The following is a 121,896-nucleotide window of genomic DNA, read 5'->3' as shown; positions in this document are numbered from 1 at the left end:
TAAACAAGTGAGACAAAAATCTTACACTTGTTTATTTATTTATTGAGGAAAATGATCCAATGTTACATATTTGTGTGTGGCAAAAGTATGTGAACTCCTAGGATTATCAATTCATTTGAAGGGGAAATTTCAAGTGTTTCAATCAATGTGATGACAATCAAGTGTGAGTCTGGGAGGCCCTGCTTTATTTAAAGAAGAGAAATCTGGATCTTCACTGTCAAACTCTGAGCCTCACAACACAGGTTTGTGGAAGTGTGTCATGGCTCAAACAAAGGATATTTCTGAGGATCCTAGAAGAAGAGTTGTTGATACTCACCAAGCTGGAAAGGGTTACAAAACCATTTCTAAAGAGTTTGTACTCCACCAGTCAACTGTCAGGCAGATCATGTACAAATTGAAGACATCCAACACCATTATTACCCTCCCCAGGAGTGATCAAACAACAAAAATCACACCAAGAGCAAGCATGTAATAGTCCAGGAGGCCACAACGGACCTGGGGTCAATCAGTTTTTTCCAGTCTTTTCTCGTGGACTGCACTGGTCCATGCAGTCACAACTCTTTGTTCCTGTAGATGGCAATCTACTGTGCATGTGAGGAATGCGTCCTCCAAGCTGACCCCAGAAGGTAGTATAAACAGAACAACTTCCTGTCTGTGGTGTTTGCAGCTGTCCATGTACGCGTCCGCTCAGGAGTATAAATGAAGCTTAAGTGCACAAATGTCATTCAGGTAGTGGCCACCAGCAGTGCTGATGGTGCAGAGAGAGATGAAGAATTCACTGACATTTACATGTGTGGAATCATGGCTTTTTGAGAATGTTTAAGAAGTGTTTAAGAGGTGATTATTTACAGACTGATTATTTACAGTGTTTAAGAAGTGATTATTTACAGACCATGTAAGTGAGTTAAAGAGCTTGTCAGTAGTTAAATTGGAGTATAGCATGATCATTAATAGACACTTAAAGTCTTTTGTTGCATAGAAGACAAATCCAACAGAGGAGCTGATTGGTTGAACCACTCAACCAAGCCATTTCATCAAAAAAATTAAACAAAGAATGAAATGCCTAGTATAACTTTACTGATAACAACTTGTTCAGGATTTCATTAAACCTTCAGATTAGGAAAAGTATCCCCAGAGAAACACATTAACAGTCAGTAGTAGCAGAGCATTAACATTGCAGACTATTCCCCAAAGTGGCTCCTCCTGCAGGGAGTTCAGTTTGCTGTTTTCAGTCACTGGAGATGCAGGACCAGAGCTGGGACCAGTCAGACCACAGAGCCACAGAGCAGCTCTCCGCCACCAGGAATCTGGCAAGCGGTCGGAGTCACAGCTAGTGTCAAGGTTCACTGGGTCAGAGGTCATCCAGGGACTCGTGAGGTCGACCCGAGGCTCCTGGCTATATCTGGACCACCAGGTCAGCCTGTACAGCTGGACAGGAGAGGAGGAGAAAAACAAAATAAATATGTCAATCTTTACACTCTCCTAGCTTTAAAGTAGAAATTAAGCAATGTCTGCAAGCCAGTTCAGGCAGCAAAACACGACTTGCCCCTTAACTTGCATGGCATACACCTCTCTCTGCACCACATAGCCAACTTTTTAATCATGGCGGTCTACTTAAGCCGTCCGTAATCTGCTAGACCTTTTGCTGCATGCCTGCTGCCACACTGCTAACATACGTTATGCTGTCGCTTGCTGCTGTGGCTGCCGTTGCCACTGTTGATAGAGCATTTCAAAAGCCCTACCTCCACCACAGCATCCTAGAGCCTTGACGCCAAAAATTAATGCTGCACATATTCCTCATTTATTCCAAATAAGGTGGTTGACTGAAAAACTGTAAGTACTTACAATGGTCTACCCTCCACTTGAGGACCTCAAATGTGAACTGGCCCTTTTTCCACAGTAGGAATGTTGTGTAGCCAATGTCACAGGTTCTGCTTTTGTTTCCACTGCTCTCAACCTTCTAACGGCGAATAGAGTAGCGCTTTATCCGACGTTATCTCATCAGATGTGTAAAAGGGGTGTCGGTGCGTGTATGTGTGTGCGCGCGCATGTTAGTCACAAGAGAGGGAAAAAGGAGAGAAAGTGATCATGAGAGGGAGAGAAGCGGTTCCTTTGTCCACAGACAGCATGTGTACAGACGGCAGTCTGTAACGCACGTTGTCTGGTTTCTGATCAACAAAGCAACTTACTTTCTCACTCACGGTGGCACAAACACAGCAGTAGTCCTGAGCGGGACAAAGACAAAACAGTCTAGTGTGGTGAACACAACTAAACAGGCAGCAAGCATCACTGAACTGCTGCATCTTGCACGCTTGCAGTGTCCACACAGACAGCATTGTAGCAGCATGCGTGTCCCGCGTGTCTCATGCAAGGCTGCTGCGTTGCTTCATCTAGAGATTCGAGGTCTCGCCTATTTTCTCTGTGTGAGGCGCATGGTTCTCAGCAGAAATAGACAGGGAACACAATAAAAAAATAGGGCTGCCAGTGGCAGAAGCGCCGCAGCAGACACGCTTCCAGTGTGGACGCTGCAAGTGTGAGAGACACAGCAGTTCAGCGACGCATACACACTGCCTAGGTTCATGCATCTAGTCTGCTGCAGCACTTCTGCCACTGGCAGCCCTATCTTTCTATTGTGTTCCCTGTCTATTTCTGCTGAGAACCACGCGTCATGCGGAGAAAATAGACGAGACCTTGAATCTCTAGATGACGCGGCGCAGCAGCCTTGCGTGAGACGCGTGTCTCACGCGGGCTGTGTGGCTGCTCTAACCTGTTAACATGGGTGCTGAAATGAAAAGCAAGAGCTTTCGCGATGCACACGCACTGCTCACTCATGCAGTGTGTCTCAGGCGTTAGACATGCCACAAAGTTTGTGAGTCAGTGAGTGTGGACATTGGGATTGGGCCATAGTGTGCAAGAATGTGATCAGACAGAAAGCTCCTCTCCCCTTTTCCTTTGTGTTTGTGCCTTGGAGAGCATTTGCTTGTAAGTTTTGTTACATTTTCTGTGTTTTGTGCAAATGTCTATATAAATAATTTGAAATTACTATGTTTAGAGTAAAAATCAACTACTTTGTGATAATTTAATTTGCTAAGGTTAAAAATGCTAAGCTAAATGTAGCTTCTTGCTGTAGCATGTGCATGGAGGCTATTTGTAAGCAATGAAAATTCATTTGTGCTGTATTCTGAGAACAGTTCGCAACCAAAGCATTATAACTTTGTATTTATTTCAGTTTTACAAAGAAAGGAAGAGAAAAGAGGACTCAGTAAAACACCTTAACTTTACTCCTGTGTTCGACTGTCTCTGAATCCTGTTTGTTTGCTATCTATCAGTTTGTGCATAGATGGAACACATATCAGGGGCAGAATAGTCCTGCTGTTGTCTTTTTTAAGACATACATCGAAAACATCCCAGTTCGTAAAAAACAGTGAAAATGCAACCAACGCTTTATGTACAGTTCTTGAAGTTCAGATTACTGGGAAGCACCAGGTTAACTTTTTTGTCTCTGCTGTGGAAAAGGAATATACATCTAACTTTGTGATTGCTAGGTGTTAAAGGTGCTGTACACCAGTCACAAATTGAGGCATTTTCCTCTGCAGTGCTTTAACAAACATTGCAACAAACATGCCATTTTCTTTACTGCGTTTGTGGTACAGCTGAATGTTGGCAGTGAATTATCAAATATTAATGTTGTGCTTTGTCAGCTCTGAGAATTTACATATACTAATATAAAAGTAATAAAATTGTGGTATAGTAGCCATGATGTTCGAACCTTTCAGCCAACAGCAGGAATGAGATTTATAAAACAGAACCATGCATATGAACAGCTTTATAAATCTGATGAAAATAATTTCTGGCTTGGTGCATACACACAGTTTTAGTCATGAATCTACGCAGATATTTATGTAGCTGGCCCCACATGTTGTTATTTTTAATAAGATCAGCAGGCAGGTGTTTGTGTTGGAGTTGGGCTTTACTTTTAATTGTAGCTGGGAGGAGGCTTCCCTAACCAATGTTTCCTGTTTGCTGCTTCAGATCTACCAGCAAGTAGATCTGAAGGACCTTAAGAATAAAATCCACTGATTAGGGATGTCAGTGGTTAACTGTTAATCGGTTAACTGCTGAAAATATTTTTGACTGTTACACATATTGGTACTTTGCATACACACTCTGCTAAGCTAGACAATTACGTGTTCACAACATCAGATATTCTTTTTAAAAGTACTGGTGTAAAACCGACTAGAGTGTTGCATTATGAGGTGTTTGTGGCATTAATGTTGCTAGGCTAGCGAATGTCTTAAAGTCTGTTTACAGTGAGTGTGTTAGAGTCAGCCCTACAAGTGTTTCGTTAGTCCAGTTTAACCTGCAGGAGTTTCTGAAGGTTCATGTAACATGTTTTTCTGCCATGGAGGAAATAAATTCATGATGAGTGAAAACGAGTCCAAAGCATCTTCCGAAATCTCTAATGCAGAAATGGAATATGTCAAGCAGACAAATACCACTGTCACAGATTATAAGGAGCTCAAAAAGACAAAGAGGCGGTCTTATAAATGCTACCTGCTGGAGAAAATAATTTTTGCCCGCTTCCAAAAGCCTGGCAGGAGAGTGTGTGAATGTGTAACTATACTATGATGTAAGTTATATTAAAAAAGTATGTTATTTTTCCAAAAACCACTGTTGTAAAAGGGCGGTCATATTTGTACCACATTAAGAACAAGCGCCCATCTGCCATGTCCAAGGTTGGTTCACAGCCAAAGATCATGTTGCTGCCAGCCAGGTCGAGAAAGTGTGAGGTGTGCCGGTCCAAGGCCATCAACAAGTTGGGGTGCCAAATGATTGATATGCTGATATGCTGCCAGTCAGTGTGGTAGAGGGCAAGGTATTGAAAGAGCTTGTTTGGTACCTCAAGCCCATGTTATGCCATCAAGAGCTCCTGTGACTAAATGCATTGAAAAACACTTTGAGGAGAAGAAGGATGAGTTAAGATTCAAAGGCCACCGCAATCTTTTATATTTGAGAACCCTATATCCAAGAAAAAAGTGGGGATCATGATTGACAAATACGTAATGTCATTTCAAGAGACTGCAAATCGACAACCATGATATTGATTTTATCCCTCTCGTCCCCCTCCTCACTCTGGCTGGCTGGTTCCTCAAATGAGGATGGTTCTTTTAACTCCTTTGCAAAGGTAAACAGGACTGGAGTGGATGTGGAAAGTTGAAATTGTCAATTGAGTTAACTTAAGTTAACAGACCTTCTGACCTTGGGAAAATATTTCACGTTATTAACATTGGCCTAACATTACGTAATTTGGAAGCTAGCTTGCTTGTTCACCAGACATTTAAGTTGGCAAAGTAACGTTAAGTTATATTGTCCGTGCGTTCATAATTAGCTGTAAAAAATAAACTGTATTCATAATTATTATTGCAGCCAAACCCGTGACCATAATGTGGGCTGCTAGGTGTCTGTGTGTGTGTGTGTGTAAAAGGCAGAATGGGCCTGTGACCTGCAAAGTGTGTGTGTGTGTTGGCACTGTAGTTTATAACTTTGCTTACTCTAGGAAAATTTCAAGAAAAGGAAACACCCCCCATTGCAAATTAAGTCCAATATATATGCCTACCTATAATGATAACAGTTGTATTAACCAGCTCTAACATTTTTTTCACCATAACGACAAAATAGTCTGTTTCGGCTGGTTAGGGTTTTACAGCTACATTCTCATCACCTTTTCAAATGAGCTGAAAATCATATTTTCAAAAATCAAATTGGCTTAAAGTTTGATTATTGTGAAGGTGTAAACAATAGAAACTATATAAATGCAGCAGTAGTGGTAGGTTAGTGTGTAGCTTAAGTGAAATTGTGTTCCTTCTTAAGCTATGTTTAGGCAGGTGAAAGACAAATGGACAAACATAGGCATAAATGACCAAGTAACAGTATTGTCATCTGCAGATATTTTTGTAAACAGTCTGTTATTGGTATCAAGAATTTTCATATCAGTACATCCCTCACTTTTTTTGTCTGTTTGCTGCATGTATGCAAATGATGTACTGTTATGCGTATGTATGCAAATTATGTACAGTAATTCATTGTGTGAACAGCAGTGATTTGCATCCAATGCATCTAGTTCGCTGAAGTAGTACTCAAAAAATTCATCCAGGGTTGGCAGGTCTGCCCAAAGTTTTTTTTATTTTTTCAAAGAAAATATCCAGTGTAGTGTCATAGAATACAGTGGGATATGGATATCAGAAAATGTCACATTGTGACAGTCTAAAATGTTTGATATTGTGGTATTGTGGTGGGTATGTCTGTGATTATTTATGTTTATTTAAACTAAGAATAACTGTCTAATGGTCTTAGCACCCTGATCCAAAGGGCTATCAAGGAAAGACAACCTGGTGTGACTCAGATTGAGGCAAACTGATGGGTCACCTGGGCAAATATGGGTCATATGTCAAAATTAATGCCCCACTGTCCAAACAAACTGATTCATAGGTCAGTATTTATGACCTCCCTTCCGATCAAACCACTTCATGTGTCTGTATTTTTGCCTTTCTTCCAGACGAAACCACTTTTCAGGTTATTATTACTGACTTTCCTCCTGAAATTGACCCACGGGTCAGTACTGTTGACCTTCCCCGTGATCAAATCCACCCTTGGATTTTGGATTTTGGGATTATTGTTGACTTGTCCAATGGTTTTCAAAATATTCAGTTTTGGTTTTCTATTTCGACCCGCCCAGTTGGTTTCAGTGGGAGGAAGGTCAATATTACTGACCCATGGGTCAGTTTCAGCGGGAGGAAGGTCAGTAATACTGACCTGTGAGGCAATTTGATTGGGAGGAAGGTTGAAAATACTGACCTGCAAAGATGTTTGGCTGGAAGAAGGGCAAAAATACTGACCCGTGAGGCAGTTTTGTCTGGAAGAAGGGCGAAAATACTGACCTGCATGGCAGTTTTGTCTGAAAGATGGGTGAAAATATTGACCTGTGTCCCAGTTTGATTGGATAGTGGGGCCTGAATTTTGACATATGACCTATATTTGCCTAGGTGGCATGTCAGTTTGCCTCAAGCTGTGCAGTATTGCAGCTTTGAAGCAATACTGGTCAGAGTCACCACCAGGTGGTTAGTCTTTCCTTGATAGCTCTGTGGATCATGGTGCTATGACCATTAGACAGTTATTCTTAGTTTGAATAAACATAAATAATCACAGACATGCCCACTACTATGTGCCCATGACATATACGTTTAACAATGTGTTAGGAGTAAAGGGGGCGGGGTTTATAGTTCCTCTTTCTTCCTTTCCCTTTCCTAAACTGGACTGGTTTTCATTGAGAAGATAACAAGGGGGTGTGGTTAAGTTGCGGGTTGATAAAACGACGTCACGGTGAGGTGCGCGCGCAGCCACTGGAGTAACGTGTTGAGGCTCAGCTGGGAAAGCGCGAACATTGAAAGTGATACGAGTTGAGTTAAAGCCCAGAGAGACGTCCCTTTTAGAAGCGTTCGAGACATTACAGCTTCACACCTTTCCTGCACCCGGACCCTTGAGTAAAACCAGTTTTGTTCTTCGGGGACCCATCCCCCCAACCACCAAAAACTGAACTGAACCGCCAGAAGGAGCTCGCGGCTCACGAGAGCAACGCCAGCGCTGGCGAGGCCGAGTCGGAGGGACTTGAAATGCTAGTCGGCGTGGAAACCCGATAAGGTAACCCACCTCCAGGCTGTCTATCTCTAACCTTGGAAACCAGTCCGTCTTCCTCTATTCTCCCACGTTTTCTCCTTTCCTACACCCTCCAGGTTAGGACTAGTATTGGTGCTTAATACGGAATCCCCTAGACTTGACTAGTCTGTAACAATGTCCTACAACATTAAAATGAGACAAAACAGTTAAATAACACTCAGAAACACTGAATTGATTGTTCTGGCTGTTTCATGGTGGGGAATCTTGAAGAGGGTCAACCCAGTACTCTGTAGTATCATTTGTAATAAATGGCCTGGGTCATTATGTTTTGGACATACAATATTAATCTTTTAGACTATAGTATGTGGCTTTTTCTGATACCATATCCCACTGAGCCCTGTGACACTACACTGGATATTTTTTTGAAAAACTTTTTATGTCTAAATTATCAGATGCAGTAACCTTATCTTTTTTCCATGCTCATCTGCAACACAAAGTATAATCTTTTATTCATAACGTAGGCTATATATTTCATCCCCATTCTGTGTAGAGAAGCTTATGAGTTTGGGTACAGGCTTGTAGTAATTCATTTTAATTCTTGTTTTGCTGTATGCTGCCTTTTGGATTAAGTACTGTAGGTGTGAGTGATTTTTTTCTTCTCTTTCTCTCTGCATGCCAGATTCCCTACAGATCCCAAAACACAGTCAGTTTTTGTGATTTGTGAGTTAGGGAAGAAAACAGCGCCAAAAAATATTCCCAAGCCCTACTGTATATTTGGCAGTCTGGGTATCATTTATAGCTTGTTGATGGGTTTGTAAACAAAGGCTGAAGTACTTGCAGGGTCCCACTTCTGCTGCTCCTTTTTGGAGAGAGCGTAGCTTCCTGCAGCCTTCATTAAAGCTCATGTGTGGTACAGTGTTGGAAACATGACTGAACTGTGTGTTAAACACACATTTTTATTGCCCAGCACTCATGTCCTGTTACTCAATTTGAAAATGAGAACATAAATAAAAGTATGAAATGTTACTCACGTGTTGTTTAGGTATTGGGGCAGTGGCCAAACTGACAGCAACAATGGTCAGACATGTTAGTGCCAACAGGATGAGAGCAAAGTACAGGTAGTGGACGTCAGCCAGGATAGCAGGCCGATGATCAGGCTGACCACAGGAAGGAGTTGTATAGGAGAACTCCAGAACCATCCGGATTAGTCCCACCACTAGTCCAGTTGTCAGACCCCAGAATGCACCCTGACACACGCATGTACACATACACACACACACACGCACATTACATTGGCTTACATTACATTTCCTGGAGACTTATCTTAACCTTAACCATGACAACCACATGCCTAACCCTAACCTTTACCCTTTCCTTAACATAACCCTGAACTAACCTTAACTTTAAACCAAGTCTTTACCTTAAAATTTATTATTTACGTTAAGGGGACCTGCTTTTTGTCCCCTTAAGGGAGGCGAGTCCCCACAACATGACTGTGTAAAGAGATTTACGTCCCCACAACGAGAGGAATACCTGGACCACACACACACTTTTAAGTTGTGTGACCCTGCCTACTCCTCATGTGACTGACAAGCATGTACACACAAAAAAGCAGTGAGTGACAGTTCAGCTTTTGCTTTCATGATGTAGGATCCCCTAAATTGGATGCAAGGCACCTTACATCAATAGGGTGAGAATCAACTTGCTATGGAAAAAAACAGTAAGAAAGTAGTTGGTTGGAAATGTTTTAATGTCCATTAGGCCATTAGGCTGACAGCTGTCACTTCTGAAAAACTCTGAATGCAGCTCTGTGCATAGCCCACCATGACTATATCACAAAGTAAATTGAAAAAAGTTCATTTGGGGGAGTAAAAGCACAATACAGCCCGATAATAAAAAATACATTTAGTGTAGCAGGGGTGCTAAAAAAGGGGTGAAATCTAACACCAAGCTATATATCAGATCCTACACTGTAGGTTATCTACAGTGGGACTCCCATTAACTCCTTGTGTTAAGTATAAATTATTAACAGGATGCATCTTGTGTTCAGTTTGCTGGTGTTTTTCTGCAAGATATATTCTGCTTGGCAAGGGCATAGCATCATCATCATAATAATCCCTGACCATGATTCAACACTGCATTCGGGCTGTGTAAAACTATGAAAAAAGAGGTTTTCAGCCAATATCCAAGGTATAGCCATTATATGTAGAAATTTGTGATTATATATGATGAAAAATGTGATTAAAGTATCTCTCATATTATTTTGATGGTATAAGCTTTCGTTTGCGTGTGTGTGTGTGTGTGTGTGCCTACCTGCTCGTTGGCACGTGGCCAGAAGATAGCCATTAGGAATACAGCGGTAATGGGTGGAGCTAGAAAGCTGGTCACTGACTGGATATAATCAAACAGCTGTCCACTATTTGCTGTTTGAATGACTGGTATCCACAAGAGACTAACACACACCAAGACCAGAATGAACACCCTGAAAACACAGAAAATATTATTATTCTGTCAGCTGTGGAAGTGGACTAAAAGAGAGGAACGTTACAGAAAGCTGCATACAAATGGCAACTGACTACTAAAAGACAGAACAATCATTTTTATATTTGTTTTTTTGAAACCAAATCTTTGGATTTTAGGAACATCTCCAGTAGGATGCCTGGATCAGAAAGGAAAATTAATGAATATCACTCTGTTCTCCTCAATAACTCTTTAAAAAAAATTTTTTTTTTGAGTTTTCAGCACACAAAATAGTTCGATTAAAAAAAATAGAAGATACAAAGTGTCCGAGCTCCTTGTCATCCCAGCCAGTCCCTCTATACAACAGCAGATCAGTATCCAGCTTGAATCAATCCAACTCATACCCACAAAGTCTTCCCAAAACTTGAGTGTCATGATTGATGATCAACTAACCTTAAAGGTTCATGTGACCTCAGTTGCTTGGTTATGTCGATTTTGCCCATGGCACTGGATATGACATATAGGAAATATATATTGTGTATGCATTTGATGAACTATGTGTCTCTGTGACTGGTATGCCACGCCAAGGTCGTTCCATGAAAACTTAAAAGCTTCACAATTTAGCATTGCAAAGGCCTTTAGATATCACCGACCCAATTTGAAGTTGCCAAGTAAATTCAAAATGGCTGATTTCCTGTTGGACTTAGGGTATAGAGGGGTCCAAGAGGCTTTTTTTAAAGTCTGGGGATGGCACATCTGCCTACCAAATTTTGTACATATACGTCAAATTTTAAGGTGGGGGCTTTGAATTTGAAATTTTCTAGGGGGCACCTTTGAGCCATTTTGCCACATTTTGTTACAGATATCAAGTCACGCCACTTCTGATGCATGTGCAAAGTTTTGTGAGTTTTCAAGCACCCGTAGCACCTCAAAGATGCTAAAAGTAATTAGGTGGCGCTATAGAGCCGACGTACAATGCGCAAGCCCAATCAAATTGAAACTTACTAGTTTGAACATGGGCGCAAACTTTCATGAGTTTTAGTGCATCCTAAAGGCATCAAATGTGGGTTCATAAAATGAAAATTGATGCACGAAATTCAAAATGGCTGACTTCCTGTCTGGTGAAAAAAAAAAATTAAAAATATGTTTTATGACCAGAATGATGAGAGCAATGAACGCTTCAAATTTCATGAACCTCCAAGCAACTTTATCCCAACCTGGCCATGCATTTGGGGGCACTATGGAGCCTGCTGGTCACACCCGAGCCCAATCACTGCAGAACACTGCAATTTTCACCAGTTCTGATGTGTGTGTGTGCCAATTTTCATGAGTTTTCGAGTATCCCAAGCCCCTCAAAAATGCAATGGCATAGGGAAATAATAATAACAATAATAATTAAAGCTGCAAGCAACAATGCAAGCTTCTTTGCACACGTTGGGATGTTCTGCAGTCGAACTACACCGCATTTTAACTGCTGTTATTATAGAACAGAAGAATACATGGCAATACATACACCTGACATGGATATACATTTTCATGGATATTGGAAATTACATGTAGGAGACAACTATCACTTCCTGTGTCCACTATGTGGCGCTAGAGAACACCCACTAATTATACATCATGTTGCTGTATGTCATGTGTAGACCACACCATGTAATCGTCATGTAAACTGGATGACGTTCATCACGTAAGGCCGACTTTCTGTTGTCAGTAGGTGGTGCTATGACTATGACTCAATATTGACATGTAGATGTGTTCCGGCCAGGACTCTTTGACTACTTCGAACACGGTTCAAAGTTTTGCAAGCCCCAAACATGTTTGTAAACTGAAAATTGACCCACAAAATCCAAAATGCCTGACTTCCTGTCCAGCGAAAAATGACTAAAATAACCAGAATGATGAACCCAACAAATTTCATGAACATCTAAGCAAATTGATTCCAACATGGCCCTGTGTTTGGGGGAACTATCGAGTCTGCTGGCCATGCCCAAGCCCAATCACTACAGAACTTTGCAATTTTCGCCAGTTCTGACCTGTGTGCCAATTTTTGGGAGTTTTCAAGCATCCTAAGCTCCTCAAAAATGCAAAGGCTTGGGGTAATAATAATAATAATAATAATAATAATAATAGTAACTGAAGCTGCAAGCAGTGATGATTGGGCCCTCGCTCCTTCGCACACATTGGGGTGCACCGCAGTCAAACTACGCCGCAGTCAAACTGCTATTATTGCAGAGCAACACGATACAGGAATATATTTACCAGAGGGCACCTGACATGGATATACATTTTCATGGATATTGGACATTGCCTGTTGGCGATAACTATCACTTCCTGTGTCCAAAAAAAGCAAAGTGGATTCAAAATGGCTGACTTCCTGTTGGACTTAGGGTATGGTTCCGAGAGGGTTTTTTTTAAGTCTGGAGATGTTACATCTGCCTACCAAATTTTGTACATATACATCAAATTTAAAGGTGGGGGCTTTGACTTTGCAGTTTTTTTAGGGGGTGCCCCTGAGCCGTTTTGCCACACCCGAGCCCAAGACCCATATCAGATGTCAAGTTACACCACTTTTGATGCATGTGCAGAGTTTTATGAGTTTTTGAGCACCCCTAGCACATCAAAAATGCTAGAAGTAATTAGGGGGCGCTATAGAGCCAATGTACCACACCCAAGCCAAATTGTGATACAAATCACAATACTTACTAATTCGAACATAGGTACAAAATTCCATGAGTTTGTGCAAATCCTAAAGGCCTCAAACATGTTCGTAAAATGAAAACTGATGCACGAAATCCAAAATGGCTGACTTCCTGCCAAAAAATATGTATTATGTCGATTAATGATGAGAGCAATGAACACACCAAATTTCATGCACATGTGGGCACTATGGAGCCCACTGGCAACGCTCGAGCCCTGTCACTTCAGAACTTTGCAATTTTCACCAGTTCTGACGTGTGTGTCAATTTTCATAAGTTTTCGAGCATCCTAAGCCCCTCAAAAATGCAATGGCATGAGTGAATAATAATAATAATAATGATAATGATGATAATCTTTACAAAAACAATAGGTTCCTTGCACTTTCAGTGCCAGTGTAAATTTCATGTAAATTGGATGATTTTTGTCATATAAGGCTGACTTCCTGTTGTCAGTAGGTGATGCTATGACTATGACTGAATATTGACATGTAGAGGTGTTCAGGCCTAGACTCTTATCAAACATGAGAAATTTGGGGAAAATTGGACGATATAAAATAAAGTTACAACAACCTCCTGTTAAATGCCCCAGACATGTTTTGGGCAAAATTCACACCAAGGGCGTTCCATGAAATATAAAAAGCTTTAGCAAAAGCAATTTAGCATTGTGAAAGTCTTTAGATGTAACCCACAAAATTTGATGTCACTCAGGTTAAATCCCTAGGAGGAGTTTGTTAAAATACAATGCCTGTCAATGGCTTCACTTTGCAAAAAAAAGGAAAAATAGATTCAAAATGGCCGACTTCCTGTTGGACGTATGACTCTGAGAGGCTTTTTTAAAAGTCTGGACATGATATATCTGCCTACAAAATTTTGTAAATCTCCGTCAAAATTAAAGGTGGGGGCTTGGACTTTGAGATTTTCTAGGGGCCATTTCACCACACCCATGCCTAAGACCCATATGCAATATCAAGTTATGCCACCTCTGATGTATGTGCAAAGTTTCGTGAGTTTTAAACCACCCCTAGCACCTCATAAACACCAAAGGTAATTGGGGGCGCTATAGAGACGTCATCCTATGGCTAAGCCCAGTTGTGATATCAAATCGAAATAATTACCAGTTAGAACAATGGTGCCAAGTTTTGTGAGTTTTTGCACATCCTAAAAGCCGTAAACATGTTATCGTAAAATGAAAATTGACATACAAAATCCAAAATGGCTGACTTCCTGTCGGGCAAAAAACTTCAAAGGAAAAACTTTCAGAGTAGAATGATGAGAGCAATGATCCCACTGAATTTCGTGAATATCAAAGCAACCACTTGGTGCTCAGGCCCTTATAATTCCTTCAAATAAAATGGGGCCTTTGGTGCTTGGACCCTACCAATAACAATTCCTTCAGATACAATAGGCCTTCACACTGTTTGGTGCTCAGGCCTTAATAATAATAATTCCTTCACTTACAAGAGGGCCTTTGCACCGTTTGATGCTTGGGCCCTAATAATAATCTTCACAAAAACAATAGGTTTCTCATACTTTCAGTGCCAGGGACCATTAGGCCCTTTACACTTTCATGCTCGTGCCCTAATAAGTATATAAGTAATAAATTGACAATGAATGAACAAATAAATAAAAAAGTTAAGGATTTCTTTCTCTTTCCACCTGGCGCTACTCAAACAACACTGTCAGTCTCAGGAGTGATTGTAAGTGGATTGTTGAATGGCTGTTAATAAAGTCTATAAGGGGACTTCAAGTCTTATAAAAGGCTTTAAGGTATCCTTTGATTGAGAATCTTAATTTTGCTTGCCATGGAGCATGCTAATTTTCGTGTCTGGGTGCGTTTTGTGCAGGTAAAGAGACAAGACTTCACTGCTGAATTTGGGTCAGATCTGTGGTTGTGTGCTGATGCAGCCAAATCTCTCACTTTTGCATCAGTTTTCTGAAACATATTGTTATTCTTTACACCTCTACCTTCCAACAATCATGAGTTCCATCTCTGAAGCCTTAGGCCTGGCTCTATGGTAGAGGTCCAATGTAAACAGAGTGGAGCTGCTGTTAAAGATGGAGGTCAGAGATGACATCAGCGCAGCAAAAATCACTGCTAGCATCAGACCACGTAGACCTGCACAGAGAAAAGGATTTAAAAGATGGCCCATTCATGGTGAAATAGCAAGTGAATAATTTTGATGTTTGCATGCTACTATTCAAGATTCTAAATTTATTTCATCATTAAATAATCAATTAACACGCATTAAAAAAACAATGATGCAGAAGCAAATAATAGCACAGCAAACACAGGCTCATTCAATGTCTGAAAATGTTAAATACACATTAATTTAATAGTGGTTTGACTGATATATACAGAGTCTCAATCAAGGTTTGCTGTCCATGTGTGATGTTTGTAAAACACAGAATTTTAGGGACACCATGCAGAGGCCAAAATTTCACATTTTGTCATGTTGAAGGACATCAATAAAAAACAGTGCGAACAATGGTAACTGTGCACCCTCATTAATGTCTGGACAGTACATCACATTATTTGCACACTTACAAACTGACATTGATTCCTAACTGGACATGATGCAAATGAGCGAGCGAGCGAATACCAGATTATTTCAGTGTTTTCCAATGAAGATGTCTTAACCTGCTCCGGGTGTCAGTGAACAAGCTGAGCGATGTGTCACTTGTTTTAAAAACAACTTGCCCTGGCTCTATTTTTGCGAAATTTTGTGCACCTAACCCTATTTTCATCGGTCAAAATCAACACTGACGTCCTTGACAGTAGTCAACATGGACGAAGAGAAAGTAAGAGTAAAGATAAATCCACTTTTTAATCCCAAAAGTTTAAAAAACAAACTCCAAACTCTCCTCCTGCTGGTAAATGGCTCCAGATCAGAGCAGAATGCAGTGTGACCCTGGGTGTTATTCCTCCAGAGGCTCTGGCTCTGCCCCCGGCTCTCTCCTCCAGAACTCCCCAGTACTCTGTCGGCGAGCAGCGGAGACTGGACTGACATTTATGAAACTTTGACAGGTTTCAGACATCATGTACATAAGTACAATTGTTTACAGTCTTTCAATGTTATCCATCTATCTGTCACCATGCAGGGTGTGGGGGTGAGTATGTGGTCTAAAACAGGAGAGTAATCCTCATTACTAATGTAGTTAAACAAGAAATACACCAGAAATACAAGCCCAAATAGTATTAAGGAAATAAACATAAAAGATAAAGCAACTAACTCTCAGTAGTTAGCAGTGGGTGACATGTCACACAAACTGGATAAATCTCTCATCCATAATAATGGGTGTGCAATATTTCCATGAAACTTAATTAAACTTAAAAAGGCTCTGTAGCCTTAGCTGATATTAGCATAAGTAACCACCAAGAAACAAAACAGGCAATGAGGGACTAATTCAACTCAGCTATCTCTTAACATGCCAGATCCTTTTCTACAAATATTAAATGCAATACCCAGAAGCTATATCTATAAATGTTTGAATTTAAAGTACTGTATGTTTCTCCAAATTTTAACACTTGCATTGAACATAAGTAAGGCGCCTTCTTGTGGTTCAACTTTGACCTGGACTGAAAACAACGCTGTGCGTGTGTGTGTGTGAGAGACAGAGAGCAAGAGAGACTCACCCACAGGCATTAGCTCCATCACTAGTTTAGGGTAGGCGATGTTGGAGCAACCAACTGAAGCTCCACACACTCTCTGACACACTGCTGGATCCACACAACCAACCTCATCTACAAATACACATGCAGACAGACAGACACACACACATACACACACAGGGAGAGAATTGGAGATGTAAAACCTTAATTATTTAGTTTGTTAGACAAAAATACATATAAAAGGCTATTGCCAAGATTTTTCTCTACTAAAAATCACATTATCCTGAATATATGTTCATTTGCCAGTGTTTTCAGTTGTTCAATTACAGACAGACCGATAGACAGATACATAGGTGCTTTATTAATCCTGAATCCCAAGTAATCAGATGATAGGCCCTATTTTCCTGCAGGCCCAGCACTGGGCAAAACGTAGTGTTTATGCAGTTTACCTCCAGCACAAGTCTATATTTTTGAGTCTTTGCCTGGCATTGGAGTGCTAAGGAGATACATGTGTTTTATCTACAGTCGATTTTAGAGAGAGGCTGTGCATCATGTTACACACAGATGGCACAGCATAGGAAACTTCATTAATTTTTTTAATTTTCTGACACTGCGACAGGATCAAGAATCTATGGTAATTATTGTTCTGTTTTTTCTGAACATCAGGTTGGAAAGCTGTTTCTCAAAGATTCCAAATTTAACAGATAATAATTTGAAGACAAATAATTTGAAGTAAAGCAGTTGTCCTCAGGATGCTATGGAAGTGTATTGCTTTTACTTGAGAAAAAAAATTACCCTGTTTTTCTGAATTAATGAGATAATTACCTCAGAATTCTGAGAATATTTTTCATGAAAAAAAAAAAATTCTGCTCTGTTTTTCAGAATTAACAAGATAAATATCTCAGAATTCTGAGAAAAGTTTTCATGGAAAAAATAATTCTGCTCTGTTTTTCTGAATTCACAAGATACTTCAAAATCCTGATTGCGGTAACGCTGCTGTCTGAATTTTGTTGCACCTAATGTAGTGTAATTACTTCTTACTTACTTCTTTCTGTGTTCTATTATGAACATAATGCATTGTCCTTTTTTCTCATGTTTGACCTGTTGTAAGTTTTATTTTGCCAATACGTTATCAGATAGATCCTAAAGATTGCTGGTCCTCTCTAACAGTATTAACAACAAAGTTGACAAACTAATAACAATGCCGTCTATGTTACTTAAAGACACAAGTATCTCCCAATGTTTCAAAACAAAACCAAAATAAAACTGGATTAAACTAAACAGGTGGGACAAGTTTGCCTCCATGAAATCAAGTTCTCAAGTAGGAATGAAAGCCTCTCTTGGGATTTTGAGGTATGTCATTAATTCAGGAAAACAGAGCAGAATTTTTTTTTCATGAAAAGTTTTCTCAGAATTCTGAGATAATTATCTTGTTCATTCAGAAAGACAGGGTTTTGTTTTTGTTTTTTTTTACAAGTGAATGCATTATGCTTCCGTAAGATGTGGATCAAATCTATCATTTGACATTTTTATTAAATAAAATTTCAAACTGAGTTTAGAATCAAATTATTTTTTCTGTCATGTCAGCATATTTGGAGTGATGTATATGAATATTGGGGGTGTCCTGAATTTGTATTATGGAAATTTATTTGCTTCACAGAGGTGAACTCTTTTTTTCTCTCTCACTCAGCCTCACTTCCCTGTTTCACCTGTTGCTGCATTTAAAGGGAATAAGAGGAGCTCATGATTGGTCATTTGTGAAGCTTGGCCTGACTCAACCTGCTGATTCTATATTCCTCCCAATAATAATGTATGTTTAAGCTGCATTTTGCCACACAAAATGCAGCTTAAACCTACTGCATCTGTTTGATATATTCAGCACATGTTCAGGGAAGAATGAGTCAAATCTGAAAAACAGGCACAAAAGCCTGTCTTCCCCATAGGCTGATTAGTCATACATTCCACAACATGTAACAGGTATGTTTGCATGTGTTCATTACACAGGTACTTCACATTACACAAGTACCCTACATTATCAGTATCCATTTTTAAAAGCATGCTGGAGTGTTTTAGATTTTGTAAGTGTGGTCTTTCCACATTCCAAAGAGCCACTATGTTCTGTTAATTACGGTATGACAACCTCAAGAGATGTCATCTTGATGTCATTATGCCTGCTCTTTAATATAATACATTTGTCTGTCAATTGTGGTAATGGAGTGGATCAGTACTTTTAAAGAAAACCTCAATGTTTGGAGAATTTCATGCTCATTTCCATTAATAAATTTGAAAAAACCCATGGATGGACATATATTTGGGTACATTTAAGTCGTTTAGGTGATTTGATGAGGTAATAATTGAAGATTTAAAATTAATGTATTTTAACATTAATAAACATCTGACATGACAGTCCCACAGAGAGAGGTAAACAAACTGACCTGGGAACAGTGCTCTGCTGATCATGCCTGGCATGACGATGAAGAACATGGGCAGTAGTTTCAGGTAGCCTCCCAGCACACTGCCTGCTTTGGCATGAGACAAAGACTTGGCTGACAGAGACCTCTGGACTATAACCTGCACACACAGACGCAGACACACATTTAAGTCTATAATCCTATATTTTTATTTTTTATATTGTGCTTTTTTTGTTCAATTGTATGTATATACAGTAATAGTGGGACCAATGCTTCTCTTAGTGCTTGGGACTGCTCATCATTCTCCCTGAATTTTACCCTGTTTTGAATTTAAAGAATAAACTGTCAGGTCAAACTTTTAAGTGAACATTGATGAGCAGTCTAAGAGGTGCTCAGAGGAGTGGAAAGTTTGAACGTCTGCAGCTCCACAACTGTTTCGGCTGTACATGTTCCCTGTGTTATTTGTCCCTTTTCTACACCTGATCAGTCCTCAGTGAGGTGCCCCTGGCCCAGGAAAGAAAGGGGTTAAATGGTTCCTGTTGCAAAGAGAGGCTTCTGGTTCATGGACTGCTGGTCTTGCTGCCTCTCAGCCTTGGATTTTAATTTAGTGTTGCTGTTGTCTTTTGATTGTCATTTGCAGTCATTATTTAAAGTCTTTGTTGTTTTGTATGTCTTAATGTTAATAAATCCAATGGTTTGGGTATTTTAGAAGGTGTTCTTAGAGTTTTACTTTGGGTCAATGGTGGAGTGTTGTTCGCCTGATAGGGCCAACCAAGGGTGGGGCATAACAAATGGGGGCTTGTCCAGGATATGAACATCCATGAGGTGAAGTAAATGTGTTTGAGTGTAGTGATCATCTCTTTTGTTAGATAACTTGTGGTTGTTGCTGCTTGTTTAGTCATGCTTTTGACTAGGTAACTGCTTCAGTAGCTTGGAGTTTCAGTTTTGAGTACCCTGACTAGGTAGCCACCGGGCAGGTTTGATGAGCTTGCCACTTTGTTGTTTTGCCTTTCTTATTTTTGGCGGTAATCCTGAGTGGGGGCATGCTTCAGTGTATTACAGTTGGCTCCATCTCTGGTCTTCGGTGATGCACTTTTAGTGTTTAAAGTCACCTCAAGCTCAGCAAGCCGCAGAAGACTAGCTAGGTTAGTTAGTCATCTCGGTAGTCAGGTACAGTTTGGAGTGCCTTGTTCCCCTAGTTTTTGCACTTTGCACAGAAACTTGGTTGTGATCTTTCTGTGTGAGATAACTCTACTTTCTGTTTGATCACTTTGTCTTGTGGAGTTGTGATAAATACTTTTGTGTGCAGTAACTTGTGGTTTGGGTCCTTTGTGATGTGGTAACTAAACTCCACATTTGTTGGGTCACTTGTGGGTTGCTGCTTAGGGGTGAGTTGGTGACATTTGTGTGTAGTGGTTGCCTACGGCGTGACCACTTTGTGTTGTGGTTGTTGCAGTCCACTTTAGTTTGGTCAATTTGGGTGGTACTGCTTTTGTGTATTTAATTGTAGCTGCTAAGTAGCTGTGACCTTTTCGTTTGTTTGACATAGTCACTCTACAGATCGGTGGATCTTAGTGTAGTGGGTGTGGCCTCCCAGTTCGTCACGTCACTTTGTGTGTTGCTGGATCCCAACATACATTAGTAACTTGTGTATGTGGTTGAAGACCACATGGTGTACTTGTTGTTGTTTTGGTTTGTGGCTGTTGCATTCCATTTTTGTGTTAGTGACCTGTGTTGTTGTTTTTGTAGGTAAATGTAGTAACTTTGTTTGGTTTTGTGGTGTTGTTCACCTCATGGTGGTAGCCATGTTGTGTCTAATGGGAGTGACACCCACTTGTATGGCTATTTGTTTGAGTGCTTTATATTCATAATCTCAGTGGCAATAACTTTGTTGGCCCTTTCATGTGTTAACATCTTGTTGCTGCTGTCTCAACAGGTTTGTTTGATCCAGGTTGACACCTGGGTTAAAGGTGGATGATTATCTTGATTTAATAATTATTATCTTGTGACTTAATTGCACATCTTGTTTGCTCAATATTAAACCAATGTCTTGTCTTAGCTCTGAGTAATAAGTGGCAGAATTATTTGGCACAAGAGTTTAAGTACTATATGGATTGGTAAATGTTCACAGGTAGTGAGGTATGTAACAGGTGTGGACTAAATGCTTTTGGTCTGTGTATTTAGCTGTGTTTTACCTTTAACATGCAGCCTTGATAAGTAACTCATCTAATTTCAAGTGCTAAGTAAAATGTATTGCAATTAATAAATAGTATGGTGGTAATTTGTCACAGTGAACTCTGATGTGCTATATTAGTGTTGAAATTTAAATGTTTTTGTACTTGTGTGTGATTGTGTGACAAATTATTTATTCATTGTTTTAGGGTGGGGTTGTTATGGCTGTATGTGTTCAATCAATCAATCAATCAATCAATTTTTATTTATATAGCGCCAAATCACAACAAAAGTCATCTCAGGGCACTTTTTACATAGAGCAGGTCAAGACCGTACTCTTTAATTTACAGACACCCAACAATTCCCCCATGAGCAAGCACTTGGTGACAGCAGTAAGGAAAAACTCCCCTTTAACGGGTAGAAACCTCAAGCAGAACCCGGCTCTTGGTGGGCAGCCATCTGCCAGTTGGGTTGAGAGAGAGAAAGAAAGAGGGAAAGGGGGGGGGGCAGAATAACAACAATCATAACAACAACGACAACAGCGGCAGCAACAGCAACAGCCAGGGAAGGATGCCAACAGGACTGTGAAGGACCGCAAAGGCTCGGCCCGGGAACCCAGGGTTTCCTGCGAGATGAGAAGCACAAAAAAACTCCGGGGAAGAAGCAAAGTTAGTGACATGCATTGATGTTACATGAATGCATACAGATGGAGAGGAGGAGGAGGAGAGAGGAGCTCAGTGCATCATGGGAAGTCCCCCAGCAATCTAGGCATATAGCAGCATAACTAAGGGCTGATCCAAGGTGAGCCTGGTTGGCCCTAACTATAAGCTTTATCAAAAAGGAAAGTTTTAAGCCTACTCTTAAACATAGAGAGGGTGTCTGCACCCAGGACCGAATCTGGAAGATGGTTCCACAGGAGAGGAGCCTGATAGCTAAAGGCTCTGCCTCCCATTCTACTTCTAAAGACTGTAGGAACCACCAGTAAGCCTGCATTCTGGGAGCGCAGTGTTCTAGTGGGATAATACGGTACTATGAGCTCTTCTAGATATGATGGTGCCTGACCATTAAGGGCTTTGTAAGTTAGGAGAAGGTTTTTAAATTCTATTCTAGATTTTACAGGAAGCCAATGTAGCGAAACTAAAATGGGGGAAATGTGATCTCTTTTTCTAGTTTTAGTCAGTACACGTGCAGCTGCATTCTGGACCAGCTGGAGAGTCTTTAGAGACTTGTGTGAGCAGCCTGATTTGGGACAGGATGTGCCTGATTTTTGCGATATTACGTAAGTGAAAAAAGGCAGTCCTTGAGATTTGATTTATGTGGGAGTTAAAGGACATATCCTGATCAAAGATTCCTTACGGTGGTGCTGGAGGCCAGGTCCCTGTACTGTTTGTCCCTTTTCCTCTCCTGTCTCTTGTTCTCCCCAGGTCTTCTACCCTGATCAGTCCTCAATGAATTGCACCTGGCCCAGGATAGGAAGTGGTTAAATGCTCCAGGTTGCTGTTACAGGAAGAGGCTTCTGGTTCATGGACTGCTGGTCTTGCTTTACTTTGGGTCAATGGTGGAGTGTTGTTTGCCCCATAGGGCCGACCAAGGGTGGGATGTAACCACAACAACTGAGCAAACTTAATCTGCTGTGGCAAACTGTGTGGCCAAAGGTTTCAGAAAAAGTAAGTGGAACTTGAGATGAGATAATTTTGTCACCTGCTGTGTCTGAGGTCAAGAATGAACTATCAAACTCAGCCCTGGATATTGTTTCTCATAGAATACATATATAACTGTTTACTACCCACATTGTGATACATGATTTGATAGATTATTGTCTTTAGGTTTTGGAACAACCAGACTGATCACTAACTGCTTTTAGAAGTAAAGGGGAAACTAAGACTATATTTTTTGTTTCTACTGCACCTCTCTCTTTCTAGGTCAGTGATTCCAAAACTGTGGTATGGAGGTTCTACCTAGTTGTATGTTAAAGCCTTGGTGAAAGGCCTAGCAATTGCACTCAATCTGGCCCAAGTCCAAAAAATTGATATTTAATTTCATATTATTACAGATAGCAGTTATTACACATTACAATGATGTAAAAATTTGCTAATCATTTAAATATTTTAGAAATAAAATTTACCTTTGCTTAGCCACATAGTGTGACGTGACGTGACGTGATGTCAGACATAGCATGAACTAGTAACGTTAATATTAGCTTGACAGAATCAGATTTGGACTTGTCATTGTTGATTTTAGCAAGTGTAATGATTTAATTTCGAAATGGCTACAAGGTCCAAAAAACAGTCAAGAGGCAGGCCAGCCCTGAAAGGTCAGATGAAACTTTCAATGCTGAAGCTTAAAGTTGGCAGTTTAGAGAGAGAGAGAGCCACAAACAGATGTTCCTACGCACCTCCCCCTGCTGATTTTGAGTGATTTTTATGAGTGCGCTGATTAATAAATGTATTCTTTGATTTTGAAACAGTAGCCTTATGTTGTTATTTAGCCTTTCAGAGGCTAAATAGTGAATTTTATAGTACAAAAAAAATGGCCCCTCACAATTTTTAACAGCCCCCCTTCATCCTTGCGCTGGGTTTGAATAGTAGTAGTACCAGTAGTGGTCGAGATGGACTTACTTAGGGGAGGTGGCTCTTTCATTATTATATTGTTAGTATGCAGTAGGAAATGGTGCTTGGGAAATTTGGTTAGGTACATAGTGGTACATGGTCTGAAAAGTTTGGGAACCTCTGGTCTAGGTCATTGTCATTGTAGACTTTGGTTGTTTTTTGTCAATCACACAATATCATGTGTGTCTCATTTGTATTTTTGTTGTATTAATATAAAATTTTAAAAAGAGTGTTATTAACATATGAGTTATTTTAATGTTAGAAATCCTTGTTTGTAATTTATTTTGAAAATCTGTTGTTGCCTCACATGTCATTTTATTTGGGTAAATGGCGAAGGTGCAGAGCCAAAAAGACAAAAAAATGTGTCACTATCCAAAAATCTTGTGCACTACATGTATTAGTGTATTATAGTAGGTAAGTTACCTGATCAGTACACCAGACCCATGTAGCCAGTACAGTGAGCCCAAACACCAGACCTGGCCATGGTAAGTCCCCTGACACCGGGTCTCTGAACAAGTGGAAGGCATCACTACGAGGTAGGTGGCAGGTGCTGTTGGTGACCGTCACCGAGGGTACAGCTGACATGTAGCGGTCCACAAGGCCTTCATACCAGCCGACTTTAGAGAATGCTTGGAAATGTACAAAAAAAAAAATTTGGTTTAATCAGAGTCATTCCAAAACATGATTATTCAATCAGATTCATCATCAGGGCTGTTGTGGTATATAAAAGCTTGAGTAAACCCTACATTACCTCAGTCAGCTACACTACCACAAGGGTCTTAAAGATGGATAGATGAAACAATCAGGCGCTATCTTAAAAACACATCTCAATTCAAACACCATCTATATAGATAGATCAATGTTGGGAATATAGGCCTAACAGAATAATGACAAATCTAGTCAACAGTTTGACTTGTAGATGAAAAAACTGCATTTTGTGTCTCATAATACTGTAACTGAAACTGTTAATTTTATTGGTGTGTTACCAGTTTTTCTGCCTCCTGCTTTGAATTTGTTCATGTCTCTCCATCACCTGACTCCGAGGTGTGTTTTTCTTTCCTCTTTAAACTTTTCTTTAAATTTTTAATCAGTTGAACCTTCTTTAATTTCTTCTGGCTTTTCTTACAATATCATTTGTGCGGATGCTGGGCTTTTTTGGCACCTAACTAGTTCCAGTTTTTTTTAAAAAACTGTAACTATGATTGTCATGGTATTTACAGTTGACATGGCAACGAAGGTTGCCTAACTTTAAGGGTGTAGTAACTTTTATCCACACCATGTTTCCAGTGATCATTTTAACCCAAACCATGATCTTTCTTAAATCCTAACCAAGTAGTTTTTGTGCCTAAACCTAACCAAACCTTAACTACAGCGTTGTCACATCATAAAACATATTTATTTGTTAACAGTGATTTGTAACGGTTTTGGAAAGCACATACAAATTATGCTGATACCACTGATAGAGGCGCCATATTAAAAAACACTCCTAACATACACATGCGTACTTTTCACACCTAGGTGAAGCAAAATGTGACACTGACATGGTGGACTGGTGGGTGATACTGGGTTGCACAGACACAGTGAGGATGAGTTTTGAACTCTCCCATCCAACTGCCTCACCTGCGTTAATGTTGAATGAGAATGAAAATTTCAGGAGGAGAGCAGAAAACGGTATCACTCCCTCTCCCACATTTTTGACACTACTGACACCAAAGTGAGCAGCAGGGTCTCCTCTTGCTTGTGATGTCAACATTTTGGCTTTTAGGGTTTTTGAGTTATGAGCCAGAGTTTGAGAGGTGCATTGCTAGTAAATTTTCATGAAGTAAAGCTTCTGATGAAACTGGAATATCACAGCATTCTGGCTGCTGCTCCGCAGCTGGTCACTCGCCCTGTGATGCAGTTTCACGAGGCAACGACAACTAACAACTAAGCTGGCTGTATTTGTAAACGCATATCCTTCTCTCTGTTTTGCCCCTCTATCCAGACTAAAATGGTGTTCTATCTTACACAGGCTCCGTCCTCTACTGGATAACAGCTCTACTCCAATCATATGCATGCATTCACCCACTGAAATTAGCATTAGCATTATGAGCTTAGTGCTTGTATTGTTTTGTGTCTTTTAACGGACCGCCGAGTCCCGTTTGCTGCTGCACTCTGAGAAGTGTTTTAAGTTGCTGCCTGTTTAGTTTGTGTTCACCACGCTAAACTGTTTGTGTTATCCCATTCGGGATTTCTGTTTGTGCCACTGCAAGTGGAAAGTAAGTTGCTTTGTCAGTCTACAACCAGACAACGTGCGTACAGACTACCGTCCGTACTCCCGCTCTCTGTAGATAAAGCAACCGCTACTCTCCCCTCACGGTCGCGGAACTGAGAGTCGATCTCCCTTCCTCTCTTTTCCTTCTCTTACTAACACTCACACACACGCACATACACTTACACATCCACCTAACTACGCACGTTTTCCACATATCTGATAGTCAGATGACAAAGGGCCATAGCGCCGCCTTGCCTCTTTGTTATCCGCCATGAGACACATGAGTGCAGAAACGCCACCGACCACCGGTTGGCGCTATCTGTTATTGTTAACCGGAACTCTGCGGCGTCTTCCGCCTGTTGTTCTCACGTGACGCGACTTCCCCCGGAAGCCGCGCCATCTTGAGGCACGTGTATCGTGACGTGATCCACGTCGGCCATCTTGTGATACACACACACACACACACACACACACACACACACACGCTTACACACTTACACATACTCTTACATCCTCTCATACACCCACCCACACACGCTTCGGGTTACCTATTTACCTTTACACAGCTACTGTTTTATATGTGTTTTTGCTAGTATTAGTGGTAGCTTAGTATTTATTGATTGAAGCAATTGTTGACCTTGTTAATTCTTGTGGAAGTTAATAAATACTATTTGTAGTTTGCAAACTGTGGCGGGGAGTGACAACAATGACTGTCATGGAGGTGCTGGGGCTCATGGCAGCAGCCCACCCTATGGTTCCACTGGGGATACTGCACATGCGCTGCCTGCAAAGGTGGTTCACCAGTCTTCACTTGGATTCCAAGAGGCACAAGCACTGCCTGGTGATCATCCCCCCCATCAGTGAAGGATGACTTGTGATACTGGGGGTCCCCACAGCATCTATCGACAGGAACACCGCTGGGTCAAGTGACCTCTTATATCACGGTGTTCACAGATGCATTCCTGAGGGGCTGAGGGGGGACCTGCAGCCAACAGCAGGTGCGGCAGCAACTGGCAGCTTGCAGCTCTCACATGTGATTTCTTCAGAAATTGCAGAATTTTCTAGTTGTATGAGAGCTGTGAAGGCATTATCTTCGCTCTTTATTGTTATCTTTGTTATCTTTGCTCTTTAAGATAACTACGTTATCCTTGCTCTTTATTATTACGGCCTGAGCACTGGAGGTGCTCAAGACCCACAAATCATACACTGACACCCCTGACCTAAATCCAACAAGAAGTCCACAATTAGCCTTTCAAAATAAGACTCAATTTTGGCTGCTGAACAAACGCCTCTGAGGGCGTTAATGGTATCGGCTTCAAACTTTAATACATGACTTATGACACTGTGCTGGAAAAAAAGCTGTTAAAAACTTTGTAATAACTCGAACAGTTTGGATTTAATAAGCCCTGAAAGTTGCAGTGCCACATCACCCTTACAATGTAAAGCAATAGGGAGGCATGAACTTTGTGTCAAACAGAGGCTTCTGACGTCTAAACTATAAGTCTGACCACTTTCAAACCTGTATCAATGGATTCACCATGAAATTTCCTACTAAAATATGATTTTTAATGTAAGATTTGGCCAAAGTAATGGGATTTATGTGGAGATTTCACAAGACGTGTACTCAAAAATCCTCCTCTTCAACTGCTCCTGGTGATGTCACTCCCTCAGTGCTGTGAAACATTCTGCAATACATACCGATTATAAAATCACAGGAGGAGCAAGAAAAGACTTTAAAAGTCAAACTCTAATATCTCAAAAACAGTAAAAGACAGAAAACACATTTAAATTCAAGATTTGTGGGTCAAAGTCTTGTGACTCATTTAAAGTTCAAATGAAGTTTGTATTTAAAACTATGTGGAAGCAATAAATGTTCAAAAAGGTGTGGGTTTGCTCACACTCTCCATTCAAGTGTATGAGTATTTTTCTGTGTCCAGCTGCAGTTACTTATTGTCTCTACATACCTGACAGTACACATGTCAATCAAACTTTGACCAGCTCATGTGGGTTAAAAGTCTTTACTTTTGTAAAAATAGACTTGATGAAAATTAGGTAATTAATTTGTTTTACACACAAACTCATCAAGAGTTTTCAATTTACTAATTGAAATGCAAGTGAACGGGCCCAAAACTTGCATCATTTTTCACCCTTCAGAAAATTCTCATCCTCACACCATTGACATTTGATGTTTCACCATGACACAGGAAGTTGCTATAACTTTATTAGGGCCTGAGCCCCAAAGGAGCGAAGACCCTCTTGTATCTATTCTGTTTCTTTCTTTCTTCCTTCTTTATAAGGGCCTGAGCCCCAAAGGGACGAAGACCCTCTTGTATCTGTTCTGTTTGTTTCTTTCTTATTATTACGCCACTTAAACCCTACATTTGACCCCCTAAACATGCTCAAAAACTCACCAAATTTGGCACGAACATCAGGTCTGGCGAAAAATTTGTTAAATGTAAAAATTAACCCTCAAAGTGCCAATATGTGCTCTCTAGCACCACCTATGTAACTAATATGGCTGCCACGGCCTGTAGGAATGTCATAGAGAGATCGAACCAAAACTCAATTATTTGTCTCATCAAGACCTACAAATCATATGCTGACACCCCTGACCTAATTCCAACAGGAAGTCCGCAATCTCAATTTCAATTTTGCCCTGATTTTGGACCTTGAACAAACACTATCTCCTCCGAGGGCGTTAATGGTATCGACTTCAAACTTTGATACCTGGTTTATGACACTGTGCTGAAAAAAAGTTATTAAAAACTTTGTAATATCTCGAACGGTTTAGATTTTATAAGCCCCAAAAGTTGCAGTGCCACATCACACCTTACAATGTAAACCAATGGGGAGGCAATCTATGGGCATGGACTTTGTGTCAAACAAAGGCTTCTGACATCTAAACTATGAGTCTGAACACTTTCAAACCTGTATCAATGGATTCCCCACAAAATTTCCTACTGAAAAATGTGATTTTTTTAATGTAAGATTTTGGCCAAAGTCATGGGATTTATGAGGAGATTTCACAAGAAGAGTGACATTCTCCTCTAAAACTGAGAGAGAGAGAGGGAAAATAGGGGGGGGGGGTTGAACGGAGCTCATTGAGTGAAAGTGACAGTTGAATGATAAAGTGCTGCAGAAAAATAAAATCAAAACTAAAATTTGTAGCTCTGTACTGCAGTACTACTACAGCTCCTCAGCAGCGGGCAAAACAGTGGACAAAGGAAGTGATGTTTATCTCCTTCTTGCACTGTCTGAAAACAGACCGGGTCTGAAGACATCTACATGCCCGTGACAGAAGCCCTTCAATTGTGCCGCGGCCTGATGTGCGCGGAGGCGTGAGGGCCTGTTCATCGCTGCTTGCAGCGATAATTATTCCGCCACTTCAACCCTTAATTTGACCCCCTAAACATGCTCAAAAACTCCCCAAATTTGGCACACACATCAGGTCTCGTAAAAATTTTGATAAAATGTAAAAATTAAACCCCAGAGTGTCAAAATGTGCTAGATAGCGCCACCTATGTATCTAAAATGGCGACCACGGCCAGTAGGAATGTCGTAGAAAGATCGAACCAAAACTCAATTATTCGTCTCAACAAGACCTACGAATCATATGCAGACACCCCTGACCTAAATCCAACAGGAAATCCACAATACACCCATCAAAGTATGATTTTGTGCCACTTTTGGACCCCGAATAAACGCTATCTCCTCCTAGGGCGTTAATGGTATCGGTGTCAAACTTTAATACATGACTTATCACACTGTGCTGAAAAATGTTATCAAAAACTTTGTAATAACTCGAACGGCTTAGATTTTTAGCCCCGAAAGTTGGAGTGCTACATCGCACCTTACAATGTAAACCAATGGGGAGGCAATCTCTGGGCATGGACTTTGTGCCAAACTGAGGCATCTGACATCTAAACTATAAGTCAGACCACTTTCAAACCTGTATCAATGGATTCACGACAAAAAATCCTACTAAAATGTGGTTTTTGATGTAAGATTTGGCCAAAGTCATGGGATTTATGAAGATATTTCCACTAGAAGACTGCTCTGAAATCCTGCTCTCAATCTGACAAGGAGGGAAGAAAGGCGGGGGATGGGTGTGACGGTTGAATGTAGCTCAGTTTTATAGGATACGGCAGAAAGGTCTATATACATACAGTACATTTTATACAAACTCTGTATGAAGTTTGGGGTTATTATCATTTACTTTACAATAATTGTAGGTCTTATATGTATAATTAGTAATGGGGATGACCTATGAGGGGAAGAGGGTTGAATGGAGCTCATTGAGTAAGAGTGACAGTTTAGTGATAAAGTACTGCAGAAAAATAAAATCAAAACTAAATTTTGTAGCTCTGTACTGCAGTTTTTCCTTTATTAAGGCCCAAGCACCTAGCGGTTCGTTCACACTCTCCATTCAAATATATGAGTATTTTTCTTATATACAATACTTTCTGATGTGAACCTACACTTTTAGATCTGTGAATGTTTTTAGTGTTCAGTCTTTCTAGTATTCAGCACTGATCTGTTCCTGTATCACATTATAAGCTTTGTGGTACTTTATATATTTCTGTATACTAAGAAAATACATAGGAAACATGTGTAAATCATGTGATATCGTGTCTGTTTTTGATGAAAACATATATCTGTTGTCACAATAGAACAATACTATAAATTTGAAAATAATTATAATTATAATATTTTTGGCCTGGGAGGGGTTCTTGTTGTTATAATTATAGGATAAACACTGAGTCAGTAAACGTTCAGTACGTTCAGTAAACGTAGTGAGAAAGCTGGTGAATCAGATCAATAAAACATTATTTTCTGATTTTTTCACAGTGGTTATGTTTTAAAGCACAAAACACACCCATACCTCCGCTCAACCCTGTGGCTGTACGCTGCACCGCCTGATTTGTTCTGAATATGGCCTTAGACCCAGCAGTCTCCATTAGGTTGGGCGAGTTCAAAGTTGTGAAAACAGCGGGGGTGTTTTGAATACCCCGTTTTCACAGGTAATGTGTTTGTCTGTCCCTCCTGCTGCAGGAAATAATGGATTAATCCTGGAAAGCTACTGATGTAGCACTTCTCTCCTTATGAAAGTAACATGGCAATTATTCGACCAATGAGAATTTAGTCGGACGAGAGCATATCGACAAACTAATTGACCAGTTGACCAGGAGACTACAGCCCTAATGGGAACGAGAGATTGCAGGCTGCTACACACAGCTGATTGGCTGATCCAAGTGACTTAATTATATAAAAACCAAATGACTGACTCTAAACACTTAAGCTCATTTAACTTAATCTAACCTTCATAAAGAGTTAAGCCAGCAATGCATTTATGTTCAAGCTATTCACAATGCAACACAGCTTTGCAGTCAGCAATGCAATTTAGCTCAAGCTATTGAAAAAGCAATGCAGCTCAGCAGTCAGCAATCCCACCGCAATTTCCTCAGAAACTGCATTCTTTAGTTACATCCTTTATGTTCTATGAGAGAGAGTGGCTGCACCAGAGATGGGCTCCTGAATACATCTCAAACTTGGACCTAAAAAGTGAGACATTTTGCAAAATAACCTTCAAATAATCTTCAGAAAAGACTCTAAAGAAGAGGTAACAGCATTAATCAACAAAAACAGCTGTCAACTGCTAACTGCTACCTGCCACTGTTACCAACATTCCAAAGGCACTGCACTGAGCAAGCTAACAGAAGAGTTATTTTGTGAAGACAAGAAGAGAAATTAAGGGGTTCTTGTTGGTGGTATTCTCTTTATCTCTCCATGAACTGGTGTGATGGTGGTGCGACCAACGTTTCCGTTAGCCTCTCTTAGTTCCGACAATGCAGTGTCTTTGTCCATGTCTATGTTTACATGTGTGTCATCGTGTGGAGTGCAAGGGAAATAGGTCTATTATTGTCAGTTTCCTTTGGACATTTGTAACAAGGACTTTTGCTACGAGAAATACTGGCTGGGAGAGCTAAATCAGTTGAGTATACTTGGTCTGCTACGCCCAGTGGACCCAAAGGAGACCACGGCCTTGCCTGGAGCTGTGTCTGAGAGGAAACATCGAAAGCGGTGAGACAGGACATAGTAGTGCAAAGGAGTGCCAGCTAGGCTAATTGTTAACCAATACAAATTGGCAGTTCCAATCATGTTGCCCAGTGTTCTCTGGACAGCAAAATGGATTCTATAACTCCCCCATCAGTGCTGGTCACTCATTGACTTGCAAGAGCTGTCTACATTGAACTGAGACATGTACTTTTCTATCTCAATGCAATTTAATGCACTGTGCTGCTAACTGCTTGTTCTTTTTTTGTTTTTTTCTCTTGGGATTTATATGTTTTTATCATTTTTTAATTAGTCAAACTATTCTAATTGTCAACATTAATACTGTAATGTAAAGCAGCAACAAACTAGACAAACCAGTTAGTTAAAACACTAATGTCAATTTTTAAAAACCTTAGCTCCCCAGCAAACATTGGTCAGTCATTCATACAAAAACTTTCCACTTAGAATAAACATCATTGGGCATGGTATGTTTTCAACAATTTTACAATAATTGAACTATATCTGGATTGACAAAAGTTACAAAGGGTTTGTTATTGGGTCATATATCTTCATAATTTTGTCTCCTTCATGTTTGATATGAGCAGATCCTCATCCCACTCTGCGAGAATACGCCAAACTCGCCACGAAAGATGTGCAACACATGTGCGGAGTTGCACTTGCTGAGAGTTTGAAATGCAACAGGAACATGATGACAGAAACGATGCCGAAATAACGCTTTTAGAGTTTGTTTTTATCTTAGTGCGTATGTTCTACAATGCTTCAGATGATGGAAAGTTCAGTGATTTAGAGCCTCTGTTTCCTTTATAGATTTCTGATGAAGACTGTCAGTGACTGTTTGACATCCTGAAGTTAGCCGACTGCAGTACCTCAGTTGAAATTAGAGCAGCAGTGCATTAGATGGCAGATTATTTGATGAAGCACATTTCAGTTAATGTCATATATCATCCTCTGAACTTCATTTGTCTGTCCCATGAAAGTGGCTCCAGTCTGCCTGCTAGTTTCAGTGCATACAGAGTTTGTTTGTTTTAACACCCACGTAGCACCAGCGAATATTGGTTGGATGATCACTCCTCAGTGTATCATACAAGGATATAATGTTTACAGTAGAACAAAAGGAGTGTTCCTAGAATCTACAAGAGTAACTGCCATAGGGAAGTCAATTCAGGAGTACAGCGTAAACACCATTTCAGAATTTAAGAGGTGAGTAAATGCTGTTTACCCTCCACTACAGCCCTGGTCATCATCATTTTCAGTCCACACAGAGGACAGAAAATCAGTGGAATACTAGTACTTTCCACAAGGTCTGTCTCCAGCATATTGGAGCCTTTATTGACTTTGCGTGTGTGTGTTTGTGTGTTTGTGTGTGTACGGGAGAGGAGTCATCAAAATACCACATAAGTATTTGGACAGTTAGACATATTTTGTTCTTTAGGCTCTGTGCTTCAGCACATTAAATTTGAAATAATATAATAGATACTGCATCAAAGTACCAATTCTCAGCTTTAAGTAGGTTTACATCAATATAGAAAGACCTATATGTAGTTTGGGAGAAACAGCCCATTAATACACAGTGCTCAAAGTTTAGGGGTTCAACATACTTGGACAGATAATGATTTTATTTGACTTCAAACAACATCATATTCAACATTTTGTGGAAAATCCTTTGCAGTCTATGACAGACATAAGCAGACACTTTGTATCTTCCCTGATGATGGTCTCCCAGGCTTTCACTGCCACCACCTTTGACTCTTGCGTCTTCAGCAAGTGGAATGCAGCTCAATTGAATTGTGATCAGGTGACTGACTCAGCCAGGATATCCCACTACTTCACTCTGAGAAGCTCTTTGGTTGCTTAGCTGTATGTTGCTGAATGATAAAACGTCATCCAATGAGTTTTGAAGCATTTGGTTGGCATTTGCAAAATGTATAACTGTATAATGTCCAAATACTTCCTGTCTGGAACATACGTACATGATCTATCTTTTTAAGCCCTGTATAATATCATATCATATACACTTGGATCATACAGGGTTCAGTCAATTAACGCCAATATCATATTTATAAAATATTTCTAAAGTTATGATGATATTTTTATGTCACATTTTTTTGTAGCTACTCAACAGTGAGTTTATGATATTTTTCTCAGTATAATATTAGCCTACAGGCCTTTGTATCTGTTAGCATAAAGGATTCTCCTAAAATCTGACAAAATCTATAAGGACACCTTTCCTGCAGTAATTCCAGGGTATATTCTGCCCTTCAATCTATATTGTGTATTTCTATTAACTGATTGGCTGCTAAAAAAAAGAATCAAAAGTCTTGCTTTCCAAGGTGCTGATACTGGTCTAATTTAACAGCAGCCTGACTATTGTAGCTCCAAAACACTTTGCTATTTGACTAGTGCATCATTTAGGCTAATTGAATTATGTATTATTATCTACATATGATTCTCATACATATCATAATGTAATGATTCCCCAATAATTGGCCTATAGCAGCATAACTAAGGGCTGATCCAGGCTTGCCTTGCACCAGCCCTTAGTTATGCTACTATAGGCCTAAACCGCCGGGAGTGCTTCCTGTGATGCACTGAGCTCCTCTCTTCTCCTCCTCCTCTCCATCTGTATGCATTCATGTACCATTAATGTATGTTACAAACTTGGCTTCTTCCCTAGAGTTTTGTGCTTTCTCGTCTCACAGGAAAACTGGTCATCAAGGGATGATGGCATGGTCCTATGGGTATCCTGCCTTGACACCTTCTCCGGCTATTATTGCTATTGTTATTAGTAGTCGTATCTCTATTTTTATTATCATTTTTATAGTTATTATTGTTGTTATTATGCTTCTCTGTGTCTCTCTCCCCCCTCTCCCCCTCCCTCTCTCTTTCTCTGCTGGTTAAGGCAGATGGCCCCCCACCTAGAGCCCGGTTCTGCTTGAGGTTTCTTCCCATTAAAGGGGAGTTTTTCATTGTTGCTGTTGCCAAGTGCTTGCTCCTGGGGGAACTGTTGGGTCTCTCTGAATTAAAGAGTACGGTCTAGACCTGCCCTATGTGAAAAGTGCCCTGAGATAACTTTTGTTATGATTTGGTGCTATATAAATAAAATGGAATCGAATCAAATCGAATCAGGAACAGACCGGGACCTGGAAGCTCTTTTAAGCACACCTGAGGTAGCTTTTACACATGGTGACATGAACAGTTATAACCACTGTGAAAGACTGAAATATGCATAGGCACCAGCTCTGAGGCTGCTGATGGGCCTCAAGCCCAGAAGTTTTTGTTACCCCCACAGATTCTAAATAATAGGAGCAAAGATTAGCCTGATGGCCTCTTCATGAGATCAGTCTGACTGTCCCTCAGTCTGACCACTTACATGACACCTATGTCACATGGCCCAGCGTGTTGGGGATACAAAGAGGACTGTTTGTTTCAGGCAGATGTGCGAAACAGTGCACTGTTGAATAAGTTCATCATTGTCGGGTTAACTCTGCTCACCAATTCGCAGGAGAAAGGTTTGGTTTTGGTTTGGTTTCAGGTACAAGGTTAGCCCTATATTTGCAGTTCTAAAGTGACTTGTTAACAGTGTGGGAGAACAGATAATGAAGTGTGTGTGTTGAGATCACCTGTGGATTGAGGAAAACTTGCGTTCATTAAAGAACTCATCACAGTAATTACAGAAGTTGGCAACATTTGTGTTGATGAAAAGAGATAAAGAGGCAGACAAACATATATGCGTGTGCAAACATGGTATTTTGATGACTCTTCTCACACCCATTGTGTGTGTGTGTGTGTGTGTGTGTGTATGTGTGTGTGTGTGTGTGTGTGCGTGTGTGTTATACCTATGAACATTAGGGCAAAGGCTCCCCCAACCATGATCAAAGTCTGGAGTGCATCAGTGTAGATCACTGCTGCTAAACCACCTACATACAGAGACACAAAAACACACATTATACATTATATATTATTGTGCACGTTATGTCAATTATTTGATAACTAGGCTATATGAAGCAGCATTATACAAATAACTGACCATTGGGTATTTCGAGAGGACACAAACACTGACTTGAATTTGTTTTAAAACACTGACTTGGATTTGACAAAATAATCTTGACTCAAAATCTGCATACTACATTTTTCCAAAAACATCTTCCATCTCCCCAATATAGGACCATTTGTTCTACATCATCCTACTGATCCAACAGTAGGTCACATGATGACAACTGAACCATTACCATGATAACTGAGCAATCTCCCATTTGCTGATGAGGACAGTAACATGAGGTTGAAACGTTACCTTCCACTGGTAAATGGACATTTGAGATTAGATTATGTTGTCAAATCACCAATTCCAAGGTCAAGAATGAACTTTCAATGTGACAAGTGTGATTGATGTGGTGATGCTGTGACATTGACCAGTGCTACTACTGGCTTTGCATGACGGGCAAAATACCCTCTCATCCAATTTCTCAGAATGAGAAAAAAATTAAGACCCTCTCTTGCTCTCCAAAAAATTAACCCTGCCCTCCATTCAGCAAGAAGAAAAAAAAAGTATAACCCTCTCCTTTTCTGAACCTGCACGGTTCAGTCACTTAACGTCAATAACATTTTTAAAATATATCTAAAGTTACTTATGATATACAGTACGTTTATTGTAGCTACTCAACAGTGGGTTTATTGTATTTTTGTCATTATATTGTTACGTAATGACTGTCAGTCTCTGAGTCCTGAGTCTCACTCATCCATCTATTTATACACCCAGCCACGGTTGGCCAGAGCATCAAGGATTCCCCCCAATTTGGATGACCCCATCTAAGGATATCTTCCCTGCCAAGAAATGTTAGAAATATTATATGGTGATGTGTGTGTGTGTGTGTGTGTGTGTGTGTGTGCGCACCTGCCACAGTGTAAGCAGAAGTGACCAGCAGCAGTATGCCTGTGGACAGATAGAGATCCCAGCCTAACGACACCTGGATAAACAATGCTCCTGAAAAGATATCTGTCTGAGTAACACACACACGCATACACAAACACACACAAAAAGTGTTTTTACTTTGTCTTGGTTAATACCTCATTTGTATGTTGCTTTGGACCAAACAGTGTGCCAAATGAATATAGGTAGTGTGTGTGTTTGCGTGTGTGTCATACAGATATTTTGGTGAAGATGTAGAGGATGAGTGACAGAACAGACATGTATATGCGTATCCTCTGGCCACCAAAGCGTTTGGCCAGGTATTCAGGCATAGTCACCACACCAGCAGAGATGTAGACAGGGATAAAGATCCAGCCCAGAGCCACCAGCACCCAAGCTGCCTAGACAAACACACAAACACTCAAGTTACAACACATTTTCAGTATTGTCTGATATCACATTATAAGTTAAATGCAGATACCTGTGTGTAGCCAAGGTGTTTCAATTGATGGTACTGTACCGAAGATTTGAAAGTTCAACTTGAGTACGATAGATAAATAGACTGACTTTACTGTCCACCTCAGTGGAAAGTTTTCTTTGGCTTCTCCCAAATGGGCAGGTAGCAGCAGATAGGTACATATAATACCAGAGAGCAAATCTTATATAATAACAAGTGTTCCCTGATGCAGTCATTCTTTGTTGATAAAAGACTTCTTGTATATGTTCCAGCTGGCGCTTGGGGCCCTGCATCAACGGCCAGCTGACTGGAGCAGCTCAAACTCTGAGTGTATGGCACAACTGTACATCTGCCTAGAGCAGGCCATCCTTAAAAAACTGAGTGACTGTGCAAGGTGATTAGTGAGGGAGGTCACTAAGACACCTATGAAATCTCTGAAGGCAGCAGTGCCGAGATCAAAAGCGGTTTAGCTTGCTTTAAGCAGTGCAGGTGATGTCTGGCTGATATGTTTTCCCCTCTGGGCTTACTGTAGCTGTCGGTACTTGCTGTTTATTTACTTATTATTTATTGGGACCATGTACAGTGTTAAACATAAATGTTCCATTTCATGTATTGTACCAGAGTTAGCTTATAGCTAATTTTCATCTGCAGTCCCTTTGGTAGGTCACAATTAAAACATATAACAGCACCATAAACAGTACGAAGCAAAAAACACATAGGACACATAATACAAAATACAAAGCTACACACAATAGCACATCACATACACCCACAATGCCAAAAAGAAATGACTAATGTATGCTTGTCAAATTAAAAGCAAGATTATTTGCGTTCGTGAGAATGCAAATAATCTGTTGGTACTCAGATTGGACAATGAACATTCAAGTTACAACAACTTCCTGTTTCATGGCAAAACATCAAATGCACATCAAGGGCGTTCAATAAAAACTCAAGATTTTGATAACTTTTCATCGCAAAGGTCTTTAGATGACACAGACAAAATTTGAAGTTGCTTGGGCTAATTTTCGAAGAGGAGTATGTTGCGCTGGGATCCCACCGGGCACATGTGTGCCGTGTTCCGCTTCCGACACAGTTTTGCTCCGTCCTCTGCACGGCATCCTGTCCTACTGGGAGTGTTTCAGAAGCGGAGCATATTGACTGCGGGGAAGCCATTCGCCTTTTAAATTCAGTTGCACTCCTACTACAGCAACTACGGCAGCCTAGTCAAAGCTGGTAAAGCACCTTACTGCAGTAGCAGGGCAACTAAACTGACTGATTTTGTTAACTTTCTCAGCTTTCGTTGATTTTGTCATTGTCCTTGATGTTTGTGCTTCTACTATGGTTAAGTAGCCTACGTAGTTAAATGGTTTCTTTATTTGTCTGTTTTAATTGTGTTTATTGTTGACGGAGTCTGCACAGCGAGTTTTATTTTGAAAATTCTGTTTCTGTGTCTGACTTCATGCCCAGCTCTATCTGCTCTGTGCAGCTTGACGTGGCTTCCATCAAAAGTAGATGGGGTGCGTATCTTTAGTGCAGCGGAGTGGAGAGCCGCTTCTCTGTTGCTTCTGAAACACGCTGTGAAAACTGCACAAAAATTGCACAGTAAACTCAAAATCGCCGACTTCATGTGGCACTTAGGGTATGGCTCCAAGAGGCTTTTTTGTGTGTCTGGACATGGTATGTGTGCCTACCAAATTTTATTCATCTACATCAAATTTAAAGGTGGGGGTTTCAAATTTTAAATTTTCTAGGGGACCCCTCAAGTCATTTTGCCACACCCATGCCGAAGACCTATAAAATATTAAATTTTCCACCACTTCTGATGCATGTACAAAGATTTCAAGCACGTTTAGGCCCTCAAAAATGTAATTCTTTCTGACAAAAAATAATAATTCCTTCAAATACAATAGGGCCTTTGCACTGCTACGTGCTTGAGGCCCTAATAATCACTCCTTCAAATACAATAGGGCCTTCACATCATTCAGTGGGTGTTCTTGGGCCCTGAATACCAGCCTCTCTGTACATCCCTAGTGGAAACCAGAGGAGGGAGCTGTAGGTGGGTAAGAGCAGATGGTAAAGAAGGAGAAAGAGGAGGCTGCCCCTTTTCTCTCACATATAGCCCTTGACAGCATTTCTTACATTCCATTCAAATCCCCCAACAGCAAGGCCTCCTGCTGCTCCTGTTCCCGCTAGACCAATAAACAGACCACTGCCAACATTACTGGACATCAGAGAAGCTCCAATCTGTAAACACATACAGATGATACACAATAAGACAAAAAGGTTAAATTTACTAAAAATATTGAGTGCTTGCCTTTGTTTGAAAATTTCAGAAAGTTGAATTTATAGAATGTTAGAATGTTTGATGATGCTTTAGATTACAGCCTGCAAATTACAGTGTAAATATGTAGTATGTATGCGTATCAATAAAATACGTTTATGTACCTACACTGAGACAAATATGTAAGTACAGGGGATGAGGATGACAGGTTTAGGAACAAGGGGGTAACAACTTTGTCTTTACTGAAATTTTTTTTTTAATTACAGAAGAGCTATTTAATAATTACGAAGCACAGTTACATTATTGCTGGGTAGCAATGCAAGAAGATGGGAGATTGTGAGGGGGGTTAACAGGGTTAATATTGCAAGGAAATTAGTTATGACATTTTTTATTATGACATTCACAAAAAATAGAATACTGAAATGTATGATTTTTAAAAAAATCAATATAGCATACATTATTTTTATTGCTGGGGAACAAAACATGCTGGACCTTTATTGAATGTGGAAAGGACAATACCCTGTGTCAAAACAGTTTTTCAACCAAAATTTGATCAAATCTACTATTCATTAGAAGGAGAAACTGACACTTACACACACACACACACACACACACACACATATATATATATATATATATATATATATATGTACACACACACACATATATATATATATATGTACACACACACACACATATATATATATATATATATGTGTGTGTGTGTGTATATATATGTGTATATATATATATATATATATATAAATATATGCTCACATCTGCTAAAAAGCAATTTGACTTGATTTTCATTATTTCATTTTTTGTAAATGTTGCGGTTTTTGCCATCTGACCAGAGCCACTTTCGGCAACATCACTGGCTGACCAATGTTTGCTGGGTTAACTATACAGTATGTGCAACACAGGACAGGAATTCAGACAGCACAGTATGTTGACAAAGCAATACACATTAACATGGAACTGAGAACAAAATATTGTCATGTACACCAGTCAGAAGTTTGCTACTCACAGGCCACCATGTCATTGAGCGTCCAGCTAAGAAGTAACCTCCCACAGTGCTGCGATTGGTTTGCACAGATGACTGAAGAGACAGAGATTAAGATAAAAACAACAATATAGAAACAAAAAGAACAGATAAAATATCATTTGCAATATCACACATTTACAGTGAAAGTAAAGTTCACATTTCTACATTGGATCAACCAACTGCAGTGACTGTTTGTCAGGGCCCTTAGGCCCTCACATAGGGCCTAAGATAAATCAAAATCTAATTAAAAGAAACATTTTATATTTCTCAGTGTTTCTCCCATAATAGTATAGGCCTGGCGGGCTGCCAGGCAATGCCAAAAATAACGCCAAATATCCATTAATTGGATAATGCGAGTCAACCTCTGTGTTGTTTCCTGGGAAACTGCAAGTAGTGTAGCTCCTTTTAAGGAATAGGGCAGTACGTAAGCGAGCGAGTGGTTAAGTGAGAGAGTGAGTGTCAGAAAAATGACGGTGAATGTGAGCAGAACAGAGGAAAAGGTTAGCAATAAAAGGTCATATTCAGACCAATCAGGCGGTGTGGCGTTCAGCCACAGGGTTGAGTGGAGGTGTGTGGGGGTGTGGGCGTGTTTATTTGTCTGCTGAACGAAACAATAAGAAAAGAACGTGTTTTGATCTGATTTACCAGCATTCTCGCTACCAGCGCTCCCTCTCTTCATTCACTCTCTAGGTTGCTTGACCACTGCTGCTCTCTCTTTCTCTTGCTGGTACTCTCTCTCTCGTCTTTTTTACAGGACAGATTACAGTGTGTCAGTTAATAAATGCTGCAGCTTGGGGGTTAGCTCCGAAGTTAGCAACAATGGGTTAGCAACAATGGGTTAGCCTAACCTTGCGACGCTAAACAGAGAAATAGAGAACAAAGAAATGTGTGGCTGCTAATCACTTGCCAATACAACTAAATGAAGCTACAATCTGGAGTGACAGTAAAGCTAACCAATCAGATGGCGCCTCTAAGAAAAAGGGTTAATTTATGCATAAAATAGTGACAACTTCAGCAGCTGTTTCAACAGAGGAAGAGGGAGAGATTTAAAGATTCTTTCAGCCCACAGATCATGGCTGTGTTTTAATGGTAGTTTCTATAGTTATATAAAAATAAATTTAAAAAATGCTGATTAATTGTGTGGGTTTATTTTATCAGTGGGCAGAGGTTTGTCTGTGTGTGTGATGTTGATTGATTTGCACTAGCGGCTTCGCACTAAGAGAGAGATTGCAGAGAACCAGCACCTCAGTGGCGCCAGTAGAGGTGGACACGGTGCTGACTACCTATAAAGACTGAAGACTCTGTCTTCAGTTTGTGGAACTTTACTTGCATTTAAGTGGTACTTGACATGACAATGTGCTGGACATTACTGAGTAGCTTCTTGGTTGGTCTCCTTGTTTCCATTTTCCCTCTTCCATTATCTGACACTAGCATTTTTGGTAATCCAAAAACACTGAAACTTTGACATAGCTTCTCTGTAGTGACAGTAGCAGTCTTTGTAGGATAAATGACTAGCCATTTAAAGTGAGCATCTACAATAACTAAATACATCTAACCTAAGAAAGGACCTGCTTAGACATGGACCCTGGACCCAGGAGACTCAAGCCATTCCCAGGGGTGTAGTGGTGCAGTGGGTGGTTCAGTTCAGCATTAAAGGGTGTGTGAATCGTGCAGCTGTGGTCGGGAGTGTGCTTTTCATGTAGCCTGTAACCAAAATTTCATGGATTCATAGGCTGTGGAAAAAAACTGCTAGTTTGAAGACAGCTGCGCTTACTGGCGATTACCTTGACATTCACATAGAGGCATACATGCAGAGTCTGAATTTTAAGGAGAAAGGACACAATTACCAATTTTGTCTGTATAGCAACACACCAGGCTTTTAACTAAAATGTAGACCAATGTAGAGCCATCCGTGGCAAGATGCTCAGACAAACTGCTCTAGCCTTCCATTGATTCTGATGTTAACCCGGCCACGGTGCTATACAACGCTGTGAGCTTCAGAGCCATTGGAAAACCTAGGACCTGACGTCCGGAAGTGTTTTCCTGATCCTCATTTCCAATTTTAAGCTAGTCTGCTTTGCGTTACTCCACTGCTTCTCTCTCTCTCTTTCACACACACACACACTCACGCATAACGGAGTGCTTTAGTGGATGACGTGGCTTAGTATTAATTGGAGAAGACTCTATGTTTTAAGAATGATGATTTCATGTAGGCATATGGCAACTTCCCATTTTACAATCACAGTCACCTTTTGTTAACAGAGATAGTGGCGTTTGGATTGGTGATTGTGCCCGATCTGTGGCAATTTGAAATGGAATAAAGTCCAACTACGGAAGACAAACCAAAGCAGTAGTTGAATGCACAAAGTCCAACACAATGCCCTTCCCAAACCCTAACCTGTCTTTGAAATAAATTGCATCAAATCTTGTACCATGGTCTTGTAAACAGGATGAAGACAGTTATCAAACTGGACTTTACATTTCACATCTATCATTTAATCCCTGCACCTTCACATATTTCATCAAACTGGACTTCATATTGTACATTACAGTCAACCTCCACTGGTACATAATTAAATTATTTATGCAAATGTCACATTTAATTTTTGCTCTTGTCACCTTCATATATTTCACACACTTCATTTCTTTGTCCATAGCACAGTCCATATTTCCTTTGTACAGTCAGTATTTAATATAAAGTTTTATATTTCATTTCAAAACTATTGCTATTCCATTCTATAAATAGATTTCAAAATTTAAATTCAATTTTAATATTACTTTGTTTATTTCATTATTATTATTACCTTACTTTTGTCTATTTTTATTTTTCTGTGTTGCGTTTATGGGAGCAAACATCAAGACACAGACTTTGTATGCTTGCATTGGCTAATGAAATAGATTCTAAATCTGATTGAATGGGCTATGTCATGCTGACATAAATCTCAAAATCAAGAATCATAAAGATATAAAGAATCTCCAGGGTTGTATAGATAGTAGCCTATGCATCCCTGTCAGAAGCCTACTGGATATGCTTATGTGTCTGGGCATCTTTGCAGCCTGGTTTCTTTCCTTAACGATAATTAAAGTGATCATAACGCCTTATATGCTGATACTTATGTTTCTAATTTGGTAACATAGCCTATGGTATTTTGTTGACAACTAGCCATGATATAGGCAAAGTGGAATATTAAAGTTCATAGTAATAAATAATAAAAGTAAAGTCAAATGTACAAATCATTCAATCACACTGCTTGTTTTTGTTTATTTACACACAATTATCGGTTACACAAAGAGACAAATCATATAAGTATAATGACTGTGGATTCTCATGTTGCAGGTATACAGATAAATGTAGTATGTTGCTTATGAAACAAAATGTAAGAAGTAAAAGTGCAGCCCCACAACTGCCAGTAACGTGATGGCAGCCTGTTAAATTGTTTGTAATTTGTTGTTTATAGCCTGTGTGCTCTGTGAGGTCAACTGAGCCAGAGGGTCAAAAGGGCTTCCAAGCATGCAGTATCCTGACATAACCAGAAAAGGTTGGTTACTGTGTGCATATTGCATTCTAAACATTATTACTGTCGTTATTGTTGTTGTTATTTTAATTGGCTATTATTAGTTCCATGTGAAAGCAATTAATACACAATTATTTGACTAAGGATTTTGCTTAAGTCACGATTTAAAAAGAAATGTCATTGTATCACAAAAAAATGTCAAAATGAGGAACCCTAGATGTATTACAAACAGACATAGATAGTTTTTGGGTTGTCCTATGTTTTGGGTTATCCCTACTTTGGGTTGTTTGCCGTGGGTGGGCTTCATTCCATTTTAAATTGCTGCCGGTCAGCCAAAATCACAACTATCTGAATATAAACGCCACTATCTCTGTTTAACAAAAGGCATTTTATAGCCTGTGATAGTAAAATGGGAAGCTGCTCACTTAATCTCCCTCAATTAATATTGAGCCATGTCATCCACTAAAGCAAATAAATAAATAAATTTGAAATAAATTACGATTTTGTAACAGGTAACGCAAATATAAAAATATATATTAAATAATTTGTATTATGAATGTACGGGGGGCCCTTGGTCAAGATTTGTCACTGACCACCTGTGACACAAATATAAGTAATTTCCTGGTGACTTGGGATGAGCTCCCAGAATTGCTATGTTCTTAACAGGCTAAACTTAACCGCAGATAATGTTCTTCATACGTACTGTACTTGGACACCTTTCAGGTAAATGGAAAAAGACAATCATAATGGCTGTACCTAAAAACATACTGATTCATTAAAGAATAAGAGCCAAAAGCAAGCAAGTACCTATACTTAGCACCTAACAATGCAGAAATAATGGCAATCAACATGTTTAGCATGTAAAGAAATTTGCAATTACAAAGAGGACTTGAAACAATATCAGTATCACTTATTTTTCACATGAAATAAACTTTTTGAGCCCAAATTGGCTCTTTGTCAGATATTTTAGTATCCATGGTTTAGCATATTTCCTCTCAGCATGTTTTAGAATACTTTCATAGCATTTGGCCTGACTTAAATCAGGGAAAAATGTATGAGACCAACATAACACATACTTTTTATAAGAGGAAACCATATGTATTACCCATGTGCAATCCCATAATTTTTAGTAACTGTTTTCTTTTTAATTAACATTTGTGGAATCAAAAAACATTTATTGGTTAAATTTGAATTAAGTGTATGCTCACATGGGTATTTACACAATATCGCACACACCTGTTCACCTGAGATACTGACATAGGTCTTAAGATATTTTTAAGGTGTTCATGTAAAATGATTTGAGCCACTTTCAGTTCTTACCCAGATTCCAACCACCATCACAAAGATTAAGTAGACGACAACCACAGCAATGTCAGCAGCTTCCACACCAAGACCTGTGCTGGGAGGTGCTGCAGTGGTGAACCCAGAGGAGCTGCTGCCTGCATGCCAAGTACAGAATAGAATAATTTCACTGATTCATTTTTCTTCTCTTTAACAAACACACCATACCCAACTGTGTAAAAAAATCTAATCACACAGAAGAAATATAAGTACAATACATACAAAGTACAAGTACAGGCTATTACTAAACAAGACAGTAGAGGATGCCAGAATGTCAGCAGTGATGGCAGTAGGGCTGAATGTCCAATTAATGTGAGTGAAAAATCAGTTTTACAAAACATAAGGACCTGCCCTTGCCAGTGCAGCAGACAGGTCTGGCTGAACCCACTAACATTGTGAAAATCATGGTCTGAGTGGGAGTAATTGTTTAATCAGAATTGCCCATTGTGGATGAACTTTTTGCAGCCTGAATTAAGTCAGGCTGCAAAAAAAATTAATGTTCTTCTAAATCATAGTGGCATCAACCTACTGAACTCAGCCCACTGTCAGTCTCGATCTACTCAGATGAGTAGAGGGACAAATCTATTGGAATTTAGCCTCACTTTTCATTGGTGGAAAGTGCCTAAATGGTAAAAAGTTGAGCAATATCTTACAACCCATCCAAGACTAATTTTACCCACCCAATTTAATAAAAATTAAAGTAGCCCAAAAAAGTCCAAAGTAGCCCAAGTAGTGTTGCCCAACTGGGCCTTTTTTGTAAACCCCTCCTCTTAAGAGGCACTCTCTAACAGTTTTTGATTAGTTATATACTGGATTTGGGATGTTTGTTGACTTGTTGAAATACTGTTCAGTATTGGCTTAACATGGCTTGCCATCCTTTAACTATACAGTTACATTTCTGACATTTACTTCATCATGCCTCTAGCAAATGATGTCTTTTGAATATTGCGCCTCATGCAAGAACCACTCATATGAAAAAAAGTAGTTCTTAAGTTGCATGTACCAGTATTTTAAGAGAATTGATATCATTCACCAATTTTTTTGTACTTAGAATTTTCTCTTTGGTACGGACGAAATTCACAAGTTGTCCAGACCTCAAGATTCTCAAGATTCATTTATTATTATCATTTTACAACACAAATTTGTGTAATGAAATGTGGATTGTAGTCCCTTTATGCTACTCACAAAAACAAAAATTATATAAAGGGTTAATAAATAATAAGTCGTAAAAATAAAACTATTTTTGATATTGGAGTGCGGAGGAGGAATTGAGGAGTCTCACAGCCTGAGGAAAGACATATTTCACCACAGCAGTTTCTACATTTCAGTAGTTGTTGGAAACAGCTGCCTCAGGGTCTTACTGCATGACTGCTACATTTGTTTGCCGATTTGGACTGCAGGACTTACATATACATTTACATTTTGTCATCTCACTAAAGATCGAAAACTGGCCAATGGTATGCCAACCCATTCTCATTCCCAGGGTGTCAAATACCAACGCTTTTGTCACGGCCCTTGGCATCTGACACTGACGCACAAGACACCATTTAGCATCTGTATGAGACGCACCAGGCTTTCAACTAACTCCAATGTAAACCCACTCATGTTATTAGACACTCAGAGCAACTGCTCTGGCCGTCCATTCATTTCAATATTAACCCGACCCCCGGGCTATAAGACGCTGTGAGCATCAGTCAGTGGGCAGACCAAAGGACCTGCTGCCCAGAAGTATTTCCTCACTGCCAGGTTTTCTTTTTCTTTAACATTTCTCAACACAAAAACACGAAAGTGTCCTTGATAATTCAACAATAGAATATATTAATATTAAGGCCATCATTTTGATTGTCTTTGATTCTGAGAAATAAAGTTTTTTTTGTCAGTTTTGGATAGTGGAGGGCTAGGGACGCGCATTGTGTTATGGGTGGACTTGGCATGTTTGACTGCTGTTTTGGCTAAAATATCTGAAATCTTTACTTTACAACTAACATCTTTACTTTTTCTTAACATAGATCATCCAGTTGCAGTGTAAATACTAGTTCAACTGTACTAGATATTTGATATATTCAGTAGATATATTTTTTTGTGACCCTATTTATAACCACACCAGAAGAACTACAACTGTGGTGCTGATTTGCATCAAGCTGCATGGCGTGGCTCTAGGGAATTGTAGTAAAAATTTTTAGTATTTTTCCTAGAATTGGACGTTGTAATTACTGAATTGAGAGTACACTGAGGAGTTTAAGGGGGTGGTAACACAATCTAGGGCAATACTACGGGCTTGGAGGAAGGCATGAAGTGCTTGGGTTAACCCATTCCAACCCGTTCTCATTCATGCATAAGCTACTATTTACCCAGCCCTGGATATTTTTTGTATCTTTATGTTTCTTGGTTTTGGGATGTTATGTCAGCATGACATAGCCCATTAAATCAGAACCTTTTATTTGCCAATGCAAGCATACAAAGAATGTGTCTTGGTGTTTGCTCCAAAAAAACGCAACACAGAAGAATAAAAATTGACGAAAGTAAGGTAATAATAACAATAATGAAATAAACAAAGTAATATAAAAAATACATTGAAATTTTAAAATCTATTTACAGAAGGGAATAGTAACAATTTTGAAATGGGATATAAAACTTTAAATATTGACTGTACAAAGGAAATATGGACTGCACTATGGACAAAGAAATAGGGTGTATGAAATAAATGAAGGTGACAAGAGCAAAGATTAAAATGTGCATAAACAACTAAATTATGTAACAGTAGAGGTTGAATGCATGCACAATCTAAAGTCCAGATGAAATATATGAAAGTGACAAGTGCAAGGATTAAGGAATGTGAAATTCAAAGTCCAGTTTGATAACACCATCTTTATCCCGTTTATATGGCCATGGTACAAGATTCGATGCACACACACACACACACAAGCTTTATTGGATGACGTGGCTCAATATTAATTGAGGAAGACTCTATGTTTTAAGAAAGATGATTTCATATTAAATATCCTCAGCCACTTATTCTTGGAAATACAAATTAAATGATAAACTTCACATTTTACAGTCACAGAGTATAAATTGGCTTCTCTTAACAGAGATAGTGGTGTTTGGACTCGGGTTGCTGCAGAACAGTGGCAATTTGAAATGGAATGGAGCCCACTGATGGCAGACAACCCACAGTAACAGTAACCAAAAAAGTGCTAGGTTACCCACAACACGATGCTCTTCCATAGCCTTCTGCTATTCAAACTTGACAAAAAAAACCCCAACATTATTTATCAGAATTGAATGAGAAATAATTAAAACTGATGGCCTTAACATTACTCTATCGTACTGTTGATTTATCAAGGGCACTTTTGTTTTTTTGTGTGGAGAAATGTTAAAGATATCATTACAAGAAAACCTTAACCTTCCGGGCAGGTTCTCTGGTCAGCAAATCGCAAAGTTTCAAATTCTGGATTTCAATTTCAGGTGCATAGTAAATCGGGCGGAATAACAGTGCCTGCAGATGCGCTCCATTGAATGGCCTTGTTTTGCAACCTCTACAACCTGGGTTAGAGGATTGTACAACTCAATCCATAAGAATGTACAATTTTTATGCAATTTCTTTGCATTGAATGGAGGATTCATAGTAGATCGGATGGTCAGTATCAGACACTGAGGGGCATGATGCTCATAGTATCCAATATTGATGCGAGTGGGGCATGGATGTATTAATGTATTAATAATACATCCAGAAAAAACTAAGAAATCTGACAAAGCATTCAGTACTTTAAATCAGTTCACTTTCAGAAAGAACTGAGGTATTTTGGAATAGATGTGATATGTGATTACAGTGCAGGATTTTGTAACGCAAATTGCTCTAAGGTTCTCTGGATTTGCATCCCGGACCGTCTTCATCTCCATAGAAACCCCTCAACTTGCATGCTTCTCAGATAAGCGGGTCCTTGGTCTGAAACTTGTGGAAACAGATTATGATGAGCCTAGGCTTCACACTAGGTCTGGTGACGTTAGCAGCTGTTCACCGAAGACCTTAACCAACAGAGCAGAAAAGTGGGCCCTCAATCTGTTCAGGCATTCAGAAGATGCGGCCCTCTTTCCAGCTGTCAAGGTCATTTTTATGTCAGAACAAACGCTATTGAAATGCTTTCTATTTAAGAAATAAAAACAGATTTGCATGGAGGAAAAGACGAGGACAAGCGTAAAGTAGTGAGAGCATGGTACAGAGAGACATCTACTCCATTTGACTAATTGCAGATTTGTTTAGGAATATGCAACTCTAAAGTACATTATCAATTGATATGATAAAAACCTTCAGATAGTTCTTGTTCCAACGTTTGCATGAATATCCCTAAAAACATTTGTTTGTAACCACATTACCACAAACAGGTGGTATCCAACACAGCAATAACATCAACCCCCCGATGAGGACTGTAAGCTGATTGTAAACGTAGTGCTAGGGCTCGTAAGCAATTGGACCCTTGGCTACTAAATGTTTGTTGGGCAGCTGTGTCATTTCAACGTTAGTTCAGCACAAAAGACCTCACGCATGGTTCAGAGTTGGTTAAGAGTTAGGAGTTGCCATTTAGATTGAGGTGGAGCTGTCTGTCAATATGAAGAGTAAAGAGGTGATCATGCAAGTGAAGAAATGAATAATGAGGCTGGAAAAAAATATCTATCAGAGAGATCAAAGGTAGTCGGTTTGCCAAAATCAACATTTGGCTACACTCTTAAAAAGGTGTGCACTAGAAAACGGCAAACGAGCTGGTAGACCAAAGAGCACAAGTCTTGTAGATGAGCAGAAAATCATTTGCATGGTGAAGAAAAAGCCCTTGACGATGGCACAGCAGGTCACGAACGCTTTCCAGGATGTAGAGAACGATCAAGAGAAGACTAAATTTGAGGCTATTTTGATAGAGCACTGTGAATGACAGTTGTTCCCAAAAAAGATGAACTTCAGTAAAAATGGACGGATATGTTGATGTCAACTGTAGAAACTAGTTCAAGTTATCTATACATTAAGTGTTAAGATGTAAAATTTTTTTTGAGAGAGTAAAATTTTCTTTTTTGTATTGAGCAATGGAGAGTCAACCTGTTAACCTGAAAAAATTGAGCTATCTATTTAATGGGGGAAATAATGAATGCTGTAAAGACTATTGTGAAAACATTATCTGGTGTCTGTAGTGATTTGTATGTCAAATGATGCATTACAGGCAAGTTAACCGAAAACAAATGGAAAAGGAATAAAGCATAGTTTGTTAGGGAGTGTATCCATGGTAGTAGCCATGAAATGGAGGTGAATGCAGATATGTTTGTCATTCAGCAACAGGGCCTTGCATCAACAAATACCAAAGATACAATGCCCAACTGCTACTTCCTTATTATACCCCTTAGCCCATAGGCCTTTAAAGCAAAGACTTTTGTTAAACTTAGGCTGAAGGTAAAATAATACAAAGAGGTGTTGTAGTGAAAAGTCCAAGCAGACTGTAAAATGAGTTGCCCCTCTCTGTGAAGAGTTGCTGAATTATTTTTTTGTGTCATAACACAGATCTGTCTCATTTACCATTTGTCTCTCGGCTTTCCCCTGTTCCTGTCTTACATGCTCTGGAAAGCAATACATTCATACAATTTGCTTTTGATGAAAATAAAGCTAGTTGTTGTAAAGCAGTAGTACACAGAGCCTACAAGCATAAAACTGAGTGAAATAAAGTTCTGACCTGTAGTGAGACCGGCAGACATGTTGATTATTATTTTCCAGACTGGTTTGACGACTTATAGACACTGAGTCCAACAGTGCTTCTCCTCTGTATGAGCTCTCCTAACTCTGTGTAAAAGAGTTAGTTATTCCTGCTGGTAAGCCTGACAGAGGCATGTGAGTCTGTGGAGTCAACCTTTAGCTTAATTATTAATCAGTTTGTTGTCAAGACAGTCAATCTTCACTGGTTAGCTATAATCACTTGGCAAAGACTTACATGTACGAGGACAACACAGTAAAATCAGCCAAATGTTGGATGAGCCCAGCATTCATGTTAAATGATGTTTTGACCCATCAAGAGGCCCTGTACTGGTGGGTATCAGACTGTGCTGTCATTATCCCGGCCTTATATCTACATTCTTTCTCTCAGGTTAAACTAAAGGTGTTTGCTGACCACCCATAAAGGCCACACAAATTGTAAATCAAACACACCTCCCTGCCATCCAAGGAACAAAAAAGTCACAGTGTGCCTTGATGTGCTCACTGTGGCAGTAGAGTTGTGTCTGGCGGCTGTCTGATGATTTTGTGTGGAACACCAGTGTATAAAAAAACATTACAGCTGTGAGCTCCCGTCTCCATCTTTGGCCTTTTCTGTTTGGTTAGAAGGGCAAGGCTCACTTAAAAAACTGAATATTTCCGTGCTGCTGCCAGAGTGAGTCTGGAGTCACAGAATCCTTTGACAAAACCTCTCCACATTAAGATATGCTTTGGAGCATATTTCAACAAAAAATATTAGAAAAAATGTACATACTGTAGCTTTAAGAGCCAGTCTGTATGAATACGTTTGTTTGAAGGTCAATGTGTATATTTTTTGGAAAACATCCACTGCATGTGATAATCTAAAAGTTTTCATTAGCTGGCAAAACATAAGACTTAAGTTGTACGCACATCAATATAGGTGCAGTTAATATTTGGTTATGAGTATAAAATGCACATGAACTCACTGCACATGAACTCAAAACAACATTGTTTATACCTTTAAAATGTACTGGTTACCCCGGTTTAATGGCAGTGAAATACTTGACAGTTTGGCCAGTTTGAATTAAATGAAACCCACATTGCTTCTCACCTTGTAATTGCTGGTGATGAAACAAAAAGTGTAAAGCTTTTTCAAAGATTTAGACATAACTACAATTCAGTAGAACATAAGGTAAGCCAGGCTGAAAGATGAGACACAACACCCGTCTCATTCTAAAAGTTATTGTGAGCTTTCGAGGTTGGATCCTGTGGTGCTGACTGGCTATTCAGTGGTGTCTTCTTCGTTCCTTCAGCTCTTCTGAGGCTTGAAATTTCTAAAAAAAAAAAACAAACTCCCATCCAATTCCCCATTTTGCTTTGGAAGATCTGTCCAAGGCAAAACTGAATGTGTTAACAGGGCTCATTGGTCCTGTGATGTGTGCTGCCTGTGATTTCCTGTTTCCTGTAAATGCTGCAATACATTAATTTCTTGTATATCACCTGCAAAAACTGTGCACTCAGGTTTCTTCAGACTGTTAATGTATTGCATGGAATTGGTACACACTTCCAAAGAAGCTATTAGACAAATGTGATAGATGCATTCAGAGAGAGCTTGTGGGTCTAAGAGAATTTAATGGCTATGCGTTAACACAGGTTGTGTTGTCTGTTGCGTCACACAGCTATCTGTGGCTTCAACAAGACAGCAGCAGCAAAACAAAATAATAGTATAATTGTCTCCCTTTTTGCTGTTTTTTGTTGCAGATGGTGTTGATCCTTTGTGAAGTGAAAATGTATTATGTATAGATATCTATTATTTGGAATCAAGAACTGGCTGGAACTGGGTGGTAAACCTACAATTTACAATTTGTGCCACCTTATGGGTTGTCAGTAGACACCTTTAGTTTAGCCTGAGAGAAAGAATGTAGATATAAGGCCGGGTTTATGACAGCATAGTCTGATACCCACCAGTACAGTACCTCTTGATTGGTCAAAACATTATTTGATATGAATGCTGGGCTCATCCAACTTTTGGCAGATTTTACTGTGTTGACCTCATACATGTAAGCCTTTGCCAAGTTATTATAGCTAACCAGTGAAGTTTGACTGTCTTGATAACAAACTGATGAATAATTAAGCTAAAGGTTGACTCCACAGACTTACATGCCTCTGTCAGGTTTATCTTTTGCTGATACCTATGGTACATTTTTACAGCACAAAGTGTTTCGTGAGAATCTAAAGCACATACCAAATTTAATGACAAACAAAACAAAATGCTCCATCCAGTTTTAAACAAATATTCCAAATAGCCACTTTGTGTTTGAAATAAAGCTAATAAATGAACAGTTTTAGGCTGGTCTTCAACCTACAGAGTACCCACTAGCACAGCACCCACCTACCTGAACTCCCACATTCAGGTTTATGTACCTTCTTGTTCCCTACTATATGCAAACGACAAATAGTCCTGCCTCACTGGCTTATTTTGGAGAGATGACATGCAACAAGAGTCCCCCATCTGTGAATTGAACCGTTGATGTTGTGGTTCTGTGGTATGTGCCTTAACCACTAGGCCACTGGGGCGCCCCAGAGCAGGAAATCTTAATCTAAACACTGTCTCCCTTGGTGGTGGAACAAATTGCCAAACTCAATTCAGTAACCTAGGAAAATATTTTTTTGTGATTTTCAAGCATTTTCGTGTTTAAAAATATTTTCTTTATGTTCATGCTTGTTGAACAGGTGGTTTGATAAGTTGCTCTTACTCTTTTTACAAAGATTTTATTGCTTACAATAATGAGTGTTGTGTTGTTGTCAACTCAAGTCTTTTACTTCACCTGGTTCACTCCACCTCTCTGCTGTTCACTCTGTGTGTGTGTGTGTGTGTGTGTGTGTGTGTGGAGGAGCTGAGCCCCACTCTCGGTCAAACACTGACACAGAGAGTAGAGGAGAGGACAAAGAGGAGGGGTGCAGTGCGACCATAAGTTACACCAAAACGTATAAAAGATCCTTCCTTAAGAATACCCCAGGTTCTTAAAATTTTAAAACCGGTTCAATCTTGGGCAACACTCAAAGTGAGCAGGCCAAAGCAGTTCTTTTTGACCATGGGGTGCTCCACAATTGACATCCTCACTATCCTACCTCTGTGAGGGACAACAGATTTGGCAGCAAAACTTGAGCCTTAAGTAATGTGCAGCTTAAATCTCAATTGCCAAGTGGTTGATAGGGAGTGGATAATGTATTCCCCATCTACAAGAAATATATACTGCCCGAAATGAAGAGGAGAGGAGAGCATAAAGACTGTATCCTTGCACTGTGTTGCAGAGTGACAGCCGGGACTGTCGACTCCGGCCTAATGAAACAGAGTGAAGAAGAGAAGCAATCTTGGAGAGAGGCGTTCGAGGGAGTTAGAGCTTTTTGGCAGAGATGGGACTTGCTTTTAGGGGAGATGATGAATTGTTAGGTTCCCAACACAATGGAAACTACTTAAACATCTTGTCACAGTTTGATCCCTTTTTGGCAGGGCATATGAGAAAGTATGGACAAAAGGGGAGAGGTGGCATTTCTTATTTGTGTTCAACAAGTTGTCAACTCAAGGGGGAGAACAAAAAATCTATGGCTTTAATACAATGTTATCTACCCAGTTTGTTCATTGTCAGCTGATAATAAATACATTCACGTTTATTCATTTGGCAGATGCTTTTGTCCAAGTCAATGTACAAATGAGGTACGATCCAAGGTACAGTAGATCAAGGATTAGCCTTTGTGAATAAGTGCCTTGATATTCAGTTCCACATTCCACTGACACAATTGCCACAAGGCTTGCAGATCCTTGAGGTAAAATATACGCAAGCATCTAGCAGAAACCTTTCTTAGACAACCTGAGAAGGATGAAGACATGTAAAATGAGCGTATTAAGTGAGTGAGTACTCTCTGAACAGGTAGGTCTTCAAGTAATTTTTGAGGACAAAGAGAGATTCCGCTGACTAATTGAGTTTGGCAACTTGTTCCACCACCAAGGGAGAGGGGTTTGGATTAAGATTTCCTGCCCTGGTTCACTCCAGTGGCGTAATGGTTAAGACACATACCACATAACCACCACGTCCACAGTTCAATTCACAAGGAACTCTTGTTGCGTGTCATCTCTCTCTCCATATTTCCTATTTCTGCACTGACTGTCAAATAAAAATAAGCCCCCTCCAAAAAATCCAAAATCTAATTGGGTATGTTTTACACAACCACACCGCGCTGGTTAAGATAACAAATTGTTATGAAAAAGCTAAAATGAAAGCTATCTGTAAGTAGCCTAACTGTTTAGTATGGAGGCCAAGAACGTCCGTGCTTGCAATAATTTTTTTAATGCCATTATTTCGAGATCACGAGTTAATTATTTTGTTATCTTGAGATAACAAAGCTCGTTTTCTCATGATAATGGGTTAATTTATCTTGTCATCTCGAGAAAACAAAGTGCCATTTTCTCGATATTTTGCTGCCATTTTTTTTTATATGAAGTTAGGTCCAGCCACAGTAAACATAATGTTTAGCCTACATGTTTATCGTGCTTTCAATGCAGCACTGCACTATTTTCTTCCTTTTAAGCCTAACTAGTAACACTTTAAACAAGGTGTCTTGTCAGCCAATGGCAACCAAGAAAATAGACGTTGACATTGCGCTTTAGGTAACTATACATATTCATGACCAAATTGGCTTGGAGTCAGGGAAGCTGTAGCTACATTTGACTCCAAGCAGTCAATGTAGTTGGATGTGGAGGGAAAGGAAAACAAGCTGCTGCGTGTGAACAGTAGCCTAATCAGCACCACAAGGGACAGCTCTGTTTCAGGCTAACCAGGGTTAAATCATTTCTATGGGTTAAATACTATATATACAGTGTCAAACATGAAGAGATAACCCATGTATGTTAACCCAGAATAATGTTGGTGCTAGGTTAAATATTAAAAATAATAATAATAAATAAAAGTAAAAAGACAGGTACATTGATATTAATCATAATCAAAACATCATGTTTATGGGGTTGGATGGGTTATGCTGATCAAAAATAGCCCTATTCCACAAAAATAGAATCCATAATATTATATTGCACAGTGAGCTTTACACATCATCACGCCATCAAGGAACAACAACAACATAATCTATGCAGCCTACTGCTGGAGCTCTAGTTGACATGGTTGTTTGAAGTACTGTCTGATGCGTTGATCAATAATGGGTACTCCTGGATCTGACATTTTCAACTTAAATCAGTTGCTACAGTTGTCACGAAGCCATCTTTACATCCTGGCATTTCACTCTTGATCTCTGATAAATATTGTAAGTAGTAAGAGGGACAAAAACTTTTGTTTTCTCATGATAACGGGGTGATTATCTTGAGATAACAAAGCTTGTTTTCTTGAGATAATGAAATATTTAACTTGTGATCTTGAGATAACGACATTTCAAAAACTAATTGCAAACATGGCCGTTCTCGGCCTCTGTAGTTTAGCTTGGTTTGTAATGTACCGTACATTAATTTGTGGCAAACTCCTGTAAACTTACCTACTGGCGGAGGCGGCAGCCCGCCTTCCAAATCAGCCCCTCCTGGGGAGCAGAGGACAGGATGAATGACTGATAGTGACTGATGTAAATGGACTGCATTTCTATAGCACCTTTCTCAAAGCACTTTTACACTACATGCCACATTCACCCATCTGCAAACAGTCATATGTATAAGTATTAGTACTAGTACAAATGATCAATTACCTCATTATTGTGGGCATCACCTCCTAGAAGTAACCTTTAATGTTTGGAGGAAACATTAAAGTTTGAATTTAATTCTCCATTTGGTCAATTAATCAGCTGTAAGTTTTTGTCCCAAACAGTGACCTTGTTTATGGTTGCTCAATTAAAACAACCAATCACTTTTAAGATAAATGAAGACATTTATTAATAGCCAGACATCTTGACAATACATGACAAAGCATTCGAAAATAGATAAAGAATAATAAGGCCTATACATGATTATAAAAATAAAATAAAGAAATATTCAGCAAGAGTGGCTCGAGGTCTGTGACATATTGCAACAGGGAATGCTAAGGGAAGCTAACTGTACTTCTCTAAATAAATTATCTTTTTAATTTTAACGTTATTCAACATCAATCCTTGATCACAAAATCATGTTATGCCTTACTGTTAACGTGTTTTGTCGTGGTCGAAGCGTCATCTCGGAAGGTCCAGCGTTGCTTTGGTGTAGCGTCACCAGCGGTGTTTGGCAGTTGAAAAGGCCCAGGGATGGCAAAGGGATGTCTAGAGGTGCGTCTAGAGGGCCATGTCACAGCGTGCATAACTTTTTATCTGCATTAATATTCTAATATTAATATGCTACATGCATACACATAACTGTTGATGGTCAGTCTCCTATTTTGCAGAACCTTTATAGTCAAATAGTCTAACATTAACAATGACAAATAAATAGGACTTTTTTCTGAGCTCATGTACAAAAGTTAAGCATTATGCAAACCCTGGGTTCTGTCTTCCTCTAAATTGACTCAAAATGACTAATCTAAGTTATATAGTATACCATACATTATAGCATATACTAATGTCATAAAACAATAAGCCTGGATGTTTTTAGATAAAGAATGAAAAACAGGTTCTGGTCATATATAAGGCTGTTAAAGTCATGGACTTTGTTCTGCAGAACAAACTACAAGATGTTAGGCAATCCCTGCCATGGTACACCAAAATAATACCAGTTTACAGGCTTGTTTTAATCTGAGGAGACTAGCATGAAGTGACTGGATAAATAACATGCATCATTACAGAGTTAGTGTGAATGTGATTTTTGGACAAAGAAATTTAAGAAAAAAGACGAGAAAAAGACAGAGAGCAGCTGTGGTTGAGTTAGCTAGAGGGTGAATGAAGAGAGTGAGCGCTGGTAGTGAGGAAACCGGTGAATCAGATCAATAAAACGTTATTTAGGGCCCAAGCAACTGAAGGAATTATTGGTATTCTCTATTATTATTAGGGCCCGAGCACTGAACAGTGCAAAGGCCCTCTTGTAATTGACGGAATTATTATTATTCTGTATTCTTCTTCTTCTTCCGGAAGAAACTCACTTTTGAGGGGCTAAATGTGCTTGAAAACCTATGACTCTTTGCACTTATGTCAGAAGTCATGAAAAATATAATATTGTATGGGTCTTCGCCATAGGTGTGGCAAAATGGCTTGAGGGTGCCCTAGAAAATTTCTCCAAAATTGACGTACATGAACAAAATTTGGTAGGCACATGTATCATTGCCAGATGCACAAACATTCCTCTTGGAGCCATGCCCTAAATCCAACAGGAAGCTGGCCATTTTGAATTTAATTTGCAATTTTTGCACATCTTTTTGCCATTTCCAGGTGTTGTATTTTCACAAACTCCTCCTAGAGTAAGTCAACCAACTTCAAATTTGGTCAGTGTCATCTAAAGACTTTTGCAATGAAAAGTTATCAAAATCTTAAATTTTTTTTGAACGCCCTTGCCATGGTGACACAGGAAACTTTGATGTTTTGCCATGAAGCAGGAAGTTGTTGTAACTTGAATGTGCATTCTCCAACATCCACCAAATTTCTCATGCTTGATAAGAGTCCCAGCCTGAACACGTCTACATGTCAATATTAAGTCACTAGCGCCACATAGTGACAAGAGGAAGTCAGCCTTATATGACAAACATGATCTGATTCATATGAAATTTTCAAGGTGTGGTCAACAGTTGATGTGCAGCATCATGATATATAATCAGTGGGTGTTCTCTAGCACCACATAGTGGACACAGGACGTGATATTTAACTTCTTGTTGCAATGTTTGATAACAGTCCCGTCCTGAACATATCTGCATGACTGCAATAAAAGCCATTCAACTGCAACCTGCCCCGACGTGCGCGAATGTGCCAGGGCCCGATCATCGCTGCTTGCAGCTTTAATTTCTGATTGTTTCACAGCAGTTACGTTCTAAAGCACAGACACACTCACACACCATGGATGTATTATAAGAGCTGGATACTGGACTAAAAATGGCACCCATTCAGTACTATAGGAATTGCTCAATTGGCGCATATGCCAAAAAAGTTTCTAAATTCCAGGTTTGCTTTTGTGTTGTGCAGCCCACTGAATATGCACAGTAGTGTTTCCCCGGCTGGCCCTGCCTGTGAGTTCCCGCTCAGCCCATAGACTTTACATTGTAATGACGTGACAGATTTTTAAATCGCTTTTCTTTGCTCAAGGAAAGTTTTACAAATATAAAACCTCCATGGATCCAAAATTCATAATAGAAAGAGTCATAATTGACCTTGTTTGAAGTTCAAGGTGTCCTGTCAACAGTTGTCTCTTTTAGAATGTTGGTCTGTGGGCCGCAGGGGGATTTTTCGTTGCAATACCGCGAGTGGCCACTGGGAAAAATTGGCTGCAAGGTGAGTGGCAGAGCCCCATCTAGCTCTAACTATACGTCCATGGCTCACACACCTCCGCTCAATTCTGCAGCTGTACGCCATACTGCCTGATTTGGTCTGAATATGGGCTAACACAACAGCGTCAGCTCCATGTCTCGCCGTGCTGGCTGCCCGTTTCTAACCCCTACACATACAGTCGATCCAGCTCTGTGACTATCTCCGTAGCCAGCTTATCAGTATCACTATTCCCGCCTTGAACAAGCTGTGTAAAAGGGGCTTATGTGTAATTAGGGTAGTAGTTAGTTAGTTAGTTAGTTAGCCTTCAGCTTGAAAAGTGCCTCCCAGTGTTGATGCTACCATTTGCTAACAGAAAGCTACATTACTGTTGTTCTGGGTACATAAAGCAGCCTTCCCGAACTTGAAAATGTGCATTTGGACAATGGCGTTGCCTACAATAACAGAGAACTAACTATAAGCTAAATACACAACACATTAAATGTTTACCATTAATATCTACAGCATCCTCACGTACAATAAAACCCACATGGATTGCAGGAGAGCTCGTACCGTCGTCCATCTTTCAAGACCTGCAGGGGGATAAACGCAACGGAACCATCTGCCCTCTGATTGGACAGATTGACTCTGCGTTTGACCAATTGGATTCATACGTAAAAACAGGATCAAAATTCGCACTGGTAACTTGCAGTTTGTAGTTGTAACTTCAGAATCGCGCACACACAGGTAGGAAATTTGTGTGTCCGTCTCTCAGACTTTGAGAAACCTCACTATTGAAAAAAATTCTGCACAAATTTTAATTACACATACACAAAATATTTTTACAGCTACAAAACCTTTTTACACGTGCAAATTATATCTGTGTGCACAAAACGTTTTCACACATGCACAAAATAATTGTACAGCTTCAAAACTTTTTCACACATGCTCAAAATATTTCTACAACTGCAAAACTTTTCTACACAATCACAAACCATTTTACAAGCTGAAAATATTTCTGACCATTATTTGATTCCATATTTTTCCATAATCAAAAACATTTTGGCTTAACAAGTGAGGCCTTTAGCTACTAAGTGAAACATTGTGGCCTTAATTCAAGCTTTTTTTTTCAGCAGATTTACCCATTGTCAATCATTTTAATGATTACTGATCTAGTTTTATGCATTTTGTCCAGCATTACATGGATTACTAAACATCTTGCCTCCTCAGTCCAGATCTATTTATAAAGACCTTTGGAGATATTCCTAATGACCTGACAGTTTTCCATTTAAGCACTTTTGCACTCCACAGATTTCTTACAGGAAATATTTCAGATTTAGAAGATCATGAAAGCGCTGCTCCAGATTTGATAACCCCCAAAACTAACAAACCTAAAACTGACCTTTTTTTGATGTGTGTCTTCTATGTGGTAACTTGTGTTATGAAGCTTGATGACATCAATATTACCATGAATATTATTTTATGTGAATGAGAGACAAATATATCAACATGAACCATCTGGGAAAATGTATTAATTTCATGACCATAATTTAAATCTGAGCATTTCTACATAATAAAACAAATGCTTCAAACAGGAATAAACTCATTGTTAATAAAAATCCATAAAAGAGAAAAAAATCTGTTAGAAGATCTGTCAAAACCTTACTTCAGGAGTACTGTTCTCAACATTTAAGAAGAAATTAACTGAACTGACTCAGGGTGTATTATGTTATTTTCAGAAGAATTTTATTACATGAACTCTTAATTTACAACAGACTGTTCATCTTACAGCCATCTTCCTTCTCATAGTTTGGGGGGTCCAGCTAATTTCCATCCCTCCATCTTGCCGACTTTAGTGAAGAAGGCCAGTGTTCCCAGACCCAAACATGCTGATGTACCGGTCATAGCACTGTGGGCTGGACGGACACACACACACAGACACACACACAGAGACACACACACAGAGACACACACACACAAAATTATGGCTTCACTTAGGCAAGCTGTTAGCATAATTTTACACTTTTTCTGCCATAAAAATAGTACCTATAAAAAGAATTCAATTAGTCAATCAATCATTGTATTTGTCCCCATTGGGCAATTGGTTGCGCAGCAGTATTGGCACCCTGTTTTTCAAAGCTGGATCTGGAAGGCTTGTAAAGGTAGAGGGTAACAGGAAGGCAGAAAAAACACAGACATGTAGCCTAATACACAGTCATGGCCTTAACTGGCCTAGTCAATGTTTGGACTCGCAGTTAATTCACAGTCACCATGAAATGTACCAGAGTTAGAACAGCTTTATAAAGAAGAATGTGGTAAACTACAATTTCCACATATGGAAAGCTGACAGAGATAAATCAACATAAGAATCACAGCTGCCAGAAGTACCTCTACTAAATACTGACTGACCACAGGAAGTCAATACTACTATGCAATCAATTATTTGTTGTTTTATATTTGTGAATGATGTCTGTGTTCTTCATTCTTTGTAAACCTCACTTAGTATTTTGATGTCAGGATTATTATTTATTGATTATTGACATTTTAGATTTCTTTCAAATAGTAATTTTGTTGTAGTAAACACCTTGCTGCTCTAAAAACAATATTTAGTTTTATCAGGGTTCCCACACATTCCCCCCCCAGTAACTAACCAACCGCAAACACAGCACCTAAGCCCTCCAGAACCCTAGGGAAAACCTGCCTTCACCAAAATGGTGTTTGATGCTGTGTGTACCTTTATTTTATTTCAAGTACTTTGGGGCAATTAAGCCTTGTAGCCTTAATGCGATCAAAGCACCAGATCTGTGGCGACATGTTCAGAAATGTAACAATTCCTGTGCGGACACAGCTTCACAGCTATCTAGTGATGGTACAATGGGTGCTTTCCATTTGGCTAACATGGCTCCTTGCTTCCCTCATTCACAAGTCTTAGCAATGCAAGAAAGAGATGCAACAGGGAAATGTGCGGGGGGGGGGGGACTGTATTCATCGCTCACTCCAGGTTCATTTTGAGATTATTCATGACGCACTGCTACTCAGTTTAAGAGAAAAACATCTGAAGCCTGATATGGTGTAAAGTTGTCACAGATTGTGACTGATAGAGACAGTACCAACAGATAATTAAAATATGTCTATTAACAGAACGGACATGAGGGAGAAATGAAATCACCCATAAATAAAATCTATAGCCTAAAGTTTGTGAGAGGCTGCACGTACAGAAAGTCAGATATCAATTTCAGGCTCAGGCTGAAATTATGAGGCTAATAATAATAATAATAATAATAATAATAATAATAACTGACAGTGAAGCTGTATAGGACTGTGTGGCTGAATCTTTCTTTAGAAGATTGACTTGGAAGAGAAAATAAAATACAAAGAAAAGGCTAATGAAGTAAAAGTTGCAAAGAGTGAATAGACTCTATATGAATAAATATATTGCCATACAGTGTTTCTTATCTACAATATTACAATTATGCAATATTATAAATACTACAGAATAATAAAGCCATTCTTTTTACTGTACCATCAGATCAGCTGACCAGTCAATAAAACGATTGTGATTGAAGGGGTGTACAAGAGGTGAACAGTGCGTTCACCATTACAAATACAGGAGGCATCCTTAGCTGAATGGAAAGCACCCAGGGTCTCTCTCTGCCAGTATGGTTACTCACTTCTGGCTCCCAGGAAGATCCCAGAGGCACAGCCCCCAATGAAGTAGTTCAGTGGGTCATCTGGGGCTTCACGAGCCTGAGCACTGAGACACGTTGCCATGCCAAAGATGGCTCCCATGGTGGCTGGCACAATACACACAGATACACATATTAGCATTGCACAATTTGATGCCATCATCCAGAGCAGTTTGACTGAGATTTGGACAGCGATACATTCATCATTGTTGTGGATCTGTACTTCAGCACATTAGATTGAAATGAAACCATGATGTTGAAGTGCCTACTTTGATCTCAATTCTAGGATAATGCAGGTCAATAATGCTTAACATACAGCCAAATCAAACAAGAAGTATAAGGGCTTAAGTGGAAAGTTCTAAGTCACTCACCTCACCTCAATCCACTTCACCTCAATGTTTTGATCTTTAGTTGTCCAAGCACCGAAGGTGCAGGAACACTATTGTTTTTGCTAGGCTTGGGCTAACTTCAAGACATTTCTCTGGGCTAATGTGGACGACCCCCCACTTTTAAAAACACCTGTGTTTAGAAAAATACTGAATGTAACTTACATCATGGTAGGGCTGCTCTATTATGGCAAAAATCATAATCGTGATTATTTTGGTCAATACCGAGATCATCATTATTTAACACAATTACTCACTGAGTCATGGAACAGAAATGCTTCCATTTTATTAAATGTATCAATCCACACAAAATCCAAGACACATGCAAGACATCGGCATCTCACTGAGAATCCCCCCCCCCCCACCCCCCCCTGCTGTCAGATATTTACTGCTTTTCTGACAGCAGTAAATATCTGCTGTCAGTCAGCCTGGTGAAGGCAGTTTGGCTGGCTGCTGTCCTCTCAGCTCCCCAAGAGCTGCTGATCACAGACAGGGTTAGGGTTAACAGACAGGGTTAGGGTTAACCCTAACAGACAGGGTTAGGGTTAACCCTAACCCTGTCTGTGGAAAGAGACACTGAACACAGGTCGGAGTCAGTGTGGATTGAACGGACAGAGCATGCTTACACATGTCTCGCTTACTATGTCGATTCCCAGTGACAGTGAGTTTGGGCTTTTAAGGAGGGATGAAAGCGCACTGCTGTAATGGAATGGGTGTGCACTGAATTTCTTATAACACAAGACAAAACAAGACCATCACTGCGAAAGGAAAGCAGCACAATAATTGTTTTATCAAGATTATCTTATTTTCATAATCTTTGGAAGCCAAAATTGTAATTGAAAAAAAAATTTGATTAATCGCCCAGCCCTGCATCATAGTGTTACATCCCCACATGCTCTCCTTCCAGGCTCCTGGAGGTGGTCAAAAATTATTTTCTGCAGCAGTTAGCATTTATAAGACTGCCTGTTTGTCTTTTTGAGTTCCTTACTATCTGTGACAGTGGTATTTGGCAGCTTGACATGTTCCATTTCTGCAGTAGAGACATAGGAAAACGCTGTGGACTTGTCATGAATTTATGGGGCGGCTGTGAGGTAGAGCGGGTCGTCCACTAATTGGAAGATCGGTGGTTTGATTCCCGGGTCCTCCAGTCCGCATGTCCTTGGGCAAGATACTTAACCCCAAATTGCTGCTGATGGCTATGCCATCAGCATATGAATGTGTGTGAATGGGTGAATGTGATTTGTAGTGTAAAAAGCGCTTTGAGTGGTCGGAAGACTAGAAAGGTGCTATACAAGTACAGTCCATTAACCATTTTCTCCATGGCAGAAAAACACATTACACAAGCCTTCGGAAACTCCTGCTGGTTAAACTGGACTAACGAAACACTTTTACGGCTGACTGACTCAAACACACTCACATTACCAACAGATTTTTATTTTTATTGTAGAAAGTATTGTGAAAATCTATTACATGTCCATTTTAAATATCAATTTAAGTCTCAGAGTCAGGCTCTTCATGTACTGTATGTGTGCATATTTCATCCAACAAATGAATGTCCCTACAAAACCAAATCTGCACCTTTGCTCTATAGACCAGAGAACTGTGTACTTGTGGATTTGTGAATGATAATATGAATATTTACCCATGGTAACAGTGGTGTTGGTGGCCCTCTGTAGCGCTGCCACTGCAGAATCAGGCTGGAAAGCCACTATGTGATAGGCTGAACCAACCAGGCCTGAAAACACACACACACACACAAATTAACAAATTGGAAATCTACAAAAACAAACAAATGTAACTATGTCTGTAGCATTGAGTTTGAAAAGCTTTTAAGAGCTAAAAACTAGCTTTTGTCTTACAGAAACATTCTTAAATATGTTCATTTTCTAACATTAAAGACCAAACGACTAATCGATTAATCACGAAAATCAATGCCAAACAACTGGCAGTATATTTGGGCTCCTGTATTCTTACTGGTACATTTGTACTAATCTATGATAATGTATTCTTTCTGATCCGTCTCTATATCCAAGTGCGCCATAGGTGTGCCTTGCAGGCCTGGCCACAAAAATACAAAAAAGTACACTGGACATACCTCTGCACTGCTGGGTTCATGAAAATACACCCTATAGCATGTGTTATGACAAAGGGGAAAAAATCTAAACAATATTGCCTCTTAATATAACACCCTATTTAATTTCTCCAATTTTGTCTCCAACATGCCTGGTTATGAAATTCAGGCATCATGTAATTGGTTTAAGATATTCATATATTTCATGGAATTTATATTTATCTATCGTTTTGAATCCGGTGTGGGGAAACAAAAAAATTGTGAGGTGCCTGAGTCTATTCCGCTCATTCAGCAACTGTACAGTTGTACCTACTGTAAAAGCCAACTCTCTGTAAAAGCTGTGCGTAAAATTGCTTACAAAGTATTGCATTCCACCATTTTGTCAAACATATTTTTTGTAAGTGGCAACCTTCGAGGCTGAAAAATGAAGCCAACCTGGAAGTGCCAAAAACTGCAGTTCCCCGAATGGCCACTTGTGGCTGGCTCCAAAAGTCAATCCCCATAGATCCCCATGTTAAAATGCCCAACTTTACAGCAGAAATAAACATGTTTACAGCCTGGTACAAAGAATGGTTTTGGTCTCTATAGTCAATATCCCCATTCATGACAACTGTACAAGGAGTGAATTTTAATATAACTCGTCTGTTTAAATTTTACTACGGCTTAAAGTAATGCATATTTAAGGGCATGGCTGCTTTGAGTGACTGGTGGGTGCCATCACAGGTAAGTTGCTACAACAGGGGCAATCACTGATTAGGTAACGCAACCATGGCGTAACCCAAGATTCACAGAGGATGCACCGCCATTGCTATTTCAGTGTGTTTTCAGTTCATAGAACTTAATTGTAATGTTTTGGTTGCCTAAAAAAAGTCTTGTTCAGCATTTGGTTGTGTTAAGAGACCCTCTGAGGAGTCAAATGTTCATTTTTTTCCAGTAAGTACATTTTGTTTTAATGGTTTTCAGCCTCTTTTTCACTCGCGAAAATTAGCATTAGCATTACCACAGTTAACCATAGACTGTAAGTGCACCATGCTAAGCAAGCTAGCAGCTAGCGTTAGGTTCAGCTCCACCCTCTCATCCAAATATGGTCACTTCTGGCTCCAAAAATCAAAGATGGCAATGGGAAAATATACAAGTAGCATAAGGAATAGCTTATTGCACAGTGAGTGTGGTCTAGAGAGAGAGAGAGAGCGCGCGAGTGTGTGACATAAAGGCTGCAGCTACCAGAGCATCCTGCCTACCCGGGGAGACATGAGAGCAGCTGCTTGCTAACAGTTACGTGTGTTTACAGCTGAGAGCAGAAGGGAAGACAGACATCTCACTCCGCTACTCTTTGCCTTGACTCTGCACGGTCACGGAGCAGACACTTCAGTTTATAATTGTAGTGTCTTCTCTTACTAAGTAATGATAACACACTTAGTATTTTACAAATTAGAGTTTTTTATTTGATGAACATGGGTGCTGATGCGAAAATGAACTGAATAGGTTTTATTTCTACAAAAAAAAAGCCAACGACAGTGGGGGCGGTGGGCAAGTAATGTTATCGGTGTATGTCCAAACACAGTGTAACACTGGTAACACCTTTGCACACAGCAACAGGTTTTGCTCAGCACCAACCCTAACATATAATCAAGACATAATAGTCATACAGACATGTTTTTAACTACCAAGCATCAGCATCAACCCAGTCAGCTTACCTCAAGCCTTGCTCTGTTATGGGGGTTGGGCACCAGGTTCCCTGGCGCTCAGCGTGTGGCGAGCAGTAGGGCTGGGCAATATGATCAAAATCTCATATCCCAATATAGGTCATTTCATATCCCGATAACAATACCTATCCCGATACAGCACATTTTAATTCAATGAATAAATAGTTGGTCCGTCCCCTCCGTCTCCCCCCACCGGCATAAAGCCACCTCTGTGTGTGCTTTTATATAGCATGCAGCTGTTCCGGATTCAGAGGCATGATGGAGATCAGACTGATCAGAGCTATAAACTCTGCCATGAGGGCGGACAAAGACATTACTAGAATGAGGGGAGGACATTTCTCTTCGTTTGATAACATTAAAAGTTAAGTTAGACTTTTCTGTTGGATTCCTGACTTTAAAAAAGACGAGAGACAAAGAGAGAGAGAGCTGAGAGCACCAGAGAGAGCAGCTGTGGTCAAGTGAGCTAGAGAGTAAATGAAGAGAGGGAACACTGGTAGTGAGGAAGCCGGTGAATCAGATCAATAAAACATTATTTTCTGATTGTTTCATAGCAGTTTCATTCTAAAGCACAAACACGCCCACACCCACACACACCTCCGCTCAACACTGTGGATGTACGCTGCCCCACCTGGTTTGGTCTGAGTACGGGCTATGGGGCTATAGAGAGCAGAGGAGAGTAGAGCGACCATAAATGACAGCAAAACGCAGCAGAGACTCACACTGAGCTGAAATTAAAAGAGTGCACATAAATTTGGTAAATAACATAAATAAAGACAGTCTCTACTGCATTTTGCTATCATTTATAGTCACCGTTCCGCTGCTCTTTCTCAGCGCTGCGGGACTGAGCCCTCTGCATGTGTGCAGCCCAGCAGAGAGACAGCAGTGAAGAGTTGACAACAACTAAACTCAATACCATAAGTGCAATAAAAGCTTTGCGAGTAAAACGTCAAGAAGAGTAATTTATCAATGTAATCCACGCAAAAGATGGACAGACTCCAAATGACGAAAAATATTGCCATGAAGAGGGTGATTTGCGTCACAACAATATAAATGATAGAGCAAAATATGAAACGATAGACATTTTTCTCTCATCACACGATATAGGCTACATCGTCATATTGCACAGCCCTAGCAGGCAGGATCCTCCAGAGCCACCAGATGAGCCAAACATTCAATACACATGCATCGAAGCATAAAACAAGAAGGGCCTAGCCTCAAACAAAAAAAAAAAAAAAAAAAAGGAAAAACATCAACATAACACGGTTGTGACAGTTGCTTGCCATTCACCACGGTGGCTTGTCTATAGTGCAGTATTGCAATATTGCGGTTATTGTGACAGCCCTAATTCAGCATAAATTACATGTAAAGCAATAATATATATGTGTGTTCTAAATTTGTCACACCACAGAAAAATGGGTAATCAACACTGAGCCAAGTTTGCATGATTAAAAAAAGTCACCAAGTATATAAAATTAGGCTACATAATAGTGAAAAAATAAGCAGGATTCTCTGCTCTGAAACACTGGGGGTGTGTCCACTGAAGGCACTGAAAGCAGGACCCAACTGAACAGCCTGTGTTAACAATGCTCATACCAAACTCCTATATAAAAATACATAATTTAATATAGGCCTCATTTGTAGGTAAAAGGCAAGCAACATGGATATTTTAAAAATAAAGTAACGATAGGAGCCACTGTTTAATTTGGCACATATTTTGTACTTGGACTTGTGACTAGTTAACAAGCAAACCATCACCAAGCATCATTATGTTAAATTGTCTTTTTTTCCCCCCTAATGGAGTTCACTGCACTTAACGTTACTCACTTCTGAAACATCCGTTTCAAAACATTCATTGTGGTCGTCACCTTTGGAGCAAGTGCCTCTCACGTCGTGCTTTTTGTTGAAGTGCTGCTCGGCAAATGCTTTCCCTCTGGCCAGGGACCTCCCAGCTGTACAGCCAGAGCTGAAGCTGAGGGCAGCAGCCAGTGTTGGTTGCTGCCAGCACCACGTCAGTTGACTCTACCCGTCCTCCCAGCCGGTGCTGAACACAAAGCAGTGAGCGGTGGCCAGTAGGGATGTCACGAGAACCGATGGGTAAAAAGTCGATACCTAAATTCTGAAAATGTGACTCATTTTTCTACAGTACCATATGTACTGGGAATGCAATTCCTCTGGAACTGACTGGGAGAGCATATACACCTACAAGTGTTCTAGTCTGCCATTAAATGCCAAAGGAAGAGGAATGCCCACCTGCATGAAGAACACGTGGAAAATGTCAGCAAGTGCAGCTGCAGCGACAACTCTGCCTCAACTTGTTGAAAGAAGAACAGTAAAACTTGTGTATGGAAGTACCTTACATTCGAGGCAGATCATCAGGGATGAATAATAAATCCACAAAAAACAGTACGCAAACCATTAAACTTTTCAGACCAAAGTGTGGAAACACGTCCAACTTAGCGAAGAACCTCAAAGACAGACATCCAGATTTATTCAAAGAATTCATAGTGGATGAGTTTCAATTCATGCTAATGTTACATTAACAACATATCCACAGCATTATCCTTGTTATCCTTATCCTGAAATACACGTCACCATTATTTTTGTTTGAGACAGCTGCCATTGCTGTGTAGCCTATGTTTCCATACAACGTTTGCAATGGCTAACACTAAAGACTACTGTGTTCAGGCTAATGTAATGTAACCACAGCTCAGAGTGGTAGCTAACGTCCTTATTGTTCAGTCTGAGTCATCTATTATCAAAATATAACGTTAGCATTTTAAATAAATATTTCCAGACTAATCGTCTGTCACCATGTTAGTAAATTTAAACCACTGCTTGCGCTCTGAGTATATAGAGGTGTGTGTGTATGTGTGTGTGTGTGTGTGTGTGTGTGTGCGTGCGTGCGTTAGTACATTGTGTGTGCGGCCTCTCCTGTTTTCTTACAGTCATTGAGCTATACCTGATGACTGAAATCTGCCTGTACAACTGATCTGTGGATGAGCAGAGCTGCAGACATCTTCATGGCTATTACTATGCAGTACATAACCAAGTCATGGGAGACACACTTTTGGTGTTTAGGCTGTAGCGGCCTGAACACAGAACACACAGCTAAAGTTTGAAGGATGCCTTTGAAAAGAGGATTGAAGAGGAACAGAGGTTAGACTTTTCAAGAATGGCAGACATCACAACAGACAATGCCTCCAACAACAGGCAGGTGGTGTTGGCAGAGGACAGAAAAAAATGGCATCTGATGCCCAAAGACACTGACATCTGAAAGTCTGAAAGAAGTCCTTGGACCACTGAGTCCTTTTACTGATGCACTCAGTGGTAAGAAGCACACAACCTCTTCTCTGTCTTATTACCATTGAAGTGGAAGATATTCACTTGTCTAAGTGATTAAGAGGATGACTCTACTTACTGGGGAGATGAAGGGTACAATCAAAGAATATCTCAAGCAACGTGATGATGACAGGGAATTACAGATTCTATTTAACACTGGTTAGCTAGGCTTACTATAACCCATACAAACCAGTAGTTCCAACAATCATGTTGCCTAATGTTCTCTGGACAGCAAAATGGATTATATAACTTCCCCCATCAGTGCTGGTCACTCATTGCGAGAGCTGTCTACATCAAACCGAGACATGTACTTTTCTCTCTAAATGCACTTTAATGCACTGTGCTGTTAACTGCTTGTTCTTTTTTTGTTTTTTTTTCTCTTGGGTTTTATATGTTTTTATCATTTTTTAAAGGGAATTTTTAGATATACAGTATATTGTTATCCTTTCTGTTGTTGTTGCACTGCTGTGGGCTGGGAGAAACAGCATTTAGTTTTTTTGTGTATGCAAATACACAAGAAAATGACAATAAACTGAATCTTGAATGGATGATGTCAAACAAAGGCTTTTGGACCAAGTAAGGATGCTGCTGATGATGGAAGTGGAACCCATGTACCAAGACAAATAGAGGCCTCAAGCCAAGACGGGCCATAAAAAAGTCAGAGACTGATTTGAAACAGCTAGTTTTCAGTTGCTTTGCAGTTCTTCAACTTGTGTCAGTTGCTTTTCTTATTTTAAGGCTATATGCCAGTGCTGGACTTGACACTTGGAGCCTGGTCAGTGTTTTTCTTATTCTAATAAAAATGTTTACCTTTTTATTTTATTTTTTTCATGTCTTGGCCAGGTACTGCAATTGTAATGCTGTGCTATCATAAAAAGTTGATTGTATTTTAAGCACAGTTTTGTTTGTTTTAAATACCTGAAGGCTACATGCCACTGTTTTTGCAATGTTAATAATAGTTTCACTTTATTTATTATATCTATTCATTATTTCCATATTTTTTTCATGTCTCAATTGCAATTGTAATACTGTGCCATCATAAAAAGTTGATTGTTTGTAATTAAGCACAGTATTGTTTGTTTCAAATACTTGAAGGCTACATGCCACTGTTGTTGTTTTATAACGTTCAAATCTTTTTAATACAGGAGTGTATGTTCAAGTACATGGGATTTCTTGTATTGTTTCTGTTTTTGCCGTAGTATCGGATTGGGAATCGAGAATCGTGGAATTTCACTGGTACTGGTACTAAATTTCTGGTATTGTGACAAATCTAGCGGCTGGTGTCGGCTGCTGCCGGTGCCGTGTCTATTGACTCTATCCGTCCTCCCAATCGAACAGCTGGTGCTGAAGCTGAAGCCGATGGCGGTTCCACCCACCGACAGACGCTTCAGCTGGGTTTAAAATAACTCCCTGAGCACTAACATTAACTGAAAACGGCCCCATTCACCAGTAACAGCGGATTATCCAAAGCGAATCTCTTTGTCTCTGATAAAAGTTAATAAAACTACCCAGTATAAAAAAATTAATTCCATTGCATTCCTGTAAAACTCGGCTGCTTAACATTCTCGGTAAATTTCACATTAACAAATCTAAACAGTCTGGCTGCAACCTCTTTCCTTGTGTTTTATTGAACTTAAGCAGTATGTGACGTTAACTAAAGATGAGAGGAACAAAAAAGCTAAGAAGACTTTCAGTACTGTGGCAGAAAAAAATTGATCTCGTGTTGAAATGGATAGACCGTATAAAGTTTGTGCATGGCAAGAGATTTCTGTGTGTTAGCTCACTGTTAGCAGCAAGAAACATACTATTAGTTGGAGACCTCACACATTGGCTATTTGGGGCTTTAGAGCACATGTACTGCAACAACACCCAACATCAAAATTCGAAAAATTAAACCTAAATCAAATTGGTTTAGCTTAGCATTGGGTTGTAACCAGAATGCATACCATAACTTCATGATAGTCCTGGGCTAACCAGCTAGCTCAAAAGCCTTAGCATTAGCGAAAACATTAGGTTATCGCACAGTTAAATGTCACTACCCAGCACAACACCATGCATCTTTAGCCAGCATGACTCGACATTGTGTAATGAATGGTGATATTTACCCAAAGCGGTGGCGAGTTTGGTAGTGATCCATGTTTTTTCGACGCAGTCTGTGCCCTCTGGTAGGTCCCAGTACCCCATTTCTGAATTGCAAGGACACGCTCAAATGAACGGAATTCTCGCGAGAAATAAATTCACTGTATGTTTTAGCGGCTTGCAAGCCAGTTTATATTTCATTACCGTCACCTACTGGAATGGAGTGTGGATTGGCACCATATAATGACTGGCACTGAATAGAAAGCCAGGTCTTATCTCATAATCATGACTTCCGTATCTCATAATTATGGCTTACTATCTTATAATTACGAGAAAAGATCTAGTAAATATATTACTAGAACAAAATTATGGCTTACGAGATATTTTCTTGTAATTTTGAGATAATGTCGTAATTACGAGATCCTGATCTTATTATTATGAGAAAAGTTTAAGGTGATAATCAATCATCATTTTAGAGGACAGACATGATGACGCTAATTGATTTAATTCGCTTTATTTCTTCCTTGATTTGAGACACTGGGAGATATATATTAATGTCACTGAATATTGTGGATGGAATTTTGTGGAATGGTATTATAATGGCATGGTATCATTATTAATTTAATCGAACGTCCTGAGGTTGATAGGTTGATGGATGTGAAATACGTACAATACATCCCACAGGCCATTGTGAACAGTGTCAGGAAGCAGAAACTGTGCAAGATGTCATCATATGCAGGAAGTACACCAAGAAAAGACTAGAAATAGCTACAAAATTAGGCTACAGTAATTAGGATGATCAGAAATCAGTATAAAATGGAAGTCACAATCACCCTATACTGTTAGATGCAACTAAACAACTGTTGGGAAAACTTGTTTTTCATGGCAAACTAAGAATAAAAATAAGGCAATCCTCAACTTTTTCAACAAGACATTATAAATACACTGCCTTATCATATTGGTCCACATGTGTTGAAAATATTTGTTGGGAAAGAATCTGGCTATATGCGCGCAAGTTTGTTTTGTTTTTTTGGTCATAAAAAGTACAGAGCGCAGACCTCACTGTAAGTTGACGGCGATACAAAACAAAGAATCATATTCAATTTTGTGTTTTCCTATTCAGTTTTCATGAATGCACTTGTAGGAAGCTGGTGGGCAGGTGTGTTTGATTTGGGTCATTTAGCATGCTCCAGGGGTGGTTAATTCAATCAGGTATATGCAACCATTGCTATGCCGAGGTATACTTACAAAAACTTTAACGATAACACATAATACCCTTAATTAAGTTTACTGCATTGTTGCACTGGGCCCATTGCATGTCCTGATGCTCCATGAGTGACTCCACCGCATCCTTTGCAGCTCTGCGATATAGGCTATTGCACAGCATCTGTGAAATTTACATTGAAGTATTCTGTTACTTTTGATTTTCTAATAAACATTACATATCATTACCATTTCACTACTATACCTTAAATTTTTTTGCACTATTACTGGTTTATTTGCTGTTGGTCCACTGGTTTTCAACACAGGACAACATCTAGGTTAGGCTACCTATGAAAGAGGAGTGTCAGATTATTGATAGTGCAACGTTAATAAGCTATTAATGGATTTTGCCTGCTCAATTATTATGATTCTTTGTTCCTTGTCTTACTTCGGTTTTAATCATTTTATCATTATCATTTAATCATTCTGTCACTTCTGGAACTACAGTTCACATAATGCTTTGGGGACGTTAACAGGAAGTACAGCGTTGAGATCATGAGTGTATAAAGAGAACTTTTATCCGCTAATTTACAGCATGGATGTATTATAAGAGCTGTATACCGGACTAAACATGGCACCCATTCAGTCCTACAGGAATTGTTCGCCTGGTGCATACGCCAAAAAAAGTTTCTAGCTTCCGGGTTTGCTTCCGCGTTGTGCGGCCCACTGAATGTGGGCAGTAGTGTTTACCCGGCTGGCCCCGCCCCCGAGCTCCCGCTCGGCCCATAGACCTTACATTGTGATGAGGTCACGGGTTTTTAAATCGCTTTTCTCGGCTTGAGGAAAGTTTTACAAATATAAAACCTCCATGACTCAAAATTTCTCAATAGAAAGAGTCATAATTTACGTTGTTTGCAGTTCGAGGTGTCCTGTCAAATTTACAGATGTCTGTTTTACAATGGTGGTTTATGGGGAAAATGTTTTTTGGGCCGCAGGAGGATTTTTCGCTGCAATACCGCGAATGGCCACTGGGAAAAATTGGCTGCAAGGCTGAGCAGTGGCGCCCTATCCAGCTCTTATTATACATCCATGATTTACAGACGTCTCTTTTATATGGAAGATTAGGGCCACGTGAAAAATGTATTTGAGTTCCGAATTTTAAGTCAGAATTCTGTGATTACAGTCAGAATTCCGAGTTTAAAGTCAAAGTCCTGAGAAAAAAAGTCAGAATTCTGAGAATAAACTCAGAATTCTTATAATCATGACTTCTGTATCTCATAATTAAAGTCAGAATTGACTGATTTTAATCTCAGAATTCTGACCTCCGTCGGAATTCCTAGTTTACTTTAGAGTCAGAATTCTGGCTACACACTACACCGGCATAAATATCCAACAATGCAATGCAGTAGTGAGGATGACAACAATAACATTACAGACAATGGCGGACAGTGACCGAGGCAGCTCTAGCGTAACATCAATAATGCTTCAATTCAAGTAAGATTTCACTTTGCCAGGCGTAATATATTTTTTTAACTTAGTTCAGACTTTATGGTTACAGTGATAGTTACAGATCATTGTGTCCGAAAAGATACATACTACTGTTTATTCACACAAAAGTGTGCTGAACAATAGTACACATATTGAGTATGTAGTGCATAGTAGGCTATGGATGCAGCGTCTGAATTTAATCTCAGAATTCTGACAGTAAACTCCGAATTCTGGCTTTGGTGAATTCTAAATTCTGGTCAGTGTGATTCACGTGATTTTGTAATTACAGGGTTTGGCCGCCATGTCAAATTTGCTTCAAAGCCCGGTGCTCTTCATGGATGTATTATCGTCTGTGTTCAGATTTCTCTGAGTTATGACTCAAACGATGAGTAGCCTACGAGTTTTTACGCAAATCGTGGCTCACGTCTCACTCCTATCAAAAGGTGAAGGGCATCTCATATATATTGTATGACTCAAACTTTTGTTTTAAGATAACATGCATACATACAATTGTGTTTATATATGCATCTTCTCTGATAATTTGATGTTGATGTTATTTTCATAGTACCACTCCAGTAATGAATTAAATTAGGTTTTTTTGTCCTCACTTGTATCTTGTTATCAAACTCACTAATGCCATGTCATCACAGCTTATTTATGTGTGTTCACAACCCAGAGGATGACCATTAGTGGTTGAAATGTTGTCATGTCCATGTAGAATCATAAGAACTGGGAACAAGGTTGCAGAGTGCGAGTACTTTTCATTCTTTTTTATTAAATGACTGACCATAATATTTCCAAGGAGACTGTCTAATGCCACATCAACTTATTTTGCTTCCTTCAGTCAACAAGTTCTCCTAACTCCTAATTACATACATTAAAAAAGAATACATTTTCACTGGTTCTGATTGATTACACATATTCCTGTTGCTGGGCATTTATGTATGTAATTGAGCACTGTATGTTCTAAACTGTACTATATGTACATAAATGATTCCAAATCCAGCAATGCACAGAGAGTCTTTATTAATTCAGTCTGTTAAGTCAATGCTCTTAGGAGGAGTTAATCAAAAAGCTTATTTTTGAGTGGAGAGTTTATTTATCATGTCATCCAAGAGTAGAGATGAAAAGCTCCTGCTTGCTGCAGCAAGTGCAGTATATTGCCTCTGTCTTCTTTGATGGTTCGTCACCCAGGGCATATATGCAGCCCAACAAGGACATCGTCAATTTTCAACAGCAGAATTTGTATAGCATCCAACAGCAAGTTTGTCTTTTATGAAAAGTCACCACAAATACACAGCTTTAAAACAATTAACTAAATACTGTTACAGTTTCCAACTTTATTGTTATTTAAGTCTCTGGAGAAGTAACCCCAAAGTATAAGTAAAACACAGAGCAGAGTTCCCCCTGCTATGTGTGGTATTCAGTCAGACATCCTGCCATTAAAAATAACATTAGTCTGGGTTTCAGTGTCCCACAATTTGATCTTTTGGAAGAATATCTTTCTTGGCATGCAAACAATCCAGTAAGACACACTGTATGCATATGGACAAATGGAAGCTACAAATAAAACATATAAAGAAGTTATTTCTTCTTCCAGAAGTGGCTGTACTTGTCAGCTTTGAAGTCGCCTTCATAGTGAACTGCTGTCTGTTTTGTTGTCTTCTTCACTTCTCTCTTTTTCTGTCGCGCTCGACGATCCTCTTCAGACAGAGTAGACAGATCGACTGGCATCTTTGAAAACACATGAATAAATGCCAATAAATACATTCATGAACTCATCTGCTATAGGATCAGTACACCTTTTTATCTTAAGCAAGGCGGTTAGTTGTCAGTATTAACAGGATTGGGTTAGGGTTATGACAGAACAGGTGTTGCAAAATGTTTTAAATGAAAAGATTTAAATAAATATAATGAATATATCAGTTAAATCATTATGAGAGTACTACTCAACCAGTGAAATCAGCTGTATGATGATTTTGATGGTGCTTTGTCAAGTCAGAGAAAATAACCCTGATAATGTCCTTTCATCAGGGTTATCTCAGCTTTGGATTGGAGACAGAACTCAACGCATACAAGGGACTAAAACTCAGGATGTCACAGCCTCTGCTGCTTCAATTTTTACCAGTTTTTTACTTTTATCTCTGCAAGTCCCCAAATCTATGGAAATGCAATGCTTAAATCACGTGAGTCCCCCAGTAAAGTGTTTCTTAACATTGTGAGACTCATTTACTGCACTTGCTAAAATGAAAAACTCTTATGGCAAGATACAGCTGGTCCAGATCAAGTTTTAAACACATTTTCCTTTTAATAATACTGCAAATGCAATTGGTCAGTCATGTTATCATGAGCAAGAAGAACGGACAAAACTATGAAAATACAGCCAATGTTTAAAATTGAATTTACTTTTAACTCGGAATTTTAATTTTATTTTTTCACAAATAAGTGGCAATTAGAAAGCACTGAATAGAAACAGAGCAGAGAGTGAAGGAGGTAGTGTGCTAACCATAAGGATACGTCGGGGTTCTTTGTATCTGATGCTGACTGTGGATCCATCAGGCCGGACCAGCATCACAGGGTACAGTCTCTCATATCTCTGTCGGCCACAGCGGACCACTGACGTCCTGTTGGAGTTCAGTTGAGGAGTTTGTGTGTGGAGAAGGGAAGCCTGACTGAGCACTGACAAGTAACCTGTCCGGGTGAACACAGAGCAAACACATCTGCCCGTACACACACACACGCCCACCATTTCCACACAAACAAAATATACAGTAAATGTCAGATATGTACCACATCAAAAACGACCTTAAGTGACACTTAAGGCGAAGTCTGTTTCTATCATGCAAGTAACGTTATAGAGTAAATGCTGTCATGTAGCAAGTTAACTAATGTGTGCCATTTCACGTTAAGCAATTCAGTATCAGACTGACAGTTTGATGTGACCCCTTCTCTCCATTAATTTATAGAATGTTTGACAGCAAACTAACATGATCCCTACTTTTGGAATCTGTATTTCGCATGCATTTTCAAACCTTACTCTGTGAGTCTTACCGCGATAACAAACGATGTGGAACACGAAGCTTCATTAAAGACATGTTCGCGATTAGTACAACTGTAAACCAAAGCGTGTATCTAAGTCATCCAACAACGGCCGAGTGGACACGAATCCGCATGCCCTGACAGGAAGCACTTCACTAGAAGGTCAAATACTGGAGTCCGCCGAATTAATGTCCTACTGGAACAAAGTAAAGCACAGAATCGTTCCGGCCAATTTCGATTAGTCTTGTGACCTGCGAATAAGGAAACGCTCGAAACAGCTGCGGTAAGTTGAATAATTTTTACTGGTTCAGGTAAAGCAAATTCACGCTTTCATGAAGCTCGTTTAGTATACTAAAATGCTGTAATAGGTGTCTGTAGAATGAACGCATTCTCCGAGACCAAATGGATGAGCAAAGCAATGATCTGCTGTGGTTATAGTGCAAGTTTTGTGGTCAAACACTTAGTTGTTCTTTCATACTGACAACATATTTGGCCCTAACGTGAAATTGAGTTTGCTTTTTGGAGCTGTGATAACGATAGATCACCTTTCGAAATGAACAGTAGAAAGCCTTCGATTCTCACATTGTTTACTTAGCTTTGCCTTTGTTTATACTTCTGTAATCACTTCAAATCAGCCTGTCACTATAAAATTATTTAGCCTAAGCCATGAACTAATATTTTAATTCTACTAATGTTACTACTTCTAATCTTTTACTTCCTTATATAGCCTAGGCCTTCAGCCTTTTCTCGGACTGGATATAGATGTGCGCGAAGAGTGGAAATGGTGGGACTGAAAGCATTCAGACGTAAAATCTACTTTTCCCATATACATACGGCACATCGAAGCCAAGTAAAGATGGAATAAAATTAAAGAGCTGACAAACTAAAACCGCAAATTAGAAGAGTAACACTGAAATCGAAAAGTGGCTGATGGTAGGCCACTCCTTCTCCAGTGGCATAAGCCGTTTCCTAAGCCGTTTCCTAAGCCGTTGCCGATTCCTATGCCGTAGCTATCGGATCTAGTAACGGCTGGCTCAAATAGTGGCAGCTAGCAGTGGTACTTCCGGTGGCAGCTGCAACTGACTTTCCACGGCAAGTTAGTGGCCATCACCAGAAAGAACTGTACAAACAAATTATGTTATTATTAACTCTCAAATTATCTGTTATAATTGATGATCTATGAATATTGTATCTTCCTAAATTACATCATTTGTGTTAGGATTTTAATTCATGTTCATTGGTCCCTGCCTTGCTGCTTCAGACTGCTGCTGTCTCTGAAATCACTCTTATTCACTCAGTCATGCCTCCCTATATAACAGACTCTAAATGGAATTTTTGAGGGCACTATATAGCCTAGTGGATATATTTACACACTCAGTATTCAGACACTGAAATACAATGGCGGAGGGTATATGTAACATAGTGCACTATATAGTAAATGGGGCGTGATTTCGGACACAGCAACCGTTATCCCGATTCGTGTCCGCAGTAGGCCTAGAGTTGCCAGCGTGAATGTGGGGCCAACCCTTCTCTCACAATGAAATGTTTATCGCACGTGGGAAAATATGAATGAGTGTTAGTGTATACAGTGTAGATCACACAAAATTGATGATAAGTGGGCAAAGAACTTACATCGATAAGAACTTAAAGTTAATTGCAACATCAGCGCACAGCAACGGAGCTACGCAATATCAAAGATGCTCTACAAACCGTCTCTGATATTATCAAAGACCTTAATGACACCAGTAAACTACAGAGTGCCGTACAAAAATAGAAAAAATGTCTTTCTATTTTATTCATATTTAATGCCTCTACCGAAATGGCCTGTGTTGAATAATATGTATAACGATAAACATGCATAGGGCAGAACGGGGTAACATGAGCCACTTTTTACACATGATGATTTTACTGCAAAATTGGCATGACAAAAATCTTTTTTAAGATGGATTGAGTAATGTGAACTATTCTTTCTTAATTTGTGGTCACATGATTACTTTTGCTTATGGTTACCTAGATAAAGGGGGTGGCTCATTTTACCCACTGGCTCTATTTACCCCATTCTCCCCTACTATTATAACTACTTAGTAATAAAAAAAAAGAATCCTAGCAAAAATTTGTAAAACATTAATTCAGAATTTCATTTATTAAACAACAAAACCTTTCAAATCATGGGTTTAGATTTACCAATTCTAAGTGTGCACATAATCACACAGTTGTATTTGTTGTTGCCAAGCCTATAGTTTCAGGTCTGAAAAGTGAAGCCAATGTGCCTTAGTGCCTTAAAATGGCCTTAAAATGGCATTCTCCCTAATGGCCTACAGGGGTGACTCCACTGGCTCCAAAAAAAGAAGTCCATTTGTATAGAAGTCAGAGAAAATGGCCCTAGTTCTCACTTGATTTATTACCTCAGTAAACACTTTCCTAATGTGTTCATGGTCTCAATCACTAGTTTCAAGTCTTCTTCAATACAGTATAATGTTCATTTTGTAAATCATGGCCCCATTTAGACAATAAAGCAGGGTATGCTTTATTAGGGTGGGGCTACCTTATGATTGACAAGTTGCTACCAGTGTAGTGTGTGAGGTGCTGCAGTTGGACCCTGGGGACCTCCTCCCTAGCTCCACGCTCTCATCCAAATATGGTCATGGTGTCTACATCCATTATTTTTATCATCTATGGTTGTTACAGCATGACATTTCATACAGTTCCTCTAATTTGAATTTGAATTTTTTTGGACTGCTTTGCTGTCTACTTTAAGGCTACAGGCCAATATTTAATTTGTAACTGTTATTCTAGTGCAGCTTGTATGCTTAAATAATGAAACGCACAAGTTTCTGTTTTTTAATCTTTACAAAGGTTTTTAAATAAAGGAATGGGATTCTGGTTTATGGATTATATGACTTTGAAACATCTTTCCGAGAGGATTGCAATTTATGAGAGCGGCAGGAGTCATCTGGACAATGATGTGAAATTGGGCTTACTTGTAAAGGTAAAAGTAGCTTCCCAAATTGACAGTGCAAACAGGCGCTCAATTGAGCAGCATAACAAACAGGTGGAGGAAAACAGGTACGAGCTCAGTCAGATCATCACATGTGTTAAACTGTGTGGAAAATGTGAAACAGCACTGGGAATATTCAGATGTATTTTCGAGACCATGTGTGCATGCAACACAGTCATCTCTGGTGGAACAGAGGTTTTCACAGTGACCACCTGATCACTGCGAAGGTGGTTAACAGCTAGCTCTCTGACATCCATCCATGAGTACAACTTAGAGGAGGCTTTTGCTGAGACCATCACTCTGCTGAAAATGATCATAACAACTCCTATTAACAACTCCTATGATGACATCTGAGTCAGAGAGGAACTTTTCCAACTTGAAGAGGATAAAAACTTTCACTTGCAAATGGGACAGCTGCAACTCAACTTATTGGCCATGCTGTCCATCAAAAGCCAGCTAATTCAGCAGCTACACGACTTCATCCCCTAAGTCATCGAGAAGAAGCCCATAGGAAGAGTCACTATGCCGCCTTTCTTTTCAAGTGAGCCATCAGCTTTGGTGAGTGAAAGCATATTTTATCATCCTACCTTTGTGGTGTGGATTGCTGGATTGATTGATATAGATGGTAACCAGTGTCAGTGTGTCCATGCTTATCTATTAAGGTTGCTGTCACAAGGTTGTCTCTCTCTCTCTGTCTCTCTCTCTCTCGCTCTCTCTCTCTCTCTCTCTCTCTCTCTCTCTCTCTCTCTCTCTCTCTCTCTCTCTCTCTCTCTCATTATAATATTATAAACAATAATATTAAATACAAAATAATAAAAGGTATTTTTACAGATGTAATCACACAGAAACATTTACTACAGAGCTTATTTCTCTCAGATTATGACAAGACTTAATATATTTTGCAGCTTTTACTGCACATTGACTTTTCTCCCCACATAGATAGGACAGTTTCTGAAGATCAGGGAGGTGGATTAATTCAGGATGTATATGACTTATTTTTTCAAAGAAAACTTCTCTCAAATCTTTATATTTGTCACAGTATAATAGGAAGTGAGATTCTGTCTCAACTTCTCCTTTATGACAAAGTGAACACAGCCTGGCCTCCCTGAGGAGCCTGTTCTGCCTGTGACAGCCTGTTTCTATGGCCAGGCTGTGTCCACACAGTCTGTACATTGTCACCGTTTTTCTCAGTTTTCTATCAGTCACGGTGGTCAGGCACTCAGCCACCGTGTACTCTATTTAGGGCCAAATACAATTCTAATTTACTTTGTAATTTTGTGGTTTCGTTCCAATATTTGATATAATTTTCTTTTTGTTTTGAGATGATTTGGTTGGGCCAGATTGTTTTTGGTGTGTGTGGGCAGAGCTTCAGCAGCAGCCGGCAGAGGAGACTGTGATATTTGTTCAACTCATGGCACAGAAGGGCTTTGTACTGGTAGGACTGGGGGTCGCTAGATTGGAAGTGTTTATAAAATTTGATGGCTCGCTTCTGAATTTTAATTGTTAAAGGATATTGACCAAGTTCTGCCCTGCATGCATTATTGGCTGTGTGTCTGTGGATTCTCAGTATGTTTTTGCACAGTTCTGCATGTAGGACTTCTAACAGGTGTTTTTCCCATTTTGGGAGGTCTTGGCTGGTAAGTGGACCCCACACTTCACTACCATATAACATTATTGGGTCTATTACTGAATTATGAATTTTGGAAGGTCAATTGGTATTTTTCTTTTGATGGTGTAGAAAGCCCTTCTTGCCTTCTCCTTCAGCTCATTCACAGCCAGGCCAAAATGTCCAGTGGAACTGATATTCAGGCCTTGATATGTATAATGTTTTGTATGCTCAATTTCTATATTTCCTAATGTGAATTTATTTTTCTGGGAGTTGGATCTTTTTTGGAAAGTCAATATTTTGGTCCTGTTCATATTTACAGTTAGAGCCCATGTCTTACTGAATGTGTCCAGTCAGACATGGACGTCCAGGCTCTGCTGTAAGCCTCTCTTGAGGGAGACAGGAGAACTAGGTCATCAGCAAACATCAGACATTTGACCTCTGTGTCCTGCAGAGTCACACCAGGAACTGTGGATGTTTGCAGTTGTTCTGCAAATATGTTTATGTATATGTTAAAGAGGGTTGGGCTCAAACTGCAGCCCTGTTTCACCCTACAGTACTGTTTGAAGTAACTGCTTCTTTTGTTTCCAATTTTAATTGCACATCTATTATTCAAATACATTGATTTAATTAGATCATAGGTTTTACCGCCTATGCCACTCTCTAATAATCCATAAAAGAGCCCTTCATGCCAAATACAATCAAAGGCCTTTTTGAAATCTACAAAACATGAATAAATTTTATTTTTATTTTGGTGCACATATGTGTTAATGAGAGTGGTGAGGGTGAAGATATGGTCAGATGTGTGATGGTTAGGCATGAATCCAATCTGACTTTTATGCAGGACATTGTGCTCATTGAGGAACTCAACCATACGGGAGTTGATGATGCTGCAGAGCAGCTTGCCCATACAGCTGCTGACACATATCCCTCCGTAATTTTGAGGGTCAAATCTGTCTCCACTTTTAAATATATGTGTAATTATACCATTATTCCAACTCTCAGGAAAATATCCCACACTCAGCATTAAGTTGAATAATTTTAGAATAGCCAATTGGAATTTTTCTGTGCTGTATTTCAGCATTTCGTTTAGTATCCCATCAGGCCCACATGCTTTTTTGTTTTTGAGGGTCTTCAATTTTGTTTTCAGATGGTTGATTGTAACGGGGAAATCTAGGGGGTTCTGGTGGTCTTTGAATATCAATTCCATATTTAGTAGTTTTTCCAGTATTTGTTTGGTTTGTAAGTCAGTTCCTGGTGGTTTTGGCCCAAATAAGGTGTGAAAATATCGAGTCCATATGTGTCCGTCTTGTATGGCCAGCTCCTCAGGCTCAGACTGACAGACAGAGTTCCACTGGTCCCAGAAGGAGTTAGACTCTATACTCCCTTCAAGTGGGCACAGCTGTTTCACAGTATGCTTTATCTTTTTGCTTCTGATTGTATTTTTATATGTCGTAAGTGCTTCACAGTACTGAAGACGTATATGATTATTTGTAGGAGCTCTGTGTTTCTGGTTAGATAATTTTCATTCTTTGTCAAACCAATGGTTCTTTTTTGTTGTTTTTCTTTCATTTGTATGTAGTTTCAATTTAGCTTTATTTGCTGTTGTATTGAAGATGTAATTTATATTGCGGACAGCCTCACATACACCTTCAGTAGTGGGAGGGTAGGGGTATTCTATAAAGTCTTGTAGTAATAATTGAATCTCCTCACTATTGCTAGCCTCTTAGTATTGCTCAGTGCTGTCTGGGACTCATCTTTATGTCCTGGGTATGGTGTACAGCTTGCTGGGTTTTGTGTGTGTGATATTGTTGTGTTTGAGGAAGAGGGTGATTTGGTCTCTCTCTCTCTCTGAAATGAAATAAGAGAAAAGGAAGTATCTTACAAAGTCTTAAAAGTATCTATAAAAGTATCTTCTATCTTGAAATATGTCTTCTTCTTTGTGACATGCGGGAACATATTCTCCTGTCAGTTCTACTGAAGTGATGTCTTCTCCCAGAAGTCTGTCCTTTGGGAGGGTAAGAAAGTCTGGAATTTTCTGGTTGAATTCGAGGAAGAAATCTTCTCTAATTTCTTTGTATTTTGGACAACTTGTGTGTTCTTTCTAGCCATTCTCTCTTATGGTGACAAGTTTCAATAGTGAGTTCATGGTCACTTAGTCTATATCTAGTTAGAGTTTGTCTTTTTATAGGATGTTTTCTTTGAGTTAAACATTGGGCTAATTTAAATTATCTGTCCAGTGAATTATAGCATTCTAGTCTATATAGGGCCCGAGTACAAAAGTGTCAGGGGTCCAACGGTCCGTGGCACTAAAAGTGCCAGGAACCTATTGTTTTTGAGTGGATTATTATTATTATTAGGGCCCGAGCATGAAGTGCTATTTTGATATAAATTTTAGAAATAGTTTTTTTGAGACATTGCCATTCTTTATTGCAATGCTATCTTTATATTTGGTTGAATTCATTTTTTTCCACAGGTTCCAAAAAGAGTTTTGGTCTATTGCCTTTTCAATTTTGAGTAATTCATCATCTGTGTATTTAGCCTTTTTTTTTGTCTCTTCATTTTTGACTCTAGCCAATTTCATAAATATGTGATCCAAATCTTTTGTGGCCAGATTTTTGCTATCTTTACTAGGTATTGTTTACATAGAAAGTTATCTAGCATGTTTTGGATGTTAGTGTTGTTAAATTGGTGGAATTGGTGAGGCTTTTCTCTGTCCATTTCTAGTGTTTTGGGAGGAGTAATAGGTTGTCATTAGGGGTAGGTGTCTGGGTGTGGGTCTTCATTTTTTTCCAAGTACAGTGTTATCTGATTGTGGTCTGATATGGGACGCTGTCATAACACTGTGAATGCATTTATGTTTTCTGGACTGTGATTGCAAAATCAATGACACTATTTCCCAACACAGACCAGTAGGTAAACCTTCCCAAGGTATCTCCTCAGGTCCTACCTTTAACGATGTATAATCTCAGGGATTTACACATTTGCAAAAATTTCTTTTCCACTCTTATTCACTATTAGCAATGCCTTTGCTTTGTAACAGGGGGTTGGTATAGAGGAGATACATCTAAATGATTACTGCCATCTTTATCAATAACGTAATTCTCCTTGCCAGTTCTGGCATTAAAATCCCCACATAACAATACAAAGCCAAGTGACTGGAAGTGAAGTATTTCTTTCTGGAGTTCATGAAGATATTCCTCTGAATAATATGGGGAGCCTGAAGGTGGTAAATAGATTGCACCCAAATAAATATCTTTAGTGTTTTCAAGAAGTACCCTGCTGATTTTTAGTCAAATATGAGTTTTCCCTTTTTTGACTAGTGATATATAATTATGATGATCCCATTTATACCAAATAATTATTTCCCCAGATCGTCTTGTCTTCCATTTTTTTTATGTAGGAATATTTTAAGGAGGTTAAACTCAGTTCAATGTAGTTACTTGGGCAGTTTAGGGGGTGTTATTGTGTCTCCATGTTTCATGTAAGATAATTAGATTGATGTTGTTCATACGGTCTATTAATTCAGGGCTTGTAGTCTTCAATCCAAAAGTTGAAGAGTTCAATCCCTGAATATTCCAACTACTAACTGAAAAGGATGCTATTCTCTCATTTAAATAAGTAGTGTTTCACAATAAAGCATTAAAGATACAACCAAACACATTTGAATGAAAAATCTGTACTGTACTAAACTAAATTGTACCAGATGGCCAGTTTAACTTATTAACTTTGTGACAAATTAATAATGTCTTTTAACTGGTTTTGCTCTAGAGGAACCTTTGTTGTGGAAGCAACTGCAGTGTAGGTATCTCTCTGTGTGGGGAGTTCTTTTTGGGAGGGTATATGACTGTAGTACTGATTGTTTATGAGGATGATCTTCTTGTTCGTAATACTGTTGCTGTTTCTGCCACTGGTTATGAGACAGCTGTGATTGAAGGAGCTGCTGCTAGTGAGTAGCCCAGTGTCGCTGCTGCTAGTGAGTAGCCCAGTGTCACTGCGGGTGGTGGTGAGGGTATAGACACTGATAGTAGGGATGCTACTGCTTCTGCTGGAGGTCTCTCTGGTGCTGCTGGGGAGGACTGGGATTTCGCTGGTGCTCCTGGAGAGGTTGGTGGTCTCCCTGGTACTTCTGAAGAGGCTGGTGGTCTCTGTTTAGCTCCTGGAGAGGCTGGTGGTCTCTGTGGTGCGCCTGGGGAGTGGGGTCTGTCTGGTGCTCCAGGGGAGAGTGGGGTCTCTCTGGTGCTCCTGGAGGGACTGTTGTGATAGGCCATGCCCAATTGCACCAATCAATATGGCGCTTCAGATTTTAGTGAATACTCACCCCCAGAGCATGCACTCCAATTTTGGTGAAATTCTGTCCACAGAGTTTTAGATACACTGTAACTGTCCTCCTCACGTGTTTGTTGAGTAGTGGAAGGTAGACTGACAGCCAGCCAACCTCCATTCATTAACGAGTCAGGAAGTTAGCGTCTTAGCTCTTGACTGTAATGACTTTCACAGTGCCATCACATTCTTCTCATGTATAAAGCAAGGAATCTGTCTGTCTGTCGGTATCATGGATGTATTATAAGAGCTGGATACAGGACTAAAAATGGCGCCCATTCAGTCCTATAGCAATTGCTTGCCTGGTGCGGGTTTGCTTCTGTGTTGTGCGGCCCTCTGAATGTGCACAGTAATGTTTCCCCCGCTGGCCCCACCCGCAAGTTCCCGCTCGGCCCATAGACTTTACATCGTGATGATGTCACAGATTTTTAAATTGTTTTTCTCGGCTCGAGGAAAGTTTTACAAATATAAGACCTCCATGGATCAAAAGCTCATTATAGAAAGAGTCATAATTGACATTGTTTGCAGTTCGAAGCGTCCTGTCAACAGTTTCACGGACTCTTTTATAATGGTAGTCTATTTGCAAAATGCTTTTTGGGCCGCAGGGGGATTTTTCGCTCCAATACCGCAATTGGCGACTGGGAAAAACCAACCCAACTGCTGCAAGGCTGAGCAGCGGCGCCCTATCCAGCTCTTGTAATACATCCGTGGTCAGTATGCATGTATGTAAGTTTGTCCTTAGCGCATCTCGAGAACCGTTCATCAGATCTACTTCAAAGCTGGCTTAAGGATTGAATGTCGATGTGTGAAATTGTTTGGGTGAGTGGTTCTCAAGAAATATATAAAAATACCTCATAAATTACATTGACAATGTTGATTTGCTTCTTCTTCTGCCCGTGGAGTCAATGAGCAGAACTGTGTACAACGCCACTCTGTCATTGCAACCCGCATAGTGTTAATGACTTGAAAATATTTAAGAGACTTAAGTGCCATTATTGAACTGTGTAACGTTACTGTGAATAAAACTCTGCATGTACGTGCAAGACTTAGTTCTCAGGCACGTTCAGAAATATATAAAAATACCTCATAAACAATGTTTGCTTCTACAACATTGATTTGCTTCTTCCTCTGCCTGGGAAGTTAATGAGTGGAAATACGGAACAGCGCCAGTCTGCCATTGCAATTCCATTGATGTGAAAGGTGGGATTACACCTGTAGTGATGAACTACCATAGAGAATGAATTGAAAAGGTTTAGAGAGCTAAACTCTATTCCCGTTCCTCACATACGGGAACTTTGTATGTATGTTCAAGACATAGTGCAGGATGTCTTAGGCACATTTTGAACAGCCACTACAGTTCATCCAATCAACTTCAGCTCAACTCAAAATTGTAGTCTCCAAATATTCTGCATGTGAGGCATTTATGGAGTATCAGTAAATTGTAGCATCTACTGATAGCCTGCATGTGGGTGTTTATGGAACATGGGTAAATTATAGCGTCTAATGATAGCCTGTGTGTGAGGCATCTAGGGAACAACGGTAAATTGTAATGTCTGCCGATAGTCTGCGTGAGAGGTGTTTAGGGCATGGGCACAACTATCAGAAATCGGCCCATCCCGAACAGGCACATTTTGAATGGGCACTGCAGTAGTTGTAAAAAAAAAAGTGAAACTATGAAGAAAAGGAAAATGCACAAATCTTTTACAGAATCACCATGCACAGAGCTAACCTAATAGCCTTACAATAGGTGCTAAAAACAAATAAATGTAGATAAGAATAAACTAATCTTGATACAGTGAAACATATAGGGTAAAACATATAAACAATATATTTGGGCTCAGCTAATGTTACTACAGATCATATATACTGTATGTTATCTATGCTGCAACATAGTGACATGCTAGCAAACTGAATGTTCACAATTGCTACGGTGTCAATCAACCATCAGGAATACTCTTCAATATAGGATTCTATACATAAAGTAAAGAAAGTAAACTTTTAAAAGCCATTGCTTTCTTCAGCAGAACAAGCCAGGATTGAAAACGATTGCTTCTGGCGTTGGTGCATGGTTGGCAAGCAAAGAAACGAAAGGATGGGAGACTACTACCTATTTCCTGTTTCCTGTTTCCTGTGTGCAACAGGACATAGAGAAGAGAAGTCCAACAGATGGCATCATTGCACATGAATCAAAGCAGAGAACAGAATATGCGCGTTTGCGGCATTTGTGGCACCCCCTATAGGTTGGCCTCAAAATGCTGTGGTAGACCTATTCTCAATTATGGACTGAACATATGCACCAAAATTTATGATGATTGGACAAACACTTAGTGAGTTATAGCAAATAATTTCTAAACCCCACCCTTTGCGAAGATATTTTGGTTGATGGCGGCCATGTTTTTCAACCAGACTTGCTCATTTATCATAGAAATTTGTATCTCAGTCCTGCAAGGCTGTATACCAAATTTGGTGTTGATAGAGTCAAAATTCAAAAAGCTCTCTTCATTTTACGGTTTATGCAAATGAGCAAAAAATCCACCATGGCAGACTTTTATGGTCCTAGAGGCTTTTTTGTAGAGCACATTAAACTGGACTTGTTTGTCAAATTTCAAGTAAATTGGACTTATGGTGTGAGGGGCGTGGCCTTTCAAAAATGGAATTAATTACAGCACTACCATCTGGCCAATTGGGCTTATATTTCTTGAGAAGCACATGCGCATCATTTTCAGTTATTGTGCCAAGTTTCATGGTTTTAGCTCATTCCAGCTTAGGGCAATTTGAGCCACAGCTGAAGACAAAGAATAATAAACAAGCACAATCTTAAGGCCTTCACATACCGGGGAATTTTTTTGTGAAATTAATTCACACATCAGTTTGTTTTTGTCATGAGTACTTTCACACAGAATGCGTATATTACACAGTGAAAAAGCAATGTCTGTATGTGTTTTGAACCTATTTACGGTATTTACATTGATTGATCAAAGCTTCCAGTCTGTCTGTGAGCTCGCCTGCAGGCAGGCAGGTAGGCTGACTTGCTACAGTGGGCAGGGAAATAATTGTAATATATTGATTCATGTATGCATTCATGTACCATTAATGCATGTTTCTAACTTGATTTCTTCCCTGTGCTCTCTCGTCTCACAGGATGACAGCGTGGTCCAGCCTTGACACCTTCTGCGGCTGTTATTATTACTAGTCATCTCTATCATTATTATTGTTGTTATTGTTAGTGTTGTTGTTATTATGCTTCCCTGCCCCCCCCCCCCCCCCCCAACCCAACTGGTCAAGGCAGATGGCCACCCACCTATAGCCCGATTCTGCTCAAGGTTTCTCCCATTAAAGGGGAGTTTTTCCTTACGGATGTCACCAAGTGCTTGCTCATGGAGGAATTGTTGGGTCTCTGTAAATTAAAGAGCATGGTCTAGACCTGCTCTATATGAAAAGTGCCCTGAGATAACTTTTGTTACGATTTGACGCTATATAAATAAAGTTGAAAAAATTGAATTGAATCATGTATCATCATATGCATCATCATCATCATGTATTTATAATTACAAACACTGTCCACTGTTGCAAATTCTTTCTCAAATTTGTGTTTCTGTGTTTTTGTCGCAAATTTGTATCGCTGCCAGTGTTCATAGTTTTAATGCGAACTAGTCGTAGGCGAGTATTTCGCATTTTCGTGTCATTTATTCATCATTCTCCCGGTGTGTAAAGGCCTTTGTAAGAGTTCTACCCCTTCAGGGTTTGAACCCTAATAAGGCTAGCCCCCTCCAAGTTATTTTTAAAGTTGAGCTGAAGAAGTATTTTGATTCAGTTAAGTCTTCCAAAAAAGTTAAAGCTTTGGAAACTGCTCTAATTAACAATTCTTCTGAAAGATTTGAATTAACTTATATTTATTTAAAATATATTCTTTACTATATACATATGCTGCTTCTTTTTTTTCTTTTTTTAATGTATTTCACTATTCTGTTATTCATTTCGTGTCTGTGTCCCTTGGTTATAAGTTGTACATTATTCTGGATAATGCACATAATTCAACAAAGCATATCATATAAAAAACAAACAAACAAACAAAACCTTGTCCTAGTGACAGTCCTAGCCCAACCTCCTGCTTTGTCTCAACCCTGCCCTCTTTGACTACTACAGGCCGCCTAACAGAACCAGTCTCCACCCACCCAGTCCTGTGGTATTACAGTTATCAATAACATAAATGTATTACTTAAATGTTAAGTGAATTATAATGAGGCCTCTGTGGCTCAGTAGGTAGAGTAGGGTCGTCCATTAATCAGGCTTGGTGGTTTGATCACAGGCTCCTCCTGTTCTTGTTTTATTCTCTCTTTTTATCTCTTTTTATAATTAAAAAGGGATGCTGTTTGTCTGGAGTGAGTGCAAGGACAGTGACGATGACAGTAAAATGTTTGATACTTACTTACTGACTCAAACTCTGCATAATTTACAACTTTGTGCACTGTTTTTGTTAGAGCGTTTACCATGCAAAACAGGCTCAACTTTTCATCAACCTCATCTTGATAAACCATTTAAATTCCTGAATCTGTTACTCAAACTGGACTTCTGGATGGTATTTAATTTCTCCTTGGCATAGTTTCTTTAGGTGTCTGGACTTGTGATTGAGCGAATGGATGATACACAGAATGTACACTACATTTGTTCTAAGTGTGAAAATTTCTTTAGAATTACAGCCCAGCTCATGTGTTTACTCCGGTACTTTCATGTGCACTACATTTCACCAGAGGCTGCTGTCATCAAATGATTTCACATTTTTATATGAATGATTGCTCTGGCTAATTGCCAAGATGCTTTGTGTTCCTTGTGTCCTTCAGGTTGGTAGTATCCATCATTAGGCAGAGATGGCGGATCTGGGCTTGACAAAAACATGGCTACCTGCTCATCTGCTACTGCTGTGGATGCTGATCAACTTATCTGGTGACTGACTGACTCTTATGGCCATTAAATCCAATATCTCTGTAAAAATGAATTTCATTAAGGCCACTGCATTGACACCGTAGGGGTGCTAACACCAGTTATCCATCAAATCGAACCAGGCTGTTTTAGGAATTAATCTGTTGTTGTTTCATGCAGTAAATGGAAAAAAAAACATGATCAAGATGTACAGATTTTGAAAATGTTTAAACATGTTAAGTCACCATTGAAGCATGTAGTCACTTAATGATGATTACAATGGTAAAATTGTCAATAAATATGCTATATGATGATGCCACTCCATACTACCTAATGATGCCAACCTCTGTACTGTTTGTGCTGTGAATTGTCCTATTTCTTTATTTTTATATCTCTGTCCCACAGAGTCCAGAGTGTATTTGTTTGCTCCTGATGCTGTCATGCTTGAGGAATACTCTAAAGCCAACATTACCATCACTTCCAGGTAACTACAGAAACACAGTCTGCACAAGAGTTTCAGAAAAGTCTCATTCTAATTATAGCCAATGTAGGATAAAAATAAAACTTTTTGTCCAGGTCTTAATTGAATGTGATGTTAATTGAATTGTCTTAATTGAATGTACTTTATTCTGGATCTGGGAAGTGTACACACAGAATGCAGTATATGGAATACTTAAAGCTCTACACCACCAACACTCATCATATACCACAGCTAAGAGAACAACAAGATCATATACAGACACATACGGCTCCCCTAGTTATCTCTGACTGGAGCCAGTTTTCCAATACACACTCTCAAGAGATGAGCCACGGCAAGGCCACTTCAGAACATTAGGAGGATTCTCACTAAGAGGTGAAGATCTCTTGATGGAGGTCATAGATGACAGGTCATAGGTACACATCATTACAAACATCCCACTCCTGTAATGGCCAGGAATGGGTAAAAGACCTACATCATTAGAAACATGAGAGTTCTGAGCACTTCTTTTATCACTGCCACATAGTTAGCACACATTTTCAGTTGATGTTGAGATGTGGTTCTGAAAAGTATAAAATAATAATCTAACCTGGTGTCCATGGTATATGGTGCATATATAACAAGCACCAATATAACAATAAACCTGTAAGTCAATGTAATATAATATTAATTAAAGCTGCAAGCAGGAATGAATGGGCCCTCGCACTTCACGTGTGTCAGAGGGAGCAGCAGCTGTGGTATCACTACTGTAAATCTATTTACATGGCCCTTAATTTTCAGGATTATCGGAAACTCTTTGAATGGTAAATTATTATTTCTGGTGTCCAGTACATGGTGCTGGATGTGACTTATCAGAAAATGTGCATATATTTGATAAACTATGTGTCATTTAGGCCTCAGTTCCTGTTGCAAGTAGGCAATACTACATAAGGGAAATATTAATGCAGCAATACATTTACCAGAGGACAACTGACATGGATATACATTTTCATGAATATTGGACATTACATGTAGGAGATAACTATTACTTCCTGTGTCCACTCTGTGGCGCTAGAGAACACACACCCATTATACATCATGTTGCTGTATATCATATAGAACACACCATGTAAATTTCATGTAAATCGGATGATGTTCGTCATGTAAGACTGATTTCCTGTTGTCTTTAGATGGTGCTATGACTATGAGTCAATATTGACATGTAGATCTGTTCAGGGCTGGACTCTTATCAAACATGAGAAATTTGGGGCAGATTGGACAATCTAAAGTGGAGTTACAACAACTTCCTGTTTAATGCCCCAGACATCATTTGGGCAAAATTATCCGGCACACCATGCCAATTGCTTTCCACGAAAACTAAAAAGCTTTGCAATTTAGCATCACAAAGGTCTTTAGATGTAACCTACCAAATTTGAAGTCACTCGGGTTGAATCTCTAGGAGGAGTTTGTTTAAATACAACACCTATCAATGCCTTCACCATTATGATTCAAAAAATCATAATGGCTGACTTCCTGTTCGATTCCTGTTCGTGTAGGCTTTTTTTAAGTCCGGCGATGGTACATCTGCCTACCAAAGGCGGGGGCTTTGACTTTGGAAATTTCTAGCGGGCGCCCTTGAGCCATTTTGCCACACCAATGCCCAAGACCAGATCCGATATCAAGTTACGCCACTTTTGATGCATGTGCAAAGTTTCATGAGTTTTTGAGCATCCCTAGCACCTCAAAAATGCTAAAAGTAATTAGGGGGCACTATAAAACTGACGTGTGATGCCCAAGCCCAATTTTGATACTAATCACAATACTAACTAATTCGAACATAGGTACATGAGTTTTCACTAATCCTAAAGGCCTCAGACTTGTGTGTAAAATGAAAATTGATGCACAAAATCCAAAATGGTTGACTTCCTGTTGGGTGAAAATTTTTGAAAAAATATGTTTTATATCGAGAATGATGAGAGCAATGAACCCACTGAATTTCATGCACATCAAAAAAAACTTTGTTCCAAAATGGCCTTGCATTTGGGGAGCTATGGAGCTTGCTGGCCATGCCTGAGCCCAATCACTACAGAGCTTTGCAATTTTCACCAGTTCTGACGTGTGTGCCAATATTCATGGGTTTTCGAGCATCCTATGCCCCTCAAAAATGCAGTGGTGTGGGGGAATAGTAATAATAATAATAATAATAATAATAATAATAATAATAATAATAATAATAATAACAATAATGATTATAAATAATCTTTACAAAAACAAGAGGTTAATCGCACTTTCAGTGCCAGAGACCGCCCCTGCCATTTTTGTTCTTGGGCCCTAATAATAATAATAATAATAATAATAATAATAATAATAATAATTAATAATAATAATAATAATCCCTTCAAAAACAAAAGGTTCCTCGCACATTCAGTGCCAGGGACTGTTGGGTCCCTGCCACTTTCGCGCTCAGGCCCTAATAATCCCTTCAAAAACAATAGGTTCCTCACACTTTCGTGCCCCCACCCTAATAAACATGGCGCATCTACTTCCACACTGTGTTATAACATGAACTCTTAACCATCAAAGTAACAGCATTTCTGGCACCTCATGACCTACATCTGCAGTTACTGTCATCCAGAAGTCTAAAATGACACTGCACATGTGTGACTACACATTGGCTAAATGACTTAACATTTCTGCTACATAATGCACTTTACACCCAGACCTGCTTACACCTAGACTTGCCTTCTAATGAATGAGTATGATGGCAAGAAATCACACCAATAAACACATTCTACATGAACAATATGGTTGGTAATGTCTTGGCAATACAGAAACACTGCAGCATAGTGCAATGTTAAGCTAGTCGACAATTGGCTCAGTCAAGTAATAGCATGCAGAATTAACTATTACAGAAATATAGCAAATATCAACACTCATAAACATACAGCATAGACAACTTTCAAGAAAGTTCAACAGGGGAATTTTTAGGCTCAATAATCCCTTTTGGTGCAATCTGAGTGGATTAGATGGAAAGACAGTTACCAGATGTGATGACCTTTTTAACATTTCCGGTGCACACTCTGAAGAGATGAGCCATTGCAAAGCCACTTATCTTTACAACAGTCTCATCAGGCCCCTCTAACAGGGACACAAGCTGCAAAGCCTCTTGACCTTAAAATGATTCAGCATTTAAATACATTTTCATTAAATTTCCACCACAGCAAAAAACAAGGATCTTGCACTGCGTGTTCTGCTTTGCCTCCTGGTCAGGATTCTTTTGGGGAGTGGAGGAGCCTGTGGGAGCTAAGTGGCAGATGGCAGTTTGCAAATATGTAGTGTTTGCTTCTATTTATTCGCATAACCTATCATGGTGTCTTCTGATTAGCAGGTGTCAGTGTCAGCGGTATCAGTGTCAATATGCTGTGGTGGAAATCTGAAAATAAAAAGCTGACAAAGACCAAGTTGTCTTTTTGTCTTTTAATGAAAAACCTTGCAAAGGATCAGCATACAGTCACAACAGAGTGTAATTGCAGACTGATGGTGGTTACAAAGTGTACATACTTTTTATAGACAAGGAGTGTGGGAAACGGTATCAGGATGTGTGTGGGGTCCAGTGACAGATCTCATCAAAGCTGTCAGACTGTTTTGAAAATAACTGTAGCATGTCCGAGATGAAACTATTCCCTATTTGGATCCAGACAAAAATGATAACATGTTCAAGGTTATACAGTGTGAGTTTTTCCAAAGTGCAAAATCTAAAGTGGTGTGGAGAATACAAAGTGTGTTTTTTTCCATCACAATGTTCAATAATACAAATGTGATGCAATAAACTGAACATGAACAGAGGAGTTCATGCAGTCATGGTGTCCTTTTTCCTTTTTTTATCAAAAATGTATCAATTTTACCAATTTGTGGTCTTTTAGTGAAATGAGTGGCACATTGTTGTACTGTGGCAACTTAAACAATATGTCACACTAGGTTTGTTTCAGCTGTGTTTTTCAGTTCTCAGTCTGACAGATAAGATTGCTTATACTTCACCCAATACACTATACACTACACTATAAAACTATACACTAGTCTGCGCTGGTCAAGTAACAGCTTATGCAACACTCAAACTTTATACAGCATTACAATGCTGACCGCATAGTGCTACTGTAACTCCTCCTGCTTTCAGGATCAGTGTTGTTCTGACTGGATTTTTTTTGTCTTTCTCTAGCTCCCCTGTCAACCAGTCAACTGTGATTCAGTTAAATGTAACCTACAGCTCCAAGTGGAACTACTCATCTGTCATCACAGTGCCAGAGCAGGTAACACATGAAACCATGCTGCATGTGCATTAAACGGAAACATACTTTTTCAAAATGTATCTTCTTCTGAGTCTGGATGTAAGTCTATGTTTATGCATCACTGAACTTTGTGCCAACTAAAATGATTACAACATAAGAGTTAGCACCCCTGCACCCATTCTAATAATCTGTTTTGCCTGACAACTAGTGGTGACAACATGTTTTCCCTCTCTCTGTGCACCATGTAGTACCACACTACATAGTAACACTCACACTCAACTGTGATTGTAGGGGTTAGATGCTTCCAATACAATGACCCTCTATACTTTTACCGCTTCTACTATCCTCCAAATTGTAAAGATGGTCAAATTGTAAAGGTTTCACAAAGGAATTATGAAGAGATGAAATGGAGAAAAGGATGGATTCTAAAGTTTTGGTGACCCCACTTTACCTTTCCTCTAGTAATCACCAGGCTAAAATGTCCACTTTGTACTCAAGAAATAATAAAAGGAAATGGACAGTTTGCCTTGAAGACTGAGGACATACTCACTGAGCTGTACTAGAGCTATAATGCAGATACAGTATTATTTACAATTTTAAGTAGAAAAGAAACAACAATAAATGTATCATGCTAAGAAATACTATCTGTGTCCCAGAGCTTGAACTAGCTTCCATTGTTGCACAGAAAAGGTTCTCAAGCTAAGTGTGTACACTTCGACTCAGTAGTGTGTGCAAAGTTAACAGCATAGATCAACCAAAGCAAAAAGGGATTATATTTATTTCTATGCTCTCATTACTTAAAAGAGAAGAGGATAAGTGGGGTTGTCTGATCCCAGGTGACTAAAACCTCTTGGGCTTATGTTGTTCTTGGTGTTGTTTAGGTGTTGCTGCCAGCGGAGGCAACCTCAGTCAGTTTCAGTGTGACAGGCAATGATGTTGGTCAGGTGACCACATACCTGCTTAGCAACAACACAGACCTTAACAGGTGGGTACTGGTACAGATGCAGCACTGAGAGTCTGCTTAACTTCACTTCTCTTTTATCCATTCGTTTCAGTCCACTGTTGTGTCAGTCCAGCATCACTATAAGAATCACTTTATTCACTAAGTACAATAAAAGAAGAAATGAACAGGGCTTGGCTTCTATCCAATCATATACTTAACCTGTCAGTTTTTTTTTTGAATAAATTTTGTGAACCTGAATCTTGATAGCCTTGCTTACATAAGAGCACTCTTGTATGGTTATTATTCTATGAATCAAAATCAGTCATTTTTTTAATGACACTCTACATTTTTGATGTATGTTCTGTAGTGAGCATTAGTGAAGCTTTAGCCACTTTTATGCACTGTTGTACACCACTCATGGACCCACATGGACAGATTTAATGAATTTCATGCTACATCACATGAAATTCATTAGGTTACATTCATACATTCAGCAGCAATGTGCATGGATGTTGAATGGCTACTGATAGGACCGACTAGAATTAATGCCAGACAAACTACAACTGCAGACTATGCTCAGAATGAGATGCATGGGTCTACCCACCTGGGTATGGTTGATAATGTATTACCAATATATTTTCTATACTCTATACTGAAATTACATGAGTATACTCCTTAACAGCCTTTTTTGACAGTGTAATGATGGTGCCATTGTAAAGTATGATGGTACATACAGTTTGTCTGTAAACCTCATCCTCTTTCCCACAGTTTGTCCGTCAGGATCCGCTTTATGGTTGTCCATAGCAACATCTTGTCAGTACTCGGTGAGGTGATTGGCTGGATTTACTTTCTGGCCTGGTCGGTGTCCTTCTATCCACAAGCCTTGGAAAACTGGAGGAGGAAAAGGTAGTTTTTGCCTGCCATCTGCCCTTCTCTTCATTCATCTAGGTTTTGCATATGCATACACTCAATCTGCTCTTGCTCAAACAGACTTCTGGATGTTTCTCAAATTTATTGTCATTGTGAAAATTACTTAAAAAATTTAACTTTTGAACCTTTTGCATTAATGAACAAAAAACACAAAGCAAAAAAGTCTTACACCTTTACATACTGATCTGTGTGATAAGTAGGTATGTAGTTTCCCACGGGTTTGACATACGCAAAGTGTTGAGAGTCACACAATGCAGAGGATCAAATGTGGCAGTGGTTCATAATTGGTAAAAATGATAAAGCTGTATTTTATGGGTCTGTAAATTTCTAAAAAAAATTCTTAATAATTTACAAGGATGTTTCCTGGAGAGAACTACAAGTACAAAATTAATTCAAATTAAATGTGAAGCTAGCTTAACCCCTGTTACTTAATAAACAGCAGGTCAGTTGAGCATAAAAAACCATGAAATTTCAGTTCAGTTCAGACTTTATTAAGGACACAAATCATGGGGGGTCCATAGCACAATGAAGTATAAAGAACGAAATGAATGAATAAATAATCTCTAAAAAAGAAAAACAAACAATAAAAACAAAAAGCGTTCCACAATTATCAGACAGGCTAGAATGCCAATGGCTCCACGTTCTAGATGGTTCTAGAATGTTCTAGATGAGAACCTGACAGAACTCATTTCAGGGTTGGTTAAAGCTGAAATAATACTGTAAACAGAATCAGATAACCTGCATGTACATCTACATATATTTCATATTACAGCAGAGCAGGTAGGTACACCAACATTAATGAACATCTGGCTTGCACTGCAGCTTCTTGGAGCTTTAAGCAGCAGCCTCATACTCACAGTTTATAAGCCACTGTGAGTCTCTGCATGCTGCCTTTTTCTGTAGCAACGCCACAGGTGAGCAATATATAGTGGGATACAAAAAGCTTTAAAAAGAGAGATCTTCACAGTCACTGAACACATACTAAATTTCAGAGCTAACATTTGCTTATGCTCACAACTTTCGACACTGTCTGTACTTGTCCTTATCATCTGATAAATCATTAATTATGTAATGGGCCAAATATTTAGCCTCATTAAACACTTTGCGGTAAATGCCAGACAGTTTTCTGTCTGCCCTACTTCTGACTATCATAATATTACTCCTATTTGTATTTTATTTGATGTCAAAATCTATACCATATTGTGAGCATACCCTCAAAAACTGTTGAAGACCAGCACTACATGGACAGAAAATCACCAAATCATCTGCATACATAAGGTGGTTAATGAGAGAATAACCAACCATTCACCCTGTTCCACATCCTTTTAACTGCATTGACAGATCATCCATATAGATCTTAAAAGAAAAGGAGACAAAATACCACCTTGTCGAACTCAATTATTCACATGTAACAGAGCAGATACAGAATTTCCCATTTAATTTGCATCATCTAATGAGCATACCAGAAAACCAGGATTCTGAGGAGAAATCTAGGAACCCCGCTTTGATATAATTTATTAAATAGTTTTTTATGGTTTGTATTGTCAAAGACTTTAAAGGCATCAATAAAACACATAAAAATTGTGAAAAATTGTATTTATCTAAAATCTCCTTTAAAGCAAAAATACACATATCAGTGCTGTGTTTACATTTAAACCGAACCGCACTAGTTGTCAGAAGTCAGGATGTACTATTTAGTAGAGTTCTCTCCAGCACTTTGGATAGAATGCTGGTTAAGGCTATAGATGTGTAATTCTCCGAGCTGTGTAGTTTACCAGCGACAGGCTGGTAAACAGATAAAATAGAGTCAGGTAGAATACCATGGACTAATAACCCAGTAAAACAAATAGCAAGCAGAGGGTAGAGTTTTTTACTAGCAAGTTTTAAATGTTCAGCAGTTCTATTATCCATACCAGATGCCTTACTATCTCCTAGCTTCATGACAGCATCTTGGAGTTCTTGTGGGTTAACAATCACATGCTCATTGTTATCTATGTTGCCCACACTAAACAAATTGCTTTTAACACAGTTGAAAAGATCATAGTAATGTTTCTGCCACAACTGAGAAATTTTCTCTGATCCATTCCACACTTAAGTCTTATGTTTAGTTGACTCCATCAATATTCAGTGGTAGCAATGTTTTACAATTATTCATGATTCTGACTTCTTTCCATAAATCATTAGGACTATTGTTTTGCAACTTTCTCTCAAGTGAGTCAGACCTCAGTGTCTTCTCATTCTCTTTAGTAAATCAAAGGGTATATTTAAAATTTACATTTGCACATTTATTATATTCAAATAAGGGTCCATGTTTATTTCTACCTGACTCAACCCATGCTTTAAAAGCCCTTCTAGCCTCAGGATGAAGCTCTTAGAATAGAATCATACATAGAACAGACCTCATTATCATGTTGCGGGTTCTTGCAATTCATATCAGAACAAACACTAGCATCTTTTGGTAGTTCAATACATCCCAACAAGTTGTCAGTCTGAGAAATCTATTCTTTAAGATCCTCCTGTGTTAAGTTAGACCAGTCTAATTTCCCTGCACTTATGTTGCTATCAACAGATGATAACATAGGTATATTGCATAAATTTAACAACATAGAAAAGGGTTATATGGTCAGTAGTGGCTAGATCATAATTAATCTCCATGGCATCTTGAGTGTCATGTGCATCAGCTGTGCATATGCAGTGTTCAAGCCATGAAGTTGTGTGCCAAGCTTTACTGATATAAGTATAGCTATTGTCAGGCATAAGCACCTTGCCAGAGAGGATCACACCACATCAGAGCAAAACTGCATTAAGTGATTAGCAAATAAAGAATTACCATCAGAGACATCAGCATCTCCAGCAACATAGATACAGGTGGAAGCATTGTCCTCAATAAAAGACATAACACATGCCCATCTGTTGAGATATTCACCTTCATTTTGGTAACACTCATAGGGTGTATAAATGTTCAAAAAAATCCACCTGGCATCCTGCTTTGGACTACTTTGCTGCTAAGGTCAGTAGTAGACTCACCAGCCCCATAAAAGTCTTTATGTTAAGACTTTAGTCTTTCCAAGTGTTGTTTAGCTAAGAATGTCTCTTGAGCACACAGTATATCACAAATCTCCAAGAACTTGTCCACAACCACATGGCGTGATTTGTCTGCTTCACTGTGGCCAACACCAGCCCTCACGCATTACATGACACAACACTGATTTTCATTAAGGTTAGTTAATTTCATATTATGCCTTATTTACTTACTTCTGTCGTTTGCCCGGGCACATACTAGGCTGTGGCTCCCATGCGGGGCAACAGGTATATTCGCAGAATGCTGCAGATCAGATCAGAGCTAATGGCAGTGAGGCCTGTGGATCAGAGCCCCCTTTGCCATTAGCTCTTGATTTACAAGTCTCATAGTACCAATGGACATAAGTCCTAGCTGGCCAAAGTTGTGGATCGTACATATCAGCAACTTCATTACATTCTTCAGTGACATGAAACGAGTTGAATCTGTTCCGGGTCAAGTCAATCTTCCGGCATGTAACTAATTTATTGCTTAATTTCTCAGTCAAATAATTACGTAGAGTGTCAGCATCAAGATTAGGGGACAATCTAGAAACAAATGCACTCACCAGCTTGGTTTTAACCATTTGAATGTTATTCTCAGTGCTGGTACCACTTATCCCCATTTTCTTCTGCTCTCAATCGTTTCAAATGAGCTTGTATAGTGCAGGGTTTTGGCTGCACTACTGCATTTTGAGGCACCGGCTTACGTTGTCGTCCTTCTTTCACAACAATGCTGCACTGTGGGGACCGTGATTGTGTTCAGGGCAGTGTGCTCATTGTTGTTTCATCCTTCATCCTCTTCTCCTGGCAAGTGGAGCCCAGCCCCTGCACCTCTCCTTTCCGCAAGGCACCGGTTCCAGGGTCCAAGCCAGGGAGACCACGGTACTTCTCTATTGCTGATATCTGGCGATCCATAGCCGCAGTAGCTGCCCCCAGGATCTCAATCACACTTGTCTGTACATTCAGGGCCCTCCTCAAGCTAGAAACTTCTTGGCTCAACTGCTCCAGTCTGCTTAGCAGCGCCGAGGCATCCATGCTGTCAAACCCAACAGGTGGAAGCTCATCCAAGTAGTGTGAAACAAACCTGGGAATGTTTTCTCTGCACTCATTAAGCCTTGAAACATGCCTTGATATTGTTAATTTTTCAATTTATTTATATAGTGCCAAATCACAACAGAAGTTCTCAGGGCACTTTTCACATAGAGCAAGTCTAGACTGTACTCTTCAATTTACAGAGACCCAACAATTCCACTATGAGCAAGCACTTGGCAACAGCAGTAAGGAAAAACTCCCCTTAAACGGGCAGAAACTTAAAGCAGAACCCGGCTCTAGGTGGTTGGCCATCTGCTTTGACCGGGTGTGTGCTAATATCCTTGTGTGGGCCTTTGTGCATAGTTTTTGGACAAACTTCAAATAGACGCTTCATGGACTCTTCAATCCACTCTGACGAGAAGTTGTTTGAAGCGAGCAAAACATTTCATTGTGGCTTAGTGTCCTCATTTTGACGACAAGAAAGTTCATCTTCCACTATCACCTTTCCATCAGCCGTTATAAATCTCAGGTTTCATACCAGGGCAGACACTGCCACAAGCACCTGCACGCACCTCCACCCCTGCCATCTTGTCTTAACATCTCTGCAGGCCCATATACTGTTGAACATCTATGAAGAATAAAAATTCTAGTAACAAATGAATACCAAATGATTATTTACTTGGGTTTATACAGAGGCTTTCTTTGAAGGAAATTCCTCTGGAACAGCTGCTTTTAATTTAATTTTAATTTTGTTTGTTTAATTTTTATTAACTTTATGTAATAAACCAAAAAAACACACATGGTCCATACCTGTTACCAGTATGGGGCAGATTTTTGCATAGTCTTTGGTTGTGGTGTGAATAACTGTGTTTATAAGTGGTTTCTAAATATATTTCTGGTGATTTTCATTAGATTTTTGCTTTACATATTCTAATTGGATCACATGGGAATCCTGGTGGCCTCAGACTCAGTGGCCAGATATCTTTCTGTCTCCTTAGGACCAACGTGCAAAAAATGCACAAAAATTTGAGAAAAATGAACTGACTCGGATTAATGATATTAACATCTTTGCTTTCAGTGTTGTAGGACTCAACTTTGACTTCCTGGCTCTCAACCTAACTGGCTTCATCGCTTATAGTGTCTTCAATATAGGGTTGTTCTGGGTGCCAGATATAAAGGTAACTTCATCCTTCATTCAAGGTCAGTCTTTCAGCCATGTTAAGTACTAGTAGTTTAGTACTACTGGAGGAACCTTTCTCATGTGAAATGCTAAATCACCGGGGTACTACTTTGATCAGTTAGGAACACAACTGTACTTCCATGGGCAGCTACAGAACAGGAATTGTCTATGAGCCTTGCATTACAATCCAGACGAAATGGACATGAATAATTGAGGTCTGATATTTAAGTTTCAGGTGAGGCAATTTTGCCCCTTAAACTGCTGGAAGTAAAAACTATCATAGTTAATACCACATATTTAGAAAAAAGTGAAATTAGAAATAAAGCACACATTTGTCATGATTCCTGTCCTTTTTGACAATGCCATCTGACTTGATCATTTTGATAAATAATTAAATGTTTCCTAGTCAGACCATGTTCTCACATTGTTGTCTGATAAACAATGTCAGTTCACAGTGGAGTATGTTAACAATGTATGGCAACACTCTGTATATTTTAATTATTGGACAGTTACACTTTATTTTTTCTTCAGGCTCTGTGCTTCAGCACATTCAATTTGAAATAAAGTAATGGATACTACATTAAAGTGCCAAGTCTCAGCTTTAATTTGAGTAGGTATACATCAATATAGAAAGAACTGAGGCAAGGTGGCAAGCAAGAAAGGGAAGGCAACGAGCAGTTTCCAACTTCAGGTAATTGAATTATTAAGTGCCATTTTTAAAATGGCAAATTCTCCATGGTCATCATGGCTGAAAAGATGGAATGAAGGGCCTTCATGGCAAGACATATTAGGCAGGGGCTACTGAGAGAGGCAACAGCAACTGGCTGTTGCATATGAGGATAATAGGCAGCTGTTTATGAAGGTTGAGTAGGAGGAAGAAGAACACCAGCAGCAGCTTGTTTGGGTGAGTATGAGGGAGAATACTAGCAGGGGCTTGTGCCACTTGTAGGGAGAGGACACCAATATGGGACTGGGGATAGGAAGCGATCAGGTAAGGAAGCTGGTGATTAAAAGGAATCTACTGAAACAGGCTGTGCTGCTGGATTAGTCACATGAGGTGCTGTAACAAAGGAATAGGACGCAACAGGTGGTGGAAGGCTATGTTCCTGTGAGGGCACAGGGGCATGTGGAGCTGGAGCCTGTGAGGACATATTCAAGGGAGCAGGAAACACATTTTGCTGAAGGAAAGGTTCACTTGTGCAGGAGGTAAATACAGGGATGCATTTAAAGGAACAAGAGGCACATGTGAAGAAGTATTCACATCCAAACTAGTACATAAAATGCAGCACTTGCCAGGGTTGGAGAAACATTTGACTGGGCTGCAAAGGCTGCAGTGTTATGGGTGTTTGGCAGTGCAGTTCTAATAAGAGGGACTTATGTGCCACATAGGAGGTAGTACAGGGCACTGGGTGCTGAATTGAGAGGGTTCACAGGCTGAAGAGGGCAAGGGCTGGTGGTTGGCCTGATGCTCATGAGTCTTGGAGGTAGAACTGGATTGGGAAAGTTGATTTGGAGAATCTTCGGGTTGAGTTAGAGGAGTGGACAGCATAGAACGCTGTAATGGAGAGAAGGATGCCCAGTTTGGAGAAGGTGGAGACTGGAGGCCATGCATGGCAGACTGAGAATCATGCTGTTTCAAGCATTTGCAGAGTTCCTACTCCAAAGATTGGCCAACTAGGCAGGAATGGTCAAGCCCATGGGGTGGAGGGTTATGGACAGGAGTGGCATGGGTAGAAGACTGACCAGAACTGTGGAGGTGGAGGTTGAGTAGATGTTCTAAAATATGCATAAAAGTTGCAAGTTGAACCATCATCTGTTAGTTCATTACTTTCACTTTTCATTAAGGAAAGTTCACTTGGGTTGGCTTGGGGAAATTACTCAATTGCTGTCTGTATGATGAGGAGGAAAATCTAGTCTGCCAAATGAGAGGGGGGTTAAGGGTGTCTGTTGAATCCATTTGCTCCATCCATAGTATTGATCAATCAGAATCGAAGAACCATGTAAAATAGTCATATGTCCAGTGCATAATCCCAGCTGTGGATAAACACTGGGTGTGTGGTCAGATACAAGGAGTACACAAGATGAATGGATCCAATCTGGTTGATGGTTTATTGTAAGGTTTGAGCATTTATCAATCAAAGGAATATTCAATATGCATAATCAACTAAATAAACATGGCTATGGTTAAGGAAGTTGTCATAAGAATAAACATAAACACAGGGAGCTCAGTGATCTGCTGCTGGTAGGGAAACTCAGTCCTCTTTTAAGGGCTGCCCAGCCAAGACTCCTCCACCTTAGTAGAATGATATCAGATGAACGGATCTCAAGATAAGCAAAGGATATATATATACAGACAGACAGAGTCCCTGTTTTATAGTTAGATGAAGTAATGTTGAAACAACATACAGCTGCCCAAGAGACATTAAGTAGCCAAGTGTCCAATTACTATTGAAGCCTTGCAATTTGGGCACTATGTGTTATAAGGGCTATATCTCACACACAGTTCTTTCAATGTTGAGGTAAACCTACTCAAATGAAAGCTGGGACTTGGTGCTTTAATGTATTATCCATTATTTTATTTTAAATTAAATTTGCTGAAGGATATAATCTAAAGAACAAAAAATATGTAACAAATACTTAAGGTCTGGACTGTTGTATATCATGTCTGTTGTTTATTAAGCTACTGTGTTTCTACCCTGCAGGAGGAGTTTCTGAAGAGGAACCCTAATGGAATTAACCCTGTAAACGCTAACGATGTGTTCTTCAGTCTCCATGCTTTACTGCTCTGTTTGGTCTACATCAGCCAGGCTGCTGCATATGAGGTGTGTGGTTCTTACCTGGAGAAGTTTTTGATAGAGTGAATGTTAAACATACAGTCACTCACTCAACTTTATTCAGAATACATCTGCAATCTAAAATCGAACTTTACTTGGAGTGTCAGAGGGAGGGGGATAAATATGGTGCTGCACATAAAAAGACACAGGCAGGCCATGGATGTATTAAGGATGCAGGCTGGTAGCAAAGTTATTTCTACAACAAGTGGGACAGTCTCTGCTGTTGCATTCAGTGTTTCAGGCTTTTCTTCACATTTCGGCTTCAAGATTGGGCCGTAATAAAAAATCTGGAGAGCACTGAAGCCACAATTTGCATGTCTTTTGTTTGCAGTGGATAGCACACATCTCTTAAAGGTCACAAATCAACTTTCATGTATTTTGCCTCTTAAGTGACTGTAGCTGCCTAGGAATGGATCCCCCATTATTTCAGCTTATATCATTATCAAATGCTGAGCCCAAATGGCCCAGAATATATGAAATCATATATATTGGGATACGTGATTTTGGTCATATCATATATCCCTAATTTGGGCATTTCTTGCATCTCACTCAGAGAGCAACTCTGTTGAAAAGAGCAATTAAAATGAAACAAAATTTCTCAGTGAAACATTTATAGTGAGCAATTCACATAAAAACAAAAGCTACAGAGGACACATTACTCACCCCTGGCACCCAACCCAGACTCCCTGCAAGAGAATTTTTAACTACCTTCCCAATTCTATTTCTTCTTGTAGATCCCACTGCTGGAGCAGTTTATTATTGGAACAATCACCAATTACAGTATTGTTGGTACATTTATAAAATTGTGAAGCTGTGTGGTATTCCTGTGGCAACTTAAAATACCGCAGTTTTATTTTCTTATAGGCTGTATTTGAGATGCATCTTTACAACTATAATTAAAGTTGTTGATTCTTGAATATGCATTTTCTGCGTGAATGTGTGCACAGGCAGTTTGTCTGAGAAGATATCTGTAATACCAAAAATTCAACTTTTGTATTTTCACTTGGTTGCCACTTATAATTTTGACATGTTTCTATTTTGTAAGATTCTACAATGCACCATTTCAATTTGGAAAGTTACTTACACATCCACTGTGAGTCAGATTAATAGTTTGATGCTCTACTTACAGTTCTTGAAGAAGACAGCAATATTCTTCCTTTAACATAATTGGAATGTATTTTATGCAATTGTATAAGTATAATCCAACCTAATGCAATCCAAAAGAATGTAAGACAAAATAATTTAACCCAAACAAATGTAGTTCAATGCAGTTTAAACTGTCAAAAAGGTTGCATTGAGTGAAACTATCAAAGATCAAACCACCTTCCTTCATAAAGTGCCAACCAATGCCGTTTTACATTTGAAGTCTACTCTACAACACCTGGAGGTGCACTTTACCAAAAATGGTCTTATAAGTTACCCACAGTATACTTAAACTATACCAACAGGAAATAAACACAACTTGTAATAACTATCTTTCTCAGAGCAAAAATAATTTACAATGATTTAAACATACTTACTATCAAATAGAATTAATCAACAGTAAGACATCCAGTACATTAAAACAACAACTATTATAATGTCTATGACTCACTATCTGTGTGTAAAGTAGTATGTGTCCTCTCTCTTCCAGAGAGGCGGTCAGAAGGTCTCCTGGACGGCCCTGTTCTTCTTGCTGATTGGCTGGACATTTGCCTTGGTCAGCTTATTTCTTGCTGTAGCCAAACAGATCAGCTGGTTGGATTACCTCTACTATTTCTCCTACATTAAACTAGCAGTCACTCTGATCAAATATGTGCCGCAGGTAAGCTTTACACATACATATAGAGGGACCAAAAAATGGAAACACACTTGTAATGCATTGCAATATAATAGCCATGCAGTAAAAACTACCTTTTGTCATCTTTGTTCAATTTAGGACAGTTGTATGTTTTGAGATTGTAGTTAGTTCAATACAGACCACAGATTTGACTTGCCTCTCTTGACACTGTCAACAACTAAAATTTTAAGTTTCATAAAGAATGATCTGTTCTAAGACTGTTGGATTGAATTGCATTATATTTTTATTCTTACTCTTTGTATGGAAAATACACTGATTAAGATTGTGATGCCTTTTCATTGATTCCATGTTTACTGTAAGATTGATCAATTCAACATACTGTATATAGTGAGTCTGTCTCAATAATATTCCACAAAATTCAGTCCAGTATCATAACATGACAGATGGTTACAGTGTTGCTGGTTTTCTGCTGTTTCCAGGCATACATGAACTACAGAAGACAGAGCACTGAGGGGTGGAGTATTGGCAACGTGTTGCTGGACTTCACTGGTGGAACCCTTAGTATTCTACAGATGATCCTACAGTCTTACAACAATGGTAGCTATTGTGCTTTATGCTATTGTATACTCAATGCTGTACTTTATCATTTGTAGCATTTAGGGCAGTCAGTTGTTAAAATGGCCACAAATTTAAATTAAATCAAAGGGGCTTTTCTATTTGACAAAATGTTAATTGAGGTGCTGTGGTTGCATCGCTAATCTCAGAGTCAGCAGGTCTACTCCACTGGATTTGGCTTGTAGGTCTAAATAAGTGTGGTAAAAAGATGCTTGAAAAGAATGATGTAGTGTGGCTGTAGATGTGTTCAGGACTATCCTAAAAAAAGAGAAGACCTTAAAATGTAGATTTTGGGTTTAAATGAGGCAAAGTATAATGTTGTCTTAAAGACAGAGACACCAGGACAGTATGGGTGTTTAACAATTACTGTAACATGCAAATAAAACCAGAAAGCCTGCAGAAACAACAAAGCCGTAGGTTGCTATGCCGGCACACAAAATGTTACAGTGTCAAGGTAACAGAGGAGCATTTTCACAGCATTTTCAACCCCCCTGACAACCAAAAACACCACAGAGTAACTTCACCAAGTTCAACCCAACAAGAAACCAAAGTTTGTTTGTACAAACTTTGGTTTCTTGTGAGTAACTTTGGTTTCTTGTGAGTATCAATAGGGAAGGAATCGATGCATCACACAACAAATTGATTCAAAATTGCAAGAATTACACAAATGGTAAATAGGCTGCTTTTATATAGCGCCTTTCTAGTCTTCCAAACACTTAAAGCGTTTACACTACATGCCACATTCACCCATTCACACACACATTCATACTCTGATAGCAGTGGCTGTCATGCAAGCTGCCTGCTCATCAGGAGGAGTTTCTAATCATTCACACTCACACACTGATGGCATAGCCTTAGGGAGCAATTTAGGGTTCAGTATCTTGCCCAAGGAAACTTTGACATGCAGACTGGAGGAGCTGGGGATCAAACCGAAGACCTTCCATATAGTGGACTACTTCCTGAGCCAAAGCCAACAAGCTCCATATTTCACTGTGTACAGCATTTGTTTTTTCACATTTAATTGGAAAAAGTTCATCTGTTGCTGAGCTTCACAACATTCCAACAACAGAGCTGCTGTGCTGTCTCCTGAGCTAAATTGATTAACAGCTCTGTTTGTTTTGATCCAGTTCTGCTGAAATTCAAGCTGTACACAAATATCTTTTTTCTTTGTCACTTGAAATAAGTTTTGTGGTTAAAAAAAGCCAAATGTACATATTTCTCCTGTAATAACTGTTACTAATTAAACTGTTGACTGTCAGTCACACATCAAAGGTGCAATGGGGGTGACTAATGGCAGTTGATGTTTTGTAAAGCTGATGGCAAACCACAAATGCAATTAAATTAAAAGATAGGTTTGGATTTTTTCATGTCTGTCTTAATACAATACTGACATGCTCATATGTTTGTGGAAATACAGTACCAGTCAAAAGTTTGGCCAAACATTTTCATTCAAGTGAATAGGACAGTGTGTCCAAACTTTTGACTGTTACTGTAGGTCTTAGTCACTGTAACAATTCCTACTCTCCATACTGACCCTGAGGCTATTCCCCCAGAATGGGACTATACTGTAAGAGATGAGGGACAAAATCCACCACCTTTGTTCTGTGTAAAAATGCATTCCAAGGTTCAGCTGAAGCTAATGAGGTCACAGCAGTCTGAGTTGAGTCAGTATCTTCCAAAGTTACAGTCTACTGAGGACAAAATTCCCCCATCAGCAAAGTGATCACAACTTAGGTGGGCAAGATAATCAGATTGCCATTTGGTTCAGTGAAATAGTTGTTAATGAGATATTTCAGTCTGGACCAAAGTGGTGGACTGACATACTGACCAACATTGCCATGCATTCCTAAAGCACCATTGCTAGCATGGCTAAAAATGAATGCAGAGAATAGTATTTACATAAAGATTTAAATGAATTGGAAAAAATGAAAATACTTTTACCACCTGCTGGTGATGGTGCAATTACATGGCACATTAAATCGTATACAGCATTTGACTGACGGAGCATGTTGTTTGTACTAACTGTTGCTGTAATGTTTATCTCTCCTCAGACGAGTGGAGGCTGATATTTGGTGATCCGACAAAGTTTGGTCTTGGTCTGTTCTCTGTGGTGTTTGACATCCTCTTCATTAGTCAGCACTACTGTATCTACAGACGGCCACCACAGTACGAACCTGTTACAGAGCAACAAAAAGACTGATGCCGACTCTGTTGCTCAAAGTAGTACTCCTGATAAACCAACAGATGATGGAGGCTGCTGAAGAGAAGCCATGATGATCGTGATCTTTAACTTTCTTCTTGATATGTTGCAGCAGAGTTATTCAGGGCAGGTTTCATTTGTATCCAGCTGCTCTGAGCTCAGTTTGCTGCCTTCCAAAATATCTCAGGATCAGCACTTGCCTTTTTTTTTTTTTTTTTTACCACTGTATGAATATTTTGGTTGATTAAAAGAAAACCAGATGTAATGATGTCAATGTAAACACTTTCTAATAAATACATTATCACTGTATTATATTTCAGTTTTTTAGATTTAGATCAGTATCACAGATCAGTATTGGTGTAAAATTCGATAAGTAGCAATGTCTTCATTACATTGTTGGATCTGGGAGGAGCATGGCTGGTTATTAGCAACAATGAATAATTATCAGAGATAATTGTTAATTATTAAAATTAATAAAATTATTAATATGAATTAATAATAACAGGGCACCACCAGGAAACCGGGACCAATAACCAGACAGTGAAGTAGTCTCATAATAGAGTTCAACTAGGATGCTTATATCTGAGGGAAGATAACAATAAATGAGCACAATAATCACAGAAGACTTCTCTTTAAATGTATAACAGTGTTTATTAAACAATAGCAAAATTAACAAAGTTAGCTGATGCTTTGATCAATAAATCACTATCCTAAAATCTAATTCTACCTAAGCAATAACAACAGCTATGTATAGTGAAAACACATGCACCTTTTACTTTGTCGCTTCAGAAAGTGGGTAGGGTGTGTGTTTCAGTCTGTCTTTGGGGTCCGTCTCGGATGCTGATGGGGCCGTCCTCTTGCTCTGTTGGTGGGTTTGACGGCAACTGATCCTCGGTGAGTGTTGCAGAGAAAACAGCGGGGTCAACTAAGTTAAAGACGAGGCAGTCCTTCGTCTCTCTGGAGAAATCCTTTCTCCCTTCTGCAGGCAAATTGAGAGCGCTGGGTTGCAGCAGCAGTCTTTCTCTCAGATCTAGTGATTGTGTTCAGGTGAATACAGGGCGAAGTCTCAGCTCGCTCAGTAAGGGGAGTCTCTTGAAACTCGGCACAGGGAATTACACATGCACAGGGATACCTCCTTTTCATTGTAAATGCAGCGGAGGAAGCTTTGCTTTCACTTGAGAGTCAACGTTTCCTCCTCTTTCTTCCATCCCCTGTTACTAACCCACACAAGTGCGCGCGCACACATACACACAACACACGCACCTCTCTTACCCTCTATTGCCCCTCGTTATCTACCATCAAACAAATGTGTTTGATAAATTGAACTGGGTGAGTGCAGAGATGCCACCAGTCGGTGTCATCTTGCTATTGTTTAACTGAAATGCCACGGTCACATCCGCCATTTGGTTCTCACGTGATGCGACTTCCCTACGTGGTCACATCGGCATTTTGATTCTTGCGTGACCATCTTGAATCTCGCGGGGAATTCATCTCCTGAGATCACGTCCACCATCTTACCCACAAATACACACACACACACACACTTATAGACACACCTACCCATCTACACTCCCATACACACATGCTCCTGCTTGCATGTGTTTTCACTGTACATAACTTATTATTGCTTAGGTAAAAGGGTCAAAGCATCGGCTAACTTTGTTAACTTTGCTATTGTTTAATGAAAACTGTCATACATTTAAAGAGAAGCCCTCTGTGATTATTGTGCTCATTTATTGTGAAAGGTGGCTGATTGAGAGAGTCAGAGCTTGAGCTCAAACCTTCATTTACCTGTGAATGTTGATATCCCTCAGATATTAGCATTCTAGGTGACCTCTTTTATGAGACTACCTCATTGTCTGGTCACTGGTCCCAGTTTCCAGGTGGTGCTCCATTATTAATTCATATTAACAATTTTATTAATTTTAATAATTATCTCTGATAATTAATTATTAACTTGTGGTACTTGTTTGTCAGAGCTCACTGGGACATGAGGCCTCAGTTGTGCTTCAGGTAATGGTAAAAAATGCACATTCAGAAGCTGGGAGGAATACGATTGATAAAGACATTAAATCAAATAGGTCTACTGTATATAACATACTAAGACAACAATAGACAGATACATGAATATGTATTTGTGTGTGAATACACACACACACATATATATACACATACATACATACATACATACATGACTGCAAGTGCCACTGCATGTGGCTGTGTAAACTTGACATAAGAAATGGCTTCTTTTTATAGCAATAACAATATTAGCAAATATAAAATATTTTTGTTTACCAGTTTCTTCATGGTTTTGATGCATTCTTAGAAACAAAAGGCAAGTTTTGAGAGTCTGACACAAATACCAAAACTGTTTCCATTTGCAAAACAGCACTTGCAAATCTTTTGCATCTTTTTCACTGCATTGATAAAGGTTTTGTTCAGTTTTTTATACACAAAACAGAAAATTAAGTTAACCATATATTTTGGCAGTCTGTTTACATCAGGTCACACCTACCATAATATTCTCCCTGCTGAGACATGCCAGATAAAAATGCTTTGTGTGACACAGTCAACCTTGGTATGGCAGGAGTGATGTCATCACAGGCCAAGTGGTCACATGGTTTCTGAGAGTGACCTGACAGAGAAAGACACAATTTTAGTGTGTAAATGTTCCATCATTACATTGAAAAAAACAAATTTATCACATATTTTTTTCATATTTGGTCCTGAACTACTGCACTACAGTCTGATGAATCCCACATTGTTCAACATGACACTTAAACAGAGTTGCCTACACTATATTTGTTATGACCCAGACTAGGGGAAACCCTGGCGCAACATGAAAATGAGACCCCCCCCCCCCCCCCCCCCCCCCCCAAGCTCCCAAGAACCATCAGCAACAAGGAATTTTGCAGCCCTTTAAATGTTTATTTCATATTTTGGCTTCTTGGTTGATTAATAGCAAAACAACAAACAAAATGTAAATAAAGCTAAACAACCTAAAATTACCTACTCAAACAGAAAGAAACATAAATACAAAGTACAAATAACTCTAAACTTAGCAAAAACATAAGAAAAGAGATCAAAGCAAAATGTTACCCACCCCTATGGAACCTGGGCTGATATATGTACTTGGAAAGCTATTTACAATATTTTACAACACTAGAACATGTCTGCTGACTGGTCAGAGGTGGAGAGAGGAGAGCCCACAGGAGATGGGGGAAGCCGGCAATTAAACCACTAGTTTTTAGGCTGGGACCAAACAGCTCCCTGGAACAACCTACACACACTTTACTAGAATCAACTACAGTTGCTCACTGCTGTAGGTACAACAAAATCCGGCAGTAAGGGATACGGTACAAAGCCCCCAGGAACAGTGCCAGGCTTTGAAGCCAATTTGACATAGTGGCCAAACCATGTAATTACATCACATGATGCTATTGGACCCAAAAATACTTTTTCCCATAGACTTACATCATGAATCATTTTATCCCCATTCAAGCTAGCCAGAGGGCATTGGGCCCATAGAGTGTGTGCAGTATGTTTTCAGGAAGTGGCTTTTTTGGCTTCATGTGCCATTGAGCAACTTTCACAGGAATGAACAGGGCCCTGCCTCCCACGCTGTATCCAGTTCTCTTTATACATCCATGGACAGTACAACCAACTAACCAAACAACTGTTGGACAAGCAGAACATACCCCTCTCATCCACAGCTGTTTTACAGCTATTCAGAGTTTGCTTTGCTAATAGTGAACTGTTACGATTGAGCTCAAAATGGATGTTTATTGTATGTATGAGTCTAATTAGCTAAATAACTAAAAAGAAGTTAGTGTAATTGGTGCATCTCTAAAAAGTATTGTACATTTTCTGTGTTGAGGCATTTCAGTCTTTGACATTCATTACAACTACTGCTATCTGGGCCTCCAGAACCCTTCTGGTGTCAAAAGCTCCTATAAATTAACACGCAAATTACTCTATGGAAGTCTGGAACAATTCTATGGTAGTTTTAGATTATTCCACTGCCAATGTGCGCAAAAATGGGTCCTGGCATCATAAGCTCTCGTGGACCAAACCTGTCAAAGAGTCTATGATTGCAGGTTGGAGGATGGACTGGATAGCAACCGACATTACATCTGGAGGAGACATTTTGCTATATTGTCAAGCCTTCAGAGAGACGCCACCTCCTCCAAGAAAAATCCTGTTGGGGAAAAGTAGACAGCTTCATCAATGGCACGAAAACGCTGAAGAAGTATACTAATGAACAATAGGGACAATCAGCAATGTTGTTGACATATTGAATTTTGACATTGTTACCTAACGTTGTGTTTATTGTTTATACTTTTGAAAATAAAACATGCATTAAATGAGTAAAAATAGCTACTCACACATTAATACTCTGTTACTTGGATTATAACCCAGTGTGAGTATTTTTACCCATTAAGTGCTCTTGTAATATAAATTTGGCTGCTCCATTTGCTTCATAGCATTGAGTCATTGAATATTGGCCTGTCATGCAACATAGAACTAATTTATTTAAGTTGCTTGGGAAATTAATATGCCCTGAAACATATTTCATGAGGGCAAAAAAGCCCTTGAAAAAAAGGTTATTTCCTACCCTGAACTGAGCTGTCAGCTCCTTACTCAGGTCTACAGAGGACTCATTGAGAGCATCCTGACCAGAGGGATCACTGTGTGGTTTGGAAACATCACAAAGCAGGAACAGAATGCTCTCCAACAGGTTGTTAAAACTGCAGAGTGGATTATCAACTCTTATCTCCCCTCTGTAGAGACTCTGTACTCTGACCACTGCAGGAACAAAGCATGAGACCCTCATCACCCAGGACACTCTCTGTTCAGGTGGAGGAGCACAGGATATACTCTGGCCACAGACCAGAGATTATCACCACACATCAAACCAGATTCAGCAACAGCTTCTTAGCAGTAATCACATAGGTTGCTGAGGACATTCAGGCTGGAGCAAAGTACCGTCACCCCGCCTCACTCTCACAGAGACTTGGGTGTCCTAGCACACACACTCTCCCTGGACTGTGAATGACCTAAATCTGGCACACAAAACACCTTGCTTGTTTTAACTGCTCAAAACCTAAAATTTATGTACTAGTACTATGTACTGTGGTGCAAATTTCCATACCTTGCTGGTGTTTTTTCTTATGTGTAATACCTCCCTCCAATTGCTGCTCCAGTACTTCATTAGAAACTCTGAATAATTTGAGTGCTGTAAATAACTGTTGTAAATAATGCAATATCTTTCAATTTTAATTTAATTTTTTAAATTCATTGTAAAATTGTTTTTATTTTTTTTTTAAACCTGACTGCGTGAACCGAATTCCAATATGCATGTACCCTGTGTCTGTGTATATGGCAGTAAAGTCTCTTGAAATCTTGAAAACAGTTGGGAGTTCCGGAGGAGTGGCTGCACCGGGAGTGAGCTCCTGATTACATCTCAAACTTGGACCCAAAAAAGTGGAACATTTTGCAAATTAACAAAAGTCTTCAGAAAGGAATCTATAGAAGAAGTAATAGCATTGATCAGCAAGAACAGAAGAGAAAACATAATCTTTGGATATATTTCTCAAATCAAAACAACTAGCTAGCTGTCAACTGCTAACTGCTACCTGCTGATACCAATATTCCGATTGTAGAAGGGTTAGTCTCGCTATCACCTCATTTTTACCTGCCTAGCCCCGCGTAGTCACTTTTACCTGGCTGGTCACGGCCACTTATGTCACTTCCTTTTTTTTGTTGTTGTTGTTAGAAGGTTATTTTCCATATAAGGGAAACGCCGACAGCACAATCAGATCCCATTCAATTGCCATCCGGGCGTACTATAAATACTCATTGCGCACACACACAGAAAGAAGTGTTTTCCCATAGCGTACAGCAGAGTGCTATAGTCCCCCTACACGGTGGTCCGCTGGCAGACAGGGAGTTTGGTCTCCCTGTTCGAGGTATGTATGGTAGTTTAAAAGTCAACCTGCCAGGTTTTCTTTATGGTATTAATGGAAATAATTGTAAATACCAGGAGCAGGCAACCCCAGCTTTTGAACACCCAGATCCGTGGGAGACAGTAGATTTCACCTGTAGAGGTAGGCACTAATAGTTGTTGTTTCCCGTGTAGTGTTGTATTGAGTTGTATCAAAAATGATAGGTTCTTTGTGATTCAGGGTTCCAGTGCGGAGGAGCATTTAAGCTGTGCCATAATTGGCCGGGGTTATTATGGTAGAGGTAGGATGAAACAATTAAGCATATCATATTGAAGGCCACGGTTGGATATTTGGGATTGGTTTTTTTTATTTTTATTTTTTTCTTTTAGGATAGTTTGCTACTGTTTTGCCTATAGTTTTTGTTCTTTTTTTCTTTTTCTTTTTTTCTTTTCTTTGTTTCTTTTGTTTAGTTATATTTAGTGTTGCTTTTGCCTCTTTTGGTTCAATATATTTTGACTGATTGTAGTATTGGTTGATTTGTGTTGTGAGACGAACCCACTGCGCCTGAAGGACCTTGTCAGGTGTAGTAATGCTGTCTCTGTGCCCCTTTATTTAGCTTTAGGTACCTGGGCTGTACTGTGTGGGGGCTCTAGCCGTATAGGTTGTTGTGCACCTGCATGCAGATAAGTATTACACGGCACCTAGGGGTGTTAGTTTGCTGTGTGTGTGTGTGTGTGTGTGTTTGGGGTGGCAGTGCTGTGCAAACACATGGTGATATAGTCGTGGGAAGAAGAGGCTATCCTGTACCAGTCAGCCTGGCTTGTTAATCATATGTTTTTGTTTTTTTTTTCTTTGGAGTGAGGAGTACTTTGAATATATATTTTTTTATTATTCGCACAGAAACAGCATGATCATGAGAGTGTGTGAGGTATTTGAAACTCTTAAATACCTACTTGGCAGATATTATCTTTATTATATTAATAAATTGGTCTCTGGTTGCATTACAACATTACCTTTTTTTTTTTAAAATTGATCTTTTTAATTAAATTTTGATACAATTCCTCTTCATGCTGATCCTGCTCTCTGGAGATGTTCTGCTAAATCCTGGACCAGTGACACCTGGAGTGCTGCAGAACTTTGATGCTGAAAGAGCAATCAGCTAACTCATCTTGTGTCTGACTCTCTCTGTATCTGGACTTTCTCTGTCTGACTGAAACATGGTTGAAACAAACAACTTCTGCGAGTATGTTCATGGTGCCCGGATACCAATGTTTCAGAGGAGACAGACCTGATGGAAGAGGAGGAGGGGTGCTTTATGCTTTATGTGAGGGACAACATCAAATGTGAACGTGTGGTTTATAATGCGGGTAACGTGTTAGAATATGTTGGGATAAAAATAATGTTATCCCAGCAAATGTCTTTTAACATCATAGGTATCTATAGGCCCCCTTCAACTCACAGAAGTCTTGAAAGAGTGCAATCTTAACAAAGAATTATTACTTATGGGTGATTTTAATGTGAACCGGCAGGATAAAACTAAGAGGAAAAAACTAAAAATGATCAGAGAAATTCCAACTAGAACAACTAGTAAAAGGCCCAACTAGGATTACAAAATGCTCCAGTACACAAATTGATCTGATATTTACTGACAAACCAGAAAGAATAACTAAAAGTTATAATTTAATCATTGGCTTATCAGATCATAACCTAACCCTATGTGCGAGAAAACTGACTAAAAGTAAATTTAAGACCAAGGCAACTAAGACAATGATCCTTCAAAGCATTCCCAGAGCTAAGCAAGAAGAATTTATTAATGAAATTAACAGCTTGAACTGGGATGATGCACTGTCCTCTGATGATTTGGACAATGGCTGTGATACTTTTACTCACAGAATCAACTCTGTGAGGGAAAGATTTAATGTGAGGATTCAGATAAAATCTAAAAATAAAAACAATTCACTGTGGTTTAGTGAAAATTTGTGGAAAGTAATGAAATCTAGAGATGCTGCACTAAGGAAGGCAATTAAAACTAGAAGAGACACCAACATGCTGATTTATAAAGGTTTAACAAAGGAACAAAGTTAAGAGCTAAGAGAAGCTAAAACTCGTTTTTATCAATATTTTGAATGAGGCAAAAGGCAACAGTAAATTGATCTGGAAAAACATTGATAATCTCACAAGGAGGGACCCAACATTTTTAGATTTTAAACTCAAAGTACAGGGAAAGTTAATTGACGATCATTTTACTGTTGCTTCTGTCTTAATTTTTTTTCTTGAGTCTGTATATGAGTTAGGAAAAAAATTATGAAAAAGAAACTGGATATTGTTCCTATAGATGCTACAGGTCAGGTTTTTGAGCTGGTAGAGACTAATGGTAAACAAAATCATCAGCTCCTTTAAAAAGCTCCAAAAGTAGAGATGCTTTCCAATTTGACACTATGTTTGTCAAATCACACAAAGATATTGTAACTCCCCCCATTGCTCATTTAATTAACTTGTCTGTTAAACACAGCTCCTTTCCTCATGACTGGAAATGTGCCTTTGTCACGCCTATTTTTAAATCTGGAGACCGCCTTGAAGCCAGTAACTACAGACCAATAAGTATGCTGCCAGTACTCTCAAAGGTTGCTGAGAAAGTTGTCATTAAACAACTGACAATTTCTTAATACAAACAACTTTGGTCTACATTGTACGCAATTTGGCTTTAGAGCAAATCATTCCATCGAAACTGCTACCTTGCACTTAATAGAGCAAATTAAATCAAGACTTATCAAGACATATTTGGGCAATCAGCTTTTTCTGTGAAAGCCACAACTCAGTGGAATGCCCTACCTGATGATATGAAGAACTGTAGTTCTATCAGTGCATTCAAGGCCAAACTAAAAAATGTAGTAAAGACCAATCAGCTGTGTGATCACTGAGTCTAGTTTACATTATTAATTTCTAGTTGACATTGTGGGTGTATGTGATGTGTTTTTTTTTTTTTGCTTTGTACTGTTTGTTGTTGTGCTGTTGTATGTCTTGATTGTGGGGGACTATGGATGCAAATTAGCTTCGAGCTAACTCCGGTGCAGTGCATCTTTAATGTTTAAAACTGCACACTGTCCCAATCAACAAATCAAATCAAAATCTTGAAATAGGTTTTTAGAGTTTAAGTTTGCTTGTTTAAGGTTTAGAGTTTGTTTTAACAGTTAATTCCTCCTTGATTTAAATGATGTTATCCTCATCATCCTTTTGATTTTTTTTATCTCCTCCTTCCAAAACCTACAGTCAGCTGATTTAGTTACACTATCACATCTGATGTCCCTGTATGAATGAATGAAGGAATGTTTTCAGCAACTTGTTGGCCAAATGAATGTTAGTTTATTACACTGTCCTTTCCAACATGCATCTTGTTTTTTTCATTGGCTATCACAGGTGCCTGTCACCTTCACAGCAGCGTGCTGTGGCAGCTATGCTTCACCTGCCTCATGTGGAATGGGGCCCCTAAGGTTAGTAAGTGAATTTTTATTTTCTTAAACATCATTAATTAGGGCCTGAGCCCCAAAGGGGTGAAGTCTTTCTTGTCTTTCTTGTCTTTCTTGTCTTTCTTGTCTTTCTTTCGCTTCAATCCTAAATTTGACCCCTAAACATGCTCAAAAACTCACCAATTTTGGCACACACATCAGGTTTGGTGGAAAAATTTGATAAAATATAAAACTTAACCCCCAAAGTGCCAAAATGTGCTCTCTAGCGCCACCCATGTATCTAAAATGGCAGCCATGGCCCGTAGGAATATCGTAGAAAGATCGAACCAAAACTCAATTATTTGTCTCAACAAGACCTACGAATCATATGCAGACACCTCTGACCTAAATCCAACAGGAAGTCCACAATGCACTCATGAAAGAATGACTTTGCGCCAATTATGGACCCCCAAGAAACGCTGTCTCCTCTGAGGGTGTTAATGGTATCGGCTTCAAACTTTAATACATGACTTATGACACTGTGCTGAACAAGTTATTAAAAACTTTGTAATAGCTCGAACGGTTTAGATATTATAAGCCCTGAAAGTTGGAGTGCCATATTGAACCTTACAATGTAAACCAATGGGGAGGCAATCTCTGGGCATGGACTTTGTGCCAAACTGAGGTGTCTGACGTCTAAACTATAAGTCAGACCTCTT

General features: G+C 39.3%; 4 protein-coding genes and 1 long non-coding RNA gene across 6 annotated transcripts; 2 read left to right on the top strand and 3 right to left on the bottom strand.

Moving 5' to 3' along the window:
- Positions 1-421: 421 nt before the first annotated feature.
- On the bottom strand, positions 422-60,208 carry slc5a9 (solute carrier family 5 member 9). Its single transcript, XM_042417712.1, has 16 exons — positions 60,199-60,208; positions 57,389-57,516; positions 56,758-56,799; positions 45,489-45,607; positions 40,636-40,707; positions 39,467-39,571; positions 37,107-37,271; positions 36,856-36,961; positions 35,801-35,881; positions 24,059-24,264; positions 18,879-19,014; positions 16,468-16,575; positions 14,799-14,949; positions 9,988-10,156; positions 8,706-8,921; positions 422-1,428 (listed from the first exon to the last, which is right to left on the bottom strand). Exons 4-16 carry the CDS (start codon positions 45,504-45,506, stop codon positions 1,117-1,119), a joined length of 1,845 nt encoding a protein of 614 aa, XP_042273646.1. The 5' UTR covers positions 45,507-45,607; positions 56,758-56,799; positions 57,389-57,516; positions 60,199-60,208; the 3' UTR covers positions 422-1,116.
- Positions 60,209-61,347: 1,139 nt separating this feature from the next.
- Positions 61,348-73,029, bottom strand: ndufa11 (NADH:ubiquinone oxidoreductase subunit A11). Its single transcript, XM_042417715.1, has 4 exons — positions 72,919-73,029; positions 65,340-65,432; positions 63,297-63,419; positions 61,348-61,541 (listed from the first exon to the last, which is right to left on the bottom strand). Exons 1-4 carry the CDS (start codon positions 72,995-72,997, stop codon positions 61,429-61,431), a joined length of 408 nt encoding a protein of 135 aa, XP_042273649.1. The 5' UTR covers positions 72,998-73,029; the 3' UTR covers positions 61,348-61,428.
- A 2,318-nt stretch (positions 73,030-75,347) lies between these two features.
- On the top strand, positions 75,348-77,130 carry LOC121901073. Its single transcript, XR_006097174.1, has 2 exons — positions 75,348-75,589; positions 75,873-77,130. It is a non-coding gene; the product is annotated as an uncharacterized LOC121901073 (long non-coding RNA).
- mrpl55 (mitochondrial ribosomal protein L55) lies at positions 76,590-78,771 on the bottom strand. Its single transcript, XM_042417717.1, has 3 exons — positions 78,635-78,771; positions 78,090-78,303; positions 76,590-77,317 (listed from the first exon to the last, which is right to left on the bottom strand). Exons 1-3 carry the CDS (start codon positions 78,676-78,678, stop codon positions 77,168-77,170), a joined length of 408 nt encoding a protein of 135 aa, XP_042273651.1. The 5' UTR covers positions 78,679-78,771; the 3' UTR covers positions 76,590-77,167.
- A 47-nt stretch (positions 78,772-78,818) lies between these two features.
- ctns (cystinosin, lysosomal cystine transporter) lies at positions 78,819-112,087 on the top strand. 2 transcript variants are annotated; one of them, XM_042417713.1, is made up of 11 exons: positions 78,819-78,905; positions 92,391-92,493; positions 92,875-92,953; positions 97,143-97,233; positions 98,094-98,197; positions 98,924-99,061; positions 104,256-104,355; positions 107,060-107,179; positions 108,825-108,995; positions 109,451-109,568; positions 111,638-112,086. In XM_042417713.1, the coding sequence occupies exons 2-11, from the start codon at positions 92,418-92,420 to the stop codon at positions 111,784-111,786; spliced, it is 1,146 nt and encodes a 381-aa protein (XP_042273647.1). In that variant the 5' UTR covers positions 78,819-78,905; positions 92,391-92,417; the 3' UTR covers positions 111,787-112,086. The 2 variants fall into 2 exon arrangements, with proteins under 2 accessions (XP_042273647.1, XP_042273648.1); XM_042417714.1 differs by lacking the exon at positions 78,819-78,905 and adding an exon at positions 79,696-79,714 and having other exon boundaries at positions 111,638-112,087.
- Positions 112,088-121,896: the final 9,809 nt, after the last annotated feature.

Source organism: Thunnus maccoyii, chromosome 7 (assembly GCF_910596095.1).
Source record: "Thunnus maccoyii chromosome 7, fThuMac1.1, whole genome shotgun sequence".
NCBI classification, from domain to species: domain Eukaryota; kingdom Metazoa; phylum Chordata; class Actinopteri; order Scombriformes; family Scombridae; genus Thunnus; species Thunnus maccoyii.
The sequence above is the reverse complement of the archived record's forward strand: the minus strand, read 5'-3'. Positions and strand labels throughout refer to the sequence as shown.

Bases quoted from the DNA above. Each gene is read 5' to 3' on its own strand.
- ctns (XM_042417714.1), top strand. From the start codon at position 92,418: ATGGCGGATCTGGGCTTGACAAAAACATGGCTACCTGCTCATCTGCTA. The intron at 97,234-98,093 runs GTAACACATGAA...GGTGTTGTTTAG, and splicing joins TCATCACAGTGCCAGAGCAG to GTGTTGCTGCCAGCGGAGGC. The intron at 108,996-109,450 runs GTAAGCTTTACA...TGCTGTTTCCAG, and splicing joins TGATCAAATATGTGCCGCAG to GCATACATGAACTACAGAAG.
- slc5a9 (XM_042417712.1), bottom strand. The intron at 39,572-40,635 runs GTGAGTAGCAAA...ATGTGTTTACAG, and splicing joins GCTCAATGACATGGTGGCCT to ATTGGAGCTTCTCTGATGTC. The intron at 14,950-16,467 runs GTGAGTCTCTCT...TTCTCTGTGCAG, and splicing joins GATGGAGCTAATGCCTGTGG to GTCTACGTGGTCTGATGCTA.
- ndufa11 (XM_042417715.1), bottom strand. From the start codon at position 72,997: ATGGGGTACTGGGACCTACCAGAGGGCACAGACTGCGTCGAAAAAACA. The intron at 63,420-65,339 runs GTAAATATTCAT...GTATTGTGCCAG, and splicing joins CAACACCACTGTTACCATGG to CCACCATGGGAGCCATCTTT. The intron at 61,542-63,296 runs GTGAGTAACCAT...GTGTCCGTCCAG, and splicing joins GATCTTCCTGGGAGCCAGAA to CCCACAGTGCTATGACCGGT.
- mrpl55 (XM_042417717.1), bottom strand. From the start codon at position 78,678: ATGTCTTTAATGAAGCTTCGTGTTCCACATCGTTTGTTATCGCG. The intron at 78,304-78,634 runs GTAAGACTCACA...GTGTACGGGCAG, and splicing joins CCACATCGTTTGTTATCGCG to ATGTGTTTGCTCTGTGTTCA. The intron at 77,318-78,089 runs GTTAGCACACTA...GTGTTTTCAAAG, and splicing joins AACCCCGACGTATCCTTATG to ATGCCAGTCGATCTGTCTAC.